The following is a 144,179-nucleotide window of genomic DNA, read 5'->3' on the forward strand; positions in this document are numbered from 1 at the left end:
GGATGGGCCCGAGAATTTGCTTAACAGGCTCCTGGGGGATGCGGATGCTGTCAGTCGGGGCCCCTCCACTTTTGGTTGCCACTGCTCTAGTTTGTCTGCCTAACTTCCTTGAGGTGGAGAAAGCAAGGATTGTTGGGGAGCCACCCTGTCACATGTTCCTTTTATGCATTGTTATTGCTCTAACGAGACCCCGGAAAGGGCCCCAGATCACTCAGGCTAGCACTGCAAGGACAAGCTGGAAAGGTGGGTGTAGGCAGCAGTGGTGTTGCTGGGAAGCATGGAAGTGCCTCTGCTGTCTGGATCTGGGAGCGCCTCGCCCCTTGCACCAAGTGAGCATTCCTTCTGTCTGGTAAGGACAGCCTTCCTCAGCTGCCCCAGAAAGCTGGCCTCTGACTTTAAAGCACCACAGGTTAGGACAGGAAAGGATGGTGGGAAATAGACCAGCTGCATCATGGACAGCCTGGTGGCGTATCTGGGAAGAAAGGTACCCCCAAGTTCCTACATCTGCTCTTAGAATCCTTTGGGTGTGTCCTAAGTCACTGCCCACTTTGCTTGGTCAGGTAAACTGTCTACCAAAAAATTTGCTTCCAACTTTAGTGCCTCTGGCCACCAGCAACAAGCAAAAACTTTGGAGTCAAAAGCCTTGGGTTGACCTAACCCTCCAGGAGGTATAACCGTGTAGGAAACCGGAAAGGCTACTTGCCTTCCCTGAGTCTAATTTTTCATGGTTTACGTGGGTCCGTACTGCAGTGGGGTTGTTATGGGGATCGTGATATAATATGCATGAAAATACTTTAGCAAACTGTGCCCATGTTCATTAGTCTCCAAGTGGGAGAAAATTCTTCAGATATTTTAGGCTTTTATTTCACCTGTGGAATTGCCTTCCCTCCTCTGCTGCTTTTGTGGAGGCAAGCCTGACCTCGCAGGACTGCTGTTTTCAAGCACAATATCTCTGGTACAAGTAAATGGGTAATAACCTTGGAATTCAAGGGATAATCTCTTTGCCTCAGACTTTGGGTTCCTATTGGCAACATTAAATACCGTGGGATATCCCAGTAAGGAAGGAATGCAGAGCAGGACTGCCTGACGACTTTCAGCGGTCCTAGGAACTTGTGCCTTGCTGGGCCCATTCCTCCATTTAAATTTTAAAAATTGTTTTAAGATAAATCATAATAATATTAATAGTTTACAACAGTATTGCTATAAAGATACATATACAAATATTATATTTTAAAATATTTTCTTTGACCTAAAAGTTCATTTTTTTCCTGCTGACTTCAAAATTAAAACATTTTCATGGGGCCCTAAAAATATCACAGGCCCTCAGCACTGTGTCTAATGGAAAAGTCGTCCCCAAGGCAAAATAAACGCCTTTTAAAGTCATGAGTATGTTTGTATTACAAATATAAAATATTTAGATACCCACAAAATCATGTTTTATGTAGAGACAAAAAGAGATGCTTGGGTACGATGACCTTGGACTGGGTGGGTGTAATTGCTTCCTGAACAACCCTTCCCACCCTTCTTCTTAATTACACAACTAGGAGATGTGAATGAGGCTGAGTCTAAGCCCCATCACCACCACAACCATCACCGCCAATTCCAAGAATGGGTCCCCAGAAGTTTAACCCATGTCTCTCCCACAGTGACTGAGCAGAGATGGCTCCTACCCCAGGTTTGAGCCAATCGGCACATGGTGCTCCCCTGGCTTTAGGAATTGACTCGGGATAAGAACTTGACCTACGTTGTCAAATTTTATCCAGTCAGAGTAAATCTCAAGACTCTTGTTCAGTGGTTGAGGGAAGAGATATCCTCTTTGTCCGCTGGATGTGAACAAGGAAGCACATACCCATGTTGTATGGCAACCACCTTGTAAGCACAGATGGGCAGAACTGAGAGAATTACAGAGAAATGGAGCACCTGATGGCTGGACTTTTTCAATTATGTGAACCGATAAATTCTCTTTATTGTGGAGGCCAGTCTGAACTGTTTTGTTTTGTATCTTTTTACTAGCAATTAAGAGCATATGGGGCTTCCCTGGTGGCGCAGCGGTTGAGAGTCCGCCTGCCGATGCAGGGGACACGGGTTCGTGCCCCGGTCCGGGAAGATCCCACATGCCACGGAGCAGCTGGGCCCGTGAGCCATGGCCACTGAGCCTGTGCTCCGCAACGGGAGAGGCCACAACAGTGAGAGGCCCGCGTAATGGAGAAAAAAAAAAAAAAAAAGAGCATATGTAACAGTCTGTTAAAATTGAGGTTTTGACTGAGAGTCCAAGATGAGGTAAAGATGACTTACCAGAATGTGTGAGACCCATTGCTTCTCCCACCCCATGCCCGGGAGGAATCTTCAGAGCAGATATTGGAGAACTAATTCCCTCCTACCCTGAAACCTCCTCCCACATTTGGGGAATATTAGAGATTGGAGTAAGTGGTGACAGGGATGACTTCATGAGCGTTTCTTTGGAGACTGGCTGGGTTGTGAGTTCCAGTCCTCTTCCCCAATACATAGGGTGAAGGGTATCTGCCCACTTGCTTCAGTCTGGCTGAGAGGAGACTTCAAGGAACCATTCCAGAGCCTGTGTGTCTCCAGGTGTTTGCAGACACAGTGGCCTGCAGGAGAATTTGGCTGTTGAGTTGTTTTGGGGGGGTGGGGGGGACACAACAAAGGTGAGCCAGATAGGGGCTTCCCTGGTGGTGCAGTGGTTAGGAATCCGCCTGCCAATGCAGGGGACACGGGTTTGAGCCCTGGTCCGGGAAGATCCCACATGCCGCAAAGCAACTAAGCCCGTGTGCCACAACTACGGAGCCTGCACTCTAGAGCCCGCAAGCCACAACTACTGAGCCCGTGAGCCACAACTACTGAGCCCACGAGCCACAGCTACTGAAGCCTGCTCACCTAGAGCCTGTGCTCCGCAACAAGAGAAGTCACCGCAATGAGAAGCCCACACACTGCAGCAAAGAGTAGCCCCCGCTTGCCACAACTAGAGAAAGCCTGCATGCAGCAACGAAGACCCAACACAGCCAAAACTAAATAAATTAAATAAATTAATTAAACATGTATACATTAAAAAAAAAAAAAAGGTGAGCCAGATAGATTGTCAACTAGATTCGAATTTTGCTGGTGGGAAGGTCACCTAGAATTTTAAGTTCTGCCCAAGAAGATGACCTGGAAGGATGAAGATTCTCCAACAGGGAGCATCCAAGTGTGAAAGGGCCCCTGGAGAACCAGGGGAGCAGCAGCCCAAGGGGAGACTTCCTGCTCATGGGTGTGCCGCTGGGGGGTGGGGTACAGGGAGTTTCTGAGGGACCGGGAGAGAGAGCTGGTTCTAATCATGCCAGGCCAGAGGGTGCAAAACCAGGTTATGACAGAACCAGTTCAAGTGAAACTGCCCTGTCCCCTTTGTCCCCCACTTCAGTCTAGGAATGGGATCAGCAGGGGCCACCTGAGGTGTGAACAGGAGCAGAGACAGCCACGTGCCCTTCCCCCACTAGAGGCAGGAGCCCACTTACACATCTCCCTGGGGGCGGGGGATGATTCTTATGCCGGAGTGAGGATTGCAGTGTTGATGAACATCTTGGACTGAACGCTGTCATTTCATCATTGAGATTCTGTTTGCAACTAAAGTGGCTGCAAAATGTTTACTCCCGGGGGCTTCCCTGGTGGCGCAGTGGTTGAGAGTCTGCCTGTTGATGCAGGGGACGCGGGTTCGTGCCCCGGTCCGGGAAGATCCCACATGCCGCGGAGCGGCTGGTTCCGTGAGCCATGGCTGCTGAGCCTGCGCGTCCGGAGCCCGTGCTCCGCAACGAGAGAGGCCACAACAGTGAGAGGCCCATGTACCACAAAAAAAAAAAAAAAAAAAAAAAAATTGTTTACTCCCTAAGTGGGAGGGTGAGGGAGTACTCAAATTCCAACAACATGGGGAGGGTTGCTTTACAAAGTGTCAAATAACAAAGGTGGAGACCAAATCCAGCTGGAACCCAGAGGGCACGAAGCATATTGATGTGATCCGTACACATCAAGGTAGACAGTGGATCTGGAGAGGCAACTGGAAGGAAACCCACACACAGCCCACCTTTGGCCAGGAGCACGGGATGTCCATCCTCACCAAATAAGTTCTTAGGGCATAATAGGAAGCAAAATTCAAAATAAGGTCTATCTTGATACTATCCTTCAGTCCATCTTTTTTAAAAAATAAATTTATTTATTTATTTATTTATACTGTATTTTTGGCTGTGTTGGGTCTTCATTGCTGCACGCGAGCTTTCTCTAGTTGCGGCGAGCGGGGGCTACTCTTCATAGCGGTGCGCAGGCTTCTCATTGCAGTGGCTTCTCTTGTTGCGGAGCACAGGCTCTAGGTGCGCAGGCTTCAGTAGTTGTGGCGTGCAGGCTCAGTAGTTGTGGCTCGCGGGCTCTAGAGCGCAGGCTCAGTAATTGTGGCGCACAGGCTTAGTTGCTCCGCAACATGTGGGATTTTCCCAGACCAGGGCTCAAACCCGCGTCCCCTGCATTGGCAGGCGGATTCTTAACCACTGTGCCACCAGGGAAGTCCCTATCCTTCGGTCCATCTTGCCCAACATACCAGTTACTTGGACTATCTGATTCAACCCTCATTTCTGGCTGGGTTTAAAAGACTTGGTGTAATTAACAGACAAATGCTAGTCTAATTTAATATCTATGGCTAGCATTAGAGAAAGAGAAAGAGGTGAAGCAAGAAACTATAACTAGGGTAGAGAAGGAACAGGAAAAGTGGGAGAAGAAATGCATGAGACCTTGACAGTTTTGATGGAAAAAATTTATGACTTTTTAAAAGTGCTCTGGCAATTGGGGAAAATCAGAAATTAATGGCGTCTGATTACAATCAGGGACTAGATGTTAATTGCATGCACTTCCTTACACTTACACATAGAATGACAATGAGGTGTGTATTGTGAAATGATCACGGAAAAAAGAAAGAAAATAAAAGAATGACAAAGAGGTGTGATTACAGGTCATCTGAGTCAGACAGCTAGCCCCTTTAGTATTTAGGGAGCTGGCTGCAGCTGCATTTGAAGAGTGTTTTGTCCAGCTCTTACCGGTAGAGAGGTGTCTGGGAGCCAAGTGGCACTTGCACTGCCGACTAGCTGGCACCAAGAGAAAGCCATGCCACGTAGTCAGCCCCCAGGGACCTTCTGCTGCAATCAGTGCCTCCTTAGGGCGATAAAATACACTGTAGGAGAAGGGTGGTTAGATATTTATATCTGTGTTCCAGGGGTGAAACAATAACTACAGGAATATGCTTCACCTTCTGAAAAATTCTCAGAGGCAGGATGTTCTTTAAATAGTTCTGTTTCCCTCTCCTGGTTAATGTGTGGAATCACGATTTTCCGGTATTTAACAGAGATATTTAATTCTCAGGCAAGTTAAAAAAGAATAAGGAGAAGAACTTGTGACTTTTCAGCAAAATCATGTGTTTGAGCTGGAAAAGAATCACAGAGATACTTCATCCTTATGAAGTATCTACAAATAGAAGAGTGAGATCTGGTTTGGCTCAGAAGTCATGGATCTGGCTGGTGGAAGAGAACGGTGGACATCCGGGCTGTTAGATGTCCAGCGCTATTCCCCTTTCTTGGGAAAACTGTTTCCCTTTCCCCCCCAACAGCATGGTTGTGGTAGGGCTTCCCATCTTGAGGGTCTTACCCGACTCCTGCCCCATCCCAGAGGTGGGGTCTCACCAGTCTCAGCCACCACCTTCCTGGCCACAGAGGTTGGGTCTCGGTGAGCAGGTGTCAGAACTAGAGCCTGTCCAAGTCCATCCCTGGAACTTTTCATGTCAAAGCTTGGAGAGAGTGTCCTCTGCTCACCCTTTCCTCTTGACTCATGATCCCAGAACTGTCATCAGCCATGTCCCCAGCTAGGTGGAACAGCCTGGCGTGACACTGACCGTCAGAGAGAAGCATGATGTGAGGTGGAGATCAAGAGTAACAGCAGCATCCCGGTTCCTGCCACACTGCCCCCCAGTTCTGCAGGCACCCCTCGCAAAGTGTTCCCGTTAAAACCCACTGGTGTTTAAGCTAGTTAGAATCGGGTTTCTGTCACTTACTACCAAGAGTTGTGACTAATACACAGATTCCAGTCTAGAACCTCAGACTCTTTTTTTTTCTTTTCTTTTTTTTTTTTTTTGCGGTACGGGGGCCTCTCACTGTTGTGGCCTCTCCCGTTGCGGAGCACAGGCTCCGGACGCGCAGGCTCAGTGGCCATGGCTCACGGGCCCAGATGCTTTGTGGCATGTGGGATCTTCCCGGACCGGGGCACGAACCCATGTCCCCTGCATCGGCAGGCAGACTCTCAACCACTGCGCCACCAGGGAAGCCCAAACCTCAGACTCTTGACCCTAAATACAATGGTCATACCACTACACCAGATCGTTGAAATTCAACACCATACATTTGATAATGCCTTGTAGTTTTCAAAATATAGTCCCTCAAGGGGGCTAACTCTGGAGAATTACAATATCATGTAAGGGAAGAATATATTTCCAGTATAAAATTCTTAAGTCAGTCCCTTTCTTTCCAAGCACCACTTTGTTTCCCCCTAGTGCTTTTCATCTTTTTTTGTGTATAACCAGAGGAAGGTCTCAATTAGGGAATAGTTTTTAACACCCATACCAAACACCTAAACTCAACACAGACGGATCCAAAAGTGAAGATTGTGACTCCTGGATCGGCAATAATACTAGAGAGACCTTAAGTATCAAAGATATAAATTATGTACCTTTAAAGAGATTTGAGGCAATGTTGCATCCATGGTAGAAGGACTGGAAGATAACATTGAAGAAAATTCACAGAAAATATAGTAAAATAACTAAGAAATATAAAAAGTGGCAAAAAAGATGAGAGGCATAAGCAATCAGTCCAAGAGGTCCAACGTCTGACTAACAGGTTGTTCAAACAGACAGGAAAGACAAAAATAAAGGAGAACAAATAATCAAAGGAATAATATAATTTCTCAGAGCTGAAAAATATGACTCTTCAGATAGAAAGGATATACCAACTACCCAGTACAAAGAATGAAATAATTTCACACCAAGACTTAGCATTGTAAAATATCAGAACTCCAACTTTCAGAAAAGATTCCAAAGTTTCACAGAAAAAAACAGGTACAAGAATCAGAATGGTGTTAGACTTCTCAACAGAAACTCAATTTCAGAAGCTAGAAAGTTCAAAGTTCAGAGGGCAAATAATATTTAGACGGGAATTACCCACTTAAATCATGATCCATGTACTGTTGACATTTTCAGACATAACTGGACTTCAGAAATGTTTCTTAAACATATCCTTTCTTATTCAAAAATGTGTTGCAACAAGAAATGTGAGAGCAAGGTCACAGTTAAAGAAAAGCAAATATTTAACATATGAAGAGATTCTCCACCACCCTGATTTTTAAACTACACTGAAAAGCAACAGCTCACCTATCAGTTTGATAAAATCCACAAGTTTGACAACATAATCAGTTGCCCAGACTATTGTCCTGGAAAACAGATAGTTTCCTACCTGATGAGAATGCAAGATATTATAACTTCTACAGAAAGGAATTGTCAACGTCTAACACAATTACATATGTATGTATCCCTTGACACAGAATTCTCACTTTCAGGAATCGATTCCAAAAATGCAATGACAAAAATATGATAAAAACATGAACCCAAGGTATCACAGCACTATCTGCAATAACAAAGACTGAAAACAACCCGAACAGCCACCAACTGGAAACTGGATGGATAAGTTGTCATATATATCTACACAAGGGCAGCATTATGTATCTGTAAAAAAGAAAAAATATCTCTACATGCCACGGAGAAGTCACCAGAATAAATTAAGTGAAAAAAAGCAAGATGTAAAAAAAAAAAAAAGAAATGTAGTTTGCTACTGCACATCTAAAAAGGGAGAAAGGGAAAGAATGAATATATATACATATTTATTTACTTATTTTTAATTGAAGGATAAACCAAAAGCTTTTTTTTCTAAACTGCTTACCTGGGTGGAAAGTAACAGGAAGAGAGAAGACTAGGAGCTAGAGCTCTGTAGATACACCTTATTTTGTATATTTGATTTTGGAGTCAGGTAAAATTTTTATAATTATAAATATTACATAATTATAAAACAAAACTTTTAAAAAGATCTCTAAATATTGCAATATTTAATATATGTAGCGGTAGCATAACTTCATACAGAAGAACAATTTCAAGTGACTAAAACATGAAGTTGACTATACATATCTTGTAGGAGATACTCCAAGAACAACAGCAACAGCAAAAAAAAACCTGCCCCAACCCCCCCAAAAAGATCTAAAACTGTTTTCAGTAATCATGTTGTTGATATTCATATTATTATTCTGAGATTGTATGCGTATTGTATATTGAGTAATTATAATTATTTGGGGGAATAGGATTTTAAATTTTGGAAAAAAGAGATGCAGCTAAGAAAGTTAAGGTTAATTAAAACCTCCACGGTGATGATTTTGAATTTAAAAGTATCAGTGTGAGAACAAAGAAAATAATTAAAAACAGGAAAAGAAGCACAAAAAACAAACAAAATATCAGTATGAACTGATTATTTTTTTACCTTAAAAAATAAATGTTTCCTAGCTCTCTACATTGACTAGGCCTGAACATTGTAACCAATTCAGTAGCAATAAGCACTCTTAGCACCCAGATTATGATAGCTAAATATTTCCTACTAAAAGAAACCAGGAGTCCTTGCAGAAATGGCTGAATCCACAATCTGGGGTAAGAAATGTACAAAATGAGCCTGGAACATCTTGTCATTCCAGAAAGCAAAGAAGCTATAAAAACCAAAACAAACCAAACTACTAATATAACCAACATGAAGAGGCTCTCACAGTCCAAATACTGTATGAGGTAATCTGTGCATCAGTAAAGATAATAGCTGTAATGGATTGGAACACACAGGTTTAATTGCACGAGTTCACAGTGATTCAGAATAAAAATGAAAACAAACAAACAAACAAAACCTCTCACTGTTCACTGCTAGAAGATGCTAGAAAATCCAACTATTATTTTGAAAACTGGCAAAAAGAAAAGGAAAGAAGGAAACAAACAAGTAAATCAAATATTTGTCCCACCTTGATATGAACTGTACCTCAAGTAACCAAATAGTTCATAAAGGAAGGGTTTCTTTGTTTGTTTGTTTGTTTTCTTTTTTGTTGTTGTTTCATTTTGTTTTGTTTTTTCAGAAGGATGGTAGCTAATAAGTGAAGAAGGAATGATGGAATAAAGAAATCACCATTTTTACAATGCTTAACGCGTTAAAGGGTCTCACTGGCTGATAACATCACACAAAAAGACACAACTGGACACTCTGTGTCTCCTGAGTGTAGGACACCACACCACATATGAGGTATTCTTGCCAAAAAAGAAAAAAAATTGAATGTAAATCTGATCCAGCCTCCAGATCTAACTTCACTTTCCAGGAAATACAGGGAATGGGGAACATGACTAACCCCACATGGGATCCAACTGGCAAACCCTTCAGGGCAAATAACTCATTTCCTCAACAAACAAATTCCAAATTAAATTTTAAAAAGTAGGAGGGAGAGGAAGCCTACAAATTTAACAAGAAGACTTCAGAGTCATTTCAACCAATTGCAACACATGCAACTTATTTGCTCCTGATTTGAACAAATTAACTATAAAGAAATTATGAGACACACTGGGAAAATCTTAACATTGACTAGATATTTGATGCAATTAACTGCTATTCATTTTTAGTGGGATAACAGTATTATGGTTTTACTTAAAAAAATTCACCTTCAGAGATACATACTAAAATATTTACAGATGAAATGATGTATTTAGGATTTGCTACACAATAGTCCACAATTGGGAGTGTGGAGGGAGCTACAGATGCAACTAAATTACCCACGACTTGATGCTTGTTGAAGTCGAGTGATGGTTCCATGGAGCTTTTTTAAATTTTTATTTACTTATTTATTTACTTATTTTTGGCTGTGTTGGGTCTTCGTTGCTGTGCGAGGGCTTTCTCCAGTTGTGGTGAGCGGGGGCCGCTCTTCATCGCGGTGCGTGGGCCTCTCACTGTCGTGGCCTCTCTTGTTACGGAGCACAGGCTCCAGGCGCGCAGGCTCAGTAGTTGTGGTGCATGGGCCCAGTCGCTCCACAGCATGTGGAATCCTCCCAGACCAGGGCTCGAACCCGTGTCCCCTGCACCGGCAGGCAGATTCTCAACCACTGTGCCACCAGGGAAGCCCTCCATGGAGTTTTATAATACTATTCTTGCTGCTTTTGCAAAAGTTTGAAATTGTCTATGATAAAAATTTATTTCTTCAAAAAAGTCATGCAAAGTTTGTATTTACTCTGTTATATATCTATGCTTGCTTCAATATTAAAATGTAACTTTTTACCAGAAATCTTTGACAGCAATGGATACCCCAGAGAGAAGTGCTGTGTTTACGTTAAGGATTTGTACACCCACAACATGACATTCTCTGCCCCATGTGGCAGGCTGAATAATAGCCCCCCAAAACATCCACATCTAATGCCTGGAACCATGTGAATATTACTCTTTATGGCAAAAGGGACTTTGCAGATGTGACTGAATTAAGAATTTTGAGATGGAGAGATTGTCCTGGATTGTCTGGGTGGACACAATGTCATATGTATCTTCATAAGTAGGAAAAGAGAGATTTGACTACATAAGAAGAAGGTGATGTGACAAAGGAATCAAGGGGGGAAAATGTGTGGCAGGAACACAAGCTGAGGAATGAGAGCAGCCTCCAGAAGCTGAAAAAGGCAAGGAAACAGATTTCTCCAGAAAGGCCACCAGAAGGAACCAGTCTTGGCAACACCTTGATTTGAGCCCCAGAACTCATTTTGAATTTCTGACTCCCAGGACTGTAAGAGAATAAATCTGTGTTGTTTTCAGCCACCATGTCTGTGGTAATTTGTCATGGCAGCCATAGGGCATGAATACACCCAGTTTGCAAGTCCAAGGTGTCCTGGGCAGAGCTTGCAGGCTGCCCTACCTGCCTGTATCCCAGAAAATGGGGCTCCCAACACCTGAGTAGTGTATTGTGAGAATCGCAGAAAACACAGAACACAGTGGCCAGCTCAGGTCAGTGTCCAGTAAATGTGCGTTCCCTCCTTTCTTCTCTTCCTTTACCTTCTCCCCTGTACTCCATCTGTAATCACAAGATAGCTAACAAGCATGCGCATTTCCTGGAAGAGAAAACATTGAAGGAAAAACAACTTTACCTTCAAGTTTGGGGTTATAAATTAAAGTGAGAAGAAAAACAATACCAAATGTCAAGGTCTTCGAGGTATTTGTTAATATAAACATGTCATTATTATCTCGGAGAACTGACCTTGATGGGAGTATTAGTTCTTACTTATGTCAAAGGGGAAAAAAAATTTTTTTAATCTGTTTTTCTACCAGGGCACTTTCATGGGTATTTAAAAGTCAAGATTATTACCAGACCAATAAATTCATTTTTAACAATCTGAAGTGTGAATTCCAGTCATTTACAGATGTGATTCCTTTAGACAGAGGCAATTGACTTAAGTGGGTTTTTTTTGTTGTTGTTGCTGTTGTTTTGAAATGGTCCTTTTAAAGACAATTTATTTTATTTACAGATCAGGTAAAATTTACGTACAGTGAAAAAGCATATATTATATCTTTAGTGCACAGTTCAATGTTTTGAAAAATGCATATGCTCATGTAACACATCTGTGTCGACATAGAAAACATTTCTATCACACCCAGAAAGTTCCTTTTTGCCTATTCCCAGTCTCTCCCCAACTGCCATCCCCAGAAGCAACTAAAAAAATTTTTTGGCATAGTTTTGCCCTTTTTTAGCAGTTCGCATATATGAAATATACTGGTTTTATTCGCATTTCCCTGATAGCTAATTCTATTAAGCACTTTTTAATGTGCTTATTGGCTATTCTCATATCTTTGTGCAATTCAAGTCTATTGCCAATTTTTTTAATTGGGTTGTTTTTTTTTATTATTGAGTTATATATTCTGTATATAAATTCTTTATCAGATATATAACTTGTAAATGTTTTCTTCCAGTATGTGGCTTGCCTATTCATTTTCTGAATGGTCTTTTTTGATAAGCAGAATTTTTAAATTTTGGCAAAATACAACTTATCACTATGTCAATTTCTATTTTTTAAAAAGCTACTGCGATTATGATTGGGATTGCATTGAATATATGAATCAATTTGGGGTCAATTGACATCTTAATAACACCAATGGGTATGGTTTCACCCATAAGCATGGTTTCTGTCTCTAAGTTTTAGGCCTTATTTAATTTCTCTCAGCAATATTTTGCAGTTTTCAGTCTTGCCTATCTTTTGTTAATTGTATTCCTATGTAGTTATAGGTCTTATTTTTACATAACAGCAGACATTTTAAATAGTATCAGAAAGCATAAATTATACTTGAAAAGATGTGTATTCTGCAACTGGAGGGTATAGTGTTCTATACAAACAATAAGGTCTAGATGATTGATCGTTCTATGAATTTGCTAGGGCTACCATAACAAAGTACCAAAGACTGGGTGGCTTAAGCAACAGAAATTTATTTTCTCACAATTTCAGAGGCGAGAAATCTGAGATCAAGGTGTCAGTAGCGTTGGTTGGGGCCTCTCTCCTTGGCTGTAGACAACCACATTCTCGCTGTATCCTCACGTGGTCTTTCCTCTGTGTGTGTCTGTCCTAGTCTCCTCTTCTTATGAGGTCACCAGCATATTGGACTAGGGCCCATTTTAACGGACTCGTTTGAACTTAATTATCTCTTTAAAGACCCTAACTTAAATCCCTAAATTTATGCTTTTTACCTGATTTAGGGAATTTTCAGCCATTACATTGTCAATATTTTTTTTCTGTCCCATTCTCTCATTCTTGCTCTCTGGGGTACCATTTACCCATATGCAAGAATGCTTTATACTATCCCACATATCACAGAGTCTATTTTCTGAACCTCTTTTCTCTTTGTTTTTAAGATAGAATAAGTTCTGATTATCACTCTTCAGGTTTCCCAGCCGTGCCCACTACCATCTCCATTCTGTGTTAAGCCCATCCAGAGAATTTTTCATTACACATGCCGTACTTTTTCAGGTCTGGACTTCCCATTTGTGTTTTGTTTTTGTTTTCAGTTTCCCTTTCTTTGTTCAGATTCCCCCATTTGTTCATTCATTTTGGTTATATTTTCTTTTTAGACATTTGGACATATTTATAATAGTTGCTTTAAGGTCCTTACCTGCTAATTCCAATATCTAGATGATCTCAGTGCTGCTTTCAATTGACTTCCTTTTCTTCAGACGAGAGAGAAGTTACGTCTTTCCTATGTCTTTGTAATTCTAGTTTTTCTATTGTATACTGAACATTGTGGATGACATGTTATGGAGACTCTGGATTCTATTATCAGACTCTGCAGTGTTGATTTTTTTATCTACAGGCAGTTAACTTTGCTGGATTCAGACTCCAGACTCTGCTTCTCCTGAAATGAGAGGTAGCTGAAATCTCCATTCCGTTCTTTCAGTCTTTCAGTTGTTACTTTCCACCGGGCTCCTTTGACTCTCCCCTTGCACATATACAGCTCAGGAGTGACCCAAGGATTTTTTGTTAATTTATATTTTGAAATAATGTAAGACATACAGAAGTGTTCAAAAATAGTACAAAGAGCTCCCAGCATCAGCAAAACCAAGAAATTAACATTGGTGGAATACTATTAACTAAGCTATAGATTTTATATTGATCTCACCAGATTTCCCACTAATGTCCTTTTTAATTTTTAAAAATATTTTTTCCAGTTTTATTAAGATATATTTGACATACAACATGTGTACGTTTAAGGTGTACAACATAATAATGTCTTTTTTCTGATCCAGGAGCCAATTCAAAATGTTACGTCCCATTACTTGTTACGTTTCTTTAGTCTGCACCAGTTTGTGATAGTTCCTCAATTTTTCTTTGACTTTCATCACCTTGACCGCTTTGAAGAAGACTGGTCAGTTATTTTGTAGAATGTCCTTCAATGTGGTGTTTCCTGGTGTTTTATCATGATTAGATTTGAGGTGATGCATTTTAGCAAGAATCCTGCAGAGGTGATGTGCTCTTCTCAGTGGGTACATGATGTCACTATATCTTATAACTGATGATGGTAACTTGGTCACTTGTGTAAGGTGTTATCTGCTGGATTTCTCATTGTAAAGTTATCATTTTTATCTGTGTAACTAATAAATAATTTAGAGTACATATGTTTTAAACTATGCAACTGTAGTTTTTCTTCAAATACTTTCACCCACTAACTTCAGCATCCATCCGTGGATCTTGCCTGCCAACGATTACTACTATGGTGTTCTAGTGGTGCTTTTCTATTTCTATCCTTACTTCTCCATTTATTTATTATAATTCTTCTGTTAGGAAGGGACATTCTTTCTCTACCATTTGTTTATTTAGTCATTTATTTATATCAGTGTGGGTTCATGGATATTTAGTTTATCCTATGGGTTATAATCCAACACTGTTGTTAAATATATATTTTGCTCAAGTTGTTCCAGATTTGGCTATCATGATCACTTTCAGGTTGGTTCTGTACTATAGCCAAGGATCTGAGCAATGTTGACACACAGATTTGAGGGTTTATTCTTCTGTGACCCTGTACTTTCCAGGACTCCCCTCCTCCCACTTTCCAATTACTCAGTCTGTTGCCCCAAGCTCTGTCCCCTGACTCCTCGAGCCAATGAAACTTTAGTTTTCTGTTTGAGTTCAAGCTGTCCCATACTATGAGGACTGAGGAGACATACAAGCAGAGAAACTGCTGTATAAATACAAATGTCACCCAGTGCAGTTCCCTTTCTCAAGAGTTGGCTTCCCTTCAGTTTCTGCCTGCTTTCAGCCCCTCTCCAGTGCCTCCAAATAGTTGCTTTATCATCCAGATTTTATAATTGTTATCTGTGGGCTGGTTAGTGTGATACACACCATTCCACAATTATTGAAAACTATTTGATTGGGTTTTAATTTCATAATTTCGTACCTCAAGCACCTGAATGAGCTGACGGCTGTTACATCATTCTTTGCAGCCTTAAGATTTCTGGTTGTTAGGAATAAGTTTGGTTTATCTCATGGAAAGCTTTTAGTATGATTGATACTGTCAACAAATACTGATATTATAGTTATTGTATAAAGCATGGTCTTTGTCTTCAAAAACTTTAAAAAGCAGTTGAGCAAGTAAGGACATGTACGGAAGTGAATTTTAAAATGTGGTAGGTCCTTACCAGAGTATTTAAGCACTTGACAATAACAAAGGTTGGTGAAGATGTGGAGCAACTGGAAATCTCATATTTTATCAGTTACCTTTTTCTGTGTAACAAATCATCCCGAAATTAAAGGCTTAAAAGAACGACCATTCACTTATGGTTACCAAAAGGGAAAGGGGTGGGAGGAGAGGGATAAATTAGAAGTTTTGGATTAACAGATACACACTGTATATATAAAATAGATGAACAACAAAGACCTACTGTATAGTACAGGGAACTATATTCAATATCTTGTAATAACCTATAATGGAAAAGAAGCTGAAAAATATGCGTATTTTTTATATACAGTTATATATATATATGTATAACTGAATCACTTTTCGTACACCTGAAACTACACAACATTGTAAATTAACTATACTTCAATAAAAAAAATAAAATAAAAAACAAACAAACAAAAAAGAGCAACCGGGACTTCCCTGGTGGCTCAGTGGTTGGGAATCCGCCTGCCAATGCGGGGAACACGGGTTCGAGCCCTGGCCCGGGAGGATCCCACATGCCACGGAGCGACTGGGCCCGTGTGCCACGGCTACTGAGCCTGCGCTCTGGAGCCCGCGAGCCACAGCTACTGAGCCCGTGCTTCTAGAGCCCGTGCTCCGCAACGGGAGAAGCCACCGCAAGGAGAGGCCCGCACACTGCGACGAAGAGTGGCCCCCACTCGCCGCAACCGGAGAAAGCCCGCGAGCAACAACGAAGACCCAATGCAGCCAAAAATAAATTAATTAAAAAAAAAAAGAACAACCATTCCACTAGCTCAAAATCTCATGATTCTATTGACCATCCATTTAAGTCAGGCTCAGCTGGGTGTTCTTTGGATTTTGGCTGTGCTCCCCCATGGGTCTACGGTCAGCTGCTGGTCAGCTGGAGTGCTCCATTCCTAGAGATTAGCTGGCTGTTGACTGGGCAACACGTCTCTGATCACCCAGCAGGCTGGCTTCTGCTTATTCACAGAGTAACTGGGCAGGGGTCTGGGACAGTGGGGGCGGGGGGGCACATGGCCTTAAGGCCTTAATATGTTGGCCTAAAACTTACAAAACTTAATAGTCCTACTTATTAGTCAAAGCCAAAACAAGTCACAAAATCAAAAAATGGAGAAATGTGCTTCATTTTTTGATGTAAAGAGAATATAAAGTCACTGGATGTATAAGGAAGAGGATTGTAGGCATTTTTGCAATACTCCATATATATACTTGTGAGCATGTAAACTGGTATTGACACTTTTGAAAACTGTTTAGCTATACCTAGTAAAGCTATCCCCATCAATTCCACTCCTGATATATACCTGATATATAAATTAGTACTTATGTCCACCACATATGTGAAGAAGAATGTTCGGGGCCTTTCCTGGTGGCGAAGTGGATAACACTCCACGCTCCCAATGCAGGGGGCCCAGGTTCGATCCCTGGTCAGGGTACTAGATCCCATGTGCATGCTGCAACTAAGAGTTCCATTGCCACAAGCAAGGAGACTACATGCCGCAACTAAGGAGACTGCATGCCGCAACTAAGGAGCCGGTGAGCTACAACTAAGGAGCCTACCTCCTGCAACTAAGACCCGGTGCAATCAAATAAAATAAATAAATAAAATATTTTTAAAAAAAGAATGTTCATAGCCCATTTATTCATAATAGCCAAAAAAGTGAAAAGAACTCAAATGTTCATCAAGAGGAGAATGGATAAATAAATTACAGAATATTCATACAATGGAATACCACAGAGAAAAAGAAAGAACATGGTGAATAAAATAAGTGAGATACAAAAGAGTACATATTGTAGTGCATGATTAGATTTATATGAGGTTTGAAATTAAGCAAAACTAATCTGTGATGATAGAAATCAGAACAGCACTTTCCTTGGTGTGTATGAAGAGTGGAGGCTGGTTATCCACCAGGAAGGATTCCGAGGGAACCTGCTGGGGCACTGGAAACGTTCTGTATCTTGATCTAGATGATGCTCACGTGTGTGTATGTTTCTGTGTGCATAATAGTCATCAAGATATATCCATAAGGTGTTTGCATTTAATTGTAAGTTATACATCAGTTTTAAAATAGTTTTTTAAAGGGTGGTAGTGATGCCAAATACATGTGATTAGCATTGAGGGGAGGGAAAGTCACTGGGGCCTGGCAGGATCAGAGAAGTTGTCTTGGGCAATGGGGAGCTTGCACTTGAAGGAACCGAATAGGAGGAAGATCCAGGGATTGGCCGAGAAAGGGGCAAGCACTCCCTCTTGACCCAGCTATTCTCACACTCTGCATCAGCCCACCTGCCAATTTTGCAAATCCCCTTGACTCCAACCTTCCAACCTCCTCAGCTTAAAATGAGGGAAGAAAAAATTATAGTGACTTGGACAGGTACATGTTAAATTGCTTAAAAGTGTAAAAACATGTACGACCACAATTAAGGTAGAGCTGGTAGCATAATTGTTTGTTTCAACACATCCTTAAAAGTCAGAGATCCTCTTATTTACAAAGCAGAAATACAGACACAGACATAGAGAACAAATGTATGGATACCAAAGGGGAAAGGTGGGGGTGGGATGAATTGGGAGATTGGGAGTGACATATATACATATTGATACTATGTATAAAATAGATCACTGGACTTCCCTGGTGGCGCAGTGGTTAAGAATCCGCCTGCCAATGCAGGGGACACGGGTTCGAGCCCTGGTCCAGGAAGATCCCACATGCCGCGGAGCAACTAAGCCTGTGCGCCACAACTACTGAGCCTGTGCTCTAGGGCCCGTGAGCCACGACTACTGAGCCCACGTGCCTAGAGCCCGTGCTCTGCAACAAGAGAAGCCACCGCAGTGAGAAGCCCGCGTGCCGCAACGAAGACCCAATGCAGCCATAAATAAATAAACAAATAAATAAATAAATTTACAAAAAAAAACATCACTAATGAGAACCTACTGTATAGCACAGGGAACTCTACTCAGTGCTCTGTGGTGGCCTAAATAAGAATGAAATCCAAAAAAGAGGGGATATATGTACACATATAGCTGATTCACTTTGCTGTACAGTAGAAACTAGCACAATATTGTAAAGCAACTATACTCCAATAAAAAAGTAATTTAAAAAAAGTCAGAGATCCTTTATCTTTATCTTTTTATCAACAAGATCTCACTCAGCCTTGAAACTGAACCGCTCTTTGGTCACATTTCTTTGCTGCTAATAGCCTAGGTCACCTCATTTGACCTTCGATTCCCAACGGAGAAGGAGTCCCTGTCTCTTCTCCCTCCCTGTATCCATGCCTGTGTCTTAAGAGCATGATGTTCTTTGTCAGTTGCTTTTTGTAAGTCACGTCCATGAAGACTGCCTAGTGCCAAGGGCAGCTCAGCAGGCTGGGAGTCGGGAGACTCAGGTTCTTATCTGGACTCAATCACTAATTGGCTGGGTAAGCCTGAACATGTCACTTAACTTTCTGGAAAATACTGTGTGTGTGTGTGCGTGCACACGTGCACATGTGTGCATGCTGGTGGGTGATGATGGTAACCTGAGGTTGGGAAACTTTTTCCTAGAGGTTCTCCTTAAAGGACAGGCAGAGAGCTGGAGAACGTGAATAGTTAAGGCAAGAAATAGAAGGAGTTCATCTGTATCCAAGGTTGGTGTTGTACACAGAAAGAGACGGATGGATTATAAGAGGAGGGGTGAAAGTAGAGATGAAGAGGAGATGGGCTCGATGGAGGATGAGAAATGAGAAAAGAAGCATGGTGGGGTGGGAGGAAAGGCCACATTTGCTGGCAGGTGACAGCAACAGCTTATATTTACGGGCGCCTCCTACGGACAAGGCTGCTGTAAGTCCCATGCCTGGCTGTGCCCATTCATACTTCCCAGCCCCCCCACCCCCACCCCCTGCCCGGGAGACACATGCTGTGGTCATGCCCATTTCACGGATGAGGAAAGCCAGCTGCAGAGAGCTTAAGTCACTTGTCCAGGGCCACACTGCTGGGAAGAGCTACAGCTAGGATGCAAAGTGGGCAGCCTGGCTCCAGAATCCATGCTTGTGTCCCCTACACTCTACTGTCCCTTAACCAATGACTCCCAGGAGACACGTGCACAGCAGCGTGCACAGCCACAGCTGGACGTACGTGCACAGGGATGTGCATGCTGTACGGAGTGTCTTTTCAAGTGGATCTTTCATCTCCTCACTTTGGAAACGCAGGAGCTCACTTCTCCCTTTCTAATTGACTGAACCACCAAGGTTCAGTCAGGAGGAGGGGTCCCCATGGAATGCTGCAGGCCCCCCCGGTGGGCCTGAAGTTATCTGGTTCACTGTCTACACCATCAGTGCCCAGCTTTCCTCTGGCAGTGTAGACCTGAATCAAGAAGACTGGAATGTTCATATATTGGAGGGAAAGTCCCCATCATTCTGTGCATTTTGATTTCATAACTAATTCTAGGGATCCTCTCACATTTAGCCCTGCTTATTCCCAGTACTTGGAATGTTCCTCTTGATTGCATCTGTGCTCTTAGAAAAGTGACTGTACAACTTGGAGTCAGGCCCTGACCAGCAGAATCCTTGTCCCATGTGTCGTTAGCAGAGGGCTGGTGAACCCTATTCACCCTGGGGCCCTATTTCCCAAGAGCACAATCCATGTGGGATCTTGACACGAAAAACAACCTGTCTGAACAGAGGCAACTGACTGATTGTTTCTTGGGGGCTCAGATGAAAGCTGGGAAGTGTGCTCAATTGGAGAGGAGTGTTCTTTTGGTTTAATTAATTGCCGATGTGGACATGAGAGGTTGCAAGTTCAGGGCTGACATCACTCAGGCCCTCGGATAAGGAATCTAAGCCAGTGATTTGCTGGTTGCTTAGTAGCACCAAGCGCTGCCTTAATGCAAGTCAAGGGCACTGCCAGGCTTTTGATTTGTTGATTAACTTTTTAAGTACTTAAGGTAAAAAGTGACTGTCCTTTCCAATCCTAGTCCACATCTTGCTTTTCAAGGGGCCCTGGGGGATCTGTTTTCCTGTCCTGACGCTGAGGGCCAACCTGGAACTGCACTGGGACTGCAGGCTCCAGCCTTGTAGCTCTGTTTGTTTTGGAGTTCCGTCAAGCAGGGCAGGATGGAATGCTCTACTTGAACCCTGAAGATGTCAGGCCCACCCCTCTGACCTTCCTCTGAGCCCAACGGCTCTGATAAGTGGGCAGGCCTTGAGTCTGGAGACCCACAGACACACTTGGATGATTTTACAGAAATCAGCTGGACAACCTCCTGGTAGAGCTCTGAGCAGCTCCGGAGGGGCCACCTGCCAGTGCCGCAGGCATGGCCAACCGGACCAACGCCTCTACCGCATACTACAGCTACGAATACTATCTGGACTACTTGGACCTCATTCCCGTGGATGAGAAGAAGCTGAAAGCCAACAAACGTGAGTCCCGAACTGGGAAAGCTGGCCAGGCAGAGGCTGGGGTTTGGCCCAAATGACTTTTCTCCATTCACTTAAGAACTACAACAGATGTCACCGGGAAGCCAGAACATGACTTGAGCTCGTGGATATAAGGGAATGGGGGGTGTATCTGTTATCTTCTGTAATAAGTTTGGAAGTAACCTCCTGAGAAACTAAGACACTTTGGGAGCAGAATCTACTGGTAAGATAGATTTCTTGATAGAGTTAGATTTGTCTGGGATTCCAATAAGCTAGATGAGTTTCTTCAAATTGCAGATTTCACGTTTTCTGTTGTCTCTATACAGATGTGGGAGAGAGCTACTGTGTCCACTCCTAAGATGTGTGACTTACTAATTCTTATTAAAATACCCACCAGTGTTTCATCTTCACAGTCTCAGAAAAGACAACCAGACAAGTAAACATCCTTTTCCTCCTTGCCCCTGCCCAGTCTTTATCTCTTGCATAACTTGGTACTTTGTCAGCAATCTCCTCTGATTATTCCAGCTAGTCAGTCAAGATAATGAGTTAACTGAGTGAATGAACATGAAAAACAAAACAAAACACAAACAAAGTCTCAGTTTCAGGAGCCCATCCTCTCTGCCTATTCTGAAGTCCCTTGTGTTCCTTGGGCTTTCACTACCATCACACACTATGCCCTTCAAAAAATGAACGCAGTCCTTAGAAGGAACCGATGTTTCTCGTATGAAAAGAAAGATAGTCTGTTACACACCAGCTCAAAACTGAAAAACTCGGATGGTATCATTTAATAAAAGGAGACATATCCCTGGCAGGACCCTTGGGGAAAGTGCTATAGAATGTCTGGTTAGGAAGTGTTCCTGTTTCCTGTTTCATTTACAACTTGCAAAAGCTGAGGACTTCTGCTTCATGTTTGCTGAGGACTTCCTGTATCCCTGGCACTGTAGCAAAACCTCTGGAGGGAAAATGATTTGGCATGTGTTTTCTGATACAAGGTATATAATCATGACATTAAAATGCAGATTTCTTTTCACCTAGGACTCACAGTAAGGAAGACATATAGTAATAGGGAGAAAGTGGCAGATTTGAAATAAAAGCCCACATAAGTATATTATCAAAAGTTCAGAACTTCGGGACACATATTGATCTGGACAACATGTAGATCTGCATTCAGGAAAGACTTTTTGAAATTAACACGAATTAAATAAAATTCTGGCTCAGCTTCAGACACTCCTGTCCTTTTGTGTGCCAGACACCCCTCTCAGCCACCACCTGGGCTCCAAAGAGTCTCCCAGCTGCTTTGGGTGGGAGGACCGTTTGCAACTCTAGAGATTTAGAACCCGTGATCTCAGTCCTTTGCGCTTCCCCCCCTCCCCACAAACAACTTCCATTTCTGACGAAGACGGCTGGTGTTCTCTAAATTGTGTATGAGGTTTGAGATGTTCTTTCCTGCACACTTGAACTAGAGTTGGAAGTTTACAACCTGGGGAGCTAGAAATGAGGTCAAATAAGAAATTCCTCCTCAAACTCCCAAACCCAGTAAAGATGATCTCAGTGAGGAATCTTACCAGAGAGACAAGTCACTGCCTTGCCACCCCCCAGACAAGCTAGATGTTGGGGGCTTTTGACTCCTACAGGGGGAAGCCAGTTGCTGGGTCATCACTCCCATGAAGAGTAAACATCGATTGGTATTTTCTTTCTTTTTTTTTTTTTTCGCGGTACTCGGGCCTCTCACTGTTGTGGCCTCTCCCGTTGCGGAGCACAGGCTCCGGACACGCAGGCTCAGCGGCCATGGCTCACGGGCCCAGCCGCTCCGCGGCATGTGGGATCCTCCCAGACCGGGGCATGAACCCGTGTCCCCTGCATCGGCAGGCAGACTCTCAACCACTGCGCCACCAGGGAAGCTCTCGATTGGTATTTTCATAGCAAGGATTCAAGTTATGCATCTTAGGGGACTGCCAAAATAACTCTCCCATATCTGCATACAGACAATAGAAAACATGATATCTACAATTTGAAGAAACTCACCCAGCTTATTGGAATCCCAAACAAATAAATTAAACTCTATCAAGAAATCCATCTTAAGGAAATTCCCTGGTGGTCCAGTGGTTAGGACTCGGCGCTTTCACTGCTGAGGGCACCAGGTTCGATCCCTGGTCGGGGAACTAAGATCCCACAAGCCACGTGGTGGTGTGGCCAAAAATTAATTAACTAATTAAAAACATAAAATAAAAAAAATTTTAAATCTCATTTATTAAAAAAAAATCCATCTTAAAAGAATATTCTGTCTCAAAAGTGTCCTAGTGTCTTAGAAAGTTAACTCCAGATTTATTACAATGGATATCAGATACCATTTGATACCCAACCCCTAGGTATCAGGAATCTTTGACACCCACAGGGAAAGGTGCTCCTTCTGGGATCCTTTATTCCTGTGTGTGTCTCACATATCCCAGGCTTCATGTCTTATCTGAATTTAATTTCTAATGTCTCTGGAAAAGAATTTTGGGGCTAGGCAAAAATCCCTGTCCCACCAGGGTGTTTATGCCCTGAATAGATTAATTGTCTTGTTTTTTCTGGGTGACCAGCCATGGGGCTGTGGCTACGTCAGGGCTAGGTGCATGGACTCCCAAGCCTGTCCGCTGTAGTTCACATCTGAGCTCTGCTACTTACTAGCTCCGTGATTGTGGGCAAATAAGTTAGCAAGGCCAGGCCAGATTCAGGAGGAGGGAATTAGATGGGTTCTAGTGGGAGAAGCATTAAAAATTGGAGGCAGTCTTCAATTCACAATAAACAACAAAAATATGGCAGATGGCAAGATGTGCTCCACAGAAAAATCAAATAGGAAGGGTGGCTAGGAGAGCTGGGGCCCAAGGAAGGGTTGACACTCTGACTAGGGTGGTAGGTAAAGGCCTCTCCAAGGTGACCTGTGAAGAGGTGAGAGATCAAGCCTTGAGGATGTCTTGGGAAGGAGTCTTTTAAGCAGCAGGAATACCAAGGGCAAAGGCTCTGAGGCAGGGGAGCGCCTGGTGTATTCCAGGAATGACAAAGAGACTGCAGTGACTATTCCCTTATATTTTTGGAAACTACTTTGGAAATATCATTTTTCTTTTAAAATGGAAACCACTTTATTATTTCATAAGTCAACACAACCCATCCATCAACAAGAGCAAAAATAATAGAAATATATAGGCAATCGATATGTAAAGACAATAACAGAAGGAACTCAGATGGCCAAGGAACATGAGGAAATGCTCAATGTCAAAAGTCATCAGGGAAATGCACTGGGAAAGAACAATCAGATACCATTTCCCACCCACTGGATCAGCAAAAATTAAAAGGTTGGTATTTCAAGTGTTGGGAGTAAGAAGTACAGAAATTAGTGCTGTCAAATGCCGCTGATGGGAGGAAATCTGGGTTCACCATTTGGGAGAGCACCTTGGCAAGGACCAGAGACGTTGCAGATGTTCACAGGCATCATTCAGCATCCCTCTCCCAGGCATCCACCTCGGGAGATGCTTGCATGTGTCCACAAGGATGCATGTATTTCGATGCTCACTGCAGCACTGTATGTCGTGGGCAGAAACAGGAGATGGGATAAATAAATGATGGTGTGTTACTATGACCACTTTTTTTTTTTTTTTTTTTTGGGGTACGCAGGCCTCTCACTGTTGTGGCCTCTCCCATTGCGGAGCACAGGCTCCGGACGCGCAGGCTCAGCAGCCATGGCTCACGGGCCCAGCCGCTCCGCGACATGTGGGATCTTCACGGACTGGGGCACGAACCTGTGCCCCCTGCATTGGCAGGAGGACTCTTAACCACTGCGCCACCAGGGAGGCCCTGACCACGTTTTTAAAATATATTTTTTAAAGGTTGATATGCTCCTTAGTAAATTACTTCACTCTACCAGTCAGAAAAAAAATCAGTGTTAACATTTTGGTGCCTAGCCAATTAGGGTTGTTCTGTGTCTGTATCCTCATGTGCACACAGGCACATACACATGTGCATGCATGGACATACACACACACCTATACACCCACATACAATTGCACTCCTACTTTGTGTGCTGTTTTGTAATAACTCCTGCCTGGAGTTGCTGAGGGGAAACTGAGAACTCCCTTGGGTCCCCTCTCTCCTCCCTGGGCCTGTCTGTAACTGTATGAGGCTGGGTCCAGTGGGTGGGAAAGTGGACATCCTCTCCTATGGATGCTCAGCAGAGCTCAGGTGGGGAGGACAGGCCGCTGAGCTTGCGGGAAGTTGTGTTATCGGCTGGTGACCATGACTCCATTTTCTGGTCCCTTTGGAAAACATCACCCTACAAGCTTATCTTCTTCTTCCCCCTGGTTTCAGTCTCTCTCCATCTTCACTTCTATCTCCTCAACCTCTTCTTTCTCTTGCTGCACTCTCCTGAGAGCAACCAACCTTCTGGGTTTGCCCAGGACTGTCCCATGGATGCATATTGAGAAACCCAGGCACATCGGATGGTCACCTTAATTCTCCTCTCCTTCCTCAAGCCCCACAAACATAAGAACAGGGCTGCCACTAACCCCCATGGTAGAGAAAATTAGACAAAAGCTTCCTCCTTTGGGCACACAGCTAATCACAACCCATTCAGGTGGGGTCCCTTGACCAGTGTGCAGCCTGTGTAACTGTTCATGGCGTCCCTGCATAGGAGGGACTCCAGGCTCAACCACGTGCCCTTTGCTCATTTCCCTGCTCCTGCCCTCCCCCATAGGTCTACGCCCCCTTTTCCTCCTGCTAGTCCCTCTGAAATTAGGCACTATCAATTTTGTTTTCAATCTTTTCAAAGACATCCACTTCCGCACCAGACCAGAAACACTCCATACCTTTTCCCACCTTCTGGCCATTGCTCATGATTAAGTCAACAATCAAAATTCTGTACTATCTATTACACGTCAGACAGTTGCACTGGGAGCTGGAGGTATAAAAGCAAATGGACTAAATCCATGTCCTCGATTTTTTTTTCAACAACGATTTTATTTTATTACCATGTTGATCTATTTTGTGCTGATGTATTTCCAAGTAGGTTACAGACCTCATGACACTCCTCCAGCAAATTTAGGCAACTATTAAAAGTTAGGACATCACAGTACATCTAAACTCTTCAACAATTATTTCTCAGTATCATCTAATCTCCAGTCTATATGCAAATTTTCCCAGTTCCCCCCAAATGTGCATGAGAGCTATTTTGTCCACTCTATGCTGATGAGCTGCGTCTGGTCCCTGGAGTCTCTCTTAGTCTAGACCAGACTCTTTTTGTAGATGGCACTGGCTCGAGGAAGAGATCAAGCAGGTCACTCTGTTTATCCTCAACCGGACGGTCAAGTGGGAGATACTGATCAGTAATAAACGTTTATTCAGTTAATGGTGTTAGGCTGGAGATTTGCAAAAGTTGCCCACAGAGCACAGAGAAGGACACCCCTGGGGAGAAGTAAGAGGTGAAGGAAGGCTTCCCAGGGAAGATGTGGCAAAGCTGAGTCCAAAAAATCGATGGGAATTTGCCTGCTACTCAGGGGGCTGGCGCAAGGTAGAGAACAGTTACACTCCTGTATATAAAAGATGTGCTTCCGGGAGGGGAGGGTGTTTTGGGAAGAGTGACAAAGGATGAGCTCCAGATCCCCGGGGGCCAGATTCTTGCAGGCCAGCCTCAGAGGATCCCTGTAAACTGCAGGGAGTCATTTAAAATTGTAAGCAGGGAAGAGACAAGGGCCAATTTGCTTGCTAAGAAAACGGCTCTGGTGAACATATAAATGCGAGGGTCAGTAGGGTAGTGGTGACACGTGGGCAGGAAACGGCCATGTGCTGGGGCTGGAAGCATAAAGTTGAAAAGATCCCTACCCTTAGGAGTTCACAGTATAGGAGGGAGTGGCCGCATAAATGAACGAATGAGCGTGCTCCGGTGTTACAGCCATGGGAATAGAAGTATGTGAGGCTCAGAGAGGCCAAGTGACTTACTTAATGTCACCCAGCTGACTAGTCACACAGCCAGGACCTAAATTCCAGCTCTGATGCCTCAGGACTCTTCCCAGGACACTTGTCATGATCAGGAGGCAGATTCTCACCAGGATGTCAGGTCCAGCAGAGCAGGAACCTTTGTCCACCTCTCTCTCTCTCTCCCGAGTTCCTAAATAGCGCCTAGCACACAGTAGGCACACAATAGCTGTTTGCTGAATGAATGAATAAACTAATGTGAAGTAGGCGGCTCTTGCACACATTATTAATTTTTATGATGAATATTTGCACCAATTATCAATTTATTGCCTCTCAGCTCTGAATGTGCCCTTCAAACTAGGCTCTGTGATCAACGATGGAATTTTCTTTAAAGTGAGCACATGTTAGGCTTTCTCAGGAGAGGGCTCTGGAAGGCACCACTGGAGCACTGGGGTTGGGGGTTCAGCAGTGAGGGCGTGGGGACGTCTGGGGGAACTAGCCCTGGTCCCTGGCCCAGAACACCGTCTCCCTGAGATCTTGCAGCCTCGGTGTGGCAATAACCTCTCTACAGCCATGTAGACAAAGAAACCAAAGCCCCCGGGGAAACCTGTGGTCGGTGTGGGAGGCGCCACAACTCCTCCATCTTCCTCCCTTCCCCCTCAACACCCCCCCCACACACACACACCCACCAGGCCTCCAGAGGGCTCTCCATGGTTTGTCCAGCAGCTCCAGGCAAGCTCAGGCCTGGCAGAAATCTCCCTCATCCAATCTCTGTGCTCCCGTTATCACTGTGTCACTTTTGTTTTCTGCGATGATCAGCAAAAGGCAGCATTGGGCAGTCTCAGGGATGCTCTGTTACTTGGCTTCGAAGGTACGGTAAGGTAAGCGTGAGTCCAGGTGAGGGTGGACAGAGGTCAACCACAGCAAGCAGGTGACCTCCTTTGCTGACCAATGTGACTTTCTCTGCCTGCCAGTTCCTCTGGGCTGGATCGTCAACCCAGTTAAACAAATCAGAAAGCATCCTATCCCAGGTCTCTGCAGGGGTGCACATCAAAGACAGAAAGATGCTGGGAATGCTTTGTGCAAAGAGGCAAAGCTCTCGCTCAGATCGTCTCACTAGAAGGTCACCTAGGGCGGCTGGTAGCCATGGTGAAGTCCAGGCTGGGTTCAACTCCTATGTCAAGTAGAGAAGACAAAAATAGAAGAAAAAATCCCCGAGCTCATGTGTTAACCTAACAAGCAGGAAGGAATTTAAGATTTTTGTGTTCATGCCCAGACAGTGCAATTTATTCCATCATGGTTGGGCAGATAATTGGAAACGTCTAGGGATTTAGATATATTTTTATGAGCATTCAGTGCTCACTTGAAGGCTGTGGGTTGCCCTTTCCCAGGATGGCTTAAAGTCTGGTGTGATTCTGTTACAGGGACATCACAAGGATTGCTAGCCTTGTGATTTTTCAGGCGTGGCTTCTGTTTCACGGAAAGGTTAAGAATCTTCCCAACACTGTCAGAAAGGTGGAAAATGCAAATCTGTTTCCTGAGACCCTGCCTGAACAGACTGATTACACGTTTGATCTTCTATTTGTTCCCTTTTCAGCGGCTAAGCTTAGGAGAAAAAAGCAGTCCCATATTCCAATCTTATAGCAACCATACAGATTATTTTAATACCATGAGTCTCCAGATACTACTCAAGTACTCCCTTGCAGGGAGTAGTGAGATGAATTGATTTTCCTTGGGTAGTGTCTGGCTTTACTGCTGTATTATTTACCTCTCAGGTCAATATGTCTTCTTCCTTTAATTAGGGGTTAGGAAGAATGTGTCATAGCCCATATTGACTTCTGCTGATGCACTGCCTCTGGCGGCTTCAATAATAAGGAAGTCTGGTAAGCTGGGATGAAGTGAGAGAGTGGCATGGACATATAGACACTACCAAATGTAAAATAGGTAGCTAGTGGGAAGCAGCCTCATAGCACAGGGAGATCAGCTCGGTGCTTTGTGACCACCTAGAGGGGTGGGATAGGGAGGGTGGGAGGGAGACGCAAGAGGGAGGAGATATGGGGATACATGTATAGCTGATTCCCTTTGTTATACAGCAGAAACTAACACACCATTGTAAAGCAGTTATACTCCAAGAAAGATGTTAAAAAATAAATAATAATAAGGCAGTCTATTCATCTGCTTCTCTGACAGCTAGGAGAGGAAGAACAAAAACACACCACTAACCAATCTCTTCTGAACACAATGCATAGACTTCAGGGTAAAGATTGAACAAAGGACCTATATATAACTCTTCTCTTTTGGTCAGAGGGATCAAGTTCAGGTTACAACTTTAATTATGATGTTTAAGTCTTCAGCAAATGGTCAGTCCCATGGACATGACATAAGCAGTGAAAGTGATTTTTAAACAAAGATATGAGTAGGTTTACCTTGGAACAAATTTCCCATCAAGCTAGCCCCATGTGGAGCTGCCAAACTTGAATGAGTCTGTCATTGCTCAAAAACTGCTTGGAACTCTTACTTTGGAAATGACTTTGGCGGCCATGACACATTCTATGAAATGTCCACAGAGATAAATTATGTATTTCTTTGGAGAGTAGATTTGCTTCTGGGAAATAGTTAAGAATCACCCAGAAACCAATCAGGTGAATGGACTTAAGCTGATTGATACCAGCTGGGTGTCAAAAATAAAATATCTCATAAAGTAGCAAAATTGGTGTGTGTGTGTGTGTGTGTGTGTGTGTGTGTCCTTCAAGGTAATTGCAAAAGAAGAATTTATAAATGTTTGATCATCGTATGTATTTTAGGAAAATTTAGATGACTCTGTGGTAGAGAGCGGATGATTATTTTGAAGGTCCGCATTCACTTGGATTCGTCAGTTTTGATATGTTCATTTAAAAAGTCCATTTTTTAATAGATTCAATAGAGAAAATTGGTTAAATTAACAGAGTTCCAGATAAAACAGATGTTGATTTCTCTTTCATGTACAAGTTTGAAGGATGGGATGGTAGGTCAGCTCCATGAAATCTTCAAGAAGTGGCTTTGTTCTAGCTCATATCTCTGCCATCCCTGCCATCCAAGCCTGGCTCTAGCCATCACATCCATGTTCTGGGCAACAAAATGGAGTAAGGGCATAAGAAGGGACATGGGTTTTAGAAATCCAACCATCTCTGCAGAAGGACTCCTAGAAGCTGTCCTGTAACTGCTCCACTCACATCTCATTGGCCAGAACCTTGTCTCATGACCCTACTAACTGAAAGGGAGGCTGGGAAATGTAGTCTTCATGCCAGGAAGCCATGTGACCTGCTAAAAGAGGGGTTCTATTACTATGGAAGCATGCGAAAGCAAACATTAGGATTGACAGCCAGCAGTCTATGCTACAATTACCTTCACTCGTAGCTTACATTGTAGTGAGCTTGAAGGATGCTGTGATATTACTTGCCACAAAGCCCTTGTAACTGAAATAATATTAGTTCTATTTATACCTTGGTTCATGACCATTAAACAAGGAATTGTACCACGTACATTGCATATACATATTAGTTTATTTAATTGGCCTAACAGCCAAAAAACACATACTGTTATCCCCATTTAACAGATAAGGAGTTTATCTGTTAATAAATTTAGAGATGTAAAAATCTCAGATTGCCTGAGATCAAACAGCTAGGAAATGACCAAGTCAGAATTTGTTAGCCTCCAGAGCCTAGGCCCTTAACCCTGTTATTATTCCCCAAGAAGGGAAAACCCTCGGGGTTAATTTTATTCTAGGACCTTGGAGAAGAGGGAAGGGAAGGGGAGATTTCCGTGGCCGGACCAGTTTCATGGTCAAGCCAGCCTGGCGCTCCTTGTTGTAAAGACAAGCCCACGGATGGTTAAACATTTCCAACACGGGGGAATGACAGCACTCACCCTTGGTACAAAATGTTCTCTCAAGCACTTAGGCAGAACCTTCAGGAAGAAGAGGAAAAAACCCTATTTTCTTGGTTGCCTTTTTCAACAGAACACGATGAAATAGAATACAGTACAGGAAACAGCTAGTGGCTACTGTTTGCCTTTTTGGTCTGGCGAAATTAAAATTTCACTTCTCTGAAGACGCTGTGTTCTGGGAGCGGTAACATCTCATTTCCTGCTCAGCATCTGGAGATAATGACCAAGGGCTGGGACAGACAGTGTGAGCCTGGGATGGGGGAGGCGGGAGTCTCAACTGCTCAGGTTTGGAAGCTTGTTTTCTTAGAGGCTCTGACGGAACTTACTTGGGTGCCAAAGACCTCAAATCCTGCATTACTTTTATGAAAGTAAAAGAGCGTTAGTGTCTGCAGACATCTGAAACTTCCTTATACAATAAAAATCCCAAACCATATTTTCTGAAAACATACATACTCTTATACTTTGAGGGTTATACAATAAATGGTGACTCTTTGGGACAGAGTTGAACCGAAGCAGATATTGTGGAATAATACACAGTGAGCAGGCAAGGAACACTAAGAAAGTCAGAGGCTTCTTTTCTTTTCTTTTTTTTTTTTTTTTCGCAGTACGCAGGCCTCTCACTGTTGTGGCCTCTCCCGTTGCGGGGCACAGGCTCCGGACGCGCAGGCCCAGCGGCCATGGCTCACGGGCCCAGCCGCTCCGCGGCATGTGGGATCTTCCCAGACCGAGGCACGAACCTGTGTCCCCTGCATCGGCAGGCGGACTCTCAATCACTGTGTCACCAGGGAAGCCCCAGAGGCTTCTTTTGATTGACATATACACACTACTGTATATGAAATAGATAACTAATAAGAACCTACCGTACAGCACAGGAAACTCTACTCAATACTCTGTAATGGGGGCTTCCCTGGTGGCGCAGTGGTTGAGAATCCGCCTGCTGATGCAGGGGACACGGGTTCGTGCCCCAGTCCGGGAAGATCCCACATGCTGTGGAGCGGCTGGGCCCGTGAGCCATGGCCGCTGGGCCTGCGCGTCCAGAGCCTGTGCTCTGCAACGGGAGAGGTCACAACAGTGAGAGGCCCGCGTACCACAAAAATAAATAAATACTCTGTAATGGCCTATATGGGAAAATAATCTAAAAAAAAGAGTGGATATATGTATACGTATAACTGATTCACTTTGTTGTATACCTGAAACTAACACAACATTGTAAATCAACTATACTCCAATAAAAAATTTTTTAAAAAGTCCTTAAGCTTAAGACAGATGGCAACCACCTCATTTCCTATTTCCCAGGAGCCCATACGTCCCCTTCAACAGTTTGTTGCTCTAGGGCACCCCCAGCGGTTTCTCAGGTCAGGGACAGAAAGCAGGGAGGATGTGAGAGTCAGCCTGGGGGGCTTTGCTGTCCTTGCCTGTCTTCAGTGTGAGTGCCAAGTTGCTGATGCATTACTAGGTGGTGGAGGTCCATGACTCCTTTTGCAAATACTGCATCTTTTCCTTATCACCTATTTTTGACACTTTTAGGACCTAAAATCAACTCTTACAAGGTCTCAGTTCCTCCCTCTGCCTGTCTTGGATCATAGAGGGCAGAGGTAACGATCTTTACTGAATTACTATTATTTACCCCACGACTGACTCATAGATCTCTAATCCTCCATTCATTCATTCAGTTATTTGTTCATTTGTTCACCCATTTATAAACATCTTTTCATTTGAATCCATCACAAGGACATCTTTTGTTTGAACAGAATCCAACAGAAGGCAGGGCAGGGCTAGCACAGGCAGTGCAGCAAGAGTGCCGAGGAGGAGGCTGGGGGAGAGACGCAGCATCCTGAAGGGGGTCAGCGATTTCTGGTGGGCTAGGTTGGCCCCCTCTGAATCCTTAACAGCCCCCAGCAAAGCCTGGCTCCTGTACGTGCTTAATACATGCGTGTTGATTACCATCCTTCAGTGGCTTCCTTTGGTCACACATGTAGGTGCCTAGCATATCCTGGTCTGGGGCATCTTGTCCTGGGGGCATGAGTGTGTCTGGGATAAGATACTTGCAGACACTTATTATGAGCCTGGTACTCTGTGTCCAGAGCTAAAGACAACCCCCATGAGAAACTATACCCCTGCAGTTCCCTAGCAACTTGCCAAAAGTTCCAGACCCTGAGTCTCAGAGAAAGGAACCTCCTGGCCTGCCAGGTTCTACCCAGGGCCCAGAAGAGACTAAGCATCTTTCCTGTTTTCCCTATGTCCTTTCACCTCGGGCCACAGATACAGCCAGAGTAGTGGCTGCAATAGTGCTTTTTCCTCCTGCCACTGCCCCGCAGCTGGGCCTGTCCCTCGGAAAGAAAGGGACAAGCTCTTTCCACCTCTAGCAGGCTGGCCGTGGCAGGCCTTGGGTGACAACTCCACAGCAGGAAGGGCCTGGCCCGTCATGCGGCAGGCTGGCACAGTGGCCTAGCGCACATCTTTTTTTCTAAGTCTCTGATCTTGGGGTCTTTGAAGCTGTCCCTAACCAGGCTGGTAGGGGCTGCCGCCCTCACAGGGGAGGGGAGGTCGTCTTGCCACGAGAAGTTGCTCACAGCTCTTTCTTCTCCCTCCCCAGAGGAAGGAAGGAGGGGAAATCCATTCTCTGAACATCAGTAGCAGCCGAAAAAGCAAACCCATGAGGTGTCACCCAACTTCATTTACTGTGTTTTCCCCTCAGGAAGCCCCCTAAACTCACCCAGAGGCCCGTGGCCCTGGGAAAACGCCAGGTCCCTGCTGTTGACCGTTTCCTTCCCAAGGTTGTCATTAATGGAAAAATCTGCCCCTGTACCTCCACCCCCCACCCATCACAGCCGAGAAGACTTAGCCCCAGAGCCCCATCCCCAGCACATGCGGGCCCTCGCTGCCCGGGGCCCTGTGACATCACACTGATGCATGTCCACCTCCCACAGATTCGATCGTCATCGCCTTCTGGGTGACCCTGGCAGCTTTCGTGGTGTTCCTGTTCCTGCTGCTGCTGTCCATGTCCTGGCCAGCCTCCCCGCAGACGAGGAAAGTAAGGACAGGCGGAGGTATGTGGTAAGTGGCCACCTGAGGGGCTAAATAGGGGGTGTCTGTATGTCCCAGGTGGAATATTATTTGGCCATAAAAAGGAATAAAGCCCTGATTCATGCCACAACGTGGATGACCCTTGGAAACACTGTGCTACGTGAAAGAGGTGAGGCACCGAAGACCACACGTGGTGTGGTTCCCTGGATGTGAAATGTCTACAAGAGGCAAACCCACAGACAGGAAGCAGATTGGCGGTTGCCCAAGGCTGGGAGAAGGCAGAGTAAGCGGGGCTGACTGCTAAGGGGCACAGGGTTTCTTTGGGGCACGAGGTAACGATTCCAACATAGATTGTGGTGATGGTCGCACAACTCAGGGAACGTACTAAAGACCATTGAATTATAAACTTTAAACGGGTGAACTTTGTGGTGTGTAGACTCTAATTCAGTTAAGCTGTTGCAGACCATGAAGCGGAAGTTAAACTGGAGGTACAATCCATGCGTTCCAAGTAGTAACTAGAGCCGAGCTCGTTGTATGCTAATTCTCCTGTGCTACGCAATTGGCCTCCCGCATCCAACTTTCCCTTCCAGCTGAATCCGCCCAACACAGCCACCGCTGTCCTAAGGACAATGCTTACAAGGGGCCCTATACCACCTCTCTCCCTGCCATAGCTCATGGGACCAGGGGTGAGCAACCAACCCGGAGAGGGCTGGTCCAGGGCTGGCCACTGGCCCTAGAAACATATGGGCTGGCAAGGGAGCTGGGGCCACGAGGCACTGAGGGGGCCAGAGGAAGATGGTGGCTGGGTGCCGTTATGGACCAAGAAGTCCTGGGGTGTGGGAACCGTGAGTCAGCAGAGGCAGCTGGGAGCAGGGAGAGGCGGGCAGAGCTGTTCTGAGAGGAGGGGAAGAGGAGCCTCCAAGCCCCTGAAAGAACCAGCGGGCAGCCCCCCTGCCTGACGGGGTCCCTCTGCCAGTTCCCCGAGGGCCTGTGGGTCTGCAGAGTCACAGACCTGCCTGGAGGGGCCTCTGTCTCTCCTACCCCCTTGTCCACCCGCCCTGTCCATAGTGTCTCACGCACCGGGTCTAGACACAGCAGGTCATTCTGGTTCCCTTGGTCACATGTGGGAGGCGGGGACCAGCTTTCGGGCAATGAAGAAATCCATTCTTTCAGTCTTCAGAACGCACGTTGAAGCCAAGCAGATTTTTACCCCCCAAGAGATCCCCGAGGGACAAACTAATGCAATTGACTTTCTTTTCTACTCTTCTGAGGTGACCTGGAGCAAGCCCTGTGCTAGGGCCAGTTTGCGAGGAGACTCAGCTACCCTCCCAGCGGAAGGTTCCCCGGTCTGGTGAGCACACAGGGGTTTTGCACATCTTCTGGGCTACAGTTTTGCAACAGGGCAAAATAGTGACGCTCTTTGCCCTGACTGGCTGCGTGGCTTAGTACAGAAAATGCTCTCTGGGAATTTTGTGACAAGGAACGCTCAGGGTGGCCAAATAGATCCTTAGTTAGATTTAGGAAAGAGAATGCTGAGTTGTTTCCCGAAGAGTCATTCTTTTCATGCTGGGGGGGAAAAAAAAAAAAAGATTGTGCTAGCATCATCTGAGTCATCCGGAAGGAGGGCTTAGCGCCCTCGTGCTCCCTTCCTGGCCTTCCTCATTCACGTTCCAATTATAACCACGTTTGAACTAGTTCTCTAGCTTAGACAGCTATCGGGACATGGCCTCAGCTCGTCCTGATCCCCACAAGGCAGTTATCATCCCACTTCACCGATGAAACTAAAGGCAGGCGGGATGTGTCCCGCGCCCCCAGCACCTCGAGTGCAAGAGGGTCCATCTAGGGAGGATGGATTTCTGGCTCAGATACAAGTTGGCGTGAGGTACGGACACGAGATGAGCTACACTCAGACACGTGGATGGACGGAAGGTCAACCTCCCCCCGTCCCATCCCCCTACCCCTGCCTCCGCCAGCTGTGAATCTGTGACGTGAGGTCAGAGGGAAAGCCCCAAGGTCAGGGTCACCATCGAGCACTTCCTCTTCTCTTCCATTTCTCCACTGTGGTAGCCTTGGTGAGCCAGGCTGAGCCCCACCCCCACTTCCTGGGCCTGCTTCCCTGGCAGAGGGGCTCTCACCCTGTGACTCTCCCCTGCAGGCTTTGGCCAGGCAGGAGGGTGCAGCAGGGAGTCCCCTCCCCAACCCGGGGAAGGACAGTTCTCTGGGCAGCTTGGATGCTTCCTTCCCTCTGCTCTGTCTGCAGGAACAATGCCCAGCACCACCCAACGTGCCCCTGGAGTCTCGGCCTCAACCTCCCCTTCTGTGTGTGGAAGCAACCCCAGCACCATGGGGCCCCCCAGGGGACCCCGCCGCCTCTACCGAGCTCGGTCGAGGAAGCAGGTGGTGGATCATCGGGCCCCATCCAGCAGCTGCAGCGGGAGAGTCCCTCCACCTCGGCCCCCTGCCACCCCCAGGGCCACCCTGCTCTCCTCTGGGAACTGGCTCTCGATGGGGACCCGCACGGCACCAGCTGACATCAGGAGCTTCGATCCCAGTAAGCCTCCCCTGCAGACAGAACCTCTCGATGGCAGAACCAACAGCCCAAACCAGGGCCATTGCTGAGTGAGCCGGGGAACTCAAACCAACCCGGACACGCACGTGTCATCTGAAAGCCTGTTTACAGGTAGCAGGATGTGCAACTAGGTCAAGAATGACTGTACAAGGGCGCGCATGTATGCATTTACCCAAGGCTGGCAACAGCCCATCTGGCCGAGGGGGAAGTCCCCAATATTGCTCATTTTGTTTAGTGCACTTAACCTATTTACTGCTTATGCTTGCTTTGGGAAGGATAGAAAAGTAAAGTATGTATGAATTAAAATTTAAAAATATTCACTGATCTCTACTATGTCACTTTATAGTTTCAGCTATTACTTCTGCAATGTTTTTTTATCAACTCTGAGTTCGCTTGGCTGATCTGCACCTTTTTGTTTGTTTGTTTTGCGGTACGCGGGCCTCTCACTGTTGTGGCCTCTCCCGTTGCGGAGCACAGGCTCCGGAGGCGCAGGCTCAGCGGCCATGGCTCACGGGTCCAGCTGCTCCGCAGCATGTGGGATCTTCCCGGACCGGGACACGAACCCGTGTCCCCTGCATCGGCAGGCGGACTCTCTACCGCTATGCCACCAGGGAAGCCCTGATCTGCACCTTTTTTAGGACGTCCAGGGAATGCCTGCCAGGTCCCCCTCCATCCCCCACTGACACCCACTGTTACTAAGATGGGGCAGTGTGTGCCCGGCCAGACTCGCTGACTGTGGTCAGGGGACCTGAGCCACACCTCCGACCTCCCCAAGGCCTTTCATAGACAGAGCCCAGGGAGGCGTCTCCCCAGACAGGGCAGTCGGGTCCAGCAGGCAAGGCTTAAGCCCAAGTGGCAGGAGGATCCCGTGCTGTGTGACTTCATGTGACCTCTGATCTGAGACCCCCGATGGACCTAGCTCTCTAGTGCCCGACAGCCTGCCCCTGGCAGGGTGCCAGCACCATACCACGAAGCCCATAAACCTCACCCCACCCCATGCCAGGAGACTGAAAAATAATTCTGTAAGGTGAGGGCCAGGCCTGGCCTCGCCAGCCTGGGGGACAGTGGGTTAGAAGGGAAGATGGGGGAAGGGAGACTGATGGGCTCCAGAGATGCAGAAAGAGGGCGGAAAGGACCACATGGGCTTTCCGACTTGAATCTAAGCGTAGGATTCTGGCTTCACGATATTCTAAGAACATTGTTGTGGGTGTTTTGCAGGGGAGGTAGATGCTCCTTGTTTTCTAGACGATGAGCCCCACTTGTGGGAAGGGGACAAATGCACAGAAGCGTTACTCTTGTCTTGGTAAAAATCTGAAGTCATTAAAAAAAACCAGAAAAGAGTCTAAACAACACTGGAAGGAGACAAAAGTGTAAATGTTTAAGCTGAAACCAAGCCATTGCCAGTGCTATAAACATCATATGGGCAAATAAACAGCCACCTCCCAGGTGGCAGACAGGGAATGCGTGTGCTGACGTGGCACGAGGGCCCAGCAGACCCCTGGGCACCTACCTGGGTGTGCAGGAGGGTACATGCAGAGCTTTAAATGATCAGGACCAAATTTTATCTGGGAAACCCATGAAACTTCATATTCAACATTCGTCAGCTACAATATCAATTAATGTAGGAATCTTAAAAGTCAAATCCTGACCTCTGAAATGCAGGTCTCTGTAGAATAAAAATAGCCTGTGATTAAATCAATTAAACAAAACACAAAAACCTAACAAAAATAGACATTTATTAACAAGTTATAAAATTCTAAATCCCCCTTTGAAACAGAATTTTTAAAAATATAGGCTGTCTTTCCAAAGCAGAAGTCAAAACAATTTTATACTTTAAGGATTTAGTGTAACATCCTTTTTATTTACTAAAATAATTTAACACAACACTGGCAGGGCTTATTTATTCAAAAAGTTACACAAAGCTTTGTTTTAAAGCCTTAAGGCAAACTTTAAACGTCTCTCTTCTTGCTCTTCTGTCTGACATTATCTCTGGACACTTCAGCTTTAAAGTCCATGAATCCCTTAAGCACTCAGAAGCGCCACCTCGATCTGTGGTATTTCTCTGAGGAACAATGAGCCCCTAAGAGGAAGGGTCTGCGCTGACTGGGGCTCATGGCCCGAAGGTCCCCAAGCCCACTGTAACCCTGACCGCTTCGCACACGTGGCCCCTTGAGCTTATTATTTATCAGTCAGTTAAGTGAAGCCAACTTTTCCTGTCAGGACACCTGGTCAACATCCAGAGCTTGTCATCTCGCAGGCCTTCCATGGAAACCCTTGACTCAACCTGACTCCTAGAGCCTGGAGCCGGAAGCGCCAGCCGCAGGGGGTTAAGTGTCAGGGATCGCGGCCGCGATGTCCTTGCAGAGCCTGACGACGATCTCCTCGTCACCACCTTCCACGTCCTCCGAGGCGTCAAGGACCATCCGGACGTGGGTCAAGAGGGTGTCTGGTCGCTGGGCCCCCAGCCAGACATCCTTAATGTACAGAGACACCAGGAACGCAGCAGTGGCTGAGGAAAGGGACAAGGCCATTAGAACGCAATCTGGTCGGAAAACAAGTCACCCGCCCACATGCACAGGGGCCCGGGGCTGTGCGAAGCCCCAGATGGCAGTGAGCGTGCACTGCCATAAATTAATTCCACCTTTGCTTGACTTCTAGGTTAACCTTTCTTGTTCATTTTAAAATTATCTTTTCACGTGATGAATGAATGTGTGTGAAATGTAAAGAAAAAGTTACTACAAGGCAAGCCTCTTCCTTGGTGCTGACCACCCAGGCCGAGAACCACAACCGAAGTTTAGGAGGAGCGGCCCGGAGTCACTTCCCATCATCACCTCAGTGGCACAGGTGAGAAGGTTTACAGGCCCAGACTCAACTCCCCGACCGCGGCCACAGGAGAGGGCAGGGCACCCCGGCTACCAGGTGAGCCCACCTGCCGCGCTGTGGGCCCGCCCCCTTCCCTGCTCCCCGTCGTGTCCCCACCCCTCAGTGAAGGGTCCACCCTCCCGGATGGAGGAGCCACCTGCACATGGTCACAGCCTTCCTCCAGTCCTCCTACAGCCTTTGCTGTTCCCTCGTCTGTGCAGTCACACCTTTATTAAGAACCTGCTAAGCACCAAGCACATAAATTGTGTGACTTGTGTTTGTGTGCGCACGTGTGTGCTCTTGTGCACATGTGTGCTTGAGTGTATACATACACACACACACACACACACGCCTGGCCATGACATGAAACATAACTCTTCACGTGGGTAATAACGGTAGAAACTTAGGGAAGCCACTGCTCTGCAGTAGAGCGTCCCGGTGGGGCACAAGGTTGTGACGTGAGCATGTTTCTCCACTGTAAGCAAAACCATCACTAAAGGTTTCTTTCACCGGAAGGCAAAGGCAGAGACTTCCTCTCCCCCTACACTCAGGGTCCCATGGCCCTCTCCGCAATCCCCAGAACCATGGAGAGAGCCCCCAAAGGCTTACGACAGGCTCTAAGGAACAGGAGATGCTCCCCACCCCCGGCCCACTCCCGCGTTTCTTCAGCCTCCGACCTGAGCACCAGGCTTACCTCGCGTGGCTGCATCCTCCGCGTTCAGAGAAGAGAGGTGGACGGGCTCGAGCATCGGCCAGTAGGGGCTCCCGGCGGGGCCGCGGGCCGCCTCCAGCTGCAGCATGACGGCGTTGAAGAGGCCGGCCACGCTCTGCTCGGTCCCCGCCAGCCCCTCAGCGCCGCAGAACCGGCTGTACAGCCTGAACACGCCGCTCGCCACGGCGCTGTCCTGAAGGAGGTCGGCCACGACCGCCGGCCGCGGCAAGATGCGGCTCCTGAGCCAGCCCAGGAGGCCCGCTGTCTCCGCCCGACTGAGCGGGCTCGCGGCCGCGGAGCGCAGCACCCAACCGGCCACCAGGACGGTGACGGCGCCCACGGGGCCTGGGCCTTCGCTCTCAGGTTCGGGGTCAGGAAACGCGGGCCCCCAGTGGGTCAGGATGGACCTCAGGAGACCCCTGCACGCCTCCAAGGTGGATGCCGGCAGCTCAGGGTCCACCGCCTCCTCGGCCTCCCCAGGCCTCCGCTTCCGGCCCCGGGGGCCTTTGGCTCGGGCTGGCCCAACTGGCTTGTTCTTATCCTTGAGCATTTCTGTCTCACACACACACGTGTGCGTGCACACACACACACGTACAACACACACGCACACACGCACACATACACGTATACGCACAAACATATACGTGCACACACACACATGCACACACACATACATGTGCACACACATGCACACGCACGCACACACACACACAGAGGAAAGAGAAAAGGCGGTGAGACTAGTGTTCCGCCCACCCCCAAACACACACACATGCAGATGGTAGGGCGGCCCACGGGCTGTGCCCTCCCGGGACGCGTCCCCACGCTTGGAGCACAGCGAGTGCTCAGTGCTTCCCTGTGACCCGTCATCACTGTTATCGTAGCAGCCGAGCTGGGACTCAAAGCCGGCCCCCAGCCCCCTCCCGGGACGCGTCCCCACGCTTGGAGCACAGCGAGTGCTCAGTGCTTCCCTGTGACCCGTCGTTACTGTTATCGTAGCAGCCGAGCGCTGGTTAGCGGCAGAGCTGGGACTCAAAGCCGGCCCCCAGCCCCCTCTCGGGCTACGAAGTCGGACAGGCTCTGTCTCTAAGCTGCAGACATGCCGCTCAGGGACGGTAAGACGCCGGCTGCTCCGCAGGGCAGCGAGCACAGCTTGGGGAGCGGGTCCGACACTCACTCAGCAGCTCCCTGACTTGGCATCTCTCCGCGGCGGCTCTCAGGTCCTCCTGGAGCCTGACGTCTCTCTCGACGAGGCTCCACTGGTGCAGGAGGACGAGGGCATCCCTGGTGGACAGCACAGTCTCGTTCACGGTGAAGCGGTTCATGTCCCTGAAGGCCTGCAGCACGGTGGCCCGGTACCTCAGCACGGAGTCCAGTGCCCCGAAGAAGCTGGTGAGCTGGGTGGGGGCCAAGGCAGGCCTGCGGGAGCCAACGCCACGGACTGAGCCAGGGCCACCTCCTCGTCCGGCAGCCCAGGACCTCGTCCTGCGGCTCAGCACACCGTCCACTCACAGCCCGGGCGACCCTTTACAACAGACAAGAGCGTGGAGCCCAGCGCACAGCGCAGGAAACGGGGAGCCCCTCCAGGGGAGGCAGAACGGGGCCCGGAGTCTGAGCTCCACCCTGGGGGCACCGAAAGCGCTCTGGAAACCGGGAGAGCTGGGCAGAGCCTGCGGTGAGGGCGCCAGCTGCCACGCTAAACAGCTCCAGCACCGCCAGTTCCTCTCCGACTCAGGAGCTCTCAGCCTCGAGGGAAAAGGCTCGGCAAAGCCCGGGGACGGCACCACCCACGGCCAAACCTGACTGGTGGGCGCTGCGAAGACGCACATCCCTCCGAGTTCTAAGGAATTTAAAATTCAAAACCATCTGCCTTCCACAATTTTAACATTTATGATCAGTATTCTGAATAAGAATCGGTTCTCAAAGACAACCCCAAAATAAGAAACGGGAGCTCTGGCGTGAATCCAACAATTGAATTCAGAACAACAGAAAACCAAATGCCCTGTCCTTTATCAAGAAAGTTTCATTCTGAGATGACAGTCCATTTGCTATCGATCCTCTGGTTTCAATCAGCATACCCCCGTTCCCAAACCAGAAATTTGAGGGCACACGGTGTACTTTCTCTAACACAGCAGAATCTGAGAAGAACTGAGCTCTCCTGAGGAAACCAAGAGTGTAATTCCAAGGGGAAAATACTGACATTTTCAAGGAAATTCATGGGTAAGGGAGCCCGTAGGGTAATGAAGGCGGAGGCGAGTTTGGGAACAGCTTAACTTTCCTAGGCTTAGATCATGGAAAATACGTTCTTTCTATAAAACATTTGGAGTGCTTGGATCCAAAAGTCCAATAGACGGTTTGCCTGCTAAAAATGGTCTGGCACGACAGGCTTTAGGTTTTTCGCGTGTGCTCGGTTCTCACGGTCTCGAAAGGAACCTCCTGAAGTTGAGGCGGGAAGACGAGCAGCTGAAGGAGGTTTCCCGGCGTCACCGCAGGGACAGCAGTCCTCCCCCCCAGAGCCCACCTGTGGAGCCGTGACTAAGGGGAGGCCGACAGGTGACCTCCAAGGGGTCGTGGCCAGTGGGGAGGGGCTTACCTCAGGTGCTTCGTGAGCACAAGGAGGACGTGGAGGAACTCGTCGACCAAATGCAGGGCGAGCAGCTTCGGGGGCTCCTGGGACCCGGGCTTGCGAGGAGGCCGCTCCCCTGGCTGCACGCCTCTGTCCCCCAGGGTGGTCACCCACAGCGTGTGCAGCAGGGAGATGAGGCTGCAGAGCAGCTGAGCCTCCAGGAACCTGAAACCACACGTGGGAGAGTCCACTGCCTGTCCCATCCTCTCCTCCCAGTGACGTCTCCCGGAGGGGGTGGGCGGCAACCATGCAGGAGACCGCGACGGTGGTGACCTTCCCGAGTGGCAGACTTCTCCCCTGTCCCCCAAACGTCTATCCTCGCACCTCCTGCTGCAGCCCCCAAAGAGGGGGACACAGCATCTGAGTGAACACAGGACGTCTGCTCCAGAAAGGCAGCTCCACCCCAGGGCGAGGCCCCAACCCTCCTTTCTAGACAGCCAACCACCTCAGTCCCCACTAAGGGACATTCTGGAGCCGCTGCGGCACCCTAAGAAGAGCCTTCCTGCCCACGAGAACAACTCAACCCTAAAGCATAAAGGTAACAGCCAGGAACAGATAATCAGCCGATGCTGCCTTTAGATATAAGACATTACTTTCTTTCAGAGAAAAATCTTTTAATTCTTTTTAAAAAATGCACAAAAGGAAAAAAAAATGCATGAAAGAGCCTGGACGTCCCCAGGCTTATCATCATAGGTAGCTGTCTGAAAGAAAGATCCCTGCCACCAAGGGCTGTCTGCTGAGACAAGGTCTTCATCTTTTCACACAGCCTCAAACTCAGGAGAGTGTTAAGAATCAAAACAGATCACACTATGGACTGAACTGTGTCCCCCGCCCCATTCAGATGCTGAAGCCCTAACCCCAATGGGACTATATTTGGAGGTGGGGCCTTTGGGAAGCCATTAGGTTTAGAAGTCATGAGGATGGAGCCCCCATGATGGGATTAATGTCCTGTAAGAAGAGAAGGAGACCAGAGCTCTCTCATTCTCTCTCCCTGGTCACGTGAGGACACAGTGGGCAGTGTGTCTGCCAGGAAACGAGCTGTCACCAAACCCAACCATGTGGCCCCCTGATCTCGGACTTCCAGCCTCCAGAAGGCGAGAAAATGAAACTGTGTCGTTTGAGCCGCCCGGTGACAGCAGCCCCAGTAACAAGACAAACACCCGCTCCAGCCCTCGACGCTGCTCCGGCACCGGCTCTTCACCGAGCACCTTGACCCCGGGCGGGAGTGGAGTGCGAACCCACATCACTGCACGAGCGCTCCTGAAACAGGAACTCCCTGTTTCTGCCTCAGGAAGGGCAGAGACCTTGACACCTCGGATGGGGGACCCCACTCCAGGGGAGGAGCCTGGACCTGGCACAAGAGACGGAAAGGTGGTGTAGAGGATGCTGTTTCGGGAACACAGATTCTCCGGGACACTTCCAGCGGACACGAGAGACGGCAGGAGGCACCCCGGTCTCCGCGTCACCTCCTTCTGCTTGACGCACAGCACACACACTCTCCTGCTCTCACACACACACACAGAGACACAGACAGAGACAGAGACACAGACACAGTCACACAGACACACACACACAGACACACACAGACACTGTCACAGACACACACACAGAGACACAGACACAGACACACACACACAGACACAGACACAGACACACACAGACACACAGATACACACACACAGACACACACACAGATACACACTCACACACACACCCAGACACACACGGTGCTTACTTGCTCTCCAGGATGTGTAGGATCCACGTTAAGAGGCTGTAATCCCGCAGGATCTCATAGGCAGATTTGGCATCCCGGGCAGCGTTCTGCAGAATTTCCAAAATCCAATTCTGCAAACCCAAAACAAAAAGTTACTCTTCAGTGGGAAAACCTGACTTACTTGATCCAGGGAACACTTTAAAAACTAGAATGGTAGGTTCCAATTACAGGCAGTGGCTGCACGTGACATCTGCTAAGTCTGTAAGGGTGGTGGCCATGGGGGACCACCCTTCCCCACAATGACAGCCAGAGGACACAGATGGCCACAGCGAGCTCGAGCCGGGGGACGCCCACCCGGTAATCCATCACAAGCAGAGGCACAGCATGGAAGCCACACGGCCCGCATCTGGGGCAGCCTGAGTGGGGAGGAGGGCGGACCCATTTCGAGCCCAGCCACGAACTGCTGGCGGCTCATTCATTGCCTTGATTTTACCACCTGGAGAGGACTGAAAGATGGGACTCCTGCTGGAACTGTTAACTGGGGGCTTTAGAGTTCTCACATGCTGTAAAAAACAGAAATCTACCACACTCGAATTCGGCTTATTCAAACTCACTCCTATTTACCCACATTTTACATGATACCAGAAGCAGAAGCTGACCGGGCTAGAAATTAATCAAAATACGGATGAATTCTCCCAGTTACGTCTCACGCGACATGAGCTCTGGCTCCAGGGGCAGAGCTAATGTGCAGACTCCCTCGTCAGCCGTGAGGCAGGCAGTTCCGACTCGTGACTCATTTTCCCAGCCGAGTTTTGATAACCTGCAGCTTCTGTGCATTGTGAGACATCCCGGTGGCTCGGGCGTGTCTCCAAGCACCTCAGTCATTTATGGGGTGATGAGTTTCTAGAGCTCTCAGCTGTTCCAGAGCCACCTGGGTACTCATTACCTCCCTCCCTCTCCACAGGCCCCGCCCCCAGGCCAGGGCACCGGAAGCTAATGTAGAATCGGGAGGCCAGGCTGGGTGAGACTCCACGGGGACTTGACTGGCAGGTGGAACCCCGCGCAAGGGCCCAGGCCTCGGCCCCCCAGGAGCGCTGGTCGCCTACCTGGGCCACGTCGTCGCAGAGCGGGCTGCTGAAGAAGGACAGGATGATGTGGAGGACGCCCCGCCTGGCACAGAGCTCGTAGCAGTGCTTGTCCCGCATCCCCTGGCGCAGGAGGCCAAACATCCACTCCCGCTCCGTCTTCTGCTGTAACCCAAGCAACCAAGAAACTATCGTTAAATAAGTGAAGACCTTTTCCCCTGAAAACCCTTCCAACACCAGTACTTTCAACTGGGGGCAAAGGCTGCAGCACGGCTGCCCCCACCCTCCGTTTCTGGGTATGTTATTAAAAATCCTCCATCTCCTCTCTGCTTCCATTTCTCCAGGTCAGGAATAAGGGACCAGGTCAAGTTTACCCAGTGAACTGTGCTCACTCACAGGGGGTGTTCTGTAAAAGCACATTAGTATTCCACCCAGTGCTTCACCAAGAAAATACAACGAGGATGCCATGACTCGAGGTCTCTGGAGTAGTCTGTGAGGTCTGAGAAGCCACCCAAGAATCAAGGTGTGGAATGGGAAGCGTTTCCACACACAGGCCCGCCTGGCCCCCGGCTCCACCCCAGCCCGTGCTCTGTAGCTGACAGTCTCCTCGGGGAAACGTCAGCGCAGTGGCTGAGCATCCCATTTAGGAGCCTTTCCAGGACCCCGAGACCTCAGAGCGTTACCTCGAAGTCCGAGCTGTAGAAGAACTGGTAGAAGCCTGGAACTTTGTTCATGTTCAGGTACTCATGGGACAGCAGGAACTTGTTGACCTTCAAATACATGTGCTCCTCTGTGAACACAAGGAGACAGTCACTCACCAGAGCGCCAACAGGACAGCCCGTGGCCGGCTGGAGTAGGGTAGTAGGGCCCTGGCGGGGTGGGGTGTCAGACATAAACCCCTGCCCCCTCGGGGCTTTCCAATCCTGATCCAGGTTATTAGTTCTCAAGAATTAAAACGCAGTTAAGACACCTTAGTTCTACACAGCACATGGGCTTCTCTTGCAGCCCAGGAACTACGTGAGGATGTCCAGTCCTTCAGAGATGTCACCCCTCCCCGGGCATCAGCCCACTGCCTAAGCTCTAATCAGCTGGTAGGGAGAGTGGGGCCTGGCCACACTTCAGACAGCACAGGGCTAACACCCAGCCCATCGGCCTCCCGCTGAGGCAACTGCCACAGCAAAGGGGGCTCACACGCACCCTGAGTCACTTGGCTCTTGAGTGCAACGGGGCCGACACCTCCTCCCCTGGTCCCAACTCTGGATCACTGATGCTGCCCTGTGCTCCAACACCGACATGAGGTCTGATGTGGGACAGCTTGCCTAGAGGGCACAGACTGGATGGGAGGCCAAGACCATCCACCTTGACCTCTGCTGGGGTATTTTCACAGAAGAGTTTGTTCCTTTGGAGTCTAAATGGCTAATTACCTTCTTTCCTCCCGTAATTTCTAAGGTAAAGAAAAAACCATGTAATAAAAATGATACGGGGGGACTTCCCTGGTGGCGCAGTGGTTAAGAATCCGCCTGCCAATGCAGGGGACACCGGTTCAAGCCCCGGTCTGGGAAGATTCCACGTGCCGCGGAGCAACTAAGCCCGTGCGCCACAACTACTGAGCCTGCGCTTTGGAGCCCGCGAGCCACAACTACTGAAGCCCATGTGCCTAGAGCCCGTGCTCTGCAACAAGAGAAGCCACTACAATGAGAAGCCTGTGCACCACAACGAAGAGTAGCCCCCGCTCGCCACAACTAGAGAAAGCCCACGTGCAGCAACGACGACCCAACGCAGCCAAAAATAAAGATACGGAGGAGATGAAAATCAAATCTGAATTCTAACAGCAACTTGACTACAGATTGATTGTGGGGCTTGAACAAGCTATTGAACCTTGGGGGCCCCAGCTGGGAGGCTGTCTCCTCATCTAAAAACAACCCTGTGGTCCCTAACGTTATCAACATTCTATGACTTTTCACTAATTACCAAAAAAAAAAAAAAAGGTCCTATGATAGACTGACTTGTGCTCACACTACCTCGGCAGTGCCCTGCTGTGAGGAACAAAGCAGAGTGTTTTGTGTTCCATGCCCTGGGTGACACCTGCACTGGGACCCACAGGCCGCTTGTCCTCTAGGTGGTATGCTACACTGACGCTGACCCCCGAGCTCAGAGCGGCAGCCGCCAGCATGGACGGGCCTCCGTGTCAGGTCCCTCTAAGCGCTCACGTATGGATCCGTGACGCCCTCGAGCAGTCCCTTCAGTGGGAGCTGTGATTTGCTTTCACCACAGCTTTATACCCCCACAGGCAAACAGGAACACATGATCTTCCCCCATCACACACACTCTTCTGCGCCTTGCACGTGTGACCCTGATCCGTCTCCCTCACGTGTGTGGTGGACTGGTTATGCCTGCGGGATGAACGCCTCCAAGTGGCCTTGCTCAGCCTCAAAATTTCCACCTCACCCCAACCTGATTCTGTCAGTGGTACCTGGTTTCAAAATTTGCAAGGCTGCTTTGGCGATGAAGAGAGTCAAGGTGAAGGTGAGTCTCATGTTCTTAGTTCGGATCCCGTTCCGGACTACGTCCAACAGGTACAGCACCTTCAAACCAGGAAAAAGGGGGAAAACAGAAAAAGAGAGAATTTGCAGAACGGCTGTGATCAGCCTTATCTTGTACAGCCTAAACCACGGCTTTGCAGAGTGGCCTGCTGCTCGCGCCCCAGGGACCACCCAAGGTGACGCCTGTCCCCACCCCCTCAAGGCGTGGCTTCTGAGGCTCTGTGTGTCCTGGGTGACAGCTGCCGTCACCTCTGAGTTCAACAGAAATTAGAACTGCTCTGCCCACCGCGACACAAGAAGACCACTTGTAAGGGGAGACCTGTCTCCATCTCCCGGGGCTGAGGACCCGAGACAGCCTCAGGCATCACCCCCCCTCCCCCAGCAGGGGACAGACTTTGTCCTGTATCAGTCTCCCGGCAACGCCTCCGATCTCTTTAGGAAATCCTTCCACCAGGCTGGGCGGAGAGCCGTCCCCGCAGCCCCGCTCACCTGGGGCTGCTCCCGGAAGCGTGCCCCCTCCAGCTGTGAGTAGTAGGCTGCCAGCACAGAGTAGGCCGCGGCTCGCATCGGGGGGTCGTAGCTGCTGAGGGCTGTGACAGTTAGGCCCAGAGCATTTGAATCCACAAATTTCCGACAATCCACCACAAATTCTGAGGGAAATAAAATACAGCATTAACTACACACACACACACACGCGCGCGCTAGGATTCCGTGACACTCGTGCAACACAGAGAATTCCATTTATTCTTGCGTCTTACCACCATCAGCTACGTGTGCGTGCTCGGTACAAGAAATGCAAGTCTTCCTCCTGCTCTCCTTAACTTCTGCTAAAGCCAGGTAAAAGACTATCTCCTCTTCCATGGCAATAATCACATGCCTTCAGTTTCTAAGATGCTTGTAAATCCCAAGAATCCCAGGAATCTTTCATTACTTCTCACAAATACCCAGTGAACCAGAGATCAGAGGTGACATTCGGACCCACCACTGAGATCCCAGCATGCGGAGGCCTGGGGGACACAACCGGAGGGTCAGCAGAGAAAGCCGGCTCTCGGGTCTACCCTGTTCAGCCCTCGGCCACTGAGTTCCCACCTACAAACACAGCCAAGGAAAATACGTAAGGCGGCGATGCTGGGAGATACAGCCAATGCGAACTGGTCTGAGGTGGACTATTGATTTTATGAAGGATTAACTTATATCCACTCTGCAACCCTAGTTCTTTCTTCAAACAAATGACAGAAATCTCACAGAAGAGCGGCTCACCAAGCCTGAACAAAAGCTACAGCCCAGAGCTTGCTGGCTGATATTCTCTCATCACCTGTGAGGCCCTGAAAAACTCACGTTACTCCAGGAGAGGATGTGACGGGAGAGAAGGTCGGATACATGAGGGGACCCACTTGATCACACCTGCAATTCGGGACACTTCAAATCCTCTTTAACAAAAACCCAGGCCTTTTTACAATATAAACATTGTCAAGAAAAACCTCAGAACAGGGATAGGTCACCTGGGGAGGGTGAGATGAACTGGGAGATTAGGTTTGACATAAATACATTGTAAATCAACTATACTTCAATAAAACAAACAAAAGACCAAACAAACAAAAAAGAAAAATGCACTAGATGGGCTGATCAGCAGATTAGACATTGAAGAAAAAACGAACAGTGAACCTGAAGACAGCAACAGAATCTAACTGAACTGAAACACAGAGAGAAAGAAGAATTTTAAAAACATGAGCATCACTGAGCTGTGGGACAATTTCAAGCAGGCTAATACATGTATAACTGGAGTCCCTAAAAATGAAGAAATAATGGCCAAAACTTTTCCAAATTTGACAAAACCACAAACCTACAGGCCCAGGAAGCTCAATGAACACCCCAAACACCAAAAAACATAAAGAAAATTACACCCAAGCTTATCATAATCGAATTGCTTGAAACTGGTGATTTAAAAAATCTTAAAAGTGGTCACAAAACATAGAGCGGAACAAAGATAAGAACACTGTTTCTTGTTAGAAACAATGCAATCCAGAATCAAGGTGGCAACATCTTTAAAGGACAATAAGAAAAAAACCTGCCAACTGAGAATTTCCTACCCCATGAAAATCTTTCAAAAGTTAAGACTAAAAGCTGAAAGAATTGATCACCAACAGCCTTGAACTATAAGAATTCTTAAAAGTATTTTGAGGAGAAGGAAAATGATAGAAGATGGAAATCTGGATCTACACAAAGGAATGAAGAGAACAAGGAATGATAACTATGGGGTAAACAAAATATTTAAATCCCTTGAAAAGGTAATTGACAATCTGAAGCAAAAACAACCACATATTGTAGGCTTTTTAACATTTATCAATAGATGGAAAATGTATGATAATTATAGCGCAAAGCCAGGAGGGGAGAGATATATACTATTGTAAGGTGCTTCTACTGTCCATGAAGTGGTATAATCTCACTTGAAAGTAAACCACAATAAATTGAAGACATATACCATAAACCCTAAAGCAACCAACACACACATGCACACAAAAACACATATACACACACACACACGTACATATGCTGACAAGCATACACACAAATTATAGCTAAAAGCCAAAAAAGAAAATAAAGTGGAATCAGATCGATAATCACATTAAATGTAAATGGTGTATACATTCCAATTAAAAGGCAGAGATGGTCAGATTGGATATAAAAACAAAACCCAAGTATACGCTGTCTACGAGAAACCACTTTTAACCTCAAGATGCAGATTTTAAGTAAAAGGATGGAGTGGTGATTATTTTGAAATGTAGAGAAATAGGTAATCACTATGTTATGCACCAGGAACTAACAGTGTTGTAGGTCAACGATACTTGAAAACAACAAACAAACAAACCCACAGGAAAAGAGGTCAGATTTGTGGTCACCAGAAGCAGGAGGTAGGAGGAGGGAAAATGGATGAAGGCGGTCAAAAGGCACAAACTTTCAGTTATAAGATAAATAAGTACGAGGGATGCAATGTACAACATGGTAAATATAATTAACACTGCCACATGTTATATATGGAAGTTGTTAAGAGAGTAAATGCTGAGTTCTCATCACAAGGAAAAAAATTTTTTATATTTCTTTAATTCTATATGTATATGAGATGATGGATGTTCACTAAACTTACTGTCGTAATCACTGCGTGATGTATGTTAAGTCAAATCACTATGTTGTACACCTTAAACTTATACAGTGCTGTATGCCAATTATATCTCAATAAAACTGGAAGGAAAGAAAAAGTAAAAGGATGGAAAAAGAATAATTAGAAGACTCTTGGGCTCTAACAGCTTATGGACTAAATTTTCTCATTTCTAACAAGTGACTACTTTTGATGGGACGGGGAAAAAATGCCAAATGCTTTACAAAGCATCAAACTGAGGGATAAAATTATATTGTTTTGGAAAAGATGAGATATGTTTAAGATACACCCACATACCTACATAACAAACACACATAAATGGAATAAATCTGGAAAAGAGAACACTCTCAACATTTAATATTACACTCACTAAAAATAGCTAGTACTTAGCAGGGATATTTTTAGTAATCACTGACACGCTGTAAGAGAAAAGGATTTTCCACGTGTCCATGAGGAAAAGTCAATTTCATGTTCTGTAGTCATCTCTGTTATTCTCCGGAAGTCTTGGCTTTGTAACATGTATGGAAAAGAGCTGCCCTTGAGTGTTGAAAACATAATAGGCTATCAAAAAATAGTTATAAATACCATTCTCTTTGTTTTAAGAACCTCATAAATAGAAATTCGGCCTTGTGATAACAGATTTTCAAACCAAAATGGCTTAACCAGGACAATTATCAAGGATTAAAAGAAAAAGCACCCCACGTTTTAGGGGCTTTGGTGGCAGTGCAGCTGTGCTGTCGGAGCAGAAAGAGCCGTTCGTCACGCCTCCTCTCACACCATCTCCTAGAGGCAGCCCGGCCAGGAAGCCTCGTCACAGGGAGGGGTCCATGGAGCCTGTGTCCAGTGGTCTGGTGCGAACCGCATGTGGGCCTCCCTGTTCTGTGAATTAGGAGCCAAAGAGTTCAGCCCGGTTCTCTTGAGGACAAGAATTTGCTGTGGAAAAAGCATTTGTCACTGCCATTGCGAACAGCCTTGGCTGGCCCTGCTTTTCGGCCAAGGACTCAAAGAAAAGAAGCAGTAAGGTTAAGAAAACAGGTTCCGTTTTCAGCAAAGGGTTGACCTGGAGCAGTGAGATGAGTTTCTCTGAAGCCTGGCCACCACACATACAAACTAATCACACACCCAATTTAGGACTGCAGAATGTTTAGCAACACTTGGACCCAGGTGCCACTGCAGGAAGTAAAGACATGCTGTGGAGAACTTCTGCTACACACAGCATGGATGAATCTCACCAATATAATGTAGATAAATGAAGCTGATACAAAAGAATATAAAGTGTTTAATGCCATTTACATAAAGTTCAAATACAGGACACTGGTCCCGACTGGGGAGGAAGGGGTACTGGCCAGGAAGGGGCCTGAGGAGGAGCTGCCGATTATGTTCTGTTCCTATCTGGCCAGTGGTTTCACCAAAACTTGAGCCATACATATATGATTTGCACTGGTGTCTATATATCACACTTCAATAAAAGTTTACTTAAAACATTATTCATGTTTAGTTATCCACCAGGGCAACAGTAAATGGAATAGTAACTTTTAAAAAAATAATAAAAAGAAAAAAAAGATTTGTGACAATTCAACCACAGTAAACCTTTGGCCATTGTACAGTTCACAGATTTCTGTTCTGTTCAACTTATCATTTTACTGCTAGGAATTTTCCTCTCCTGTTGAACTGGTATACTTCCTTTTATCAGATGATGAAATTTGTTTAAAATATTATGCTTCCATTTTTTTTTGTTCTGGATTATAAGTAGCCCAGAGCAAAATTTAATGAACCTAGTTTTTCTTGGTTTGCTTATTTGTTTTGCATATCTATTTCCCTATCCACTTATATGCTTTTTAAAATTTTCTACTTCAGCATGAATGATTTTGGTGTAAGCAGTATTTTAAGCTACTGCAAATCCTTTCTGGGTAGACATGCTCTGCAAATTTTTCTACCTATATTATACCAATAAAATGTAAACGCGGCTGTATTTGGAGATTTCCGTAACTTGAAAGAGCATTTACTAGTTACCTCTCTTCACAAAAGGCCTTCCAGATCCTGTCCTTCCCCCTTCCCCCAACTATTCAAGATTCTGGGAAAAACACTGTCCTGATTTTAATATCTCTCTACTGTTTTCCAAGCCTTTGCCTTCTATCTCCTAAAAGCTCTCCTGAAAGAGCAACAGACTAAATGATTTGTTGTAATTCACTAAAGCTGCATCATATTTTTAGACTGTGGAAAATCTATTTTCATGTTTGATGAGAAACAGACTTAGCCAGCACTGCCAAGACCTGGGGGGAATCAAAGAGCGCAGTAGATGTGCCTCACTTAGCCACTGCTAACAGCCACCGGGGCAGTTAAGATATCTGCTGGCCATCATCATCATCTGACATTTGCATGAAATGAAATGCCCCTGCTCTCTTGCAAAGAAACTCTAGCTCAGCCACAGAACCCAGTGGTCATGGAGAGGCTAGTCTCTGAGAACACAGCCCTCTCATCTTTCTGTTAGGAGCTAAGGGCAGTGGTGGAGGATCAGCAAATCCATAAGGAAGAGCATTTGAGTATAAAAAGACCATCAAGGGGCTTCCCTAGTGGCGCAGTGGTTGAGAGTCCGCCTGCCGATGTGGGGAACACGGGTTCGTGCCCCAGTCCGGGAGGATCCCACGTGCCGTGGGGCAGCTGGGCCCGTGAGCCATGGCCGCTGAGCCTGCGCATCCGGAGCCTGTGCTCCGCAACGGGAGAGGCCACAACAGTGAGAGGCCCGCGTATCGCAAAAAAAAAAACAAAAAACAAAAACAAAGACCATCTTTCTGTTAGGAGCTAAGGGCAGTGGTGGAGGATCAGCAAATCCATAAGGAAGAGCATTTGAGTATAAAAAGACCATCAAGTTTAAGAGGGGAGAACACAGGGCAATCAGTGTGGCATGCTTTCCGGGTGCACCTCATCTACACGGCCATTACAACCAGGACGGAGGAGGAGTGAGGGAGCCCCTCAGGCGTCACACTGGCTGGTCCTCACTGGGCATCAGAGGGACCCTAATACAGAGGAAGGACGAGGCTCCCGCTTGGTGCCAGTGGAGGCCACGTGAGGAGCGGTAATGGCCACTCCCGCCCTCCCAGCCAGGAAGTGTCAGTGCAGGGGCGCCGGGACTCCCCGGCCCGGCAGTAACCAGGAGGTAGGGCGAGGAGGAGAGATGGAGGACCGACAAGTGGGGACGGGATCGGAACACCCACAGGCGAAAAAATGAAGCTGGACCTAAACTTCACACCTTATACAAAAATTAACTCAAAACAGGCCGCAGACTTACATGTAAAACCTACAGCTATAAAACTTTCAGAAATAAACACGGGAGAAATTCTTTAGGATGGAGCGATGGGCAAAGAGTTCTTAAGACTTGACATCATAGCATGACCCATGAAAGGAAAAACTGATAAACTGGACTTCATCAAAACTGAAAACTGCTGCTCTTTGAAAAACTCTGTTAAGAAGGTGAAAAGATAAGCTACACAGTGGGAGAAAATATTTGCAAATCACATATCAAACGAAGGACTAATAGGTACAATATATAAAGAACCCTCAAAACTCAACAGTAAAAACAAATAAACAAACAAAACCCATTAGAATAAATGGGCAAAAGACGTGAACTGATGTTTTACCAAAGAGGATTACAGATGGTAAGTAAGCCACAAGATGTTCATCATCATTAGCCATTAAGAAAATGCAAATTCAGGGCTTCCCTGGTGGCGCAGTGGTTGAGAGTCCGCCTGCCGATGCAGGGGACGCGGGTTCATGCCCCGGTCTGGGAAGATCCCACATGCCGCGGAGCGGCTGGGCCCGTGAGCCATGGCCGCTGAGCCTGCGCGTCCAGAGCCTGTGCTCCGCAACGGGAGAGGCCACAACAGTGAGAGGCCCGCGTACCGCAAAAAAAAAAAAAAAAAAAAAATGCAAATTCAAACCACAGTGAGATAGCACTACACACCAATCGCCGACAAAATGCCCCAAACCAACAGCCCTGACCGGCCTGGGAATCAGACGCTGGTCTTTACCAGCGTGTACTGATACACGTTTCTGTTCTTTCAGTCTCTCCGAAGCATTCACCCAAAAAGATTCCCACCCTCAGGGTAGTAGACACAATATGCAATTTCAAAAATATACTTAAACCAAGAAAAAGCCGATCTTAGCAGGCTCTCACTCATTGTCAAAGACAAAGTCTCTCATTTCTGCTGGTACGTGACCACTATTCAGTGAAAATTCAGAAAAGGCTCTTGTCATTAAAATTAGGAAAACATCAAAGACAAAGGGACACTCTCAGATTTTAAAATTAAAAAAAAATCACTGTGTATTCAAAACATTAACTGTTACTTTGCTGAAAATCACTGTAATGGAAAGGTGAGAAGGCAGCTGAAGATCCTTCAAGAATTATTTTCAAGATTAAGGTCCTAATTTGGTAATTATGGTAATAATCATGCCCCCTCAACCCCCCCGGATGGCTGCAATTACCTGGCCTGGTCAATTCACTGAAGAGATGAAGGAGGAAACAGGGGTCATAAAGGTCACTGAGATCCATTGTGCTCCTGTCTTTAAATATCGGTTCCTCTGTGTCCTGAAATAGCCCGAGACAAATAAAAACGTGTGGTTCGACTGCATAAGTGTAACACCATGTGAATGTTTACCCACTACTACCTAGAGTTCAAATTATTTTGAATATTCAAGCCCATTAAAAAATGGTTCTATTAAAAAACAACAGTGCTTGTACATGAAACTATACCTTTGATATTTGCTTTTGTGGAAAGAAGTTATAAGGGAAGCAAGTATGGCCAGTGCTGATAAGTTTTGAAGCTGGGTGGTGGGTATATGGGTCCTGGCTCTGTACCTTTGCATATGGTTGGAATTTTACTTATAAAAAGTTAACAAATCACAAGAAAAGCAGTGCTTGTGTTTTATAGCAGCTAAAACCTGATGGCTTCCCCTTGGGCCCCCCGCACCTCTGGGGGCAGCAGCCTCCGGTTCTGGGGGAAGTGGAGGACAGTCTTCATCACGCGGTCCGGATCCAGCAGGCGGAGGATGTCCCCGACGCTCGGCTGCTGCCACAGTGATCTGCCCAGGCTCTGGCACGTCTTCTGATGCTCCACGGCCGCTGGGCCCCAGGCTAGCAGCCTAGAGCCGGATGGGAGAGCAGACTGGTCACAGGGCCCCATCGGGAACAGGGGCAACGATGGTGATGATGGCACTGCAAGTAGCTTTGTCAAGCAGCTAGCACGCCAGGCACTGAGTACATGTCCTGTGTTGTATCATTTAATCCCCATGATAACTTCGGGGGAAGGTGGGAGTGATGGAGAGGTTGACAGTGATGAGGGTGGTGTGACAGTGTCGGGGATGATGGAGGCCAACACTTACGGAGAGTTTACGATGTGCCAGGCACTATTCTAAGCCTTTCAGGTGTATTCATTTCACGTAATCTGCAAGGCTATCCCATAAGGTAGGTACTATGGTCATCCCTATTTTGCAAATGTGGGAAGAGAGACACAGAGAGGATCTGGAACGTTGCTCAGCTGGTCCCCTGCCCAGCTGGTAAGTGGCAGAACAGGAATTCAAATTTGGGGAGCCTGGCTCCAGAGTCTGTGCTGGACACAGTGGCAGAACCCTGGCAGCTCAACGATGCTCTACTGTTACAAACCTTTCCTTGTTGCCACGGGGCCGTGAGCGGACCAGGTCCCCAGCTCTACCTTCTGCGCCACCAGTCCCCATGGCAGCCGCCCAGAGAGGTCACCTTGCCTACCTCCTGGAAAGCGACTGAACCCGTCTGCGCCCAGGGCACCCTCGTGTGACTTCCATTAATCCGAGAGGGGGTTCTGAGGCCGCGGGGGTTGGGTAGGATGGCTCGCTCTTCACCGTGAGGGAGACTGCTTCTGTTTTCTCTCCTCTCCCTCATGTGCACAGGGGCTGTTTATTCCAGAAAGAATACCACTGACGCAGCACCACCTCCAAGGCAGTAAGTGGGTGAGGCCACGAGGGGAAGGGAGAGGCAATGTTTATTCATGACCTGGGCTCTTTTAAGAGGCAGAAAATGGTTCTCTTTACTGTTTTTTTTTTTTTCGGGGGAGGGGGGACTTCTAGGCTAATACATCTTTAATCTTAAAAAAAAAAAAGAATTCTACAAGGGAAATATATTTTTCCCTTCCCTGCAGAGTTCTCCTGAACTATTTTTCTTGGCCCAGTAAGCTTACTTCCTGTCTCAGCACACAAAGCTCTTCTTATGTACTGGGCAGATGCTGGGGTGCTGGTCCCAAATTAAGGAGAAAAGAAACTAGGGCGGCAAAGAGAATCTCAGATGCTGTCTATGAATAGCTTAACCCCGGCCCTCGCAGAGCTCAGGCAGGGCCCAAAGGGAGAGGCGTCAGCCCAGCCCCTCAGGGCCCAAAGCTGTGCTGGCCAAGGAGCAAGCGGCCCCTGGGAACCCAGGAGAGACAGACAGACACAGACAGACAGGAAAGAGACAAATCTAGGGACAGACACCGTGTGCGCGTGCACACACACACACACGCACGCACGCACACACAGACAAGGAAGAGGGCGGAATTAACATCCAGCCAGCGCTCCTCAGTCTTTTCCCAGATCCCCACCTAAGTCACTCCCACCTAAAGGAAGGCACCAAGAGAAAGGTTTTCAGAAGAATCAACTAAATGACCCCCAGGTCAGGAGTGAGTCCGAGGGCAGGTCTGTGACAGACACACACTGTCAACCAGTGAGGTGGCCCAGCCCAGACAGGCCCGGCCATTGGGGACCATCCTCACAGTGAGAGGCCAGAGCAGCCCACGCTGGCAATGGTGTGTGAACCGAGGGGTCCACCCAGCCCCCCTTTTCCCTGGGGGAGCTTACTGGGTGGGGCCTTCAAGGCCTGCCGTTCTCACCTCCAGGCCCAGCGCTCACCTGAAGTTGACCAGGCTATGGTGGTTCTGTTCGTAGGCCCGCAGGAGAAGTAAGATCTTCTGGTCTAAAGTCAGTTGAGGGTCAGTTTAGAAAGCTTCCTGGTGACCCCCGAGACCTCATACGCTCTGATCGCACCGCCCAGTCCCCGCACCCTCACCCAGGATGCTGAGAGAGGCTCCGTAGGCCCCGAGGAGCACCGCGAAGTGGCTGTTCTCGCAGACAGAGGGGCACAGCCTCACTGCCACCGACATTAGGTCCACCAGCGCTTCTGGAAGAAAAGAACACTGAGATGCCCAGCAATTCAGGGGGATGGGCACATGCAGAGTAAACATGGAGACGGAAGCACTTCAGCAAACACAAATGCTTGAGATATCCTTCTCTAGACAACACTGGTCTGAGGACTATACCCGGTCCCTTCCCTGCTTTTTCCTTTTTAAAAATAAACACAACTTTGACGAGGCTGCCATCAACCTCTCCAAGCCCCCTCCCAAACTTTAAGGCAACAAAGATTTTTAAACCTAAGCATTTTTCTCCATGATTATGTTACCAAAATCTCTAATATTTCTGCTCCTGCCTGAAAGCGGGGAGCCTTTCTACTGCCTGTACCAGGAACTTGGGTAAGGGTTCTCTCCAGTTCAGCAGTTTATTACAGACCAGCTCTGCAGTGACTCCTAACAGTTTGGGGATGTCAATTTTGTCTCTAAACAGGGTATGGTTTCGGGAGGGCAGCACCCCTCAGACCTCTGCCATCTCCCACAGCCTTCGCCACGCTAACGTAAACGCTCACCAAACCGACTAGGCAAGAAGCCTGGGCTGTACGAGTCCCTAGCAGGGACCCACCCACAGGGACCTTCGAACTCTACACCCTTGATAAAAGTTTCAATCACCCCATTAACACATTTAATGCAACTAAACAATTTCTCCCAGGTGAGAAACCCCCGCTCCTAACTCCCCTAACTCCCAGGTTTTAACGCTCGCCCACGATACGGCAGAAAACCTTAAATCTGGCTTCTGCAGGCCAGAATAGGCTCTGAAGAGAGGTCTGCGTTTGCTGTGTGACCCCAAGTCAGAGGAAACATTTCTTGAGCTTGGATTCGACAGACATGAAATATTCGGACACCGTTTGGGTAATGCTTCCTTAGCTCTGAGAACACGTGAAATCCGGGAATAAGCTCCGCGTCTGAAGTAGGAGATGGGGTAAGGGATCACCTCTGACGGGACTGCCTGGCGTTTCCTCCTCTCCAGCCGTCAGCAAAGTGGGCAGGAACAGGGAGTGCTGGGTGAGCATCACGTGGACCACCGACAGCTGAGTGAGCCGCGAGCGCGCGGCGCTTTCCGGGAGATACAGGAGCTGGACGGCAGCACAAAGGGCCTTTAAAAATGCATGGTCCTGGTACCGAAATCTAAGGGAAAACCAAAGGGAAAACTAGCTTCATAAACAATAGAAAACCTTTTTTCTCGACATTTTATCAAGGAAAACTTCCAACATGCCACACAGGTGAGAACCCTAGAGTGCACAGGCATACACCCATCACCCAAACTACCCGTGCTGCTGCAGCACACCTGCAGCATCACACACCTAGTCGCCCGCCCATCACAGGGAGTACTTCTGACCTGGCCTACCTGCCAGGTCAGCTTCCCTCCTTCCTTCCTTTCAGCTACTCAAAACGCCCCTCCAACGGTTCAGAAGCCTTCCCATCTTAAATCCCTTTAGAACCCACTAAAGAAATGAAAGCATCATGCTCTGGAGAAAAAAGTTTTTAGTCATATGTGAATATTGTTAAGAATCACTTAGCACACAGGGAACATTCTAGAAACGCAAATGAACCAGAGACTCAAAGAAATGTCGTCATGTCACGAAGGTAATCCTCCGTTGCCATTAACCTCTGACTCACCTTCACTTATTTCTCTCTCTTGGGTATTTTTCTCTGTTTCAAACTGATGAATAATCAGGGAAATGAAAATTACAGGTGCAATGAAATACCGTTTCATGACTACCTGACTGCCAAAAAGAAAGAGTCTGACCACATCAACTGCTGGTGAGGAAGCGGGGACAAAACGAACTTCCACACCATGTTACGTTAGCTTGGAGAACAAATCAAAAAATCTAGTGAGGGCTTCCCTGGTGGCGCACTGGTTGAGAGTCCGCCTGCCGATGCGGGGGACACGGGTTCGTGCCCCAGTCCGGGAAGATCCCACATGCTGCGGAGCAGCTGGGCCTGTGAGCCATGGCCGCTGAGCCTGCGCGTCCGGAGCCTGTGCTCCGCAACGGGAGAGGCCACAGCAGTGAGAGGCCCGCGTACCACAAAAAAAAAAAAAAAAAAAAAAAACAACTAGTAAAACTGGAGTTGTGCCCACATAAAGAGCCAGCAAGCGACCCCTCCCCCAGAAAATCTGGCACCTGGGCACAAGGAGACATGCAATGTTCACTGCAGGGTCGGGAGGGAGGAGGGAAGGAAAGGAGGGAGGTCCTGTCCACGAGTAGGACACTGGCTGCGTGAACTGGGGCACGGTCGTAAGACGGAATGCCCCACAGCAGTAAAAAGCAATGACTCGGATCTCCACGTATCAACATGGGTAACTCAAAAACTTCTGAGTGCAAAAAAGGGACAATAGAGTCATACATCTGTATACAATGTCAAACTCAATAAACACTGTGGTTTATTGTTTAGAGACATACTGACATGCAACCAAAGTGTTAGACAGGGCCATGACAAAACTCAACCTCAGAAGAGTGACACTTTGGGGCATGGGAGGGAAAAGACGCAATTAGGGCAAATAGGGAAAACTGTCAGCACTTATTAAATCTGGGTGCTCCTGTATTGTTCTCTGCACATTTCTGGCTTTTAAAAAATATTTCAGTAAAAAAAATTTATTATTATTTTTTTCGGCCGTGTTGCGTGGCTTGTGGGATGTTAGTTCCCTGACCAGGATCGAACCCGGGTCCTTGGCAGTGGGAGTGCAGAGCCCTAACCACTGGACCACCAGGGAATTCCCCAAAAATATTTCATTTTTTAAAGGCTGCTTCTCTCTTCGCTGTTAGAAGCACACACATGTCAACGGGCAAATCATTTTCCCTCCCCAACACTGCTGTCTCGTCTCGTCTGCCCAAAATGGGAGCAGCATCTGCTCCGCCACGTCCTTTACGCTAATAACAAGCTACACCGCTGGCCCTGCACCAGCAAAGACACTCGCCGCCTTACTGAACAGCACCAAGAAAATAAATTCAACTTACTTGAGTCCAGTCTTCACAAATTTCTGCCAGTCACCAGGCTCAACTTCATTAAGTGAATTCTAGGAATAAGGTAAGCAAGAAATGTATGTGGAATATCCGAATTAATTTAAAATAGACACAGAATTTAAATTACAGCCCTACAGTAAATATGGAATATAGTTACCTAAGCAATTCACAAAAGCTTGTAGTTACTTCTTACCTTGATTTTTTTAAATTGTTTTGTTATTTCCACTAGTAGCTCTGTCTTAGCATACCTATGATCACCAAATGACCAAAAGAAAATTCCCAAGGTAGTTGTGTAACTTTCCCCTTTGTCCACCATTGTGAATAGCACTGACTGATCTGCGACACACAGCGGTGCAGCCACATGTGACTGCTTAAACCCAGAGCAAGACCACTGCGCCCTAACAGGGCCAACGGAGATCCACAGTCCCTGACGTGGAGAAAAATCTCCAAACGTGGTGCATTATGTTACATCGGAAGAGTGGCTGCTCTGGGGGGAAGGGGACCAACTGGGAGAAAGCACAAGAGAGCTTTCTGGAATGATGAAAATCTTGGATAGCACAGGGGTACGTGTATCTGTCAGCACTGAACTACACACTTAAGACCTCATATTCCACGAGATGAAAACCACACCTCAGTTGCAAGGAAAGGGCTGCTGGAGGTGCTGACGGTGAGGAAGCTGTGCACGTGCGGGAGAAGGGGGCACGTGGCAACTCTGAGTTTCTGCCCAATTTTGCTGTGAACCTAAAGCTGCTCTAGAAAGTTAAGTCTGTTAAAAAAGGGGGGGGAAAAAGAAAGAGCAAGAGAGAGAGAGAAAGAAAACAGCCAAGTGGGGTAAGGAGGGAGGCCTGTCCCGAGAACACAAATCCCTAGAAGAGCAGAGCCCAGCACCCCCGGCTCCACAGCTCGGCTCCCTTACATCCCAGGAATGCTTCTCCTCCTCTTTCCTAGCTCTACGGGGTCAGGGTCCTACACGCCTTAAGTTCACAATCCTGTAACACAACACATTAAGTGCTTCAGGATGCTAATGATCTCTGTGCAAAAATGTAGCATTAAAAACAAAAGAGGGGGCTTCCCTGGTGGCGCGGTGGTTGAGAGTCCGCCTGCCGATGCAGGGGACACGGGTTCGTGCCCCGGTCCGGGAGGATACCACTTGCCGCGGAGCGGCTGGGCCGGTGAGCCATGGCCGCTGAGCCTGCACGTCCGGAGCCTGTGCTCCGCAACGGGAGAGGCCACAACAGTGAGAGGCCCACGTACCGGGGGGAAAAAAAAAAAAAAAAAGGAAAAGAAAGGCCCAAACAGCTAAACTTTTCCAAATTTTATGAAACCTCTAAACTCACAGAGCCAGGAAGCTCGTTGAACCCAAAGCACAGAAAACCTGAAGAAACGACGCTCAGGCATATCGCAACCATGTTGTTTAAGCAATGTAAAGAAAAAAATCCTCAAAGCAGCTGGAGAAAAAAGGCATCATGTAAAGAGAAATACAGATAAGAATGAGAGATTTCTTATCAGAAACAATGCACACCAGAAGACAGGAAAGCAACATCTTTAAAATGCCTGAAGAAAATAAAAACTGTTAACCTGGAATTTTGTACCCGGTGAAACTCTTCCTAACTCAACCTGAGGCCAGTATTACCTGATCCTAAAGCCAGACAAGGACACTGCAAGAAAATAAAATTATAAGCTAATACCCCTCATGCACACACATACAAAATTTCTTGGTAAAATGTCAGCAAATCAAATCCAACACTATATAAAAATGACAACATATCATGACCAAGTAGATTTATTCTAGGAATGCAGGGCTGGTTTAACATTCAAAAATCAGTTAATATAATTCACCCCATTAACAGTCAAAACAAAAAACAATACCATATAACCATCTCAGTAGATGCAACAAAAAAGCATTCTGACAAATTCCTGCAACCATTCCTGATAAAAGATGGCTCATCATTTCAAGGTTTGCCCTCCACCTGCCCTTCGCCTCCTAGACATGGCTCCTCTCATCCCCCACCGGGTCGAATTCACGCCACCTGGCTTGAATGTATCTGCAAACCTGGGTTTGTCTATCTCACTCTTTCCCTTAAAAATTTAACCAGGGGCTCTAATAAGAGACACCTACCAACAGTTCGTTTAATCTTAGCAGCATCTGCTTCTCTCGATCCTGGATACCATCATCTTGCTGGCTGCCGCTAAAGGACGCGATCAGCCACTGTACACAGGCCTCCAGCAGAGTCTTTTTCCAAGCACGCAGCTCTTCTGCCGACCCTTCCAGGACAGCCGAGACAGAGTCAGCCACGACCCAACTGCGGCAGAAGACAAAACTCAGAGTTACAGGCATGGCCCAAATCCCTCTGGCTTTAAGTATATATAATCCAACATCACAATGGGCCGTATGAGGCAGATGCCCTGAGCCCTGGTCCCTACACTAACTACCCAAGCACAGAGATCACAGGCTTCCCCTGCCCCTTACACAAACTTCAAAGACGTACCAGAACTTTTACGACTAGGGGAAACTCTATTAGCACACCAGAAAAAGGATATATTGTCCAGACTCTGTCTAAATCAGGCTATCTCAGCCTCAGCACTACTGACATTTTGGGCCAGATGATTCTCTCTTTGGGGGGAGGGAAGGGGGCCCGTCCTATGCATGACAGGATATTTAGCAGCACCCTTGGCCTCCACCCTCTAGCAGCCAGAAGCAACAAGCCCCCCATACCCGTATCGTGACAGTAAAAGGTGTCAGGCGTTGCCAAATGTTCCCTGGAGCGGGCAAAATCACCCCTGGTTGATAACCACGGCTCTAAGGGAATCAGAACCACCCACTTATGGAGATGAACTTGCTCCAGCCAGGATGGAAGTAGAGTTCTCGGAGGAACTGCGTTCTCCCCAACTGCACAACAGCAATGCAGCAATTTCCACTGCTTTATAACCACTACAGGGAAAAGGGAAGCTGAGACAGGGAGAGCCATTAAACGATCTGAGGCTTCATACCTCTTGTGACTGCCTGGAGCCTGAAGCAAGCGGGGCAGTCGGTCCATGAGGACACGGAGGTCCTTGGCTCTTGCAAATGGGACCAGCTGGGCCAGGATCTCCTGATGCAGCCCAGACTCTAGGGGCCCGTCAGCACTGAAAAGCCTGGTCTGCAGCGGCCTCCACAGGGCCTTCCTCAAGACAGGAATGACAGCAGAGGATACTGGGGCAGAGACAAGCAGGAGAGGGAGGTGAGCGCCGTGGAGCGCTACAACCGGCTCACAAGGGCTGGGGCTCTGTTTCAGGAAACCTGTGACCTGGGTGATGTCCCACTGGTAGCACGAGACGGACCACGGCAGGAGCTGTGATGCCACGGAAATTGGCAAATGCTACAAATCAGTCTCCCCCAAGAGCCAGTGGTTAAAACATTTACCAGCACGCCACTGGTCACCTCTCACCACTCAACCCTGACAGGGACTGCTCAGTCCCGCAGGCCCTGGGCATAGCCCCAGCTCGAGGGTCATGACGAGACGGTGAGCACCCAGGTCCTGAACTCACTCGGGAACGAGAAGAGCCCTGAGAACCACTGGCCGGAAGGCGCCCTCCTGCAGGGGGCGCTCTTACTTTTTTAAAACATCTGTTATGGATGATATGAAGCTATGCAGCACAGAGGCAAAGCAGTGAGCGAAAAATCATTCATACACACGATAAAAATGAATTAAGTTGAACTGGAGGTGATCAGGAAGTGCCTTGGACCTGAAACCCAACGGGTGGAGAGAGGAGAGGGAGCGGGGCCCAGCCGAGTGCCTCGGCTCAGCACGGGCTCACCGACGCTCCCAACGGTGGGGGGAGGGGGACGGGGCAAAGGCCCATCACCCGCGCCACTCCCTCGGCCTAACAAGACCCAGCCGGGGCCGCTCCTTCTTTGGCCCCCAACGGCCATAGCTACCGCCCACCGCCGGCCCCAGCTTCCCATGGGTAACTCAGGGTCGATGGGAGCTCCATCCTCAGAGCTGGGTCAGACATCGGAGGAGAAACAGAACTAAACGATACCCCCAGAACGTGAAGTCCCAGGGCTTAAGGGTGGACACACAGTTCTCAGCACCCCCGGCTGCCCGAAGCCCCCCCTTCCTGTACCTCCTGCGGGGCGCGTGAAGTCTTCCCGGGTCCTGCACTGGAGGTACGTGCGGACGACATGGAGGAAGTCGTCCAGGGCCTCCTGCAGGCAGAGCCCCAGGCTGGCCCGCCTGCACCACCGCTCAAACCGCAGCAGGTGGGGACAGCTGTGCTGCAGGAGCACGGCCGCGGTGCCCAGGGCCACCGGCGTCCGCCGGGCCAGGCAGTAGTCGAGCAGAGCGACCCCGACGGCAGGGGCCAGAGCCGGCTCTCTCTGCAGAGCCTGGAGGAGCACGGCGTCCAGCTCGTCCACGGCCAGCGTGGGCAGCAAGGCCCCCAGGCCTCTCACGTACTCGGAGGCCTGGAGGAGCTCGTCGCTCTGCAGCTGCTCCTGGGGGCGGCTGGTCAGCAGCTGGACCAGGGTCTCCCCGAGAGCGTTCAGGTGTCTCTCCTTCTGGCGGGACTTAGTGGGTCGCTGGGCCACCAGGTGGGCCTCGGGCAGGCTCAGTAGGGCCAGGGTGACCTCCCGGAGCTGGGCGCCCTCCATGTATGGGTGCAGCCCCTGCAGGGCTTCGAGCTGAGGAAGGGTCTTTGGCATCGGCGTGGCTGCGCGGGCCCTCCGGTTCCGCAGCTCTCTCAGGACGCTCTGGGTGACGGCCTCCGAGTACCTGGCCAGGAGCCCCAACTGACCAAGGCTCTGGAGGACTGGGGCACTGGCCACCAGCAGCGGAAGGACCCCCGCGCTGAGGTGGGCCGCCAGGAGCTTCACGAGGACGGGACTGAGGGTGTGCGGGGGAAGTGCCTGCTGCTCCAGGGCCAGGTACCAGCCCTCCAGTGTGGGGTGCTTGAGGATGGCCACGAGCACCTCCTCCAGCGTCTGAAACACAGTGACGGGGCACAGGCCTCACCCACGGCCCAGCCAGCGGCTGCCACTCAGGAGGACGCAGAGCAGAAGGCAGCTTTCCTAAGCCACTCCACCCTCAAGCCCAAGTCCCAGTGCCCCCCTCAGGGGTTCCCGCGGCACCCCAACCCGAGCCCAAAGCTCTAACCCCATCCTAACGCACCTCCTCCCCTGTACAACGACGGGGCCTGCACTGTGACTCAGTCAGCGACCCCCGGACCAGCAGGAATCTGATGAATGCAGCCTGAATGAATTTACTGTGCAGTAAAACTGCCCTCCATGGTCACTCGGGCAGGGCCGGGCCACGGAGAAATGCCAAAATGGGATGACGATCAATTGTCTCCTGGTTCCTCCCTAGCAGCCCTGCCCTCCTAAATAAATCTGGTTGAGGGACGTGGGTACCACCCGACCACCAGGGCAGGGCTACCCTGGCTCTGGAGAGACTCTGTGGCTGGGGAAGATGGGTAGGGAGGGGTTCAACGATCCAGAACTGAAGGTGAAACTGCGTCCACTTTCAGAAGGAGACTGGGCCTCGAGTGACCCCCTGAGGAACTAGCTCTGACCCCAAGACTAGTTTCAACCACTGAGCAGAGAGCTGCTGAGCGTGCTCTGCTGGACTAGATGATGATCTGATGCAGCCTCGGTGAACACGATTCCTGGTCAATGAAGTCACCCAGTCCCCGGGGACAGAAATAAACTTTTTTCCTTATTTACTCTTCAGGAAGGCAAGAGGAGCCTATCACACCTTCCAGCTGAGCTTCCCCAAATAGAAAGAAAAACAGAAAAGCACACATCAGGAGTGTTTTGCCCAACGACTGGCTAACAGGCAGTCTTGCACCAACAAATGCCCCCCCAAGAAAGCCCCCTTGGAGATCAAAGGAAGGGAGCCATGCGTTCGACTGTGAACTGAGGCACATGCCTGCACCCGAACCCAGTACAACAGGTCAAATGGCAAATGGTGAGAAAGATGCGGCCTGGCCCCAGTTAAAAAGCTAACTCACGAGACTGCCAGCAGGAGGGGAAGGTTCACTCTTCCCCAGGCAGTGTGGTCGCTGCGTGTGTTCACGATGAAGGGCCCCACCCACTGCCCCACCTTTGCTCAACACAGGCTGCAACCCTTTAAGAGGAAAATACGCAGCCCGAGTTCTCAGGACGCTCACGGCACGGTGGGAGGGAAAGTGCTCGCAGCAGGGCCAAGCGTGAGCAGAGAAGTGACTGGAAAGACGAGCGCCCCAAGTAAATGGTGCTCCTCTTGGGGTGGGCGGGGGACGGCACTCAGGGCCTCCTCTGGAGTTCTCTGCGTCTCCCTACTTCCCTGCAATGAACACGTACTTGCTTTTAACCAGAACGGAGGGAAAGCCGGTGGCTGTGACCTCACAGGAGAAGGCGGACCAGAAGGAGATCCAGGGAGGACGGGCGGCGGTACCTTGTCATCGGCCGACTCCAGCGAGGCCACGGACTCCACGTCCAAAAAGAGGTCGGACTCAGCCTGGGCGGCCTGGCGCTTCTGCTGGTTCTGGGCGTCCAGCTGCTGACAGTGGATGACCAGGTGCCTGAGGAGGTCCAGGAGGAACCGCAGCAGGGGAGGCCCCGTCCTCCTGCCCAGCTGTGAGGACGAGAGACGCACGACCCTCAGGCCCAGGAAGGGCTGACAGTCACCAGAACACTGACTGCCGCGTCCCCCCAGGGCCAGAAGGGGCGAGTTGCCAGAAACAAGAATCAAGGAGGGAAGCAGGCTAAAATGGCAACCCCCGGTAAACTGCCAACAACCTCAAAGTCATTTCTGTTTTTCTTATAAAAGTTTTTAAAATTTATTTATTTATTTTTGGCTGCGTTCAGCCTTCGTTGCTGCGCGTGGGCTTTCTCTAGTTGCGGCGAGCGAGGGCTACTCTTTGTTGCGGTGCGCGGGCTTCTCATTGCGGTGGCTTCTCTTGTTGCAGAGCACGGGCTCTAGGCGCGCGGGCTCAGCAGTTGTGGCACATGGGTTCAGTAGTTGTGGCTCACGGGCTCTAGAACGTAGGCTCAGTAGTTGTGGCACGCAGGCTCACTAGTTGTGGCTCACAGGCTCTAGAGCGTGGGCTCAGGAGTTGTGGTGCACGGGCTTAGTTGCTCTGCAGCACATGGGATCTTCCCGGACCAGGGCTCGAACCCGTGTCCCCTGCATTGGCAGGCGGATTCTTAACCACTGAGCCACCAGGGAAGCCCTCAAAGTCATTTATTAATAAGATACGTCCTCCTAAATCTTGATGAAACACACAGATTTATTTTGACCAAGATGAGGGGGAAAAGCCCACCTCAGAACCTGAACTAAGGGACTTCCCTGGTGGTCCAGTGGCTAAGACTCTGCGCTCCCAATGCAGGGGTCCCGGGTACAATCCCTAGTCAGGGAACTAGATCCCACATGCTGCACCTAAGAGTTCGCCTGCCACAACCAAAAAAGATCCCGCACGTGGCAACAAAGACCCGGAGCAGCCAAATAATTACAACAGCAACAACAACAAACCTAAACTAAAAATCTGTAAACCACCTCAGGGACAGAGGCCCAACAATGAGCCGCTGAATTAAAACTTATGAAGGCAGAGGGGACGCCTGGTCGTGCCGCAGACCCGCTCAGCGTGGGAGGGGCCCCGCCCGGCCTCGGCTGCCCCAGCGACCTCGTTCAGCTGCGCGTGGCTCCCAGTCTGAGATCTGCGCCTCTGCCCCGGGGAGAGGGCACAGCACTGGGAGCCGGGGCTCCCAAACCGCGGGCCGCTCGGGGCCCTGCACACTGGCCACCGCCCTCCCCGCGTGCGGACGAACGGGGCGCCAGTGGGGCCCCAGGCCTCCATCCACACCATCACTCAGCGTGGGCCTGACCGGCAGAAGGCCACGCTCTCTGCAGGTGGCGAAGCCAGGGAGCGGGAGCAGCGCTGACCTGGCCGAAGTTCTCCACGGCGCTCCTGATGTACAGCAGCAGGTGTTTGGCGGAGCGCAGGGCCTGGTGCGTCGGGAGGTGCAGGAGGGTGGCCCGCAGCCGCCCCTGGACCTCCTCGTCCAGGAGCGGGAATGCGCCCGGGCCCTGGCCCTGACCTTGGCCCTGGCCCGTGTAGGCCATCTGCAGCAGGGCGCTGAAGGAGGGGGCCGGGGGGTCCGGCAGAGCAGGGCTGCCCGACGTCTGCAGCGCCTGGGAGACAGCAGAGGAGGAAAGAGAAAAGACAGATCAGCACCAGGGGCAAAGGGCACAGGGTGCTAAAACAAGGACAGGGCGACACGCACACAGAGGGACGTTTCACAAAAATCACCTACTGATACTAAAATCTATGGGACCCTGTGGCATTTTATTCACGTAAAGTCCCAACACGCTCAGTCACACGTATTTTCCTAGCGTGTGTCCACGTGAGGGCACTGAGCCGGGGAGGTATTTACACGCTCTGGAGAACAGGAGCCACGCGGCACAGAGACAGGATTTTAGGCACAGGAGTCACTGTGATTAATCCCTGGAAACTGGGAAATGCCACCCTGGGAAGGAGCCGGCTGGGTGAGCTGCACGCCTTCCAAAGGCCTCCCCCGGGAGGACGGGAGGATGAGAGGACGTGGCCGGATGGAAGATAAGTTCCTGAAGTCATTCCCTCTCCAAGTGCGTCATTTCTTCTAACTTAATTCCCAAACTGCCTTCTTTATTCACCCCACGTGGCTTTTCTTGTTATAACTCCAAACACTGTTTCCTAGGGCCAGTACAACTAGGCTGCATGGTGCCCTGAAACTCAGCGGGGCTTGACCCTGGACCAGGAACAGCGTGACCTGGGAACTTGCTAGAGATGCAAATTCCCAGGCCCGCCCCAGACCTGCTGAATCACACGCCCAGAGACCACGTCTGAACGAGCGTCTGGGGGATCCTGACACGCCCTCACAGGTGAGAACCACCAAGTGCCTGACTCCACGGAGTGGACGCCTACACTTGGAGCACTGTGCAGCACAGCACGGACTGCTGACACCCACGGAAGCTGCTGTGTGGCTCTGACCACCTCCTGACCACGGCCTGTCAGGCAGGGAAGGCGGCGATAGCTGTGATGGGCCTGGGCTCTAGAGCCCAGAGGCCTGCCCGGATCCTGAGTCCACCACTGCCTGGGGGTGGAACTTCTCTGAACCTCAGTTTCACCACGTGTACAAGGAGGATAGTTAAGTCCAGATCCCTCTGAGTTGTGAGGATTAAATGGCGTAAAATACGTGGGATGCACTTAGGGTTGAGGCCCTAACAAACTGTGAACATGCAATCAACACAGGCTCCGGCTACCAAGTTCATAAGAGGAAGAGGTCCTCCTGAGCGGCCTGCTTTTTCAAGCACAGACACAGCTGAGTGAACACACAAAAGCACACACAAAGTGAATTCTTGCTCCACCCAGCAATCCTAAGCATGCTGCATCAGAGCCAGACCTGCAGCACCCCTTTTAAGAATGCAGTCCCCAAGAGAAAATCATTTCTTTCTTTCTTCACTTTCCCGTCTAGCAGAGCGTAGCCTGCTAGCGGCCTTCAGGTCTAACCGCTGAGCACGCCAAGTCTAGGGGCCGCTGAGGTGTGCAGACGAGGGCCGTGAGGCGAGCGCGCACAGACCACTCGGGAAGGGAGGAGAAGGGGACCCCGTCCCCAACCCCAGCCTCAAAGCCCAAACGTGCAGCCAGCGGCGAATTCAGTTCTGCTGCATCGCGGAGCCCCTCGGGGTCTCGTCACGTTAGCTGAGCGGCAGAGACACCACGTGCCTTCCTCTCCTACTCTGGGGAAACGAGAAGGCGAAGACCGTTCACCCTGTGAAGCTGTGAAAGCTACACAGCTGGGGTACAGCCGCTGCGGCCCACAAGGAGGAACCTCCGGGGCTTTCTAGGTTTCCGCAGGAGTGGTGGTCGCTGCAGCTCACCAAGGCCTCCCGGGCTGGCTCCGGGATCCAGAGGCTATAGTATCTGTTGAACCTGGACAGCTGACGGCAGCAAGGTGGGAGCGGAGGCTCCAACTTGTCGTAGGACTGAAGCAGAAGACACAGAGCCAGCGGGTCTCTCTGGGTGTGGAGGAGGTCCGTCAGCACCCCTGTCAGATACGCCACGATGCTTTCTCCTGCAAAGGAGGGAGACACGGCTGGGAGAGGCTTGCGGGGACCGCCCTTCTGTGACCCATCAATAACACCAACTCCCACCCATATCCAAGACCCAGAAAGAGTCATGACAATTCTGCAAGCGATCACACAACCACGCTGGAAGGCAGATGCTACCACTGCAGACCATGCCAGACTTTTATTAAACATACAGCACACAGTCAGACTTCGGGTGCTGAGGCCCAGAAGTGGAGACCCAGGCACTGAAGAGGTGAGGCCAAGGCCACCGGGACAGGGACTTGCTTGGTGCAAACCAATCCATTTCCACTTCCTTGGCACACAAGCCTCCCTTGCAGTCAGGCTGGGACCACACGACTCGCTTAGCCACTTCCAGGCCTGGCCAGAACACCTCCGCTTGACTGTCCACTCTCTCTTCCTCTTCCACAGTGACCTTGGAAGCCATATGTTGATGGCACAGCTACAGGATGGGAGCAGCCAGGATCCCTGAGCTACCTCCTGGACAATAGCCACTCAGGAGAGCACCTGACCTGTCCTGGACTATGACACAGTCGAGAGACAGACCTTTATTCCTTAAACCACTGACACATTGGGGCGTATGTGTTACTGCAGCAAAGCCTGAGCAATCCTGACTAATTACACCACTGGGATCTGTAAGTGCTTTCTCGGGTCTATGTTGCCTGGATACCCAGTAAGGATGAAGGACTTGAACCTTAGCATCAAGATATCAAGAATAAAGACTGAAGAGAAAATACCGGTGTTACAGCAGGTGTCTGTGCAGCCACGCAAACACATTATTTCAGACTCATCCGTCAAACGACCCATTTCCCAACAGCCTAGCCAACCTCTAGATTCCTACCCCTGTACACTTAGTTCTACCAGCTGTGCAGCTATCACTTTGGTGGGTCTGAACCCTTGCTGCCTTGGGTTTTCAGCAATTATTTCCAAAGCCCTTGGAATCCCACCTCCTACCCCACAGAGACCCAGCTGGCCTGATGCAGCCAGAACATCCTCACTACACACAGGTACCTGCTTCACTTTCTGTTCCAAGGAGCAACTTATTCCTGGCTTCCAGGGCAGCGGGGACCACAGCACTGAACGGGAATGTGAGCAGGATCATGTCTTCATTCAGTAAGAATCCAACCTCCTCATCCAAGCCTTCGCTGCCCTCCACCAGGACATCCACCATGTCAAGAACATCTGAGGCAGAAAGTTGGGTATCAAGGCCAGGCAAGAGGTGCCAAAGGAGTCTACTGCAAGAATCCCACAGGTAGGGCAAGCAAGAGAACGTGTGCAAAAAGAGGAAAAAATAAAAGCTGAACTTCTCTTGGGGGAAAATGCTTAGTGTAATGTTTGATTCTAAACAAATAAGGACATTATCTATAAAATCTTAAGATCTCTGCCAGACAAAATGCAGGACTATCCAGCTCAGGTGATAACAGGTTGAAGTTTCCTCGCGTGACACTGAGAAGCCCAGAAACTTTAACCTGGATAGTCATGGAAATAAGCCAAAATCTGAGAAGCCACAGAGCATAAGGGTTGACGCACAGACTAGGGCCAGAGTGTCTGAAGTCAAATCCTGACTTTGCTACATCCTCGCTGTGTGAGGCTGAGCAGATTGCTTAACCTCTCTGTGCCTCAGCTGCCTTGTCAATACATAAAATGAGGATAATCTCCCCCAACTTGGGGTTGTTTATGAGGTTACGTGAATTAGGATTTATTAAGAGCTTAGAGCATCACCTGGCACAAAGTATAAACACTGCACAAATAAAAACAACGCAGCCAATAAGCCATGTACATATTTCCTGTTACATAAACAAATAAGGGGATTTCCAATTCCAGAGGCGGCTGATCTCTGATGCAAAGAAATGGGACGTCTGCCCTCCGCACAAGGCTTCAGTGCAATTCTGTTTTGCCTCTAATACGCCAACGAGGCTGGCTCTTCAGAAGCCCGAGGAGCGCGGGGAGCGGCACCCACCGTCAATGTGGGAGATGGGAATGCTGACATCATCGGCGTCCTGCCGCGTCACAGAGGCCTGCAGGGCGCTGGCTTCCTGGACAAAGTCAGACGCTTTGTCCGTGTATGAATAGGGATTCGCCACCAATGTCAGGAGAACCTGAGCATTAGAGTCAAGTAGGAAATACTTAGATGGTCACACGTGAAATGAAAAATGCCCCCAAATGTCGCAGGAAGAGCAAAAACCTTAACAGGCCTTCAAAGAACAACAGTTTTTCTGCGAAGTTTTTTTAAAAAAACTTTTTGTTGTAGAATTTAAAAAAATATCTCCTTTTCGCATCAGACTATTGCTTTTAATACTGCTCTTAGTGTACCACTAATCCCTCCTACAAAAACAAACGCCCAAAAGGAAGTTAACAGCACACAGGAATATAGTCCCATTTTACAGATTCTAAAACTAAATAGTTCTGACATCTCAGCAAGAATTAGGAAGTGAGTCAGGAGGAGAGGCCTCTGGGCTCCAGCACATCAGAAATGCCTTAATTATACTGAGGATCACTTAGTACGTCGTCCCGAACATGCTTCTTTACGTGGGAAATATGTGCTCACGCGTTCCAAAAACTGAATCACGGCCTCCTTGTTCTCCTCCGTGGTGTCATCCAGGTGCTCCAGCCACAGCTCCAGCTCCTGCCAGGTGTGCTCAAACACCCCTGTGTCCCGCAGGATCTGAAAAGTCAGGGAAGAAACCGCTTTCCGTGGGTCCTCTGAGACCCACGGGGCACAGAGCGGGTAAATGTTCCATCCAGTTTTACCCTAAAAGCTACGCTTCAGAACAACACCCACTGTTGAGGGAAACGAGGAAAAGAGGTCGCCCTGGGCTCGATCAAGGACAACACAGTCCCTCGTCTCGCTGCTGCTTATTCCTCTCCTTCAACTCCTAAACAATAAAAAGGGAAAATATCCCGCTGCTACTTGAATGTCTGCTTTTCAACCTGGGACTTGACTCCTCCCAGCCACTCAACCCTCAGCCTGCATGAAATTCTCCAAGACAGTGACCCAGTCAGGCCGAATCATCTCAGTGTGGCTTCTCAAGACCCAGGCCTGGGCCGGAAGCACCAGCTTAGTTCTGTTCTAAGGGAGCAGAACTTGTAGCGAGGCAGCACCTGGTGAAATGACGTCCCCAAACGGCCCGACGACACAACTCGGGGTCTCAGCAGCCCCTCGGCACGAGCCCTGCACAGAGTGCTCCGAGGGAGAGCCTGACGCGCCATTCCACCCACATGCAGGGAGTGATCATGAAATCACACCTGCACAACCTTGCAGAGGTCACGACCTAGACTTTCGCGTCCTCCAAGCAGCTCAGGAGAGGTTGAAGGGTGGCAAGACTACTCGCACTTCAAAGATAAAATCTCTGTGCCCTAAATACAATGCATGTGATTTTTCTAGCAACCCACCCAGCCCCGGCCCTGACCGGGATGTCTGCTGCCCAGTGGAACCAAGGAACTAGATTTCCTAGCGCTGCAGCAAGACCTGACGTAGCCCTGGAAAATGAGTTCAAGTGTAAGAAAGAAGAGATGCCAACAAACTCCTCACTCCCTTCCGCTGACTCTGGCGACACCTGTGCTGTGGGTGACGGCTACGGTCAATCGCCAGGGCCCCGGAGAAGGCTGAGTCTGGAGCTGAGGGAAGAGGCATCGCCTATTAAATTGCTCCCCAGAGGGCCGAAATCTCATGTTTACTGAGTCTAGAATGTGCCAGGCATGGCCTACTATTTGATCACACGTAACCTCCCTTGCAACCCTACGGTTTTGTTACTCCCGTTCACCACGGAAAAACTAAGTTCAGAGAGGTTAAGCGATTTGTCCAGTGCCACCCAGGAACAGCAGAACCAGGACTCAAACCTTGGAACAGGACTTCAAAGTGCCCGCTTTTCCCATTTCACCAGGTTGCCTCTTGGGAACACAGCCAGGTTAAGACAGAATACATTAAAACTGCCATAAAACCTTCTGTTTTTAAATTGTGACAGTCTTAATACATCCTTAATTCAACAACTGTTGACTAAGCATCTACTATAAGGAAGACTGTACAAAACGCTTCTAGAACTAGGAGCTGGTAGAAAAGGCTCACCTTCACGATCAGAAGTTTGGTTGATGACTTGAGATGCGAATGGCTACTGGTCACAAACATCTTCATCAGTAAGTAAAACACGGATCGCTTTCCTCCAATAATTTCTGCATCTGGGCCTTCCTGGAGTTTGAACAATAGAATATGATAAATGGAACAAAGGCCACTGCTTGCTGAGCGAACAGGTACTGCGTGCCCAGTGTTCCTCCCGGCCTCTCATCTCATCTCATTTTAACCACCACGCGGCAAGCCCGCCGGGATGCTATACACGAGGAACCACAGGAGTTAGGAGCTCCTCCCACACCCCGGAGAGCAGCTGTAGTTAACAACAGTCACAGCAGGAAGCACAGGGGCCCTTCAGGTGCTTCACATACGCTGACTCACGTTGTCCTCCCAACAAGCCTGCGGTGGGGACAACCGTCACCCCCATTTCACATGTGCAGACACTGAGGCACAAGGAGGTAACGGCTGTTTAATGACCGAGGTGGGACTCAAGCCCAGGAGCCCTGGAGCAGACGCAGCACTGGCTGGCGGGAAAACACACCACCCAGGGCTGCCTGACTCCGTCCAACGCCACGCTTGCTGCATTTCAGCAAGACACCGACGCAGATATAATCGGTTCCTTACACATAAGCAAGCCTCTTAACAAAGGCTTCTGGGCTTTGAACACGTGGAGCTCCAGATTCCCAGCCCAGACTCCGATGCATCTGTGTCTCCCTGGAGTGTCCCCGCAGCCCCGATCTGAGCACGTGAGGGCTACTGTTCACAAAGCCCAGCAGACCCATCTTATGAGCAAAAAACAAAGCATGGGATATAAACTCATATGTTAATACCAGTTCTTTCAAGGTAAGAGGCCTCTGTTCCCTTTCCAACTAAATCGTCAAGACCCCAATGGCCCAGTTCAGCTGGGGTAAAAAACTAAACACCCCAGACTCATCCGTCATCTCACTGGGGTCCTGGCAGCGACCTCACGGGGGTTTTGTCAAGTTGAGAGCAGGGTCCGGGCAACACTGCCTGGGTCCAATCCTGGACCCCCTACTTACGGCTGGGACCCCACGGAAGTCTCCTAACCACTCTGCGCTCCAGCTGTCTCGTCTGTAAGTGGTGATAAATGAGATGATACATAGCACACTCATGCCAAGCCTGGCATTCAGTAAGTTCTCAGGGAGAACTATCCCCAACTATGAGGCAGGTGAACCTTAGAAAGAGGACTTAGGGGAACACAGAGATCCCAGTGCCATGGTGTTTTTCTACCTTTCTGGACATATCACCTCTGAAAGTGCCAGTGTACGTTTCTGCACTACTGGTTCCATATAAGAACCCAAAGAAGACGTTAAGTCATTAAAACAAGTCATCTGAGCTACTGAGAAACACACTCAGACAATGCTTAATTTGGCCTGGTCATTTTCCCTCTTTGGCTAGAAGTGACATGGCGTCCTGTGTTTAAATACAGAGGTAAGTATCTGTTACATCTTGAGTTCCCTTTACGATTCCACATTATGTTCTCCAGAAATCCTAGGAGACGTTATCAAAGACACAGAAAACAACGCCAGCAATCTTGACGGATTTTTCCACCAGCCTCAACCCTCTCGTGGCTTGGTGTCTATTCCCATCTCTGTCTTAAGTCCTTCCAGGATGAGGACAAAGGAGAAGAAAATGTATTTTGTTTATTTCCAAAAGGGTTTTTAAAGGACACGAAAAATGTAAAAGAGTCAAGAGAAAAAAAGTAAAAAAAACTCCCAGCACCCGGCAATAATATATTTTCAGTAAGGATAGCTAAGCACCTTACTTTGCAAAGCAAAGAGATTCCTGGTTCACAAATCAGGACCTGGCCTCCGCTCTAGAGGCTTCTCTCTAAAAGGAGAACTGTCAATGTCTTCCTTCGCAACCAGCAGTCAGGGTTCTGATGCAGCTAGAAATTCCCAGGCCAGAAAGCCAACAAGCCTGCAGGTGAGCTAACAACAGAGGCGGGGTCACGGCCTCCTACCTGGGCCTTTAACCACAGAAACTTGCTGGCGGGCAGTACCAGGGCCACCTTGAGAAGAAGGTGCTGCAGGGTGACAGGCACCTCCTCACGCAGGCCCTCCTCTGAGATGACGCCTGTGGGTGGGAAAGAGGAAGACAGATGAGACGTCGGGGGGTGGGGGGCGGGGACGGGGGCCCAGCTACTGCCGCCCTGGCCACGAGGACGGGACAGGGAACTGTCCAGGGAACTAGGCAGAAGACGTGGGGTTCCGCCCGTCCTTGTCCTGCGGTCACCCTCACACAGGCTGTGCCCACTCTCCTGCCCACACACCTCACGGACACATCCCCCCGTCCCAAGGTCTATCCAAATCCTTCACCAAAGAGTGGGGGTGCTGTCTGCCCCTCCCTGCACTCGGCCCACAGTGACCTCCTCCTACAGCTCAAAGCCCCAGTGCACACTGCCCTCCAGGTACAGTCTCTCGTGAGTGTGACCCCTGGTGTGGGGCACAGGCCTTGCTCCCTAGACAGCAAGCATCTTGCGCACAGCCTGCGGCCGCCTGGGTCTGAGACAGGGTCCTCAGCCTCTGGCCTGATTCCTGGGTTAATCCTTTGCTTGGGAAGGACGTGGTACCAAATGTTAAATGGCCACTTTATATTCTCACAGCAAGAGAACTTTTTGCCTTTAAACCATCAAAAAGTTAATTACAGCTTTTGAATAGGATTATTTCAGTAGCTTATATAAATTCCAAGAATGATATTTCCGCAAGTCTTCCTCCGTAGGCCCAATTACAAAGTCAGTTTTATTAGACAAACTTTTCCATCAAGGAAACGGGGCCAGACAAGCATAATGTTACTTTTACAAGATGTGGTTTGAACGTCACTGGGTAAAATATGAGTAACTATGTCAGAAGTGCCTGTGCATGAACAGGACCTCCTTCTAAGGGGCTCTCATTTCTACACCCCTCTTCCTTTGCAAAGAGGCTTTAGAATTAACATCACATAACCTCATCTGTCTATCACCCATGGCAGGCAACTCAGCCTGGCTGGCTTCTCCCTTCTCTCTTGATGCTGCCAAGTGTGCATCTGATATCTCCTTAAGGAAGACCAGCTATTTAAAAAACACTGGTCCGGATGAAAACAGCCAGGCTGGTGGATCACACACGCCGGCCACAGTGCCCAGCAGCCTTCCCAGTCCTCGGCTCCGGAGCGTCTGCTCCAGTGTATCCACACTTCCTTCACCCCCACCGGCCGGGCCAGCGGAGGGGCGCCCCGCATCCCTCGAGACGCACCTCTCAGGAGCTTGCTGAAGTCGAAGTTGTACTGCGTGACCACGTGCGGGACCACCTCCTGGTAGAGGCAGATGACCTGGAGCAGGATGGCTTTCAGAAGAATGGTTTCTGCATCATCTGAACCAGAATTAAACAGCCTGAATCAGGAAACGTACTTGTTCTCTGTCCTCAATCAGTGAGCGATCGAACCACCCGGGACCCATCCCGGTCAACTGCGTGTGGAACGCTGAGGCTGCAGACAGACCCCCACGGAGCGAGATTTAAGGAGTCAATGTGGTAAAAGTCAAAGCGGTTCACACAGGCTGGGTCTAAATCCCGATTTCACCGCTGTGAACTTGGACAGGGTGAAGCTACTGTCTCTCTGTGCTTCAGCGTCCTCGTCTGAAAAATGGGGACACGCAGCAGTGCCTACCCCTCCAGGGCCGCGCGAGGATGAAACAGGACAGAGATATAAGATGTGAAGCCCACCGCTTCACCAGTGACAAGGTCTGAGTCAACACATCTTATTTCCAGGGGGACCGTGTAGCCCACCGCTATCCGCAGAACAAAAGAGAGGCCTCCTCCCTCACGGAAAGGCCAGAGCACATCGCACTCATCATACAAGTTTTTAGAGAGACACAGCGCTTGCATAAATCTTGGGCACATTTCTAACAGATGTTAAAACTCAATGTATTAAAAAAAAAAAAAACCCTCAATGTACAATGCCATGCTCATTCTTCTCCCTAAGCAAAGAAGGACACAGGATTCATTCAGAGCCAGAGAGGCCTTCACAAGTCCCTCTAGACCAGCCCCCCTGGACAGGAGGCTCCCAGGCTGCCTGTGTCAGTGGTATCTGCAAACAGAAGAGGCCCCTCACCGCTCTGGGGAGCCACGCAGGTAGCAGGGGTCCTGTTGCCCCTTTTCTTAGCTTTCTCGTCATCCTGTTCTGTCTCCTGCTTCCTAAGTGACTGCCAGACCCACACGATGGCGTTCAGATCTGGTAAAATCTAAAAGGGAAAACAAAGAAACAGAAAATCAGTCACGTTACAAGGAAGAGAAACAAAGGAACTGAACCTACTAAGAAGGAGAAGCAAAGAACAGAGGAGAGGGGCCAGCACGTGCAAGTGTGTGTGTGTGTGACCGAAAGGGGTCCCAGCCTCTGGCAGCTCTGTTTCGGGGTATAATTCCCAGAACTGAACCCTGTAAGAATGTGGTGAAAACACAAGCACCGATCATTAAAACAAACCCCTGAAGACTTGATCACCGGAGCCAGACACTGGGAACCAAGAAACTCATCCTTACGACCGGCTGGGGGTACCCAGCCCAGCAAGCCCTTGGCTCTTCCGGGCAGCCACCCAGTCTGCGGACGCCTGGCCTCCCTGCTCACCAGACCGAGCCCCAGGGAGGCAGGAGCAGGCTACCCATCACTGCAGCCCCAGTCCTGATGAGACCTGAGTCCCAGGAGCACCCCAACCCCCTCCCTTCACTTCGCACCCGCCCTCTGGGCCCCCAAGCTCGCCTTTTCCCTCTGGTGTGCTCGCCCGCGACCCCTGTGAGCAAAGCCCAAGCCTGGCCCCCGGGCCTACCTTGCTCAGGGCTTCTCTGAAGAGCCGCACGAAGTCCTCCATCATCGCGGCCGTGTACACGCCCGACTCCTGCCAGGCCCCTTTATTCAGGCAGTAGTCAATGGTCTTTAAGGCTCTCTTCAAAATGACGGAAATAAGGGATAAAGCTGTGTGTTTCACCGATTTGCTGTCCAGCTGGGAAGAAAAAGAGGTAAATCCACAAGTGTCTTCGGGCCGCACTGGTGGACACAGAGCGCCCAGGCCCCGGCCCTCCCCAGGAGCCCACCAGACCGCTGCGCTGTGCAGAGGTGGCCCGGGGACCCTGCCTGCTTCACCTCCTGCAGATGTGACCTCAGCAGGTGCCGGGAGCACAGTTACTAAAGGTGGCGTCCGATAGTTATTCTTAACTGCTGTTCCACAGTCTGTTTTTGGTAAAGTCTTCCCTGACCACAACTTGGCTCCACAGATTACCTGCCTCGACAACAGCTGAGATCCCACCGGGACCCGACCGGCCTCTCCACTTATCATCAGGTGGAGAGATGACGTGCAAGGGCACCAGACACCCAAGTCCGGCCAGCCACCTCTAGGCGCACAGCCTCCACCCCAGGCCTCCCACATCCAGACTCTCTACCTGGATTCAGACAGCCAGGAGGGGCTTCAAAATCCTCACTCGCTGAAGAGGTTCAAGAACCTGTGCTATTACCACAAAGGGGAAAAGGCTAGGCCCCGGCCGGTGGCAGTATATCCCTGGGCCAGCAGCAGCGAAGATGTCTCCTGGGCACTCGGGAGACACGTTTGATCTCAGGCCCAGCCCAGCCCAACGCCATCAGCCCCAGGTGACTCCCAAGTACAGAGAAGTCCGGGGAGCACCAGCTGGGATGCTGCAGCTTTACAGTCAGGTAGAAACAAGGTTTTCTGACGGGCCTTCAGTTTAATAACACCCCAGGCCCCCAGCACTCCAACTGGCTGGCATCTCATTTTACATGGGCGTTGTACGCTAAAGCAGCGCTACATTAAATGTCTTAAACCAATAACCACGCCCAACCCGTCATCACTTCAAAGGCAGGACCCAAACGAGTGTTACACCCACCAGCTTGGAGCGCAAAGCTCAGTCCACAGCCTGAGACCCTGTCTCCAAACACGTTCTTGCTTCCTGCTTCTAAAACGAGCTCACTCTTTTCTTTCTTTCTTTTTTTTTTTTTTTTTTGCGGTACGTGGGCCTCTCACTGTTGTGGCCTCTCCCGTTGAGGAGCACAGGCTCCGGACGCGCAGGCCCAGTGGCCATGGCTCACGGGCCCAGCCGCTCCGTGGCATGTGGGATCCTCCCGGACCGGGGCACGAACCCGTGTCCCCTGCATCGGCAGGCGGACTCCCAACCACTGCGCCACCAGGGAAGCCCTCACTCTTTTCTTTCTGATCTAAAATGCACACCATTAAAATTCTGCAGATAACACCGTAAAGAATAGGAGAAAAACGTCATTAAAAAACCCCACGCACTCCTAAGTCCACCCCCCAGACACACCTGTCTCTGGTGTCACTTGTACGAACACACTGTCACAGCTCAGAAAGCGCCAGTGACGAGGAGGCGAAGCTGTGGCTTCCCCTCCGCTGGCCCTGGGCCTGCCCAGGACAGCAGCCTCGGCAGAAGAGGAGGCCATGAGCTCTCCCCAACCCAGGGCCACCCCGTCCAGTGGATGCAACACCCCCTAGGGGCACAACCCCTCTCTGCTGAAACAGCGTGACAGGGAGCGAGACAGCCTTTTATATCCCAGACTGGGGTATGTACCGGGGTCAGCTCAAGGGGCAGTGTAAGTGCAGCCGGCCAGATCGAAACCATCTTCTACCCGTGAAGAGGCGGCATCAGATACCTTCCTTTCAATTCTACTTTGCAAGTCCCTGGAATAAGACATCTTGTGTCTCTCACAAAACAGACGGGCAAGCTAGCTGGGTCCTAACCTTGATTCTGTGATTTGGCAACCACAGCAAAAGTCCCTCCTGGCTGGTCCCACCCAGGCCTCTTCCTCTTTACTCCAGCGCCTCCCCACGGCCCCCTGGCCGCTCTCAGCACAACCCCTGGATGGCCATCAAGAAATGCTCACTCCCACCGCCCAGTCCAATGAGTCTTCGCCAATTTATGGTAACTGCCCCATCACCACTGGAGCCGACCCACTACGGCAGACCTGGTCCTGCTGTGTTCAGGTAACAACCCAGCCTGCCTGAAGGATGGGGTCTCCGCCCGCACCGAGGAAAGCCCAGGCCCTGCACTCCTCTGGACACCTGGTCTCCCCCAGGTGGGTCTTGAGGCAACCTGGGTTTAGGAGGGGCTGGCTGGCCTAGGACCCGTGTATGCCAACAATTCATGGCTGTTCACCTAAGGCCATGATTTATGGTGAAAAATGCATGGGTCCCTCACAGTGTGGTTTCTGATGGACTCGGGAACCTTTCTAATAAATCATGACACGGACTTGAAGTATCCATTTTTTCCTTGAACGTGTCCTCCCCCAACTCCTGAAACAGCTGGTCCTCAAAGTAAATGTTCCCCAGAAAACTTAACACTATTCATTTAAACCACAAAAGAAAGGATCTGTTAGGCAAATTTCAGTCCTGCCCTATCCAGAGTTCCTAAAGTAATGAGACTTTCACACATGACATTAGGCTGTAGCTGAGCACACTTCCCCTCCCACCCTTGGGAAGGCCCAGAGCCGTGGAGGGGTCCCGCCGTCCCGGCTCTGTGCTAGAGCAGGGCAGGCATGTGCCTCGGGCCCCAGCGCACCGTCTGCGGGCGAGTGGACACGTGGAAGGCCTCAGAGGCTCTGACAAAACGCGAACCAATACATGCAGGCCGGTATTCTCAGCACAGTCCCCAGCACGGCCAGTGGGGCAAGCGGGAGAGAGTCTGGAGGCAGGGTCCCCACTCACGTTCAGGGCTTGGGTGAACATGACCTTGGTGCACACCAGGGGCGCAGTGGTCACCATCACCATGGCCAGGAGCCGGGGGAGCGGGATGAACTCTCTGGTCTGAAACGCCCGGGAGATGTCTGGCTGGGCGGCGTAGATCTAGGGAAGGGAGAACGGAGAATGAGCTGGTGGCGGAGGTTAGCTTGCGAGCCTGAGTCTGTCTAATTGTAGGTACCCAACAGTAAAGCCGCTGCAGTGAAACAACTACAGTAATGAAGGTCCAAGGCTCGCCACAAGGAACAAGGTCTGGAATATTAACCCCCAAAATCCACTTGTTAGAGACAAGTTGGGTCATGAGACTGTTACTGGCGACAGCGATCTTCAAAGCAGAGCCTGGTCTGTGGTCTGGGGAGCCTCTTAAAACCTCTGATGGCAAACAAGTCACTGCTAGAACTCACAACCGGATTATCGACTCACCAGTTACTGCACTCGGCAGGCACCTAACCAAGTATGTCATCTTTTCAACACTTCATGACAACCCTTTGGGGTAGGGCTATTTTATATCAAGATAAAACATGTTTACAGATGACACAACTGGACCTCGATGAGGCTAAGTAATTTCTCTAGGGCCACGAGGCTAGACGGCAGAGAAGCAAGGACTCCCATCCTGCCCTGCGACGGCCGTGCGCCTGTCCCTGCCCCTCCGGAGAGCAGTGGCAGGGCAGCTCCCGACAGGGACGTGGTGGCCACAGGGATACCGTCACCAAAGTGGGGGGCGGAGTGCCTCCTTCTTGTCCCAAATACACATTGGGAGGGAATTCCCTGGTGGTCCAATGGTTAGGGCTCAGCGCTTTCACTGCCAAGGGTGCAGGTTCGATCCCTGGTAGGGAACTAAGATCCCGCAAGCCACGTGGTGTGGCCATAAAAAGAAAAAAAAAAGCAAACACCCAAATACACGCTGGGACCACCGCGCACACAGGCATTCAAGGAAAATGAGGGAATATGTGAATAAAAGTTTGTTTTACAGGTAACCCCGTGCCCAGGTCAAAGCACAAGACAATAATCCCAGGTGCGTCACCATTAGGCAGTCTATAAATCAGAGAGAGAGAGAGAGAGAGAGCGCGACAGAGAGAGGTGAAGCGAGCCGGGCAGTACTGCCTAAGCATCTGTAGCAGGCACTCCCTTTGGTGGATGAGGGGAGGTTGACACCCATGATCAGATGGAAATTAATTCACATCCACTTGGACAGACCACCAATCACAGCTTATTTCAAGTTGTTCTACGTACTTGAAACGGCAATCTTTAAAAACTATTGTACGGTTCAGACATTTCACTGATTCCGGCCCAGCTGTGCCGAAACTCATCAAGATCTCACCCTGAGCAAACTCTGGTTGAAGAAGATGCAACTGGCTCAACGGATTCAAAAGCATAAACCTGAAAACTCAGCTCAGTGAAAAGTCAAATGTCTTTAGAGGATAAAGACAGCCAATTAACATCATCTAAAATACGCCGTGAAGAGCGGCTGAAAGAAGTCCCTCGGCCTGCAGAGTTCATCAGAGCGTCACTCACCCCCCACCACTACCAACTCCTCACGCCCACCCGCCCACGGCCCCAGCTAGCGGACTCCGAAATGCCCCTGGCCTTCACCTTGTTGAGCAGTTTGATGTTACTGGACCAAGTGGACTGCACCCTTGGGAGAAAGGAAAACGTCACTTCCTTGAAGTACTTGTTCAGTAAGTCCGGGCACACTTTCAGGATGTTCACCACAAGTTCAGCGACCAGCTCGTCGTCTGCTGCAGTTTTCAAACCCAGCAGGAAGTGCAGGAGAGTCAGGTTTCCTCCCCTGCCAGGGAGAGAGGGGAGAGAGAGGGGTGAGCAGGGCGCCTTCACAAGGCACTCAGAGCTCAGGATGACGGGGGTAGCTCCGCTCCGTCAACATGGCTGTGACACAGGGATGGGCAAATTTCATTTCTGGTGAATTTCCCTCCCGGCAGAAAGTGAGATGTTTTCATGGTCTGTAGGGCTCCCGCTCTCCACCAGAGGGCCTGAACTTCACTGCTCCACTTCTGAGTGGCTGAAAAAGTCTCTACCTTGTTCTGTTCCCCACCTCTCCTTCCCTCCCTTGAGTTCCAGCTGACTTTTAAAGAAGAGGAAATTTTAAAATTTTCTTTTGTGATTTTACTGACCACTTCCCTCCAACCACACACAGAAAAGCACATATGTAAAGATGTATGTGTGCGTTAACTATAAAAACACAGAGAACGCATTTTTCTTTTAAAAGGATTACGGTTGGGCTTCCCTGGTGGCGCAGTGGTTGAGAGTCCACCTGCCGATGCAGGGGACACGGGTTCGTGCCCCAGTCCGGGAAGATCCCGTGTGCCGCGGAACGGCTGGGCCCGTGAGCCATGGCCGCTGAGCCTGCACGTCCGGAGCCTGTGCTCCACAACGGGAGAGGCCACAACGGTGAGAGGCCCGTGTACCACCCAAAAAAAAAAAAAAAAAAAAAAAGGATTACAGTTTTTTCCCCAGGAAGTACTCACAAATTGCCACAGTCCAGAGCGCCACAGAATTATTTCTAAAACTCAACCAGATGGCACAGAGTTCTTCTACGGGTTTCTGCTTCCTCTGTTTCTAGCTAGTTTCAAACTCCTACGCTTTCACTTCACAGCCAAAAGAAGCTAATATAGGAGGAATAATCTACTGTATGAAAAGAGTCAAAATTTGTCCCAAAGTGGGCAGTTTTCAAAAATATAAGAAGATGATACAAACAGGAAAACCTAGACATTAAAACTTGGAGAAAGGGAGCACCTGGCCTAGGATCTACATGGCCAAGTAGGTTTTACCCCCAGATACTTTTTAAGAAAAGATGTCTTTTCATATCTGCTTGTCCCTGGGAAGCCATAATATCCAGAAAAAAATCAAAATTTGCCTCGTTGGCGTGTCACGTTGATGGCTTCTGGGATCACCACTGTTTTGCAGCCCCTTATAAACTGACCAAAACTAAGATGCAATATGACACTTTACAGACAATAAAAATTTTTCAAAAATTGAATTAGAATGAGTATAATTTTGATCAGAAAGCTATCCTTTAAAAAGCTTAGAATTCTTAATAGGAAAATATCATGAGCAAAACATAGTTTGTGCTTTCAAATGCATGGAATGTTAAATTTGCAAAGAGTGGGACTTGCCTGGGGGTCCAGTGGTAAAGAATCCACCTTACAGTGCAGTGGACATGGGTTCGATCCCTGGTCAGGGAACTTAGATCCCACATGCCATGGGGCAACTAAGCCCACGTGCCACAACTACTGAGCTCACATGCCTCAACTAGAGAGCTCACGTGCCGCAAACTACAGAGCCCACGTGCCCTGGAGCCCGCGCCACAACTAGAGAAGAGAAAACCCGGATGCCGCAACTAGAGAAAAGCCCACGTGCCACAATGAAAGATCCTGCGTGCTGCAACTAAGACCTGACGCAGCCAAAAATAAATTAAAAAAAAAAAAAAGGTTTACCTAGAAACTCAAAAAAAAAAAATTTGCGGAGAGCGCCAAAAACACTAGACACACACACAATTTTAATCAACGATGTAATAAAATGAATAGCATTTAATTTAGAGTTTGCAACACGTGCCAGATACTGCTCGAGGCAGTTACCACACACTGCCTCTCTCTGGGGTGGGCACTAATTGTATTTCCTTTTTATAGATGAGGCAACATTGGCAGAGAGAAATAGTAACCCGCTGAGGTCTCAGAGGCACTCCAGAAACTGTTCTCTGAACCTCCACAGTAAGGCTCAGCAAGCTCTGGCCCACCACTTGCCTCTGTCAATAAAGCTTTATTAGAACACAGTTACACCCATTTGTTTATTTATAGCATGGCTGCTTGGGTACCACAATGGCACGGTTGAGTGGGCACAGTAGGGACTGTATGGCACACTAACCCTAAAATACTTACTGTCTGGACCTTCAGAGAAAAAGTTTGCCAACCCTTGCCTACACTATAATGCCTCACTTTCAATGCCTACTATGTGCCAGGCAGGCACACAGGGATTCAAAACAGACTAGTCGTAGGCTCTGGGGATTCAAAACAGACTAGTCTCTGTTCTCACGAATTCTTGGCTATTGGGTAGTGAACAAGCAAATAAATAAATATGCAAGATGGTGATAAGTCACCATCAGAAGCAAGGGCCAGGCGAAAGGACAGTGACAGTGGAAGGACTATCTCAGAAGAGGGCTGCCAGGGAAGGCCTCTCTGACGTGCGACATCTGCACGGACACCTGCAGGAAACGAGGGAGCTTTACGACCACTGGGAAAGGAGGCATTTCAGTTTTCTCAAAGCTTTCCATTAACACCCCACAAACAAAACTCCCTTCCTCTCTCCTAAGCACAAACATTTGTCTTTTGCCCATGGCTGAAAAATTTTACATAAACCATAGCTTATTTAAACACACCCACAACTGCTAGTTGACTCAATATGCTCATTAAATGATCATCTATTTTATGGGTCTCCTTAATAGGGAAAACAAGCCTTTTTAGCATGGTGTTATATTATATTAAGACTCAAAAAGTCTGCTCTTACATTTCAGCAAGAAAACAAGCTTTCTCTCACTGATGAGAGAAAAGCTACAATATCACCAAAACAAAATTAGAAGAAAAAGGAATGACATGGCAAGTTAATTCATAATAATCACAGAATGAAAACAAGTTCAAAGCCACAAGCAGGGAAAAGAATTCCCACCGAATGAATCCCATTATGAGGGATGAGTCATTTTCTGACCGGTTGAAACCGAATCAAACCATCTCTATCCTTATAATAAAATGTCAAGGGGGTAAAACTAAGGGTCATTCACAATGACCAGAAAATATGTCCAATGTTTTTAGTTGTCAAATGGGAAAAAAGCAGGTTAATGAACAATATATCTAACAGTAGCCCGTTCTGGTTTAAATATTAATAACGTGGATATGTATTATAGGTCTATGACTCTAAAGAGAAAGTCCAAAAGAACATAATCTAAATCATTAGCTGTGGACTTTGTTTCCTTACTGATGAAATGTTATCAGAATGGTGAAATATGAAATAAAACGTAAAAACAAAACTGTGAAATCCCAACTCATCAGCAGCTGCCCCCGAGGAGACAAGGGCTGTGTAGCTGTCACGAGTGTGGGCTGGGAACCAGATCACCTAGGTTCCAGTCTGAGCTCCGCCACTTTCAGGGTGAGTGACCTGCCCTCTGTGGGCCCATTTTCCTCATCTGCGAAACTGGGGTAACAATGGTACCCACCTAGGACTGTGGTGAGGCATGAGAGGGCACCCCATCTCTGGGAAGGATGATGTAACAGAATTATTCCCAGATCCAGCTGGCACATAGCTGCCGAGTGAACACACACAGAACCTTCCTGGGTGAGATACCTCACACTGTGTGTCTGAGTCAACTGCTACCCTGAGACTCTGCCCCGAGGGCACACAACGAACGGGGGCCCTCCGGGTCCTATTCTGAGTTCATCCCTAAAATGAGTCAGATAACGCCTAAAATGCTAGTTCTAACCCACTACAGTTCCGTTACTTAACAGATTTCCACTGTAAGTCACGTACGTGATGACCTCTGAGAACTCACACTCAGGATTCACACGGGCGTTACACTTTACCTGCCGAAGGTACCAAGAGACGCGTCATAAAAATTAATTCCATGCTTGAGCGAACAGCAGAGATCCATCAGGAAGTTATGAACGAGCTGCCTCACCATGGTTTTCCCTGCGTCTTCAGCAGAAGTCTACGAGGGTTTCAAAGAAATTCAGTGACAATCCCAAGTTCATAAGTCTTACGAACAACTACAGGGTAAAAACTGGACAATATCACATGCCTAATGGCAACTTAGAAAACATTTTAAATTGAACATCTGGTGTAATTCAAAAACAAAAAACCCCACAAAAAAACAGAAACACCAATCAAAATTTAAAAATACTCTTATAGGTGGAATCTAAACAAAATAAAACAATAACAATTTTTTTAAGAAGCTCACAGATACAGAGAGCCGATCAGTGGCTGCCAGAAGTGGGGGTCAAGGGGGTGGGAAAAACGGGTCCACTGGGGTTTTCTGTTTGTTTATTTGTTTTTTACTTTAAATAAATCGAATTTAAAATGTACTTTTAAAGGTGAACCAACAGGGAGTTGCTGGAACAACAAGAAACTACAGATAACTTGAGATTTTATGTCATTTGTTATTGTTTCCGAGCACTTCACAATAATTCTTATAGCAGCCCTGTGAGTCTGGCAGGGCAAACATGATGACACCCATCTCACGAATGAGCAAACTGTGGATGAGACAGCTGAAGTCATCACTGAGTTAGGAAGTACACGGCACGTCAGTATGAGGATCCCCAGCACTAAAGATTCTCTGTTTACAGCACATGCTTTAAATAGAACATTTTTTCTAAGCTTTTTCTTGCTTCTGCGTTGTGATACTGCGACAGAAGAAATAAATATTTGGTCATCGTCTCCAGTTCCTGGCACAGAGCTCCTAAATCCCTCAGAATCTCCTAGGTGATAGGGGCATCTTTCATTCTAATGAGGCAACTCTTAACGGGCCCCAGGAGAGCTTCAGGATGGGGTCTGGATGCCAGAGTGTGACCCGTAATGAGAGCTTCTCTTAATTCCCTGATTCTGAATGTCCTCACCTATAAAATAGAACCATTAAAAGAAAAAAAAAAAAAAAAAAAACTCGGGGGCTTCCCTGGTGGCGCAGTGGTTGAGAGTCTGCCTGCCGATGCGGGGGACGCGGGTTCGTGCCCCGGTCTGGGAGGATCCCACATGCCGCGGAGCGGCTGGGCCTGTGAGCCATGGCCGCTGAGCCTGCGCGTCCGGAGCCTGTGCTCCGCAACGGGAGAGGCCGCAGCAGCGAGAGGCCCGCATACCGCAAAAAAAAACTCGGGACTTCCCTGGCGCTCCAGTGGTTAGGACTCGGCGCTTTCACTACCTTGGGCCCGGCTTCCATCCCTTGTCGGGGAACTAAGATCCCACAAGCCACGTGGCATGGCCAAAAAAAAAAAAAAAAAAAAAAATACTCTTAAGAGGGGCAAGTTTAAACCTGTATTTTTAAACAAGCTTATGAATGACTTAATTTCTCTTGCTCTTTTGAATAAAATTCCACATTTGGGAGTGTTTTTATTAAGCCCCTGAGGCTTCTTGGTTATAGAACATACAAAACATGTCCAAAACAAGAGGACATAGGCAAGTCGTGGAGATAAAAGGAAGCAAAACAGTGGGCTCTTGAGAGGTAAGTATCATAGAATTAACAGGAAGTCTGAGCCTTCATGACTCTGGCCAAGTCCATGTTCAGAAACACCCTGAGGAAAATCAAAATGAGGAGAATTAAAAAGTACACTGGCTTTGGGTCCATGTGAGAGCAACTGTTCTAATTTAGCACTTGTTACAAAGTAAACTCTACATGTCAGTAAGTGAGGAAATTGAGGTTCCCTAGGTACTTAGGATCCTAAAGTAGAAGCAACAGGCCTTGAAACTCCAACTGCTGGAAAAGTGTGAAAAGAATGGATGGGAGAGGAGAGGGAAGTGAGGCGGGAGAAGTAGCAGGGATCAACCCTGTACATCTACTGTGCAAGCTGCAGGGAAAATTCAGATGCCACACAGCTAAAGGGAATGATGGTTTCCACATTAAAAAAAAAAAAGTTTAATATCATGATACCTCAGATATTAGAAAAAAATCTTACTGTAAAAAAAAAAATTTTTTTTTAATCATATTGCATCTGAGTTGGGAATTAACATAACCACAAGCCAAAAGAAACACCAAATGGGGGACTTTCTTGAAGGCAGGTGTATGTGTAGATTCTTCAGTCTCCCAGCTCTGGGTATCACACACTAACAGTGAGGCCAAGTGAAAGCCAAAAACGACTGTACCTCAATATTCTCCAGGCTCACGTCGACAATCCCCTTCCAGCTGTACAGAGACGCTATGTGGTTGAGCACTTGCCCGGTAAAGAAACGCACCTTCTGGGTTTTTGTGATATTTTTGTTGTGAACTACCTAAAAACAAAAAAACAAATGAATTTCAAGGAAGTTGATTTTTAAAATCGTGTTTATTGGATTTCGTCATTATAAAAATAATGTAGGCCTGCGGCAAAATATTTAGCCAGAAAAAGAAAAAACGTAAAGAGAAAACATTCACCAATATTGCCACCACCCTAGGATACTCACAGCTCACATTTTGGTAGATTTCCTTTCAGCCTCCCTGTCCCCATCAACCACACAAAACATACATGTGTATGGATTAGGTTCTTGTTGGGGTGGTTTTTTTTTTTTGGCTTCTTTGAGAATATATTTAATTATAGTTTTGTGCCTGCTTTTACTTAATGCAGCATGAGCTGTCTCCACATCATTAAAAATTCCTTTAGAACATCATTTTGGAGGGCTGAACGTCATTCTATCCTATGAGCAACTATAACTTATTTAACCATTTCCCAGGTGTATATAATTAGGTTGCTTCCAAACTCTGGCCATGACTAGCAGCATCCCTGTACAAAGCCTGCCCTGCAACCCCGACTCTGGACTTGGAATCGTGGCATCAGTTCTCAGCTCCACACAAACCTACCGCCCCAGCTCATATCTCTGAGGGTTTATGTATTTCAAATACGTTCCCTGGGTGATTCTGTGGCAATCCCATCCCTCACTCCAGGTGTACAAACGTTTTTAAAACCTCTGACACATACTGCTAGACCTGCTGTCTTCCAGATGGGCTGCAACACTTCCTCCAGGAAAGTACCTGACTCAAAGCATCTTTGCTGGCACTGAATATCACTGTTTTGAAAAGTCAATGCCAATCTGGTAGGTGAAAAGACCTGTACCTCATTATTTTCACGGCTCGGAATCAGGGTTTCTCAACCTCAGCACTACTGACATTTTGGGCCAAATAACTGTTGTGAGGGGCTGTCCTGTGCACTGTAGGACGTTGAGCAGCATCCCTGGTCTCTACTCACCAGATGTCAGTTGCATTTCTCCAGTTATGGCAACCAAAAATTGCCAGATGGCCCGTGGAGGGCAGACCTGCGCCCCGCTGAGAAGCACTAAATACTGTGCTAATTAGCCATTTTTACATGGGCTGCCAGTTCACGGCCTTTTGACAACTATTTATGTTGGGAGGATCGTTGAGTTTTTCTAACTGATCATTTAAGGGGCTTCTGTATCAAAGACAGTTATCCTTTCAGCAAGTTTAAAAATTTCTGTAAGATGCGTGTAAAAGGCAGAACATGAAAGATGACACAAAATAACATTTTGCCAGGTGAGCAAATGAAGAAGAGTTGTATTTACAGCTCAGTTACCCCAGTAGCTTCCTGTGAAATAGTGGGGAGCAGGGAGCAGCTTTTCTCCTGCTGTGAAACAGCAGCCTCACCTGAACTGAAGTGGTGGCTTCAGTGCCTGTAACCTTCAGGACTGGCTCATCACCACCAAGTTTCTGCTTAAGAAACGGTTTCCCATTCAACCTATACAACAACCCATATAACCTACGATGTTATAGCTCTAAAGTCCTGTAAAACTCTGGAGCAAACAAATGATAGGAACATTGATAACCAAAAACGTACCTTTGTTTTCAGTGTGGATAACAAAATATTGATGGTAGAGATCCTATCTTCCTTCATGCCTGAGCTGAAAATGCAAGGAATAAATTCTGAAAGTAAAAGTTTCAAAGCATTAGACTCAACAATACTTTGAATGAGAACCGATGAGAGAACATTACTTCTTAAAGCGTTTGTTTGCTGTACCATTCTTAAAATGGTACAGCAAACAATGCCATTTACTTGCCTTTTCTTTTTGTTTTTTAAGTTTTGTCTTTTTTAATTATACAAGTTCACAATAGGAAAAACTGTTTTTGTGACATAGGAAATAAATATCTAAAGGCAAAACAATGACTGAACCATTAAAGTTCAATAGTTCCTTTAGTTCTGGTTTACTTTCCTTTTCTCATTAACTTCGGTAAAGTTAATTTAATACTGACGGTTTGAAAGAGAATGTATGGTACGATTACAGTTTTCCAAAGTTTCTTCGCTTAGACTTGCTCAGAGATGTATTTAAAGTGATGGTCGTGTGGGATAGGGAGGGTGGGAGGAAGGGAGACGCAAGAGGGAAGGGATATGGGAACAGATGTATGTGTATAAGTGATTCACTTTGTTATAAAGCAGAAACTTATACACCACCGTGAAGCAATTATACTCTAATAAAGTTGTAAAAATATATAATAATAAAAAAATAAAAATAAAGTGATGGTTGTCACTTTATTGACTCGTGGTAGAACTTGGACTGATTTATTTATTTGCTTTCTCTTCATACTTTTGGGATCACCAAGGACTCAGCCTCCACGGCTTGAAGCTGTATTATTACTAACATACTGGTGAAAAGCAGCAAAGCAATTACAATTTCTCTTCCTCCGTACATGCTTAATGGGCACACATAATTTCTACAAAAGCAAATTCATTATTCTTAAAAAAAAAATTCAGAAAATACCAGACAGAAATTTAAAATCAACCATAACTCTACTACCCAAAAGTTAACACTGTTGATGTCTGGGTTACCAGTTAACTGTTAACCTTCTGATATATCCATATTCTGTTAAATGTAACTTTCAGTAAAATGGGATCATACTTTACCAGTTTTATAACTGAGTTTACACCCAATCCTATATCCTTAAAACATCTGACGTCTATATATATATTTCTACATCATTGTTAATAGCTGCATTCCTCCTTATGACCAGTCCTCAAATTGCTCAATCCCTTGCTGGTGGGTAGTTAGGAGGAGTCCAATTTTCAGCTAATATGAAAAAATGTCCCCTAACAAAACCTCTGCTCACATCCTTAATTATTTCCTTAGTATAAATGACTAGATGCAGAATGGCTGGACCAGCCTAACTGCCCTGCAGAAACTTTAACAGAAGTGCATCCCTGCCCCTTTAGCAGCATGGATGCATAACCCCAAATCAGTGTCCTTTATTTAATAAATGGCCAGACGCTGAGAAGACCCAGAAGGATTCTGAAGAAACGTCCAGCCCTGGTTGCGGAGGGCATCCCACACGGGCCTGGCAACGAGCAGGACGTGTCCACTGCACCACGCAAAGGAAGCATCGCCTCCAAGGGGCTGCTACACAGACCAGGCTGACAACACACAGGAAGCAGCACCCACACCTGCTCGTAAATGGTCTCTGCAGCTCCTTCTGGAGGGGGCTCTGGGCTCCCACGCTGGGGGAGGCGGGGGAAAGGCTGGCGGCCCCATGCTGTCCCTCCCCCGACAAGTCCCTGGGCCCCAGCTGGGACACCAGCTTCTCACCCCAGACAGGGCTTGATCCCGGGGGATCTTACTGGACAACTGCCCTCTCCGCGCTGCCATTCACAGTCTTGATAAAACACAAGTAGCCCTAATAGATTAAACTACGCCAAGCCTTGCTCTAGAGACACTGGCATCAGAAGGTGGTACTGGTGGAATTCTCTGAAGCTCTACTACTAATATTCTGGTAACACTGGGCATTTTTTAAAAAAACAATTACTAAGAAAAGCAGGGTAGCCACGGCTATGAATCCATGTACTTTCTGGAACCACAAAGCCTCCTTTGTCTGCAGGAGTCTCTGAAGTGTGCACTTCTCCTTTGTTAGGCCCGCTCAGCATCCAGCTAGCGAAACAGGGATATCTCTGTCCGCACTGACCAGCGATATCAAAACCGCACTGACCAAAGTCTTGCGCCACACACACCCTTTACCCCAGTGTACACGGCAGCTGCAAAGGCTGCAGACTTTTATTAACCTGCAAAATGCTCTGTGGTAGGTTTTTCAAAACAATCACAAGCAGGCTGTGCCCCGAGACAAAGAGACACACCTACCTTTCAACTCCAGCACTTGTGCGATCGTGCTGTCATCGCCTGTGATCAAGAAGGAAAGAGCGAACTGAATGTAGGCCAGCCGGACGTCATGCACTCCCTGGGGGCAAAGGAGACCCGCATGTCACGTGCGTATCCACACACACCCCCCCGGGAAGCAGGGACACGCAGCAGGCACGCCACCCCGCCCCCCGTCCCAGTATCACAGGGGCCTGCCGGGCTTGTGCCATTAGCGGGTCTAAGTCTAAAACCACCGGTCATCTCTTTATGTAAACAAAGGGTCTTTTTCTTTGCCCTATCCCCTCAATCTTCTACTCTGTTTCTCCCTCTCTTTCAAACTCTCTCTAAATACAAAAGTATAGATCTCCCCTTCCCCGACCATAATATATACACATTTTTAGTTCATGGACCACTTCGGTATTCAGCAGAAGACTCTCAGCCTGTCCAGATATGACCTACTCTTGTGTAATGAAATAATACATCTATGTTTTTGAAAACCCAGAGATAATGGAAAGGCTAGTGCTGACTCTGATGAGACATCAATGAGGTGACGTCTGGCTTTTATATTATAAATTTACATCAGACACCCAAGTACAGATGCTGTCTCATTACAAACCCACCATGGCCTTCCCAGGACTGCAATCTGCACCGTCCCGCAGGCATCAGCCATTACCCGGGAGAGCACCCTCAGCGAGGGCCCAAAGGCCATGACCAACAGCCAACACCTCAGGGGAAACCACTAGGGCCACCTGATCAGTTTTCCCTCCCAGTAACTTTAAGACAAACCCGTGTCTCACATTCCTTTTTTACATCCAAAGAACCCACAGCATAGGATCATGCAGGTCTCGTCAGTTGGACCAGAACTAGCACATATGCTCAGATCCTCCACTGCTTACACCGAAAACTTTTCCCTATTTCAGTTATTCCAAAGGTACTTTAATTTGATGACAAGAAGTAAGTGAACATCACGGAGAATCATTGCCCTGAAAAATCATTGCCTGAAAAAATTAAGGAGTCTCTGCCTTCCAAGAGTCCCATTCCACTTAGTAGTGGCAGCAGAGGTGGGGGCAGTAGTGATGATGATGGTGATGGTGGTGATGGCGTTGATGATGGTGGTGATGGTATCAATAACATTCACCGAGCACTTACTATGTGCCAGACACTATGTCAGACGCTACACATCTGTTATCTCATTTACTCCTTATAACAATCTGAGGTACAGATGCCCACAATACCCATTTTACAGATGGGGAAACTGAGGTTTTAAAAACCTCGCTTAAGGTTACATAACTACTAAGTGAGTAAGTACTGGAACTGGAATGATACGAAATACCTGTACAAACACACTGCTTCATGCCCAACATCACATCTGCCTACAGAGAAGTTCCTTCTTCTCGGGGGTCCCATGGCATCTTCGTTCCACTTTTTCCCAGGGTGCAAGGACCGCAGTTGGCACCATTTAGGCCTCTATGTACTTAATGAATTCTGTCTTGTTTTATTGGATATGTTTCTTCTGGAGAAAAGAACAAGCACCCGAGCCCTGGTCCGTAACATCTGGGTGGAGGCCTTGCTTGTTCCTTATACTGATGGGAGTTTATCTCCATCCACAGCACAGAACACACATCAGCAAGACCTTACAAGATCAATGCTGCTTTATTCCAAATATACTAAGAGCCCCAAACTACCCTCTTGTTCTGGGGACCACCCTGTGGGCCTCTTCGCAATATGGGTTTGGGTACAATGATGGCTAAAGTCTTGAAAGTGAGCTGCACTCCTCAGACTGTCAGCGACGCTCCAGTGCTTCATTCACCAACTCGATGTTAATAAAACACCAATTACACTCAAGATGCCATAAACTCAGGCTGAGAGGATGCAAAGGTGACTCAGATACTGCCCCTGTCCTCAGGAAGCTTAAAGTAACAACTGCTCCGAAGCCATCCAGATGTCTCACCGTTCAAACAAACGTGTCACCTAATTCAAGCGCAGTTAACTTGTTATCCTGGTCTACGTACATCTTACATTTCAAAAGAATTCTGGCAAGATGCTAAAACTTGCCTTAAAAAATTAAATTAGGTTTTATCCTTTCCCAGAGAGTAGGAAAGGTTCCACAAGTTTTAGGGTTTTTTTCCTCCACTGAAGTATTGGGAGTCAGGGCCCTGGAATGTTGGCCCCAACCTGTCCTTGCAGGTCTTTCTATCCTGCGCAAACACAGCAGAGTTGGACCAGATCCTCTCAGGGGTGCCTCCAGCAATGGATTCTGAACTGAAACAGAGGTTAGCTCTCATCTGCTGGCATCCATCTTGTATATCCCAGAGCACCCCAAATTTCAGATTCCTGACATTGTGGAGAACAAAACCCCCGAGACATAGCCCCTGCCCCTCTCCAGCAGCCACCACCAGGCCTCTCCACCTGACCACAGCCCCTCACTGCCCCGGAGCCCCACCTTCCACCTCCAGCGAACTCCATCAGAGGCAAGAAGGCCACACGCCTACTCTTCATTCCCGCCCTGTGAATTCACAGGGTTATTATCCCAGGAGGAAAACATCCTGAACTCTACGGCTTGTTCTGCAAAACACTGTCTAAAATAGACCAACACATATTTGGTAAAACTGTTCTTTGGCACAGGATTTTTAACAGTGCTTTCTTTGGATGAAAAAATATTCATAATCCTCTTTCTTCATGAAGCTTTAATAAGTCCCTCTGAAATGTTAAAAACACTCAAAAAAATTTATCTCCCAGCTTCTTCAATAACTAAATGGCATTTAAAAAAAAAAAAAAAAAGGTGGGGGAGAGGCAGAAAACTCAAAGCAATGAAGAGATTTAAGAAAGGTATCAACCAACATAACGTGCAGCTCTTGTTTGGACCCTGATTTGAACCACGAAGTGTAAAGACGTTTCTGAGACAGTCGGGGAAAAGCTGAGGCCACCCTGGGCATTAGATGATGTTGAGAAATTATTAATGGTGTACAATGATGGCACCATGGTTTTGTTTTCTAAAATGTTCTTTCTGTTAGAGATACACACTGAAATACTGACGGTGAAATATATGTGGGATGTGCTGTAAGACTACCCCAAAACAACCCAAAAGGTGGGAGGGGTAACAGGGTCCGAAGCTGGACGACAGGTACGTGGGAATTCATTGTGCCGTTCTCTATTTTTGAATGGCCCTGATGTTTCTCATACTAGAAAAAAATTTTAATGTCTAGAAACCATTTCCTACAATATACAGAGTATTTAAGATACTTGATACAGATGATTAAAGAAAGTAAAAACACTTTCATTTCAACAACAACTCCCATTTTACAGATCAAGAGAGATGTAAAATAACGTGCAAGGCCCTGAGATGAAGCAGCACACGTGCTGTCCTGCAGCTGGATCCGGGCCTGGAAGCCCAGCTTGGGTTTTCCCACACTGGGTCCTGGCGACTGGCCTGTCCACTGACATGTACTTTACTTAGATGGCTAGGCTGGCTGAGGTCAAGACACGGGGTGGGAAAGGGAAGGGATTCTGACAGGTAATTACTGCCAGGCTGATTGCCAGGGAAGACCAAAGAGCCATGACATCTGCCCTGGCATGCAAACAGGACACACATTCCTTTTATTAGACACGCACTTAGATGCCAGGAGCCAGCACTCATTAAATGGAACTTCTGACACATTAATCGTAGTATCCACGAAACACTAACACCCGGAATTTTCTCCTCAGAGAAAACCTTACTCATAACCGAGGAAAACCCTCAATACTGCTGTTCCCATGATTAACCTTCAGTCTACTACCTGGCAACGTAGAAACTCTCAACTCCCGGGAGGCGCTGGAGAACGAGGTGACGCCTGGCTGCAGAAGTCACTTATTCTACCGTGGCTCCTCCACCCGGGCAGACAGGGGTGGGCCTCTGTGGCCTGGTCCCAGTGCTCAGGAAGGGGGCGTGGAGCACGGAGTCCGGGCGGCTGTGGCACTGCCACCGGGGCACCAGCAGGGAGAGTGGACACACAAACGGGAACAGGTGCTTCGGCAGCCCGCAGCCGGCACACGTGTCGGGAGGGCGCCCTTGCTCCAGCCTATGAGGCCTGAAACTCATACTTTTTCCTCAAGAACCTTTCCGAACCCAAGTGAAACTTCTGGAGCCACCAGGAAACTTTTTTTTTTTTAACAGCTCTCCTGAAAACCAAGCATTTACACTTCCCTTCTCTTTGGCACAAGCCAGCCCTTACTCATTATAAGACTTACAACTGGGAGGCGCAAGAAACAGAGTAAAAAGCCATAAACGTCCTCTTTGATGAGGTCACTGGCTTGGCCTCCCAAGGCTTTTCTACAAAGTGGACGGAACCCACACGGGAGGACCAGGCCACCACCAGGGCCTCACCACGAGGCACAGGGAGACCGTTTCCGCTGCTCTGTGAAGACGCTCACAAGCTACATCACCCTCACAGGCCAGGAAGGCACTGCGATGCTGAGCCCCCAGAGAAGCTGGCCTCAGACGTCCCTGCCACTCGGGCTCTGCAGGCGACCGGACCCTCACCACCAGCCAGGAGTGAGGCCTCCCTTCTTTATAGGCTCCAGCGGCCGCCGAGGCACACGTCTGTCCACACAGGGGCCTCCCGCCCCATCTACGCGATGACCGAGGCCAGAGAGAGGAGGACACGTGAAACACTTTGGCCCCCTCAAAGGGAAAGGACGCTCGGCACTCCTACCTTTGAATCCCTCTTGGTCACCAGCGTGTACAAGGTCTTTTTATTCAAATCGAAATGACTGCAGACGTCCCTGGCAGCCTCGGGACCCTGGGTCACCATGGCGGCCATCAGGTTCAGGCAGGCTCGAGCCATCCTGTGCAGAGACAAGAAGGAAACCAGGAGTCTCAGGACAGCAGAAACACAAAGCCACCCCCCGAGAAGCAGCTGCACACCTGGCTGTGTGGTCTGCTACCCCCAAACCAGAAAACGGAAGGAGGGAGACATGCAGACATGCTCTTTCTTTAAAAAAAAAAACCCTCAGGAAATCTTCAAAGAAAGCTAAAAATCTGAGTTTGAGTAGGATCCAAGAACACAGAAGGCAAGGTCAGAAGAAGATGGCCGCGTCTGTGTCCAGTAAATGGTCATGAATCTGGACCCACACCACCCCTGCCTTTGCAGGGCACGAGGAACACTTCTGCACGGCGGGCATCTCCAAATGCGAGCTCCTGGCTGCCTTCCCATCCTGCAGTTACCCAAAATTCACAGTTACGGAGCACCTACTACATACTAGGCACCGTTTAGGTGCTGGGAGGATGGCGTTTTACAGGACGGTCAAGGCCTCCACCTGCAGGTACCCTGAATTCTAGGGGAGGGAGACAGTGAGTCAAGACGTGGATATGGATATTACGCCACACGTAGTGGATGCGGCGGCCAGAGAGGGCCTCCCTGAGATGACACCTCTGCAAAGCCCTGAAGGCAGAGAGGGAGGGTGCCCGTGAGGACCTCGGGGAAGAGCTGTTGGGACAAAAGGACAGGCAGCTTGAAGGAGGTCTGAAGTGCTCCCGAGACAGCACAGAGAGCAGCAGGGCAGGAGGAAAGGGACACCTGGCGGCAGAGGATTCGGTGAGGGGCCGGTCAACAGGACGAGGAGCAGAGCCATGGTCCTGACGGCCTCAGAAACTGCTCCGCGCTGTTTGGGAGTGGAGCAAAGGTCACGGGCACTTGTGGGGCGCTGAAGGCAGACCAAGCCCAAGGCCAGTCCTGCCACGGAAAGGCGGGCAACTTACCTGTAACCCGAAGCATACAGGGACTCACAGATGAGCTTCATGTGGTTATTCATTAGCTTTTTCACGATGTTGCTTCCCACCACATGAAAATGGGAAAGGTCACTGGCTGTCCGCAATAATATGGCCTCGAAAACTTGAAATATTAAAAGCATCTGCAAAGACAGAACTGAGATGGTTACGAACCATCTCCTTTCTTTTCCTCTTCTACATATGTCTTCCTCTCGTCTTAGCCACGGCCACCTGCAGGTTTAAAACCTTCAACTTGCAGGATGACGCCTACCCACATCCCAAGCCAAACACAGGGATCTGCCAGGCCCCAGGCTCTGGAATTAGCCTTGTTCCAATAGTCTAGCTAAATAGAGATAAGCTTGCTTACAATTAAACCAAATGAAATTAAAAGAGCAATTTCTGCTATTGATTCAGCCTCACTGCTTTGGGGATATACAGGTCTACAGCCTTAGAGCAATAATCCTGAGATTTCAACAGGTTCATAAATATCCCAAATTTTGAACCTCTTTGGAACCAGAAAACAACAGTCAGCTCAATATATGTCTGTACCTGTGACACACAGTCTTTACCTATCTCCCTTCTGTTAAAGCAAACCATGGTGAGACTAAGTGGATTTAGATTAAGAATCTATGATCTTTCCTTCTGGTATTATTCACCAATAACAAGTTACTGTCTTCCACTGAAATGCTTTCAAAGGTTATAATGCAAAAATGAATGTATCCCTACAGCACAGGCACAGAGCATCATTTTCTGTAGAAAGCTGGTAACGTCTTGGAAATTTATATCACATTTCTCTTCATCAAGCTTAACACAACAGTAGCATTAACTTTTTCTTCTCTCCATCAGGCCAGGTAAGAAATAGCATACTTCACTTTCAGGGTGCTTCTCCCCACTCAGGAGCTGGAACATCTCTGCACACTCAACAGAAATCTTTATGTACCCCTCCACGACATCATACACATCTGCTCGTGGCAGCTTCTTGGCCGCAGAAACAAAGGCTTCCAAGGCTGAAATGAGAGGTAGGATCAAACGTGAACGAGGACCGTCTAGGAACAATCTCAGCCGCTACTGCAACAGAGGGAGATTTCAGCAGGAACATCCAGGTGACTGGAAGTGCCACTGATTGAGAAGGAGAACAGAGTAGCAGGGAGGAGACGGGGCGATCAAGAGTTAGGACACGATCTTTCCTCCAGCACCACTAAGTCACAGGCAACATCTTTCAAGGGCACTGGTTTAGAGCAGAACGCTTCCGGATGCAGGTATCCTCCCCGATGTCGATACCCATACACTCCTGAGCACCCTCTGGGCCTTTATCAATCTAACCCTGCTCTCCCCTCCTACCCACCCCTCCCCCACCACCATGAAGGGACTATAATGGATAAAGAAAATGTGGTATATCTAGACCTATATACAGAAATATACACAATGGAATATTATGCAGCCTTTAAAAAGGAAGGAAACTCTGCCTTTTGAGACAACATGCATGGACCTTGATGGCATTAAGTGAAATAAGTCAGACAGGGAAAGACGAATACTGTATGTTCTCAGTTATATGTGGAATCTAAAAAAGCCAAACTCATAGAAGCAGAGAGTAGAATGGATGTTGCCAGGGACTGGGGGATGGGTAAAATGAGGAGATATTGGTCAAAGGGTATAAACTTATAGCTCTAAGATGCATAAGTTCCAAGGAATCGAATGTACAGCATTGTGACTATAGTTAACAATACTGTATCACATACTTCCAAGTTATTAAGAGAGTAGATCTTAAATGCTGTCACCACAAAAAAAGTGGTAATTACATGAGGGGATGGAAGTGTTGACTAACCTTATTTGGGGTAATGATTTCACGCTGTACATGTGCATCAAATCACCACATTGTACACCTGAAACTTACATATGCTGTATGTTAATAATATCTCAATAAAGCTGGAAAAACAAAACAAAACACAACAGGAAAAAAAACCTTCCCTAAAAGCTGGATGAAAACAAAACCCCCTAACATTGATCAAATCCACTTCTCTGATGGTCCAGTGAGGTGATCCTATCACAGAAAGTTACGAGAACATATCAAAAGGGAGGGAGAATCCGAGACCAGATTCAAACACAAATCCAACAGAGCCTCACACAAGGGATTCCCACTTTCACCCACTGCCTTCAGCCCTGCCACACCTCCCACCTCCTTCATCTGCACCCAGCACCTGTCAACCCTGGTTTCCTTCTGCAACCAGTTCAAATGCAGTGCCCAGAAGTACAGAGCTCTGGGCAAAACCACGAACGTGTCTACGGTTACAATCCTTCAAATAATTAAACGTGCTCTTTCTTCCACCAGAAAGTTTCCTATCCCTGTCTTTTAGAGGACTTGTGCTGGAACAGTCTCTACGTGATTTTACGGATTGATATCTGCCTTTCCACCTGATTATTCATAAGCTTCACGGTGGCAGGGCCCACGTGATTCTTACTCACCATTTTATCTCTACCCTAGCAAATAACAACCCCTTGTAAATAATGAACAAATGAATGTATGAAATGTATAATTCTGTGCTACAGCAGCTATCATCTTCCTAGCACTGGCTAGCAGTTGCAGGTATCAAACGTCTAAAAACAAAATCTGTGGACGACAAACTGGAAACTGAGGAGATTCTGGCCATTAACTTAATAATTTTTCAGTTGAGAGAAACACTGTCACTGTTTCATTTTGACACAGTGCCAGTGTTTCCACATACTAGCATATTCAATTGTGTTTCGTCCTTGTAAACTAAATACTTTCTAATGGATTACCAGGAGTTGTGACGGGTGGTCACACTTTTCAAAAAGTGAAATTATAGAATCTGCTTCGTATCAGTCACTAGTCTAATCCGGGTCAACTGACAAGTCCTGTGGTGGCTTGATGTGATAGCTTATTACCTGTTATCGAGTCAGTGTGAGCGTTGGAGAATCAGAGCTACGGAAAACAGAGCTGACAGCCATGGTAGTAGGAAACCTGCTCACTGAACAGCCCCGAGATGACTCACAGACAGGACTCGACAAATAATTTGTTGTGTGAATTAGTACAGTTATTCACTTTCCTAGCAGTTGCAGTAAAGAATTTTAGAGCTTGCTGAGGGATGCTGCCCAGGAAAGGGAAGCATACAGTCGCAGGGAACTGTCACAATCAAGCAAGTCGGGGCCCTGGACTCGAAAGCACCCGGGTCTCGGTTTCCCGACTGCAAATCGGGAGACTGGTCTCTGCAGAAAAGGAGCGGCTGTGTCTGCACACGGAGGCCCCACCCAGACCGAAGCCGGGAGACAGCCTCGCACGCTCGCACTCTCTTCCCGGAGCCCCACACTCACCCGGCCCAGTGCCCTGCGGGTCCCTCAGCTGAGCCTTGAAGCGCACGCCCGTGAGCTCTTCGGTGCGGGCCCGCTTGGCTGCGCCCGCTGGGGGAGCCGCACCGTCCTGGCCGCCCGGGGCCTTCCTCTTGGGGCCCCCCATGGCCGAGAGGGCGGGGGCGCGCCGGGATCCACACACCCGGGGGCCTGACAACAGGACACGCGCGGAGAACCAACGCGTGTCTCGGACTAACACGTGGGCTGAAAGGGGCGGGGCTGGCGGAAGAGGAAGGACCTCCGGAGGGAGGTCGACGGAAGGGGCGGGACCTCTGAGAAGGGCGGTCCGACGGGAAGCAGGTAGTGAAGGTGCGGGAGCCCGGCGTCTTGGGTTCCCCCTTGGTGCTAATGGTCCAGCTGGCTTGCTGGCGACTCGGGGCAAGCTGACACTCCACGACACCCCCGCGCGGCCGCGGCGGGGAGAGGCCCATCGGCGGCCTTCTCGAGCGTTCTTGGAAGGAAGAACCCCCAGGTCCTTCACTCCCGGAGGGCCCGAGCTGCTACCTGACTGGTAGCAGCACAGTCAGATCAGTTCTTGACCTGAGGGCGCTCTGATGAAGCCTTTTGAACTTGATTGACATGCAGCGGGATTCGATGCTTTGCCTATTGGAGGCCCTGCGGGTTGGCCGGGAGGGTGGATGCCCCTGGCTAAATGCCAGGCGGGCTTCTGCGGGGAGGTCCTTGGTCAGACACCCGGTCCGAAGTCGTGTGGACTCCCCTAACCCTGACCCCTAGCGTATCTCACATCTCGGACCAAGACCAGCTTGTTTGGTGGGATGTCGCCCCAGAGTGACCTCCACTTCCCCCAAACTAATGGGAGGACGGGCACCCTTCCGGCCGTGCAGGGTGGGAGGAAAGGATCAAATGAAGTAACGTCTGTGAAAACCCTTCGTGGACAGCACATCGGTCTCGACATCTAAGCCACCATCATTAAAATGGAGACAGCAAAGCCAGCTGTCCTGAGTGGAGAAAATGATGCAATGCATGAAAAACTGCTCTGACGGGAAAAAAAGTACTGTGTGTTTTTGTAAGATGTTATTAATTGGCTTGAGAGTCACATTAAATGTTCTGAAATAAAATGGAGGCATAAATAAATAAGTAAAAACAGGCTGGTGCATTTTTTAATACAACTTCATCAATACTTGGTTATGTGTTCAAATAAATCATGAACCATTAGATGAGTAATTTGGTGATTGCAGGAATTGTCTGTCAGCTTGTCCTTTAGTTTCAGGAAGTACCCTCCTGTGTTCTGTAAGCAGATCTGTAGTGAGCATCTGAGAACGTGGGTTTTTTTTGTGGCCTGTTGGAGTTTCAGAGTCTCTTATAGAAAAAATCTATGGGCTTGACCCTGAGTCCCTCACCTGACAAGACTATTGTGCCTGTGGAAATGTCTACCTTGTAGGCAGGTCAGAGGGAGTGGCCTGAAAAGATCTGAGCTCTTGCAGCGGTACTAAGAGAAGGGGATATGCCCAAAATTCAGGCTATAAAGGGCAATACTCTTGTTAGCAAAGACAAACTTAATTCTGACTAGTTGTCCACACGGGTTCTCTTCTGTGGTTAATTGCCAACCACCAAGTTTGTTTTCAACCAGGGTGGACCTGACAAAAGAGACAGCAGGGAGAGGTAGGAAACAGTCAAAAACGATTCAGTTTCTGCCTGTGTGGCCTTGGGCAAACAAAGACAGAGAGAGTGGGAGAACTTGGCAGTACTACCCAGCTGATAAGTGGTGGACCACTCACCCCGTGTGTCCTAACCCCAATTTAAAAACAAAGAAACAGGGGACTTCCCCGGTGGCGAAGTGGTTAAGAATCAGCCTGCCAATGCAGGGGACACAGGTTTGAGCCCGGGAAGATCCCACATGCCGTGGAGCAACTAAGCCTGTGCGCCACAACTACTGAACCCGTGTGCCTAGAGTCCGTGCTCCACAACAAGAGAAGCCACCGCAATGAGAAGCCTGTGCACCACAATGAAGAGTAGCCCCCGCTCGCTGCAACTAGAGAAAGCCCACATGCAGCAACGAAGACCCAACGCAGTCAAAAAAATAAAATAAATAAGTGTCTATATGAATGAATACAGAGACCTGGGTCTTGAGCTTGGTTAATGTCAATCTATCCTAAAAGGCAAGTTGACTAAGTATGCTGGCAAAAAGCCTCAGGATGCAGGTTTTCAAATCTACAAGCTTATGAACTCGCCCTTGGACTGTGGTGAATTAGCCAAGGGAAGAGTCCAGCCTCTAATAGCCAACCAGTTCATCTCCACTGGCCATATTTCTCATTCACATCTGTTAAGTGAGTGTGTTTATTTATTCCCATTTCAATCTTACAAGGTTAAGTTCAAGTTCTGGAAATGGATAAAAGGAGAAGCTCAATCAAAGACTGTACCAAGTTCGTATTAAAGCATGTTTATCACAGACTCTCAGGATGTGAGAATGATATATTGTACACAAGCTGAGAGTTTACCCTGCATTATTTCATCTGGTTAAACGCTTGTTAATGCAATCACATTATAGAGAGGAGAGGTATGGAATTCCTTTCTCTATTCTGATACAAGTTTTAGTCTTTTTAGTGACAAATGTTTTAGTATGACACTTACCTGAGATCAAAACTCTTCCATTATCTGCTTGTTTAGCAGTGGGAAGAATGAAGCATTCTTTCAAAAACAGTCACTATGAACTCCAGTGAAAGATAGTGTCCATAGGCTAGAAGAGATAAGTAAACCTACAGCAATATTTACTATGTGCATTGCATTATACAACCAGCCATAATAGATTCCAAAAAGTATTACATGGTAGACTTACCCTCAAGAGATTTACAGTATCACTAGCATGACAAGTATCATTGTAATAACCTGATAAGTTCAATCACAGTAAAGAACTTAACCAAGAACCCGAGATGATATGAGATGCTACAAGGCCATGTAATAATTATCAAATGAATTATCTGAGCAATAGATACATCACATTAGTATCATCCAGGCTAGGCAGTTGTGAGTTTCTTACCGAAATGATAGTAAAGCAGAGAAGAAAACGGAAGCATCATATTTGTCTTTTTTTTCTCCTCTGAGACAAAGTTGAAGAAAAGCAGAAAATGTTCCCCTCTTGTCCAATATGGAACTAGCCAAAGTGTGAGGCCAGTCGATAAAAATCATGACATAGATGATGCTTGTCTTCTTAAATTTCCCCAAGTCCACTCTGCTCACCTCCCCACACATGCACACACAGCACCTTCTTTGTGCCCCCATCTTCCCAAGGCCCCAGCTGTTGCAGCTTTCCCAGAACTTATATCCCAGGACAATGCTTCCTCCAGAATTATTCATTTTTCTGCCTCCCTCCCTATGCTAAGTCCCCCTTCTTCCCCACACTTTCTCCTTAACCTGTTTCCTTACGAAAGCTGTTTTTAGCTAGCTATCAGAAAATAGAGAAATTTGGTGAATTTACCATGAGGTATTGGAGAATAATATCAACTTGCAGCCAACCCATGAATATTTTTACACTTTAAAAGAGGGCATTTGGAGATCACATCTCCCCCAGTGAATTTCTAGTAGTTGCATTTTAGTCACTGTGACATTGAATGGGGGCTGGAGCTGGGGTACAAACAGGCAGGTCATGGGCCAGGAGGCAAAGAACTTCTGAACATTCTGCGTGAATCTGCCTGTGAATTCCAGCCATTATCCCATATTTTATAGTTGGGGGGGTATGCCCCCGTGTTTAAAAATATACTTTCAAATCTATTCAGGAAGTATGCACTCATCCTACTAGGACAATTCCCATAAGAGTCATAGCCACAATAAATATGTATTATGTAGATGACCAGGGTCTCAGATCAAACTGCTCAAAAATACTAGGTTATTGAGTGGATGGCCCTAATCTTTGAACAGTGAAATGTAGCAAAATCCATACCCAGTTAAGAGATTAAAATATCAATGATAAATTTCAAAGCTATTGTGAAAACTGGTCTAACATCTTAGTCATTGGACAGAAATATGAGAAAATATATAAAATTTGAATAACAATGTATTCAAATTAATAGCTGGTATGAGAACTTTATACACACAAACAGAATACATGTTCTTCTTAAATAACAGGGAACAGTCATAAAAATTGACTACCTCCTAGGCCACAAAGGAGGCCCTAATAAATTTCAAAAAAAAAAAAAATCAACATCATACAGACCATGTTCTCTGACCATCAGGCAATAAAATTTGACTTGATAATAAGAGGATAGGATTTTAAAAATCCCATAAGGGGCTTCCCTGGTGGTGCAGTGGTTAAGAATCCACCTGCCAATGCAGGGGACACAGGTTCATGCCTGTCGTTCCAGACACAGATCTGGGAAGATCCCACATGCCGGAGAGCAACTAAGCCCATGTGCCACAACTACTGAGCCTGCACTTTAGAGCCTGCGAGCCACAACTACTGAACCCACGTGCCACAACTACTGAAGCCCTTGCACCTAGAGACCGTGCTCCACATCAAGAGAAGCCACCGCAATGAGATGCTTACACACCGCAACGAACAGTAACCCCCAGGTTCGCCACAATTAGAGAAAGCCCGTGTGCAGCAGCGAAGACCCAACAGAGCCAAAAAAAAAGTCATGTAATTAAAAAAAAAAATCCCATAAGCCTGGGAGAGGAAAAACAAAAACAAAACTTCTAAGTAATCATTGGGAAGCATTAGGGAAATTATGAAAGACTTGGAATGCAATAAAATGAACACTTTACATTGCTTAGTCTGTGGGACACAGGTCTTAGAGGAAAATTTATAGCTTTAAGTACATTTATCAGAAAGCAAAAAAGGTTGAAAACAAATGAACTGATAATACATATTCAAATCAAGAAATTGGAAAAAGTACAACAGAATCAACCGAAAGAAGTAAGAAGAAAAAAGTAGCAAAGATAAGGAGAGAAACCAGTTATAAAGAAAATGAGAAAAACAATAAAGAACATTCACAAACCAAAAGCTGATTGTTTTTGTTTTTTAGATTAAGTAAACAAACCTGTGGCAAGATAAATGACGAAGGGAAAAGAAAAACTGCAAAACAACAAGACACAGGAGTAAAGGGAGAAAACAGTATACAAACATAGATTTTTAATAGTAAATATTTAAATATATTTATAAATGTATTTAGAAACAACTATTCACAAAAACTTTCAAAACTAAAAGAAGTTAACAAATTACCCTTCTGGAAAAGGGTAAGAATCCCAAAACTGACACAAAAAACACTAGAAAATTTGGATAGACCAATAATTGCTAAATAAAATGATATGATAACCAAACCTTTCCCAAGGTATGGTGATTTTCAGGTAAGTTCTTGCAATCTTTTAAGAAACAGATAATCCCTACCTTATTCAGTTTGCTTCATAAAACAAAAAAGAAGGAAAGATTCCCAACATCTTTTATGAGGCTCATATAACCTTAAATAGAAAACTAACTATAGATAATACAAAGTAAGAAAATGATGGGCTTATTTCACTTATGGACATAGACGTATGTAAATAAAATATTAACTAACCTAATCTAACACTGCACTTAAAAAAAAAGACACGAAATACAAGGATGGTTTGATGTCATGTCTATGTAATTCACCACATTAATGGATTAAAGGAGTAAAATAAATTATCTCAATAGATGGAAAAATGCATTTGAAAAAAATACCTAGTCATGATTTTTTAAATTCATATAAAACTAGGAATAGAAGGAACTTCTTTAACTTAATAAAGATTATATGTACCTAAAACCTACAGTAACCATTTTACATAATGGAAAGATTTTAAATGCATTTGAATTATGACTGGGAACAATAGGAAAGACACAGATGAATTCACACTATGCTGCTGTCTATTACTAGAGGTCCTGGTTAATGAGATAAGGTAAGACAAAGAAACAAGATATGGAAGAATTAGAACAGACAAAACCGTCATCTACTTATAAAATTCAACAGAAATACAAACTAAATAAAAGTTTAGCCAGGTTGTCAGATATAAGATCAAGTTACCAAAATTGGTATCATTACCTCTACAATAGCAATAACTAAAAATGTAGCAGAAAACAAGACACCATCACAAAGGAAAAAAACCTGTAAATTATTTCAGAATTAAACTAAAATGACTTCACAACATCTTTAAGGAGAAAATTGTAAAAGAAGATCTGACTAAATAGACAATACAATGTTCAGGGAAGAATGTCTTCACAGTGTATATTTGTTAGTTAATTCTGCCTAAATTAAGCTATAAAACAAATTATTGCCATTCCAGTCAAAATTAAGAAACTCAAAAAAAATCATGATAAATTTGTGTGGAAAAATAAAGGCCTATGAGTAGCTGAGTCAAAAATACTTCCTTACCATTCATGAAGACGTATCTTAAAATTATAATAGTCAAATTAGAATGGTAGTGGTAAAAAAAAAATAGACAAATAGGCCAGTGTAACAGAATATAGACTCAAAAACAGACCTGTGTCATGGAGGTATAGGTCAACAACCCTGAAACTGCTTTTATGCATCCTGGAGTTAAATGAATAAGCAAATGGATGGAAAATGATGGGGGTCCAGTTTCTCACTGTTGAAGAGGGCAGTTACTTATAAACAACAAGGTAAGGCTAGAATGAACCCTGTGGGACTGATAAGAGTTGGAGATATCACTATGATCTCATATTTAACTTAATATAAACAGAGATAGATTGATACAGAAATAAGTATAGATATGTATTATGCCTGGGTTTGTACACATGCATATATTTCCTAGCTCTTTTCACTGACAGAACCTAGAAGCAGTGACACCCCAGTAGCAATGAGCGCACCCAGTGCCCACATCTTGATTTCTAATACCATTACCAAATAAAAGGAACCAGGACGCTTTGGAGAAATGGCAAATTCTAAGGCTGGGACAGAGCTCGTATTAAACAAGCCCTGAGCATCTTGTAGTACCAGAAAGTAAGAAATGTTTCCAAAAAATTGGAGGATATGTCAAAGGGACACGGGAACCAACTTGCAATAATTCCCAATGGAACAATTTGAGGGACAAAATAATTAACATAGTATTGGATTAAAATCCCAGGTATAAAATAAATGTACATGTCTATACAGATATTAAATGATTGTATAAATAAATAAATGGGGAGAAGATCTTTCTTGCAAGGTAAGATTCCTTACAAATCTTCTTACAAAAGTAATCCAAGTAATATATGTAGTTACTTCCTGCTCCAAGAGGTGGAGCTTAGTTCATACACTCCCTCCCCACCTCCTCCAGTGTAGGCTTAGTGACCAACTTCCAAAGATTAGAGTCTGGAAAAGGAAAAATTATAACTATATAGTGGAGAAACATGACAAACACTACCTTAACCAAGTGATCAAGGTTAACATCACCAGTGGTAAGTGCTGTTGCTATCAGGTACCCTTGACATGATGTGATGAGGAGGGCATTTCACGTCTATAGCATCCTTCCCCAAACCCATAACCCCAGCCCAATCATGTGAAAGACGTCAGACAAATCTAAATTGAGGGAGCCTAAAAAATACATCATCTGTACTCTTTAAAACTGTCAAGATCATGAAAAACAAGGAAAAACTGGGAAACTGTCAAAGATCAGATGAGACTGGGGAGACATGACAACTAAATGCACTGTGATGCCCTGGACTCGATCGTGGGACAGGAGAAGGACACTAGGGGAAAAGTTGGTAAAATACGAATAAAGTCTGGAGTTTAGTTAACAGCAATGTACCAAAGTTGGTTTCTTAGTTTTAACAAAAGTACCACATAAGCATGAAAAGTATGGATATTAGATGAAACTGGATGAGGGTGTATGGAATTCCTCTTTTCAACTTTTCTGCAAATCTAGAATTATTCCAAAATTAAAACTTTATTCAAAAGAAAACAAAGACCTTTGCATATACAGGAGCTTGATATATGATAAAGGTAGCACTACTTTTTTCACAACGGGTTTTCCACCAGAACACAGCTGTTATGAAACCCACGGCTGAATCTAAGCCAAAATGGGAAAGGAAAAGACTCATATCAACATTGTCATCACTGGACACTTAGATTCAAGCAAGTCTACCATTAATGGCCATCTGATCTACAAATATGGTGGGACTGACAAAAAAAAAAACATCGAAAAATTTGAGAAGGAGGCTGCTGAGATGGGAAGGGGCTCATTCAAGGATGCCTGGGTCTTGGACAAAGTGAAAGAGGAACATAAGTGTGGCATCACCATTGATATATTGTATCACCATCAATATCTCCCTGTGGAAATTCAAGACCACCAAGTATTATGTGACCATCATTGATGTCACAGGACACAGAGACTTTATCAAAAACCTGATCACAGGCACTTCTCAGCCAGACTGTGCTGTCTTGATTGTTGCTGATGGTGTTGGTGAATTTGCAGCAAGTGTTCCAAGAACAAGCAGACCCATGAGTGTGCCCTCCTGGCTTACACACTGGGTGTGAAGCAATTAATTGTTGATGTTAACAAAAGGGATTCCTACCGGAAAGAGATACAAGGAAATCATTCAGGAAGTCAGCACCTACCTTAAGAAAATTGGCTATAACCCTGACACAGTAGCATTTGTACCAATTCTGGTTGGAATGGTGACAACATGCTGGAGCCATGGAAAGTCATCCATAAAGAAGGCAACGCCGGGCTTCCCTGGTGGCAGAGTGGTTGAGAGTCCGCCTGCCGATGCAGGGGACACGGGTTCGTGCCCTGGTCCGGGAAGATCCCACATGCCGCGGAGCAGCTGGGCCCGTGAGCCATGGCCGCTGAGCCCGCGCGTCCGGAGCCTGCGCTCTGCAACGGGAGAGGCCACAACAGTGAGAGGCCCGCGTACCATAAAAAAAAAAAAAAAAAAAAAAAAGGCAATGCCAGTGGAACCACACCTCCTGAAGCTCTGGATTGCGTTCTGCCACCAACTCATCCAACTGACAAACTCATTTGTCTGCTCCTCCAGAACATCTACAAAATTGACGGAATTGATGCTGTCCCTGTGGAGATGGGTGTTCTCAACCCCAGCATGGTGGTCACCTTGGCTCCAGTCAACGTTATAATTGAAGCCGAGTCTGATGAAATGCACCACGAAGCTCTTCCGGAGGATTATGTGGGCTTCAACATCGAAAAGGTGTCTGTCAAAGATATTCACCATGGCAATGTGGGTGGGGTCAGCAAAAATGACCCACCCATGGAAGCAGCTGACTTCCGGACTATCCTAAACTCTCCAGGCCAAATCAGTGCTGGCTATGCACCCGTGTGGGATTGTCACCCAGCTCACATTGCTTGCAAATTTGCTGAGCTGAAGGAGGTTGATTGCCGTTCTGAGAAGAAGCCAGAAGATGGCCCCAGATTCTTGAAATCTTGTGAGGCTGCCATGGTTGATACGGTTCCTATAAGCCCATGTGTGTTGAGAGCTTCTCTGATCCCCCTTTGGGTCGTTTACTGTTCGTGACATGAGACACACAATTGCTATGGATGTCATCAAAACAGTGACCAAGAAGGCTGCTGGAGCTAGCAAGGTCACCAAGTCTGCCCAGAAAGCTCAGAAGGCTAAATTAATATGATCCCCTATACCTGCCACCCCCATCTTAACCGGTGGTGAAAGAATGATCTCAGCACTGTTTGTCTCAATTGGTCATTTAAACTGGTTACTAATATCAATGTATCATAAAAACCTTCAGAAGGAAAGAGAATGTTTGGCACATGTGTATGTGTGTGTGTGTGTCAGTTTTAAGTTACTAGTTTTTAAAATCAGCACTTTTTAATGGAAACAACTTGACCAAAAATCTGGCACAGAATTTTGAGACCCCTTAAAACAAGTTTAATGAGAAAAAAGAAAAAAAAAAAGATGGCACCAAAGATCAATGGGAAAAAGATGGTGTGGTACATTGCCAAGCTGATCCACAAATCCCTCCCATCCTGGAATGCAAGCCTCTTGGCAGTGAGACTTCGCAGTTCCTTCCTCCGGAGGGGGAGGTGTTTTTTCACCCATCCAGGAACAGTTTGGATTTAGAGGTCTCAGCAGCCAAGTACCACTGCCACCGTAGAGTATTCCTGGCTTGCTAGTTTAAATTATGACAGTTCTGTGCATTTTCATTATTTCCTTTACTTTCTTTAGTCTTTATTATTCAGTTTACTTTTTTTGGTGTTTGTTAACATTTTAACTACATCAACACTGCAATTTTACTTTGTTGCTATTGAAGTGATCCTGGACCACTAATTCCAAATGTAATTATATTTTCAAAGAGGTTTTGTGTGGGGAATATCATCCCTGAAAGTGCAGAATGGTAGGCAGGTCAACTTGAGCGCTCTGGAAATGAGTAAAGGCTTGGGGCGGGGGGGTGGTGACTGGTGTACCCAGGGACCAGCGGACAGCCCTGAGTGAGTTAGGGCGGCAACCCATGGGGGAAGATCATTCCAAGTAGGAGCTACAGCAAATGCAAAGGCACTGAGGGGACTTCGCTGATGGTCCAGCGATTAAGAATACCCCTTCCAATGCAGAGGACAAGGGTTCAATCCCTGGTTGGGTAACTAAGATCCCAAAGATCTCACAGGCCACAGGGCAACTAAGCCCGAGTAGCAACTACTGAGACCAGGCTCTCTGGAGCCTGTGTGCCACAACTAGAGAGACGCCCACGTGCTGCAACGAAAAGATCCACATGCCACAACGCATGACCCGATGCAACCAAATAAATAAATATATATATATCTATATCTATATATATATAGATAGATAGATAGATATTTAATGCAAAGGCACTGAGGTAGCAAGGTAATCAGAGAGTTCAGGAAACAGCAAAAGGGCCATTGTGTCTGCAAGGGAGGGGGGGCCAGAGTGGTAAAAATGAGGTCAGTTGGAGAGTCAGCCAGACACAGTTTATGCAGTTCTTGTTGACAAAGTAAGGTCTTCATAATATTTGGATTGTCTAGATTTGCAGTTCCCAAACTGGCCACCAAACTGCCCAGAGTACCGCAAGAAACTCACATATTGGAAGGTTTTTATAAGTTGAGGGAAATACAGCAATTCCTGACATCTATTGCAAACCATGAACTCAAGGTAGTTCAAAATTTCAACATCAGATTGTGCTATTTTTCTTTTTTTTTCCTGCCTCTGCAGTCATATTGTGTTCTCTTTTTAAATTTTTATTTATTTATTTACTTATTTTTGGCTGCGTTGGGTCTTCGATGCTGCACGCGCGCTTTCTCTAGTTGCGGCGAGCGGGGGCTACTCTTTGCTGCAGTGAGCGGGCCTCTCATTGCGGTGGCTGCTCTTGTTGCAGAGCACGGTCTCTAGGTGCAAGGGCTTCAGTAGTTGTGGCACGCGGACTCAGTATTTGTGGCTCGCAGGCTCTACAGTGCAGGCTCAGTAGTTGTGGCACACGGGCTTAGCTGCTCCGTGGCATGTGGGATCTTCCCGGACCAGGGATCAAACCCATGTCCCCCTGCATTGGCAGGCGGATTCTTAACCACTGTACCACCGGGAAGTCCCTGTGCTACTTTTCTTTCTTTCTTCTTCTCTTCTTCTTCTTTTTTTTTTTTTTTGTGCTATTTTTCTATCAAAGATGTCAGAGCTTCACAAAGCTGGGATTTCAGTGGTTACTGTAATAAAAAGCAAGTACCAAGCAAAATCTACATGAAACAGAAAATAAGGGTGGCAATGTCCAATCTGATTTCAAGGTTGGAGACATAGCGATGTGCCTAATGGGTGTGCAAAACCCCTTAGTAAATAATTGCAGTTATTTAAGAATAAAATAAAAAATATTTTTTCTTTTACATAATATACATTTTCCCTAAATAGCTACTTAATTAATTGTTAGAACATAAATACTTGCTAAGTTGTTTGGATCTAGCTATTTAATAAATTTTTAACAGTTCAATAATTTTTTTGGCCTAGGGGCCCTGCAAAAAATCACTGGGACAATAAGGGCACCATGAACTGAGAAACTCTGGGAACCTCTGCTCTATACCCTTAAATGGAATTCACTTTCATTGGTTCTGAATTCCTGTTAATGGACTTTAATTTTTTTTTTTTGGTAGCTTTAATCTTCCTCTTGGGAATGATCATTTAAATTAAAATTTTCTTTTTTTGTTTACCCAGGTTTCTAGCTGTATCATTCACAATAGCCAAAACGTGGACGCAACCCAAGTGTCCATCCAAAGATAAATGCATAAACAAAATGTGGTGTATACATGCAATGGAATATTATCTAGCCTTAAAAAGGAAGGAAATTCTGTGACATGCTACAACATGGATGAAACCTGAAGATATCAGGCTCCGTGAAAGAAGCCAGACACAAAAGGACAAATGCTGTTATGATTACACTTAGATGAGGGACCTAGAGTAGTTAGATTCATAGAGACAGAAGGTAGAATGTTGGTTGCCAGGGCGTAGAGAAAGAGGAGAATGGAGAGTTCTTGTTTAATGTGGAGAGAGTTTCAGTTTTTGAAGATGAAGAATGTTCTGGAGATGGATGGAAGTAATGGTTGTACAACAATGTGAATGTACTGAATACCATTAAACTGTACACTTAAAAATGGTTGAAATGGTAAATATTAGGTTATGTGTGTCTCACCACAATAAAAAAATGATTTATGAAAATTCATGGACCGCAGTTATTATTCCTAAGACAAATTAAGATTCTCACCTACAGAGGGCGCACTTGTCAGGTCCTAGTACCTTTCCTTGGTGGGTTGCAGAAACTGTACTGTCTGAAGCTGCAGGTTGCTCCTCTCCCAGCACCTGTGCAGCAGTTCTCTCCCTTCCAGCCTCTCCCTCACCCTACTGAGGCCTTTGCTAAAGGATTTTTACTACTGTTGACCAAAGGGAAGCAGACTTGGCTTATACATGACCACCCTTCTCTTTTCTTCCTTTTCGGAGAGACACAGTTACGAGAGGTGCCAATATGGTCTATATATTCACCACTTAAAAATGGTGAAGATGCACCGGTCAGAATGGCCATCATCAAAAAGTCTACAAACAATAAATGCTGGAGAGGGTGTGGAGAAAAGGGAACCTTCTTGCACTGTTGGTGGGGATGTAAATTGATACAGCCACTATGGAGAAAAATATGGAGGTTCCTTAAAAAACTAAAAATAGAACTACCATATGACCCAGCAATCCCACTACTGGGCATATACCCTGAGAAAACCATAATTCAAAAAGAGTCATGTACCCCAATGTTCATTGCAGCTCTATTTACAATAGCCAGGACATGGAAGCAACCTAAGTGTCCATAAACAGATGAATGGATAAAGAAGATGTGGCACATATATACAATGGAATATTACTCAGCCATAAAAAGGAACGAAACTGAGTTATTTGTAGTGAGGTGGATGGACCTAGAGTCTGTCATACAGAGTGAAGTAAGTCAGAAAGAGAAAAATACCGTATGCTAACACATATATATGGAATCTAAAAAAAAAAAAAAATGGCCATGAAGAACCTAGGAGCAAGACAGGAATAAAGACACAGACCTACTCGAAAATGGACTTGAGGATACGGGGAGGGGAAAGGGTAAGCTGGGACAAATGAGAGAGTGGCATGGACATATATACACTACCAAACGTAAAATAGATAGCTAGTGGGAAGCAGCCGCATAGCACAGGGAGATCAGCTAGGTGCTTTGTGAACACCTGGAGGGGTGGGATAGGAAGGGTGGGAGGGAGGGAGACGCAAGAGGGAAGAGATATGGGGACATATGTAGATGTATAACCGATTCACTTTGTTATAAAGCAGAAACTAACACACCATTGTAAAGCAATTATACTCCAATAAAGATGTTTAAAAAATGGTGAAGATGCTACATTGTATGTTATGTATATGTTACCACAGTAAAAACTAATTTTAAAAGAAAAGAAAGGTTATATAATGTCAGGCCTTTGAGGATTGGAAGAACTGATGTCAGATTCAACCAGCATTTTGTAGGCAAAGGAGATCCCAAGAACTCCGGTATGTCACAGAGGGCTGGGGGACAGGGATGCTTCCGGGCAGAGGAAGAGGGTGGAGGATGACAAAGTGGGCCAGAGGTGGGGAGAAAAAGGGGTATTCAGAAACCAGAGTCAGGGAGAGTTCACAGAAAGAAAAAAAATTCTGGCGAAAAAGCCCAGCCCAGTTTCCTGACAGGGGACCAGGGCCACTGTCGTCCAGAGGAACAAGTCGGAAACTCTTACATTTCCATCATTACCTAACAAGGCAAAGGGCATTTGATCACGAAGACATCCCTAGGGGTTTGAATGGAAAGCAAACACTGTCTTATGCTCAAGCAATAATAATACACTAAGGCCATGAGATGGTTCTGTTTATTACCGTGTATGGGGCTTCTGCTCTGACTTGCCTCTCAGCTAGGTCCGCTCTAAACTGTTCCACCACCCACAACTCAAGTACCAACAGTGGCAGAGCTGGGATTCGAACCTTTGAGCTCTGACCATGGAGGCCATACAATTAATTACCCACTGCCACATGCTGTGTCATCTGGCAGGGCAAGCTTGGTAGTTCAGAGCTAGATGTGTTTCTCCCAAACCAACTATGGAACATCCTTCCATCAGCACATTGTCCCTTCTGATGGCACAGAACGAGGTAGGAAGAGTAGGGGGTTGTGATCTCTGGAGAAAACTTCCCTGCTCTCAGGGGCGGTCCAGGCAGGCTGGATTGCCTGCAGTGTTTGCTGTGTCACTGGCAGCAGGACTGCCAGGGCTTCTGTGGGAACAGCACTTTCCAGCCTCAGAGGGGAAAATGGTGTCTTCTCCTTCCAGGATGGAGTCATGCTCTCCTCCAGAAACTGAGTTTACCACCTTGAATACTTGGGAATGCTGACGCTGAAAACTCCCAAGAATCAGAATTCGATCATTCACAATGCTTCAGGAATCCCCCCCAAGTTTGCTCATACTACATTCTTCTTCTATAAAGAGAAAAATATGAACAACATAAAAACAAACTGAGAGCAAAAAAGAAATGAAAATATGTATTTAAGAAAACATTAAGGAATGTCTTGGAACCGGTATAGATTTAGCCCAATTTCCTGAAATCCTACATCTAATTTAAATAGGCTGTGGGCTTTTAGAGCCAAAATGGACCTTTCGAGTCCACCATTTTCATTTTGCAGATGAAAGTCAGGGAGGTCCAATGCCTCCGTCAGTGGCTGTCTGTCGGGGGCAGAGTACAGCCTATTGCACTTGATGCCTTTGGCCTTGGACGGACACAAGTTTTGAGCCCATATTCTTAAAGGTTTCCTTCCATAGGCTTTTGGGCCAAACACTCCCCTCACGGCCTCTCAAGTGCATCCCCAGCTTTCACAATCTTCAGCAAGCAGCTCTTTGCTATTGATGTGTCTCTTTGGTGCCAGCTCTATGAACAAACCACCGTTTGTTGCTTTTTAAAAATAAGCCTTTTTAGCTCTGGACAACATTTGGCCTCAGTATCCTGAGCTGAAAGGTTGGTTTCTTTGCAGCTGACAAATGATGGCTTATGTCTTCTCAGAACGGCTGCAGCCCATCTTTGTTGAAAGCCCCAAAGCCTTACTTTGATAGCCCAGTGAGAGCACAGCTTCAGCCTGGAGCTTAAGTGCGCAGCACACAGACATCCTCCAAAGCAGGTTTGGCTATGTGGGGAGGGAAATAGCCAGGATCTCAAGGAAGGAGGAAAATAGAGATATAACTTAGAGCTGGAAAGAAGGAACAGAGTTGCTTCAAAAGGAAGGGAAAAAAAGGCAGGAATCAAGGTATGTAATTTACAGTATCCTGCAAGGATGCCTCTTACACACAGAATGAATGCTCCAGGTACAGAGGCACTTCTCAAACTCACATGCGAGAAGGGGCAAGATGGCCAATGGTGCCATCACATAGAAGGGAACACTTTTAGTTAACTCCATGTTGACATTCATCCCCTAATTTCTGTACCTTTGCAGTTTAAGAGGACTTCAAATTCTGCCACAGATGATCTGTGAGGGTCGTGATGTCAGTTTCCATATCTGAGACGGGAGATACTGGTAGTGCCTGGGCCAGCTTCATGAGCATGTGGCCTGTGTAGTAACTCATGATCCCCTGCTCAGAGCGCACACTGGGTTTAATACCCTGCTATCACTATCTTGAAATTCGGGATAATTTTTCAACAAGGAGCTATGCGTTTTCATCTTGCACTGGGCCAGTGAATTCAGTAGCTGGTCCTGGTTAGTACCCCATTGTTTAGGTATTTGATTGTATAATATTTTCAGAGAGGGAAATGGCGGTGGGGAGTAACTGGCTTCCATTTTGTTGGGGGCACACAAAGTATGAGGACCAGAGGGGAAAATAAATGGAACTGTTTAATTTTCTTGCAAGATTCCAAAATTCTTAAAGACATCAGATTAGGAGTAAGATGATTTAACAGGGTGCAGCTGAGGGGCACAGCAGAGGGCAGGCAGGGACTTGTCCTCCAGCCTCGTCACTCACACTCGTCACTCACATCCCACGAGCACCCAGAGCACACTGCGCTCCCCATCTTTCCCAAACACCTTTCCAATCTGGCCACTCCTCCCTTCTCTCTGGGCCTGCAAAGCGCCAGCCCAATGCTCAGTCACGGCCTCCAGGCTACCCTCCCCTCCAGACCATCTCCCTGGACCCACTTTGCGGTCTTTGTTTGATCTTTTTAAAAAATGGCTTTATAAACAACAAGGTTCTATTGTATAGCACAGGGAACTATATTCAGTAACCTGTAATAAACCATAATGGAAAAGTATATGAAAAAGAAAAGTATTTTTTTAAAGAATATATATAGTATATATACATATATATATAACTGAGTCACTTTGCTGTACAGCAGTAATGAACACAACATTGTAAATCAACTATACTTCAATAAAAAATTAAAAAAATATTTAAATGAAAAACAGTTTTATGGGGGAATTCCCTGGCGGTCCAGTGGTTAAGATTCTGCGCTTCCACTGCAGGGGGCACGGGTTTGATTCTTGGTTAAGGAGCTAAGATCCCGCATGCCACTCCGTGCAGACAAACAAACAAACAAAAAACACCCCAGCTTTATGGAGATATAATCCACATACCACACAACTCACCCATTTACAGTTCAGTGGGTTTGGGCATATTACATTATTAAGGTTTTTGAAGTTGTGGTAACTACATGACATAAAAATTGCCATTTTAAGTGTACAATTAAGTGGCACTAATTACATCCACAGTGTTATATAGCCATCACCACCATCTAATTCTCAACTCTTGGAAACCTCTAATCTGTTTTCTGTTTCTACAAATTTGTGTACTCTAGATATTTCATGTAAGTGGAACTATGCAATATTTATCATTTTCTCATTTCACCTAGCATAATGTTTTTAAGGTGCATCCATGCTGTAGCATGTATCAGAAGTTCATTCCTTTCTATGACTGGATAATATTCCACATTTTGTTTATCCATTCATCCACTGATGGACACTTGGGTTGCTTCCACCTTTTGACTATTATGAATAATGCTGCTATGAACATGAGTGTACAAATATCCCTTGGAGTCCCTGCTTCCAATTCTTAGGAGTATAACCCCTGGACCCACTGTTGACCCCTCCAGTCCAGCTGCATTCAGCAGCCAGAGTCATCTTTTACCAACACACACCTGATTGCATCACTCATCTGCTTACAACCCTTTGCTGGCTTAAGACGGAAGTGCTCACAAGGGCTTAGGATAAAGATGGAAGTGTTCTGGGGCTTCCCTGGCGGTCCAGTGGGTAGGACTCCTCGCTTTCACTGCCAAGGGCCCGGGTTCAATCCCTGGTTGGGGAACTAAAATCCCACAAGCTGTGCAGTGTGGCCAAAAAAAAAAAAAAAAAAGATGGAAGCATTCACCAAGGTCTCTGGGTGCCTGAGCTCTGGCAGCTGACCTCTCCACATCACCCTGCCCTGCCCTTTTCTCTCTGCTCCATGTCCTGCATGCATTTCTGGAGCCATGCTTCTTTGGGATTTCACATATGCTGATCCCTTTTCCTAAGATGTTCTTCCTCCCCAAATATTGATACCTAGCTTTTGCTTGGCCAACTCTTCCCGTCTTTCTCACCCATGTTGTCTTAAAAAGGTCCCTAACACCTCCTAACCTTCCTCCTCCCCTCGCTGGGTCTCGTTCCCACGGCTCCTTGGCATTCCCTTGGCCTTGGCATTCCCTGTCCAATGTCTGTCTTCCTCACTGTACCAATGACTGATACTGACTGAGTACATACTCGTTCCAGGCCTTGTCCCACCCATGTCACCTGTTTCAACTCATTCAATTCTCACAATAAGCCTGACGCCTTTACAGGTAAGGAGGCCTGGGGATGCCGTCACACCTAGTAGCAGTGTCCACACTGGCAACTGCAAACCAGCGCATCCCTATGGGACAGTGGTGGCAGCCACCAGCCCTGAGGGAGCATGGTTCCCATCCTGTGTTAGGAGTGTCCCCAGCTCCTAGCAGAGGATCCGGTATACGTAGGTACCTAATTCATATCTAAAGTAGATGGATGAATGGAATGGAAAGAACATGAGGGAACCGAGTTTTAAGCAAACGTCACTTACTGAATGGCTGCTAAGTGCTGGGCATCCTTACCCACCCTCCCTGCCTCAGTTTCCCCAGCCTAGAACGTGCACAAGAATACTTAGGTCCAAGGGTTATTGAGAAGGTTGAATATTTTAATGTAAATTTTAAAAATCATTGTGCCTGGCAGACTGGGTCCCACTAACACATATTGATGTTTGCATTTGCCCCTCTGACCCCCTAGGCCAAGACAGGGAGGTAATGGCCGGAATCCCAGTGTTCCTGGTCCTGGCCCTGGCCCTGCCCCTGCCGGAGCACGGTGTGAGACGCAGTGACATCCAGCTCTCCGGGATCCTTGCGGCCCACCTCTAAGAGGTTCCCCCAGGTAGGCCAGCGAGTCTCCGTTTTCTCTGTCCAGGCCTCCCCGCCGCACTCTGCGGCGTGCGCGGTGCAGTTCAGAGCCGGCCGGCGCAGGGCGCCCGGGCCCGCCCTTGGGCCTCATGATCTACATTTCCGCGTCAGGCCCGCCGCGAACTTGGCATGCCCTCCCGCGGTGTTCGGGAACACTTTGTGCCGAGAGCCCGCCCGCCCGGCCCTCCTCCTTCCCGCCGGCGCCGCCTGGCCCGGACGCCCCGCGCAGTCCGCGGGGTTTGGGTTCCTGGACCCCAGGTACCCCACCCGACGCGCGGCCACGGAGCCCCCAAGTACTTGGCCTCCGTTCCCCCGAGCCCGAGCCGTGCAGCCCGCTCCTCCTCGCCCACGGGCTGGGCGTCCAAACGTAGGTTACACCGCGCGTAATCGAGAGGTTCAGAAGGATGCTGTGGCCCATTTTAAAACAAAGCCCATTTATTGCGTTCGGCGGCTGTTTGTGCCGGTCCAGTGTCAGATCCTCTGAGCGCGGCGGACAACCAGGACCCGAAGGAAACGTAGTCGCAGCGAAAAGAAACCGGCTCTGGAGCCATCTGATCCGTTTTCAGCACAATGCACATCCCTCCTCACCGCCCCCCACTCCCCCCCAGCCCCGCGATGGTTCCCCTCCTGGCTGCGTAAGCTTTGGCGTCGGGCAATGCTCCGGGTCTCGGTCTTCTCTTCTGTGAAATGGGGATAACTGTGCGTGCTTGGTGATTCTGCACGTGGAGCGCGCTGGGTCGCAGAGACGTCAGTGTTGCGGTCCCACACCTCCAGTACCCCACCTTGCCGCGGCCCCCACCCCGGGGCTCCCGGGCTCCAAACGCGGCTCTGGCTCCTAAGTGCGTCACGGGCACCGGCCGCACTCCACAGGCGGCCAGGGCGAGGCTGGCACGGGGCCAGCGCGGGCCAGGCCAGGGGCGCTGAGCCGTCTCCGGGGCGGGGACCCGGGCGTGGAAGGCGCTAAAGTTGCGCGACCCTCGGCGCGCTGTTGGGGGCGCCCTCCGCGGCGGGCAGCGCGCCAGGGATCGGCCTCCGCAGCTCTGGGCGCCAGAGGCTACACTTTCCCTTCGCCCCCCGCCCTCGTTTCCTCCCGCGCGGCCGCAGCGGAGATTTCCTCTCGGGGAAACCACGCGGACTCTTCCCGGGGCTCCTCGCCCCGCCCCAGTTCTCCGCCCCCTCCTCTTTGCTGGGGAGCCGGTGCTAGCCCGCGGCGGGGAGGAGGCTCTGGCAGCCTGGGCCAGGAGGTGGCAGGGGGCCGCGGAGCCGCTGGCTACCAACTCGCCCTGCCATGTGACGCCGCCCTCCGCCCAGCGACCCCCCGCGCGCCACGGGCCCGCGCCCGCGCTCTGTCGCGCCGCGCACCATGCTCCTGCCGGGACACGCGCGCCCACCGCCAGCGCCCCAGCCAGCACAGCATCCCGGCCTCCGCAGGCAGGCAGAGCCTCCCGGGCAGCTCCTGCGCCTCTTCTACTGCACCGTCCTGGTTTGCTCCAAAGAGATCGCAGCGCTCACGGACTTCTCCGGTAAGAAGCGACCTCCCTCGCGGGGCGCCCAGGTGAGCCCTCGGTTGGGGGCAGGCGCCCGAGGGGGCAAGGCCGGGTTGATTTAAAGTTGGAGCGCGCTCAGAGCCAGTTTTCTTGCCTGATAATAGGAGCCCTTAGCATATTCAGTAGCTGCGCATGTGGGGTGGTGGCAGGGGAGCCCCCCGAGAAGGAAGGGTGGGTAGGGTATTTGGAGTTTTTTCCTCAATGAGTTGACCTCCTCGTCAATTTCCCAGGGTCAGCGACCCGACTCCGATGGATGCGGGTCGGCTTAAAATACCTTAAACTGAGCCCTGTGCCGCGCTCAGCGCTGTTGGAACACGTGTTGTGGTCCACGTTGTACTTGGTTTGCTCTCCGCATAGTCCGGGTGTGCCCCAGCCAGCCTCTCAGGTGCCCACGTAAGGAATCCAGCCCAGAGGACACTTGATCTGAAGTCTGCGCACAGGCACGAGGGAAGCCCGAGGGGATGGGAGGTCTGGCGGAGATGCAGTAAGAAGATGAGTAGAAGCTTACAGAACAGAGAGGAGACTGAGGGGTAGGACTTGACCGCCAAAAGGCACCAGCGTCCCCCACCTCCATCCCCCATTGCCCGTCCCCTATCGCCTTAACAAAAAAATAACGACTTCCCCCTCCCAGTAAAGGATGAGGCTTTTCTTTGGGGGGGATTGCGACCAAGGCTTCCGCAGCTGATCTCAGATAGTTCTGGCGCTGTAGGTGTGGCGCAGCAAAGTGAGAGAAGTTTCTGGGTTGACAAGGGCTATAGGAGCCGCATTCTTACGTTACGGCCGCGCTTGCTTGGAGTAGCAACGTCCTTGCAATTGTATGGGACCTGGGTCTCCGTCTGGCGAGGTTGGAGGCCTTTCACCCTTTCCTCGCCCCTGCCCTGCCCAGGAAGCAGCTCTGAATCCTACTCTTCCCCTTCTCCAGCATCTTCTGCCAAGTCCAGGCTTCCCGCATCCCTGCCTGAGGGTCTTTTGTGGTATAATCATGGTAAACAGGAGTCGTTCCTCAGCCCTATTTGTGCAGTAGACTAGTACATGGCAGGGAACACTGGCCAACCAGAAGCTGAGTTGGGTTTCTAGTTTACTTACAGAGAAAGTCATTGTTAGCTGAGAGCCCTTGGGTCAGAGTTTCTTTGCTTTGAATATTTAATATCAAGGCAGTGTTTCCACCTAGCAAAGGAAGCCAAGATATGTCTATTTGGCAAGGAAACTGTGGTCCTTAAAATCCAGCGCCACAGGGTCAGAGCGCTACGGTAAATGTGCTGGGAAACTGCTGAATATCAAGTGCTATTGACTTTTTTTTTTGGTAATAGAACTTTCTTGGCTGCTAGAAAAGTTCTCTCTTTGCTGGTTTAAGCTATGGAAAGCAGTTCTGAATTCAGCCACCATCAAGCTCTGACTATTGTTAAGGAAAGAACTGAAAGCCAACAAGCCCTTCTTTTGTGACATCATTGTAGCTGAACAAATATTGCTTTAGGTAAATCGCGGTGTAACCATTAGATTGTTTTCATAGATTAAAGACACTTAGAGTTTGTTTCTTTAGTGAAGCAGTTGCAATCCTTGAAGCAGTCTGTAGGTTACCACCCAAGTTTGGAATTGTCTATACGGAGCAACTGTTCCAGAGGGTGAACTTGAGCTATCAAACAGGGATGCTCTGCCCTGGGAAATGGATGTTTTCATACATGTTTTTCTAAGTGACTAAACAATAAAAGGAATTTTCTCCTGCTTTTGATGGGAACCTAAATTCCAGGGTTTAAAACTCCCTGAGCCAGTGTTGGGTCGGTGGTGATATTTCCAGGTGCATCCACAAGGAGTTCCTATGTTTCCTCTGGTCAGCCTTGCTCTTCAGTGATGTGAAGACCAGGGAGAAAGTGCCCGGGAGCCTTTTGGGAAGAAGAAAAGAAGAATAAGCTTCTCTGAAACCACAGACACACTCAGGTTTAGATCTAAATTCTATCTTGTGTGGCATCGGGGAAATATTAGAAAAGACTCAGGGAGAAAGATGAAGTCTTCAAAGCTGATTCATTTGATTGGAAACTTAATGAACCTTTAGGGACCCCCAACCATGTGACATACGGCGTCGGGGAAAACACCTAAGCTCCAAAGATGACAGTCTGAAGGTTCAGTTGAATGTTTTCGTTGAAGCAGTGGATCCTGATCACGTGACTCCAACACACACACCCCGCCCCCGCCCCCCGCCACTGTAGCCTCAAAGCCTGATGCCTGCTTTCCTGGGGACAGGAGGTCCTATTCCTGCACTTGCAGGGGTGTGTAGAAACCAGTGCCTGAAAAAAGACAGTGGACCCTCCCTGTCAGAGCCTGACAGCAATAGCTGAGAGCTGCAGAACAGCATTTGACAATGCAGTTACTTGCTTGTTTTTCTAAACAAGGAAACATGAAAAAGCCAGACAGAGGGAGGGTGGAGGGAACTTGGGACCCCTTCAACCTTCGTGAAGAAGGGGATGGAAGAAGGATGGTGAATCCAGGGGAAAGAAAGTGCCAGAATGAAAGGGGTCCCAGCTATTGTCTGTACCGTATAGGGCCTCCAGGGAGATTAACAGTGCAGGGTTCTGGAAAGTTACTTAAGCCTTTCTCTTCTTTGCAACTCTTCCTTGAGCTTTTTTCTGAGGCTGTCAGCTGGTGTAGTTTTCCTGGGTCATTGATTTTTTTTTGCCCCAGGGATTCCAGCATCGGATCTCACTCTTAATAAGCCAGAGGCTGCATCGGGGCCTCCTTCTCCGCCTCCATGCTCGTGACTTGTGCTAATCACCTCCAAGCCTGCTACGAAACAGGCTCCCTAAACACCCCCTTCCCTCTCCTCCCTGAAGACATTGAGATGCTGCCAGCGGCCACTGGAAGGCTATCATCACTGCATTAAAAACACATCCCAGGAAGGCAAGAACAGTTCATGCAAAATTACTGCCTCTGATCCTTAATCCCAAACTCAAATGTGCTTGGCTTTCATCCATTTTCCTCTGGGATGGTCTTCTGTTCTTTTGACTGCATTCCCAAATTGAAGATTTAGCCTGAGAGGTCCAAATTGATCACTGATTTTTTTTTTAATAGAAATGTAATGTCAGCATCATCTTTGTTCAAAGAACAAGGCAGGATGAGGGCAGAGGGGAGGGAGGGGTGCCATTTTGGTTCCAGCCATAAAACGCTAAGGACCCTCTACATTTGGTCCTGCTTTAAAGCGTGATGTTTCAGCGCATCCCTGAACTTAGTTTGCCATGTCCCCCAGGTCTTGTTCATTTTCTTGGTGGTTTTCCTCTTTGCCAAGAGCAGGCACAGTCTTCTCCTTCTGCTCTTCCCTTTCTCCCTCTTCTGTTTTGTTTTTTTCTTTCTTTTCTTTCTTTTCTTTCTTCTCAAGCTCAAAGTGATGGATGGGCTGATGGGCAGAGAGGGAAGGAAAGGATGGAAAATTCATCAAGTTCCCACTTGGATTCCTAGAAAACTCTTGACTTTTGACAAAGTCGTCATGACCATATGTTTACACGTTTGGTCTTACCCTAGGGCACGTAGTGGTAAATGTGGGAAGCAGAAAGGAAAGGAGGTGAGAAACAAGGGGAGTGGAGCAGCTTTTAAGGCCTTCCTTGTACCCACATGTCCTCAGACCTCAAAGAAAGGGCGCTGCACGAGAGAAGTGCGTCTCTGGGCTGACATCCTACCTCCCGCCCCGGGGAATCAGTAGCCCAAGCAAACAAGATGTGGGGCTTGTTATCAGATCATTTGCAGCCCAGCACATAAGCCCCATCCTAGCTCCTTATTTCATTGGTCAGGAATTTCAGAATGTAGAAAAGTGGTCATTCAGTTGATCTTGGGGGCTCGGAGGTGGGAACTTGGTCGTGATGGAGTTGTCCATTTAGCAGAGGTTGAACCTTCCTGTTCTGTTCAGAGAGGCAGTGGGTCTCAACCCTGGCTGCACACTAGAACTGCTTGAGTCTAAACAAATGTATGGATGCTGTAGCAGCAACTCAAGGCTTCTGATTTAATTGATCTGGGAGATCCAGACATTGGTCTCTTTTTCAAAGCCGCCAGGCAATTCTAGTGCACAGCCAGAGTTGAGAACCACTGCTCTGGTGTCAGAGGGCAGGGCTGCCTCCTGTCTTTGTGTCAGTTCATCCAGGGGGTTACGGGCATGACGGCGTCTCCCTTCACCCCCCCCCCCCACACACACCCCAGGGCTCACCACCAGGGAGACCAGGATGTTTTTTCCCAGCTCTCAGTTTGCCACTGCATCCCAGCACACACGTATGCACACACTTATACATACATGCACGTGTGCCTATGTGCACACACACAGCTCTTCTTTCTAGTATGCCTTGGTCACATCATCCTTTTATTCAGGATTGTCTTCATTTTCAAAACTTTTATGGAGCAGAAAGCCAGCTCGTAACAAAAGAAAAAACAAAGCAAATGTCTGAAGGAGTTGTCCAGCTGTCACAGAAGAAGAGGGATGAAGAGTAAGTGTCTCAAAGGGCTAGTCTGTTTCCATGGAAAGTAACAACGTTTGAAAAGTGTTCTCCCAGCTCTTTCTGTAGCCCAGAAGAGGAGTCTGGGTAAGGGAGTGGTCCTGTTATTGATGGCTTTGGTCTCCCAGGCGCTTTATTGGAAAGGGCAGCCTAGTAGCTGTTTCAAGGAAGGAACAGAAAGGAAGGGAATAAAAATGAATTGAGCACAGGGTTATCTGATTTCATCCTCATAGCAACACTGTGAGGTAAGTAGTAGTCTCACTTCACCCAGCCTCAGAGAGGTTAAGTGACTTGCCCAAGACCTGCCAGCTAGGAGGCAGAGGCAGACCCTAACTCCAGCCCAGGAGAAGGGCCAGGCTGGGGGGCTTGGCCCGTGTGGGTGCTGAGTGGGGGACAAAGCCAGAGAAAAAGTGCCACAATTTGCTTAACCTTTCTATATAGTCCTTGGATTGACCGTGGTGGTCTCAGTTGCCCTCTGAGTAGACTGACCTTTTCCCATTCCTTCCTTCCACATCTTCTCATCACAGTTCATCCATAGTAGGTACAGGCACAAGGTGATTAGTGGATACAGGAGAAAAATGTTAGAACTTCCGTTCTTTTCTATCTTTAAAAAAGAAGTTATGTTTTGCTTATAATTAACATAAAGTTGAAGGAGTTCCCTGGCTGTCCAGTGGTTAGGACTTGGTGCTTTCACTGCCGTGGCCCATGTTTAATCCCTGGTCAGGGAACTAAGATCCCATAAGCCATGCCATGTGGCCAAAAACAAAAACTAAAAACAAAAACAAAAAACCATACAAGTTGACTGTAGAACAGTACACAATCTCTTTTTTAAAAAAATTATTTTATTGAAGTATAGCTGATTTATAACATAATTTCTAAATGTAATATAGTGGAGATGTGTTCTCAAAATGTTTTTACTGATGGGGTTCATGATTTTAAAAATTTGGAGACCACTGGTCTTCTCAGCCATCCTGTCAGCACCTTTAAAATTCTTGAAAAGGCACCACTTTGGAAATAACATACACTGAAAGAACATCTGCTCCCATGTGTCCCAGCCCTACCCCTACCATGCCCACTACCCCAGTTAACAACTGCTAGTAAAATTTAGAGGCAGGATGTGAATCCCGTAACTGTCTTGTTTCAAAAATCCACACTCTTGTCATTCAAGCTAAGTAATGGAGGTGGAAGCTAGCTACTAGGGGCAAGGCATTCTGAACTTTTATGATACTTGGCCACTATTTTATTTTATTTTTATTTATTTTTAAAATTTATTTATTTATTTATTTATGGCTGTGTTGGGTCTTCGTTGCTGTGCATGAGCTTTCTTTAGTTGCGATGAGTGGGGGCTACTCTTCGTTGCAGTGCGCGGGCTTCTCATTGTCGTGGCTTCTCTTGCGGAGCATGGGCTCTAGGCACGCAGGCTTCAGTAGTTGTGGCACTCGGGCTCAGTAGTTGTGGCTTGCACGTTCGAGAGCTCAGGCTCAGTAGTTGTGATGCACAGGTTTAGTTGCTCCACAGCATGTGAGATCTTCCCAGGCCAGGGCTCGAACCCATGTCCCTTGCACTGGCAGGCGGATTCTTAACCACTGTGCCACCAGGGAAGCCCTCAGCCACTATTTTAATGAGGCTGATGTGTTTGTATCTTTCTGGAAGGAAATAGCTTCCCTGAATAACATCAGTCCTAGAGTCACCTAGATTTTAGCGATAGAAGGAGACTCTCAGGTGGGAGGGTGGCTGACCAAGTGATTCTAATCTGTTTTCTCTGAGTTTCTCTCTTTCCCTGTGGGGTCTCTAATTCTGCTACCCCTTAGCTGGCCCCTATGTGTGCACCATCTCAGTTTAAACTCTGACCCATCGTAAGGGGTATAGTCTTTGCTTGGTTCCCTTAGCACAAGTAAGAGAAGGTAGTTAAAAATACTATAGTGTATCAAGAACATAAAGCACTGTGTGCCACACAGTGCTTTAAGGACTTCATGTTTATTAACTCATTTAATCCTCACAATGCTACGAAGGGAATACTGCTATGATAAGTTGAAGAAATAGCATCAAGAGAGGCTAAGTAACTTTTGGGGATTTGAATGCAGGCAGCTTCTCTAATACTAAAACAAATAAATGACCAGTTGTTTAAAACAGTGCCACTTCTGTAATGTTTATCTCTTAATATACCAGATCCAAATCTTTCCCAGGGCTTACAGGTATTGTCCATTCCATGTCGTGTCTAGAGATAGCACCATCCAGCCCCAAATAACTGATTACAGGATAGGATCTATAATTCATTTCTGGAAATATGGTGGAACTGGTGTTCTGGAATTATTTCCCCAACAAAACACTTAGGGCTGGTGAATAAAACATAACAAACATCCTTTAAATGCATGAGTGAGTGACTAAATGCAAGGAGTAGCCAGGGAACAAAAATGAAGAGGGATCAGAGAACTGAAGAATTTTGCTGGCACCAACCCTATGGCTACACTGGGGCCTTTGATGAGCTTTATAACCAGGATTTAATAGGTACATGAGGGCAAGAGACAAGGCATTAGACCAATGTCAAGTGAGAAATTGGAATAAAGATCTCCTTATAAGGCCAGGACATGGAAGGGCTAAACACTCATAAAAAGATTCATGAAAAACAAATCAGCCTTCTTGTAAAGAAAGATGACAAGGAAACATCTCAGCTTAGGTTCAGGATTGGAGGAAAAAATAATCTCTGTTGAGACTATGTAACCACAGGTCTGCCTTTTCAAGAGTCTGGGTTTCGAATTCACATTGCCTTTACCAGGAAACCCAAGCTGAGAAACTAAGAAAGTTGTCCCAGGTTAGTAGTGCCCCAGAGTGCCTGGGAAAAACACACAAATACTCCCTGCATAGAAACATCAACACAGGCCCCACAGATTCTGATAGATAAAATTCTGCTGATTATGAACACAGTATCCAAAATTACACTATATGAATAATAGTCAGCAACAAAAACAACAGAGTTTTTAATAAATAAAATAGGGAATATAAAACATAAAAAAAATAAAAGAGAGAATCTAAAACATGAAGAAAGAATGAAAGGCTATCAAGAAAGATCAGGCTTTTTTTTTTTTTTGTGGTACGCGGGCCTCTCCCTGTTGTGGCCTCTCCTGTTGCGGAGCACAGGCTCCGGATGCGCAGGCTCAGCGGCCATGGCTCACGGGCCTAGCCGCTCCGTGGCATGTGGGATCTTCCCGGACCGGGGCACGAACCCGTGTCCCCTGCATCGGCAGGCGGATTCTCAACCACTGCGCCACCAGGGAAGCCCCAGGCATATTTTTTTAAGGAATCAAATATATGTACTAACATGAAAAATATATTCATTGAAGTTCAAAGCTTGATGGGTAGATTAGATGCAGCTGAAGAGAGAAATAGTGAACTGGAAAATAAAGCTGGGAAAATTATCCAGAATGCCACAAAAGAGATAAAGATATGGAAAAAAGTTTATAAGACATGGATAATGGAATGAAGGTTCAACATACAGCTGATCAGTATTCCAGAAAGGGAGAATAGGGAAAATGAGGGAGAGGCAACACTCAGAGTGATAATACCTTAGAGTCAGTTTTCAAGAGTTGATGAATGATTCAGATTCAAGCATCCCAAGCAAGATAAATAAAAATAAATTTATGCCTATCATATTAAAACTACAAAATGCTAAAACAAAGTGACAGTTTTAAAACGATCAGAGAGAAAAAAATGTTCATCTATAAAGGCTTTCCCATAACAGTGAGAGCCAGAAGCCAGTCAAATATTTTCCAGGTTCTGGGGGAAAAAAACTGTCAGTGCAGAGATATATACCCAGCTAAACTATCTTCAAGAGTGAGTGTGAAATAAGGGCACGTTTACCACTAATAAATCCTTACTGAATGAACTACTAAAGAATATACTTCCTGAAGAAGGACACTGAGTCTAGAAGGAAGGCTTGAGATATAAAGAAAAGAAATGATGAGCAAAGAAATGGTATAACTTCTAATGCACTTTACCTATATTTTTTGCTGTCTGCCTGCTTAGAGAGTGTCATTTCCTTGCCTTGAGAGAGATGTTCTCTAAGATACCTTGTCCTTTTGGCAGCTAAAATCAGGAGATAGCTTTTTGACCCAGTTGAACTCTTCCACTGACTTATGACTTTCATCCTGAGGGCTCCTTACCAGGTGGGCATCAGTTCCCTTGTGAGGACCCAGTGGAAGGTCTGTATGAAAGAACAAGAAATGTTCTCAGGTCTTTCAGGTATCAGATGCTGTGCTAGGTATCATATAGGCCTACTCTAAAGAGTCAGTTCTGTCCTGAGAAAGCTTCTTTCTCAGTGGTTTCATAGTCACACAGATAACAAAGCAGTTTGAGGGATGAAGAACAGATTTGGCAGGTCACATTCTCAAAATGGTATCCAAAGCACAGAGCTTGGAATGGAGGGTTTAGTAGTGTATCCATAGACCTACCAGATGACACTGCCCATGTATAGGTTTTACATTTTCACACCTGCATTTCAGGACACCTGTATCACTTGCTCACTCAGGCTCCTGGTTAGGTTTTACATTTTCACACCTGCATTTCAGGACACCTGTATCACTTGCTCACTCAGGCTCCTGGAGATGAATTTCTCCTTCATTAACAAGTTAGGGAATGAAGCGATGCTTGGGGTTAGTTTCGACCTGAGAGTCAAGTTTTCTATACACAGAGAAGCAGGCAACATTAAAATTCAAAACTCAGGCCACTGACTCTGAAATGTATGTTTGCAAACTGTCTGATTTCATGTCTGCCTCAGATGTCCCATGAATACAAATCACCTCATTTGGGGTTGGAGGAGCAGGGAGGAAGAAACCTAAGAATGATCTCCAAAACAAATCTTTAATTCGGATGAGGATAATAGAATGTAATCCCATTTCAAGTCTGTCAGCATTCCTTTGATGATTACAAATGAGTCCCTTTTCCCCTGCAATGTGGGGGAATAATCTGGATAAAATAACCCTTTTTGTCTGTGAGGGCCTGAGCGACGCATACTCATGACAGCTTTCAGAGTAGTGTTTCAGAGTCTAAGAAGGGCGCCCTGCTACCAAGTCCTTCCCTTTTTACTCTTGACTTAGAAGATTTTTCCGTCTTTTCATGTTTGGCGGCTTCCGAAGGTCTCAGGCTTAGAAATCATAAATCAATCGTAGTACTGTACTCTGGAACGAGAGAGACCTGGGTCACGGAGCCCTTTCTCCTCTCTGTTTGTTCAGCGGGAGACAGGTGGAGATGAGAACGCACGATCTTATCTAGAAGGCCAATTTGTACAGCTTTTGAGGGATACACTTTAAGGAGTGCAATTATAGTCTCCTTTCTATTAAAAAAATGTACACTGACTCAAGTTCAGGCTCACACACCTCTTTTCTGTCCATTTGACGGTGAAATTAAGGGACAGTCGTTTTTAAACACGTTCTTCTATTTTGTGAGGCCTAAACACACCTTCCAAAGCTAACAATGCCAAATGCTTTGTGGACAAGTCAGACCGGATATAAAGACTCAGGTGCCATCTGCAGCCTCAGGATGAAAAGGGGCCTCAAAGGCCCTGGTGCTTCAGGACCTGCTGTGTGGAGTCTGTCCTGCAGGCTGTGGAGAATTCTACAGAACGGAGCCTGTGGTCTTCTATGTTTTGCCTCTTTAAACCTCAGTTTAAGTGTGAAGGCCCCTTTCTTCTGATTTACTTTTTTTTTTTTTTTTAAGCAAAGGGCTCCAAGATTTTTGTCCCCAGGATTATGTGTAAATAGTGTTATGGATCCCTAAAGCCATAAACCAGTGCTTTGAGGAAGAAGGTCTCCTCTTGTCTCAGACTTCTGCGTTTCTTTCTGGCTCTTGAAGGCAGGTTATTTGGGTTGTCAGTCTTCACCAAAAATGCCCTGTGGTCCTTATAGTAGATGGCTATCTTCACTCAAGGAAAATTTAGCCTGTCCTGATGTTTAATCTAAACCAGTGATTCTCAATGCTTAGTGAAATAAGACAGAGAAAGACAAATGCTATATGATATTTACTTATACATGGCATCTAAAAAATAATACAAATGAATGTATATACAAAACAGAAACAGACTCACAGACTTAGAAAACAAACCAATGGTTACCAAAGAACAGAGGAAAGCGGGGGAGGGATAAGTTAGGGGCATGGGATTGATAGATGCAAACTACTATCCATAAAATAGATAAGCAACAAACAGTTACCGTATAGCACTGGGAATTATACCCATTATCTTGTAATAAGTTGTAATGGATTATAGTCGGCAAAAATACTGAATCACTGTGCTGCACACCTGAAGCTAACACAATACTGTACATCAGCTATATCTCAATACAAAAATAAAGAAATAAACCAGTGATTCTCAACCCAGGGAGACTTTGTCCCCCCAGGAATATCTGGCAATGTCTGGAGGCAGTTTGATTCTTCACAACTAGGGGTGCTATTGGCATATAGTGAGTAGAAGCCAGGGATGCTGCTAAACATCCTACAAGGCACAGGATGGCCACTGCAGCAGGGAATGATCAGGTCCTCCGTCCTCATGTTGAGGTTGAGGAATGCTGGGCCAGACAAGACAACATGCCATGGCTTTATGTTCTACAAGTTCGGAATCTCAAAAAGATGAGAAAATTTTTTAAAAACCACAGTTGAGTCTGGAAAACCTAGAGGTGGCTCCACGATGCTCCTTTTTTTTTTTTTTTTTTTTTTTTTTTTTTTTTTTTTTTTTTTTTGCGGTACGCGGGCCTCTCACAGTTGTGGCCTCTCCCATTGTGGAGCACAGGCTCCACGGACGCGCAGGCTCAGCAGCCACGGCTCACGGGCCCAGCCGCTCCGCAGCATGTGGGATCTTCCCGGACCGGGGCACGAACCCGTGTCCCCTGCATCGGCAGGCGGACTCTCAACCACTGTGCCACCAGGGAAGCCCCACAATGCTCTTTCCAAGGCCAGCTTGCCTTGTGCAGCCGCCCAGAAGTCTTCAGTTCCTCAAAGCCAAGGACATGGCAATCCAGGCACTGCTCTCATCCAGGAGATTTTTCTTCAGGCTCCCCTCCACCCCCAGCTTCCTCTACGGAACTTGCCTATGTCTTTGGCCCTTTTGTCCTCCTCATTTCAAGCTCAAATACTAGCCTTCGTTAACGTCAATCTAAAATAGCCCTCTGGATGCAGAGGTGTCTAGACTTGAAGTCGCTTGCTCGCGCACAGTGTGAGGATGTGTTTGCAACACCTCTCAATTATTTCACAACTTCACTGAAACAATCCTAGGCGCGGGGCGGGATGAAGGGGGGCAATTTGATTTGAATTTTTAAAAGGAAGAGAGCAAGTCTTGAAAACCGTGCTCAGATCTGCTTTTCCCTGGCTCGTCTCACTGCCTCCCTCTGCTTTCCTCCTCCTCTGTTCCTGCTTCCCTTCTCCCTGCACCCTGCCTAACCCCCCCCCAACCTTTGCATCCACAGACCGACAGCACATACACCCGCTGACATTTCTGTGCAACGTTGTGTCCCCATCTGTGCCGCCTATTATATACTCTCTAAAGAGACCTGTTCAAAGATGGTTCTAAGAGTGTTAATTGCATGGATGAATCATCTATTGCTATTTCAGTGCAACCCTGCCCACCCCTCTGAGCTGAATGTTATCACCTTATCAGGCCACATTTGAAGCTTCTGTGGTCATGGGACTGGGCATCATTGTAGGGCCCACATTGAGTAGAAGGAGAATCAAACAGATTCCTCTGAAATGATAGCTACAGCCCCTGCCCAGAGGCCACCAGACCGGCGGACAGCCAGCCACTGTCAGAGCTTGCCTTTCTCTGTCACCCTTCTTTCAAACAGGTTGCAACACTAATTAAAATATTTCTTTCTTTCTGCCAAACACAGAGAAAATATAGTATTGTTTCCAAAAGAGCAGGCAGGGGCACCAGCAGGAATGGGTGTGCAATATTTGTAAAGTTTCGTGACTCAGTAACTCTGAATCTCCAAGCATTTTAAGAGCTTTGTCCAAAAAAAGGTCTATTGTGTGGCTCTTGGCAGTGAAGAAAATAGAAGGCCTGTCAGAACTTTGTTTCAGATTTAATTTTAAAGTGGGTGATGTAAGAATGCCGTCCAACGGGAGGGCTTTGCTGCTTTTTCTCATTTCCGCTCATTTTGGTGTGAGAGAACCTGAGTGTTCAGAATCCGTTTATATTAAGAAATTGAAGCATCTTCCCTTGACACCATGTTAATAAAAAGACACCACATTCCTAAGCAAAGTACAGTATGTCTTTAAAATGAATATGACTTCCTGCAATAAAAGTAAAAACATATTTGACTATATATGTATATTTGATTATTTGATTCTCTCTCTGTGTGTGTATATATATTTATGCACATATACAGAGCATCTTCTTGCCAGATCTTCTCTTTTTTTCAATACGCTTTTTTTTTTTTTTCGGTACGCGGGCCTCTCACTGTTGTGGCCTCTCCCGTTGCGGAGCGCAGGCTCCGGACGCGCAGGCTCAGCGGCCATGGCTCACGGGCCTAGCCGCTCCACGGCATGTGGGATCTTCCCAGACCGGGGCATGAACCCGCGTCCCCTGCATCGGCAGGCGGACTCTCAACCACTGCGCCACCAGGGAAGCCCTCAATACGCTTTTTAAAAATTATAACTTTTTTCTTTTTTAATTGAGGTGTAGTTGATTTACACTGTTTCGGGTGTACAGCAAAATGATTCAGTTATGTATATATATGTATATATGTGTGTGTATATATATATTCTTTTCCAGATTCTTTTCCATGATAGGTTATTACAAGATATTGAATATAGTTCCCTGTGCTATACAGTAGGTCCTTGTTGATTATCGATTTTATATATCGTAGTGTGTATCTGTTCATCCCAAATTCCCAATGTATCCCTCCTCTTCCCTTTCCCCTTTGCTAACCATAAGTTTGTTTTCTGTGTCTGTGAGTCTCTGTTTTAACAATACACTTTTGAAAATGTAGGCCTAGAGACATTATTGATTTTCCCAAATGCTCCATGCATTTGTTATTTACTTCCGGATACAGATGACATAAAAATAAGCAGAAGAAAACATTTTATGAAGATGCTCTTTCCTAGTTGTCTTCTTCCCAGGATATTAAACAGTGAACAGTGATTTTTTTCATCACATAGACATGTTAATATAGAGTACACATTTAGCCTCTGTGTCTCTGTGTTAATAAAGATTATATACTGTGTTTTTAAACAAAGAACCAAGGGATTCTATTCAACCATTGGATTCAGCTGAACCATGAGTAGGTTGTAAGCTTCTAGGCTGGGAAAATTTCTCACAATGTTACCAAGCATCAGTCCATGTTATGGGAGTGACTTTCCCTGCTTCCAACGCCACCGGTCCTCAGCAAAACAGACTCTATTTCCTTCTTCCTGGTTTCTAGAAAACTCCCTTAAAGACCTCGACAGTCACTGAATTTAGGGTGTTTTTTTTTTTTTTATAATGGGAAATTTAACATGTAGACCCCATACACAACATGGATTGCCCCAGGCTGGGTCCAAGATAAAATCAGACCATGGGCAAGAAGATCAGTCCCAGGAAACTGAACACAGATAAACCCACCATGACTCTCCACAGCCCCAGGTTGTTACTGTGAGGAAGGTCTAGCCAAAGGGAATGTCTTAGTTATTTGCTCCTGTGTGTGTAGCTAAACGCGTGCGCGCGCGCGCGCGCGCACACACACACACACACACACACAAGTGAGGGGCCTTTCATCCTCAGAATGCAGTCAGACAGTGACATGTGAACCAAATTCAAACTACAGTCTTCCATGGAACCTTCTGGAACCTTCTGGAATGTGACTTGCTACTGCCTCAGGGTCTTTCATGAGAGTCTGCACCATTCATCTTCATTACCCACTTATGTATTCTCTTTCTTTGGCAAGGTACATTATTAGGTGGAGTATACGCAGTCTGATATACTGAGAGTCTTACGTTAAGAATGTCAAATGTTTGTGATTCAGTCTCACAGACTGGGTTAAAATTGCAGGGCTAAGTACTAGTTTTAAATTTACATCATCATCATTATTATTATTCCAGCAAGCTGTGAGGTATGGACTTTACCTGACCATATCTGCACTTCCACTGGCTTTAGGGAAGAGTGAATTTGCTGGAATCACTGAAGCCTGAGAACCAGGGGGAAAAGGGTTAAGCATTTCTCATTGCAGGGCATTCGGGACCCAGGGCTGATGCCATTGCATACTAAATCCTTCCTTGATTGGATTTTAATACAATTATCACCAAGGAATTAAGTCACGAAAGGATAATAGGCAGACTTTAGAAACAGAGCTGTCCAATAGAAATATGATGTAATCCATGTAGGTAATATTAAATATTCCAGTAGCCACATTCGAAAAAGTAAAAGAGGTGAAATGAATTTCCATAGGAAATTCTATTTAACCCAATGTACCCAAAGTATCATTTCCACCCTAATAAGTATTTTAAAAATTATTAATGAGATAGTTTATGTTCTTTTGTGCTTATGAAGACTTGGAAATGCTGTATGTATTTTACACTTACAGCACGTCTCAATTCAGACTGGCTGCACCTCAAGTCCTCAGTAGCCACTTGTGGTCCGGGGCCGCCATACTGAGCAGCACAGTGGTAGAAGGTTGAGCAGCGCATGGAAGTCTATAGAGGTCTAGAGCTGGGCAGAGTTGAGGTGGGGGATCAGCGCGGAGCCTCAGGCCTCAGCTCTCGGTGAGGGCATCTTCTCACAGAGCCCCCGTCAGGCTGCTTCGTGAAGGGGCCGGTGCCAGCTGGGCAGGAGCTTGGCCTCCCCAGCTTGCCTCCTTGCCACGTGGAGGAGGATTGGTGTCCTCATGCTTCCTCCAAGCCCCTTCCCGAGAACCCTCCTAGGTTTCTGTCCTTGGACAGGGAAAGGGCTGCTGGGAGTCACCAAACTCTAACAGAACCTTCCAGCAATACCAGAAGTTGATCAGCCCTACTCTCCTTCATCCCTTTCTGCCACGTGCACATCACAAGGATTTCAGGCTGTCATCCTGTGCAAACCCACCGCGGGGCATCGGGGCTCAGGGGTGCAAGAGGTTTTGAACTGTGCATCCTCCTCCTGAAAAGCTTATTTCTCCCAGAGGCTGTTCTTGGTTAACCTTGGCCCACAGCGGAGAGAACACAGGCTGGGTACCAGTAAGGGATCTGCCAGGATGTCTCCCAGCTTATTAGAGGCAAGACCAAGATTGGACTCAGGACTCCACTCCTGTTTGGAGTCACTGTGCTGCCCGCAGGATCAGCTCTCAAGGAACAGATGAGGGAATTCCCTGGCGGTCCAGTGGTTAGGACTCAGTGCTCTCATTGCTGGGGACCAGGTTCGATACAAAAAGATGATAATAATAAAAAGGAGAAGATGTGAGGGGTTCAGAAAGACCCCAGCCCAGAACTCTCCCCTTCCCTGATAATACCATGGGCTGAACTGGCTGTTTATTATTCCTCTGGGCTCATGCTAGAATCACCTTGGGGGTGCTTTCAAATATACTGATGTCTGGAGCTCCGCCCCAGGCTCATTGAATTGGAATCTCTGGGCTGGGGCCTGGGCATTGATATTTCTAAATCTCCTGAGGTGGTTCTGACATTCAGTCAAGGTTGGCACTTGCTAGAAAGCATTGCACACTTTTAAATCTGTCCATATATTTATTCAATATTAAATATTTATTATTATTTTTCCAGACACAGAAATTTTGTAATACTAGTTCAAAGGCTTCCTTTATACTCTTCATCCAGATTCCTTAAACGTTTCCATTTTATCACATTCGCCTTATGCTTTTCTAAGTTGCAGGTAAGATGTCCTCTACTCCCAAGTACTCCCATGTGTTCCTTAAGAACAAGGAAGGACAGTCTCTTACATAACCAAGAACAGTGATCAAAATCAGGGAACGAACCTGCCACAATACTGTTTTCTAATCTACAGACCTCATTCAGATTTCACCAGTTGTCCCAATAATGTGCTTTAGAGCGAAAGAAAACCTCAGCTCATGCCTTTATTTTCAGTTGTCCTGTCTCTTTAGCCTCCTTGCAACCTAGAACGGCTCCCAGTCTGTATCTTTCATGACGTTGGCATTTTTGAAGATTCTGAGATGGTCATTTTATAGCCTGTCCCTTAGTTTGGATTTGTCTGATGTTTTATTCTTATGCATTTGGGCAGGACGTGACAGCAATGAAGCTGTGTTCTTTTCTGTGCATTGCATGGGGAGGAATGGGATGTCGGTCACCCCGTTACTCTGAAGTGACTTTGATGTTTGGTGAAGGTGTCTTTTGGATGGCAGATGCCATCATCAGCCATCCTCACACAAATTGAGTCACTGTAGGTAGCAATATATCTAGCAAAGCTGTTAGGGTCTTGAACTCAGGAGAAGCAAGTCTTAAAGCAGAAGAGGGGAAAGAATAAAAAGGTTCTGGAACCTGGAGCTTTGGCAAGGGGAACTGGTCCAGGAAAGGCACTGCCAATGTTGCTCCTGGCGTTGGGATGAAGTGACAGGACAGCATTTGTTCTGGAAGGGGCTTCAGATTAGGGGGAGGGGCAAGAAACGAGACTGCTTAGCTGTGGCTTTGGTGAGGACTGAAGTGTTCCTTTTTAATCCTCCACCTAAATCAGAGCAACTCACTCTTCCTAAGCTTTGGTGCGCCTCGCAGCTCCATCTGTCTTTTCCTTTGGGATCGATAGCTTCCAGTTTAGCCCCAGATATAATTCCTGTTAAGATCATGACCAGCTTGACACTTCTGGTAAGTCAACCTGTTTATTATCTGTTGCATATCTTCAGATCAGATGTGTTTTTTTGTTTTGGGGGGTTTTTTTGCGTTACGCGGGCCTCTCACTGTTGTGGCCTCTCCCGTTGCGGAGCACAGGCTCCCGGCGCGCAGGCTCAGCGGCCATGGCTCACGGGCCCAGCCGCTCTGCGGCATGTGCGATCTTCCCGGACCGGGGCACGAACCCGTGTCCCCTGCATCGGCAGGCGGACTCTCAACCACTGCGCCACCAGGGAAGCCCCCCAGATGTGGTTTTTACCATTTCAAAGAGCACTAGAACTTCAACTGATGGAATGCATCCATTTTGCTTCTGGCTCAGAAGACCTTATTCCACAGATGAAGCCTATTACTTGTTTTAATAAATTATCAAAACTTGGTTTTCCTTGTGTGTGCATGTAGGGGACAGTGTATCGACTGAGGTGGAGCAAGAGATGGTGTTTATTTCTGTCCATCTGGTATACCAGGCCTCCCGAGGGCCCCTGAGTAGCAAGCAAGTTTCCCTCCTGCACTGCTGTCGGTATCTCTGCTCATGGTTGTCTTTGGCTCATTATCAGAATGTGTCATTCCCTTTTCTTTGTTCCCTCTCCTTACTTCATGTATTTACCTTCACCTGGGCTGTTGGAGAAACGTCACATTGTCATGGAGATAGTGGCCACAACAAATTTAAGTTCCCCAAACTCACGCTGTCCCTTGGTCACTTCCTCATACCGCTGAACCAAACAACAACTAATGGAGATAATAATAATAAAGATGAATGTTTATGCACAGCTGACTCTGGATGTTCCCCCCGCAAAAGATATTGGAGTCTTAACGTGGTACCTGTGATCTTATTTGGAGATAGAGTCTATATAGAAATAATCAAGTTAAGATGAGGTTATTACAGTGGCCCCTAATCCAATATGACTGGTGTCCTTAAAAAAGGGGAAATTTGGACTCAGAGAGACCCACAGGGAGAAGGCCGTGTGAAGAGCACAGTTATGCTGCCACAGGTCAAGGAACTACCATAGCTAGGGGAGAGGCCTGGAACACAGCCTTCCCTAGAGCCTTCGGAGAGAGCGTGGCCCTGTCGACACCTTGATTTTGGATCTCCGGCCTCCAGAACTGTGAGGCAATACATTTCTGTTCTTCTAAGCCACCGAATTTGTGGTACCTTGTTACAGAAGCTTCAGGAAATTAGTACAGCAGAGTTCTGAGCTTCTAAGCCACCGAATTTGTGGTACCTTGTTACAGAAGCTACAGGAAATTAGTACAGCAGAGTTCTGAGCACTATGCATATAATAGCTCAGTTAATCTTGACAACGGTCCCCTGAGATAAGAGTTATTATCGTTACCTTCACTTTATAGATGCCTGTCTGAGGCTCAGAGAGGTCGGGCAGTTTGCCCGCTTTACTCAACCCTGTAATATCCACCTCTGGCTGTCATCTTACTTCTCACCTGAGCAGTTCGTCCTTTATTCGGCATCCTGGACTCAGGCAGGGGTAATGAGGGGCCCTTGAACCTGGAGTAGAGACCCAGGCCCAGAGTCAGAGCAGGGACTCACCCTGGTCCCCATCACCAGTGGGGCGTGAGATCTTTTGCGCCGCCGAAAGTGGAACACTTCCCTGACATCACAGCGGGCTGTCGTGAGGATCATCATGAGCTAGGAGATGACAAGGCTTTTATTAAAGGTTGAACATTTTATAAAAAGGAAGAATGAATACTTATCTATATATTTTGAAGCAAAGACCAAGTTCTGCCACATGGAGGCTTGTTCTGAAGGCAGTCCCAGTTCTGCATGTTTGAATTACCTATAAAGGCTAGTGCTTTTGTGGCTGTGTAAATGCCACTCTATCCTTAATATAGAAATGCACTGTGTTCTCATTATTCGAGGTGGTATGTTCTATAGAGTCCTGCTGTATAGCACTGAATTAGCAAATATTGAGACATTGTTCCTATGAGAATGCACAACCTAATTTTATACAAGTTTCTGCTTAATGACACCTTATTTTATAAAAATTTTTATTGGAGTATAGTTGACTTACAATGTTGCATTAGTTTCAGGTGTACAGCAAAGTGAATCAGTTATACATATACATATATCCACTCTTTTAAGCTTCTTTTCCCATGTAGGCCATTACAGAGTATTGAGAAGAGTTCCCTGTGCTATACAGTAGGTCCTTATTAGTTATCTATTTTATATATGTTAGTGTGTATATGTCGATCCCAATCTCCCAATTTATTCCTCCCCTCCCTTATCCCATGGTAACCATAAGTTTGTTTTCTACATCTGTGACTCTGTTTTGTAGATAAGTTCATTTGTACCCTTTTTTTAGACTACACATATAAGCAGTATCATATGATATTTGTCTTTCTCTGACTTCATTTTGTATGACAATTTCTAGGTCTACCCATGTTACTGCATATGGCATTATTTTGTTCTTTTTTCGTGGCTGAGTAATATTCCATTGTATGTACGTACCACATCTTCTTTATCCATTCCTCTATTGATGGGCATTTAGGTTGCTTCCATGAAAGACACCTTATTTAATACCCATTGTTGATTCTTTAATGTTGAACTCACGGCCAACAGCACTGTGATTCGTGCCTGGACACAGCTCCTCTAACACGTGTATTTTCTCCGTAAGGCCCATCCCAGCTTCTTGCGCTTGAGAACATGAGACAG

At 47.3% G+C, this 144,179-nt stretch overlaps 3 protein-coding genes and 1 pseudogene across 8 annotated transcripts in view; 3 read left to right on the forward strand and 1 right to left on the reverse strand.

The window, feature by feature from the left end:
- Nucleotides 1-20,599: 20,599 nt before the first annotated feature.
- MRAP (melanocortin 2 receptor accessory protein) lies at nt 20,600-36,133 on the forward strand (the record flags this gene model as incomplete). Its single annotated transcript, XM_079705292.1, has 3 exons — nt 20,600-20,708; nt 33,506-33,609; nt 35,876-36,133. The coding sequence occupies exons 1-3, from the start codon at nt 20,603-20,605 to the stop codon at nt 36,131-36,133; spliced, it is 468 nt and encodes a 155-aa protein (XP_079561418.1). The 5' UTR covers nt 20,600-20,602.
- Nucleotides 36,134-37,888: 1,755 nt separating this feature from the next.
- URB1 (URB1 ribosome biogenesis homolog) lies at nt 37,889-103,950 on the reverse strand (the record flags this gene model as incomplete). Its single annotated transcript, XM_079705446.1, has 39 exons — nt 37,889-38,680; nt 39,728-40,297; nt 40,920-41,161; nt 42,336-42,533; nt 44,104-44,213; nt 45,189-45,332; nt 45,851-45,957; nt 47,641-47,752; nt 48,200-48,360; nt 55,350-55,452; nt 55,835-56,006; nt 57,780-57,843; nt 57,937-58,047; nt 58,989-59,182; nt 61,015-61,073; nt 63,140-63,323; nt 64,012-64,213; nt 65,128-65,983; nt 67,434-67,613; nt 68,922-69,170; nt 70,899-71,092; nt 72,117-72,287; nt 73,066-73,204; nt 73,654-73,770; nt 75,172-75,291; nt 77,156-77,268; nt 78,423-78,539; nt 79,279-79,408; nt 79,988-80,161; nt 82,886-83,023; nt 84,512-84,707; nt 88,507-88,631; nt 90,773-90,898; nt 92,452-92,537; nt 94,736-94,832; nt 99,424-99,556; nt 100,470-100,621; nt 101,346-101,485; nt 103,809-103,950. 39 exons carry the CDS (start codon nt 103,948-103,950, stop codon nt 38,499-38,501), a joined length of 6,810 nt encoding a protein of 2,269 aa, XP_079561572.1. The 3' UTR covers nt 37,889-38,498.
- Nucleotides 103,951-111,831: 7,881 nt separating this feature from the next.
- On the forward strand, nt 111,832-113,382 carry LOC307053833 (elongation factor 1-alpha 1-like; annotated as a pseudogene). The gene is made up of 2 exons: nt 111,832-112,471; nt 112,697-113,382. The product of its transcript is annotated as an elongation factor 1-alpha 1-like (transcript).
- A 10,702-nt stretch (nt 113,383-124,084) lies between these two features.
- Nucleotides 124,085-144,179, forward strand: part of EVA1C (eva-1 homolog C) — a gene marked incomplete at its 5' end in the record, with an annotated part of 84,544 nt that continues 64,449 nt past the window's right edge. For 4 of the 5 annotated variants that reach the window (XM_079704681.1, XM_079704682.1, XM_079704683.1 and 1 more), the window contains one exon: nt 124,085-124,244. In XM_079704681.1, the coding sequence (XP_079560807.1) occupies nt 124,085-124,244 (160 nt within the window). Of the gene's footprint in view, nt 124,277-144,179 lie in introns of all 5 variants that reach the window. The other variant, XM_079704680.1, reaches the window with a different exon arrangement.

The sequence above is a fragment of the Hyperoodon ampullatus genome (genome assembly GCF_949752795.1).
Source record: "Hyperoodon ampullatus genome assembly, chromosome: 5".
Classification (NCBI taxonomy): domain Eukaryota; kingdom Metazoa; phylum Chordata; class Mammalia; order Artiodactyla; family Ziphiidae; genus Hyperoodon; species Hyperoodon ampullatus.